The sequence below is a fragment of the Oncorhynchus masou genome, chromosome 24, assembly GCF_036934945.1.
Source record: "Oncorhynchus masou masou isolate Uvic2021 chromosome 24, UVic_Omas_1.1, whole genome shotgun sequence".
In the NCBI taxonomy this organism is placed as follows: Eukaryota; Metazoa; Chordata; class Actinopteri; order Salmoniformes; family Salmonidae; genus Oncorhynchus; species Oncorhynchus masou.
Window position 1 is genome coordinate 33382285 of NC_088235.1, and position 144179 is coordinate 33526463.

Consider the following 144179-nt stretch of genomic DNA (forward strand, 5'->3'; position numbering starts at 1 on the left):
TAAGTTGCTTTGGATAAATACATCTGCTAAATGGCATATATTAAGTTTCAATTGGAGAGCTACTACCAATTATTAGCTTTTAACTTATGTAACCAAACTGCAGTTTGAGGTTTGTAAGCCTTGACCTGTTTGACCACTGGTCAGATTTCAACACTTCCATGGTTGCTTGTGATCTGTGCCTTCATCTCAGGAAGTGTGCTTTTCCCAAGGTTTCCTGTTCTCCCCAAAGGAGACAAATATTTTCTCAAATATCTCTTGATTGAATCCCCTGACAAATCTTCCTTATCAAAGCTAGTGCATAGGATGACTGTCTGCCTGCTTGCCTTTATCCATTCTCTATTGTCTATGAAGATTAGTTTCAATAACATACTTTTTATAAGAAGGCGTGGGGAACTCATTTTGACACTACATCCCTGAACTCAGTGGACTTGGCTGGCAGTAAATCATATACAGCACTGAACGTGGCTTAATGTGGCTGTGGTGTATCTGCCCCTTTGTGGAAACAGGAGCAATGATTAAGACAAATACAGGAAGGAGGCATTCCGGCCATGCTTAACCTTTACATAATAAAAACAGCTTTTTACGAGTGGATGAAACCTTTATTTTTAGAGGCGGTCTGATCTAGTGCAGTTTAAAGTTTCACTACAGTTTCTCTCTCTCTCTCTCTCTCTCTCATCCAAGGAATATGGAGGCACATAATGGGTTCCACCCTCATGTCTTTGTAAATATGTATCTATTTATTGTCTAACCAATATTGCAGTCCTCACAGCTTCTAAACACCAATCCTCAGCCCACACCCTCCACCTATCTACACTGTTTCTGCAGTCCCACGCCTGCCTGACAGCATACTCTACTCACGACTCTAAGTTTAAAGTGCAATTCGTCTCTCTTCCCTGGGGCTGCTAGGGGCCTAGGATGTTTCCGTGGAGGACAGCTGTGGCCTAAATATAGTGGGGGCGGGGGCCGCTTCCCTTCCTACCTTAAGGAACTAGATATAGAGAGAAGAGAGAGAGATGGCCCGAATTTGGATGACAACCTGCTTCCTGTAGGAACTGCAACCCTGGTGACCATAGAAAAACATTACACACACGTGCAAATACACACACACACACACACACACACACACACACACACACACACACACACACACACACACACACACACACACACACAGGAGTAACATAGTAGATTACAAGTTTACCATTGGAATTTAAAGATAGTTTTTCTTAATTTTTATAATCGAACCACAACCAGTTCTCCTGGTATTCTGCATGCAGGGCTCTGTGACATGACGTAGTCTGCATCCCAAATGGCACACTTTTCCCTATATAGCCCACTTTTATTGACCAGGGTCCATAGGGTGCCATTTGGGACACACTCATCTGACTCCCACTCCCAATACCCTCTCCACCTGTCTAACTTGCATTCCTTTGACACAGCTGACAAACGACAGCCTCGCCGTGCTGCTGCGTCTCTGCCGTGCTTTGCATGAATGGCTGCGCCTCTTCTGTGTTGGCAGTTGTGGCCCTACAGTGCTTCTTTTTCCCTGTGGGCCTTGGTCAAAAGTAGTGCAGTATGTAGGGAATAAGGTGCCATTTGAGATGCACACTCTGTCAGCCCAGTAGAGATCTGATGCACGGCTGAGTTGCGCGGCATTATGGATTAATATACAAAGCAACCGCTGTAGGAGAATGTGCTGTTGATGGATGTTGATGTGCTGATGTTATGTAACATGTAAGGAAGGATGTGGATGGGACAGCGTTTTAAAGGCCATCTATTGTTAGCTATATACGTGTCAAATATCTCAAACAGTCCTGTGTTTGTTGTTGCTTACTACAACAATGATTCACTCTATTACTATGTTGTTGCTATAGTAATAACAGCATCACAGGTAAAAGGGCAACTTAATTCAATATAGTTCACTTTACTCAAAAACATGCTGGGTTAAAAACAACCCACTTTTGGTTATTTGGTAACCCAATGCAGGGTAACTATTGGAAGGAACACACGCGGAGTTATTTTGACTTGACTTGCTGAATAACATAACATGTTGAGTTGTTCGGATTACCCAAACATGGGTTAATTTAACCATCAGTTGGGTATTTTTTACTCTCATGCAGGGTTGACCTAGCAGCTGGGTCTTTTTTAATATAATCCTTAGGTTATTTTCAGAAGGCATGGCTTATTAGGGGCATGGTTTTCAGATAGATCTTATTGGCCATCCGTGATAGTAAATGTCATACACATTATAATAAGGTATACTACCGTATTGTACCCCAACAATGGTATTTACATAGGCTTTCAAGGAACTCATACACATACACAGCTTTAAGACTCATTGAACAAAATGTTCAAACTTAACATGTAATAACTTTACAACAGAAAATATTAAAAGGAATGACATTTACTCTCATGGGTGGCTAAAATGAACTCTCTGCCACGCTCCTACTAAACCAAGCCTAAAACATCACCTGCTGGGTCAAATCTTAATAAGCTAGCATTAATAACCCATCAATGCTGTCCATTAAACATCTCTGATGTGAACAAACTAAATACGCCCTTCAATCTTTTCTCTAAGGCCTGCCATCTCAACCTCTGGCTCAGTACCAATGAATGAGATGTGAATCAGTCAAGGATGTATCATTTAATTTCCATCTCCAGGCCTGGATCCCAAATAGCACCCTATTCCCTACAGTGTGCATTACTTTTGACCAGAACCCTTTTGACCAGAGCTGTACACTATAAAGGGAATAGGGTCCCATTTGGGATGAAGCCCAAGACTATCCATCTCCATCCCTTGGCTCAGTGCTAATTAATGAGATGTGAATGAGATGTGTATCAGTGGGGAGATGTTTGCGGGAAGCTATTAGATGTCATTGGGGATGGGTATCATGTATTTTCCGTCATCAAATTTGTCATTTGCAGCCATTAGGAGGTCAGCTCTGTCATTATGGTTTTTGGTGCATGCCAATCACACAGGTCGAGGGAATGACCTCAAAGTACTGTGTCCTTTTTGCTAACGGTATGCAGTATGTCAGCATCCAAAATGGCCTATATATATCCCTATATCCCTATATGGCAAGAGACTGGTCAAAAGTAGTGAACTGCATAAGGAATAGGGTGCCATTTTAGATGCAACCTATGTGATTGTAGAACAACAGCAGGTGGGGTTATTCTTTATCCCACACTAAGGGAAGGCAGGGAGCCTAGGGGAAGTACAAGACACTTCATCTCTCTTCTGACAAGGATGAGTGCTCAACTGTGGTCTGTGTGTGAGAAAAGCAATGACATTTACTTCTATTGTTCTGCTGCCAAGGCCTAATACAGGAGTATGTGAGTTCTCTTTCTTCTAATTCTATTAATTTCCCCAAACGGTATTGGCAGGACTATTCAACACTCATAGAAAGAAATGGTTGTGAATTGTACTTAAAAGTGTACAAACGCTTGTCACTGTAGTGCTACCCTGTAAAGTATGTCCATTGTAGATTTAGTTAAAGGTACATAGATAGTACCTTTCTTACATATAGTCTACAGGTACAAAAAGCATACCATTAGAAAGGATAGACATTTACCTTTTTAGGGTACTGTCATTTGTTCCTTTTAAGTGGCAAAATTGTACCTCTTCTCTATACCATGTCCCTCACGTGTACAAACCTCTCCGCCATCCCACTCCTGACACCAATATAGTAAATTCGGTGGCCGAAATTAACTAACTGAAAGCCGCACCTCCACTAATCCATGCATCCAATATAATTTCAAAGTGTGCCTTGCCTTTCAAATATTATCATTCAAATTAAACTCTTTATGACATTACATAGGCTATCTCAGAAGGCCTAGTTTTACCCATATACAGTGGCCTGAAACTCATGGTTTACAGACCGCATCAGGCTTCTTCACCTGCGGGATCGTCTGAGGCCAGCCACCCGAACAACTGATGAAATTGTGGGTTTGCGAAAACTGTGGTTTTGCACAACCAAAGAATTTCTGCACAAACTGTCAGAGACTGTCTCTGGGAAGCTCATCTGCGTACTCATCATCCTTACCAGGGTCTTGACCTGACTGCAGTTCGTCGTCGTAACTGACTTCAATGAGCGAATGCTCATCTTCAATGCCCACTGGCATGCTGGAAAAGTGTGCTCTTCTTGGATTGACTTGTTCTAAGAGTGTACCTCGGAATGTGCCTCTGAATGTACATGATGTATATTTCTATGTTTTTGTATTTGTACCCTAACCATACCCTTATTTCTATGAGTGCACCCACCTATAGCTGAGTAGTGTTTTTGACCCAATCATAAGATCATCCTTTGAGATACTCAGTAACTTTAACTGATGGAATCACACGCTTACTCATACAATCAATATCACATTCATAAACCCACACTTTCTCCCTCATTCAGGCCTAACAACAACAAGAGCAGCAACGCATTCCCTGTGGTCTATATAACCACTAACTTATTCCACTCTCAACATCTTTGTGCTTACAAAATGTTCTATAACTTCTCTATATCTATCTCACTGAATCGATCTATCTAAGGTATTCCCTCTTTATGGTGGCCTACTACAGTAATGTTAGTTTCCTTGCTGTGATCTTAACATATCCTTTATATTTACAGATGTATAAAGAGAGAGATTGAAAGATGGATTGATGCATTGAGTCTAGATAGGACACATGAGTTTATAGGGATTCCAAATGGATCCTTTGTTAAGCTAAACGTAACCTCTAGTTGCGGTTCTATTTTGTCTTTAACAAGGGAAAACCAAAATGCGATCGAGGAACATGATCAGTCTGGCCTTTCGAATGGAAAAATGCAAACAGACAAAACCAAATGGAAAAAAATAACATGGCGTGTATCACAAATGACAACCTATTCCTGAAATAATGTACTACTTTTGACCAGAGCGCCATCTGGGATGCAGACATGATCACTCACTAAGAACCTCATCATTTCTTTGGCTAAGCTAGGCAATGGAATAAAGAGAAAGTCTATTCTGATCCATGCCTGCTTCTTCTTTTTATCCATTCGCTGTAATGTTTTGTTTTTAGACCCGGGTAGGCCTCAACAGAGTGTGTGTGTGTGTTGTGTGGTCTTGAATTACGCCGAGCAGAGGGAGGAAGAGCTGGTGGAAAGAATATGAGCAGGAGATATACGATACAATGGAACCACAAGGGGAGAAACCGAGGGACAGTGCCAACAACTCTCTGCTCTCTTGTCCTCTATTGACTTTATGACGTTCCTATTCTTACACACACACACACACACACACACACACACACACACACACACACACACACACACACACACACACACACACACACACACACACACACACACACACACACACACACACATCATTCTTACTAAAACACTTATCTGGTTGGTTTGTCTCCGGAACTTAAACTGCAGGGATAAATTGAGTCCTGTGTGGCTCAGTCGGTAGAGCATGGCGCTTGCAACGCCAAGCGTCGTGGGTTCGATTCCCGCTGGGGCCACCCATATGTAAAAGTAGTGGCCCCAGCCGACTTGTAAGTCGCTTTGGACAAAAGCGTCTGCTAAATGGGATATATTATTATTATTATTATTAAATTCACACTACATCCTGGAATTACGTCTGAAGCCCCCTCCACCTCCCACCTTCCCTTTTCCTTCTCTTTCGTACTCCCCCCCCCGATTTTCTAAAAGTCTCTTTGACTGCAAGGGAAATTCCTCTTCCTTAGCATGAAACACACAGAGACTGAGTCTGCCGATAGGTACTTATAACATTAGGAGGCCATCCCTTCTCTTGCTAGAACAAAATACTTACCTGCTGTGTACCAAACTGGTACCAACAAACCTGCTGTTTCTACTTGTAGAATAGAAATGCTCGGCAGTGGCCGACACCTTGATTTTGAGCCAATCAGAGAGCACAAACCTCTATGTGGGGGAGCTGACAGGAGTGGCAAGAAAAAGGAAAAAAGAGGGCATTTTTTCTCAGCCTGGTCTCAGACTAGACATAATGTAGTAAATGTTTGGCATGGTTACAAAATACAGAATGTTACTTAAAACATCTTATGGCTGGGGGGGGGAGTATTGAGTAGCTTGGATGAATAAGGTGCCCAGAGTAAACTGCCTGCTACTCAGGCCCAGAAGATACCGTATGCATATTATTAGTGTGTTTGGAAAGAAAACACTCTGAAGTTTCTAAAACAGTTTGAATGATGTCTGTGAGTATAACAGAACTCAAATGGCAGGCAAAAACCTAAGAAAAAATCAAAACCAGGAGGTGGGAGGTTTTGTAGGTTTTCAAGTCTTTGCCTATCCAATATACAGTGTACAATTTGGTCCGATTGCACTTCCTAAGTCTTCCACCAGATGTCAACAGTCTTTAGAAACTTGTTTCAGGCTTATACTGTGAAGGGGGAGCGAATAAGTGATGAATTTTATCTATATTTCTGCTTTTTGTGACTCCTCTCTTTGGATGGAAAAATGGCTGTGTTTTTCTGTGACTAGGTGCTGACCTAACATAATCATATGGAGTGCTTTCGCTGTAAAGCCTTTTTGAAATCAGACACTGTGGTGGATTAACAACAAGTTTTTCTTTAAAATGGCGTATAATACTTGCATGTTTGAGGAATTTTAAATATGATATTTCTGTTGTTTGAATTTGGCACCCTGCACTTTCACTGGCTGTTGTCAAATCGATCCTCGATCTTTCGTTTTTCTATTCGTTTTTCGATTTTCTAAAAGTCTCTTTGACTGCAAGGGAAATTCCTCTTCCTTAGCATGAAACACACAGAGACTGAGTCTGCCGATAGGTCGATCCCATTAACTTCTTGGCGCACCCATCCCTTTAGCGGGATCATTTTCTTCAACATCCGTTGAATTACAGAGCGCCAAATTCAAATGAAATTGCAAAAAATATTTAATTTTCATGAAATCACAAGTGCAATATAGCAAAACACAGCTTAGCTTGTTGTTAATCCACCTGGCATGTAAGATTTCAAAAAAGCTTTTCGGAGAAAGCTATCCAAGCGTTTATGTAAGGACATCTCTCTCAGCAGACAAAACGTTACAAACAGCTAGCAGCAAAGTAGATTGGTCATGAAAGTCAGAAAAGCAATAAAATGAATCGCTTACCTTTGATGATCTTTGGATGTTTGCACTCACTCCCAGTTAAATAATAAATGTTCCTTTTGTTCCATAAAGATTATTTATATATCCAAAATACCTCAATTTGGTTGGCGCGTTATGTTCAGAAATTCACAGGCTCGAGCAGTCACGATGGGGCTGACGAAAATTCCAAATAGTATTTTTTAAAGTTCGTAGAAACATGTCAAACATTTTTGATAATCAATCCTCAGGTTGTTTTTACAATAAATAATAAATAATATTTCAACCGGACTGTAGCATTTTCAATTGGAGAGAGAGAGAAAATGTCTGCTCCAAGCAGCTTGCGCATGCAAAACGCTGCTGGCCCCAGCCATCCATTGACATGATTTGATCTTTCTCGGTCATTTTTCAGAATAAAAGCCTGAAACTATGTCTAAAGACTGTTCAGACCATGTGGAAGCCATAGGAACATTAATCTGGTTGATATCCCTTTAAATGGAGGGAAGGCATGCAATAGAACAGGGAGCTTTCAAAATAGAAGGCACTTCCTCTTTGGATTTTCCTCAAGTTTTTGCCTGCAATATCAGTTCTGTTATACTCACAGACAATATTTTGACAATTTTGGAAACTTCAGAGTGTTTTCTATCCTAATCGGACAATTATATGCATATTCTAGTTTCATTTGGGTACGTTTTTCATCCAAACATCAAACATCAAAATACTGCCCCCTACACTCGAGGTTAATGGGATTTCAGCCGTAACAAGTTTCAAGGCAAAAATCGAAAGTAGGGTGGTTGGTTGGGGTAGAAGGGTGGGCGTATAACGCAAATGTCTAGCAACCCAGAGGTTGCGTATTTTAGCTGAATAGCAACTTTGTAACTACTTACTACTTTTTAGCTACTTCGCAACTACTTAGCATATTAGCTAACCCTTCACCTAACCCTTGAAGCTAACTCCTAACCCTAACCTTAATCTCTAACAGGTTAGCGTTAGCCACCTATCTAATGTTAGCCACTACAAATTGTAATTGGTAACATATCATACGTTTTGCAAATGTGTAATATATTGTACCAATTGCAATTTGTAACATATCATATGAAATGGATGACAGACATCCACAAATTAATCCATACCATATGGAATGTAACATAGTGTATCATACTAATTAGACTGTCCCGGGTATACTTTTATTATGCGTGTGTTTGTAAATTCAATCTGGTGTGCCAGAATGTGCTCAGAGTGCGCTCTGGGCATTCATGAACTCAGAGCGGTGTTAGATTTTTCCGTTAGTAACAATCTCAAGCGTTCAGAGCGCACACTGGACACTCTGGCCGAGGAGTAGGTTTGATCAGAGCGTTCTGAACTCCCAACGGCAGTCAAGCACCCAAGCTAACTGTCTAATGCTGGCTAGCTTGCTAGCTACTTCCAGACACAAATGAGAGAACAACTCAATCTGATCATTTTACTCGCCTTAGCAGAGCTGTTTAGGCTGATTTATGTTATCCAGAGCGTTGGTGATTGAATTGTGCTGCTGGCAACAATGGAAATACGCCTTTTTAAATAATAAAGCTGCTTATTATTTATTTTTTAGTCTTTACATCTTAAGTCCAGCGAAGGAGTTTTGTGCTTGAAGAAGGATATTTTTTGTTAGGATTGATCATGTCCACTAGCTTATTAGTTAGCTAGCTAGCTTACATTAAGTTTGTTAACTGAGCAAGGCAGTCACATTGTCACACCCTGACCTTAGAGAGCCTTGTTAATTCTCTATTTGGTTAGGTCAGGGTGTGACTTGGATGGGCAAATCTATGTTTCTATTTCTTTGTTGACCTAGTATGGTTCCCAATCAGAGGCAGCTGTTTATCGTTGTCTCTGATTGGGGATCATACTTAGGCAGCCCTTTTTCCCACCTTAGATTGTGGGATCTTGTTTTTTGCATAGTTGCTGTCCAGCCCTGCAGAACGTTACATTTGGTTTTGTATTTTGTTGTTTTGTCGGAGTTCAATATTAAAAATCATGAACACTTTCCACGCTGCGCTTTGGTCTCATTCATCTAACGACGGACGTAACACACATACACTTCATAGGAAACTAATAAGGTGGTAAGTACAGCACAATGCACACAACCCTAAATGCTTTACCAAGCTACAGTAGCTATCTGTCCACTGTATCTTGTAACATTATACTGAAATCACAATTTATTTGTTTCCATGAAGCAGCTGCCTGTAGTTGGCTGCTCAGAGTCAATACAGTGTATTGACTTTACCTCGCTAGCACAACAGCTAGCTAGTTAGTGAATCATGCTAACCATTTAGCTAATGCTAGCCAGCCAGCTAAAAATGTATATGGGCTGTATGCGATTATGGACAGTGAATACAGTTGTGTCTTTGCTTTCTAGCTTGTTATCGAGCTGTAGCCATCTGACTAGTATCAACAAGGGCTTTATAAAACAATAGCAACTTTAGTGCAGCTAGATATCTAGCTAACATTGACTAGCAGGGCTCTCCAACCCTGTTTCTGGAGAGTTACCAGACTGTAGGTTTTCACTACAACCATAATCTAGCAAAACTGATTCCAATAATTATCTGGGTGCATAAACTGAATCAGGTTAGTTACAACAGGAGGGTAGCTCTCTAGGAACAGGGTTGGTGAGCCCTGGACTAGACCATAAAGCAACACACATGGAAATGCATTGCCAAGCAACGATACTGACACCTTCTGTTTTGGAGTATTTTAACAAGGCTGAGTGGCTGACAACCTCAAGGTCTTTTCTGTGTGAACACAAAAGAGATTGACTTCTGACACTCTGTTCAGAGGTGTAAGTACTGTCGGCAGGCAAACATTTCACAATGCTACCGGTGTGTCAGAGCTATAAGATGGAATACCCTCCTCTCCAACCTCTTGTTTGCCTACAGAATATACTGCAGTACTCGAGAGAAAGACAGTGAGGGTGTTCAAAAACAAAACGCTCCAAGCCTCTGACACAATAATCATTTATTTTCTTTATATGCTCTCAACCACTCACAAGTGAATGCAATTACACAACGTGTGACCCTTTGTCGCTCAGGATACTGGGTTCAATTCCCGGGGGTCACCTATACATAAAATGTATGCACCCATCCTTTAACTTTACAGTACTGTACAAACAAAACACAATCCTGCTCCACAGGGCTTCCCATATAGAGCCTTGTTTACTATTTGTAGTAAACAAGGATGTGCTTATTAATCCTCCACTTTAAATTACCAGTAAGGTCAGTTCCGTCCCTAACGGCCCTGAACTATTAAAGTCAGAGTCTTAGAAGGCTTTTGATTCTGGAACACATAGATGGAGCTTTACATGTCATGGCAGAGGGGATCAGTCAACAGTATCAGATAGATGACACCATACCGGCTTGCAAAACCACTGTGAAGTTCAACAAAGACAGAGGCCGTTGGACACAATACAGCCACACTGTATTAACGACGCATTAAAAGAATTCAAGCCCATAGCAACACAGCACTTCTCAGGTCTATTTTATCTCCATGGGAGAGTCTGATCATGTGTGAATGCCCCATGCATGGTTTAAATACACAGCTGTGAGTGACATCAATACGGATGAAGATAATCTGATAGTGTGATATACAATGAAAAGGAACAAGAGGACACCACTTGAGCAGCATAGGCTTAGCACTGACATACACATTCAGCATTAGCTGTCTATTAAAGTACTAAGAAAACACAAAATTACACATTTGATGTAAAGTGTATCACAATACCACTTTACCACTCAGTTGAGGATTCCTTCAAGATTGCTCTGAGGGAATCTCAGCCTTGAAGGCAAGGATAATTCCAATCTGCATACTACACTCTGTTAATACAGTAGTGAACTTTTCACTATACCGTTGACAAGACTTAGGCCTAGATTCAATCAAGACCGCTGATTGACATTTAAAGGTAATTTCCAACTAGGCGACATATTCACACAGCAAATTCTCCAGTGTTAAACCCCCCAACAAACAATTTTGCTCAGGTGCATCCTGTTTCCATTGATCATCCTTGAGATGTTTCTACAACGTTATTGGAGTCTACCTGTGGTAAATTCAATTGATTGGACATGATTTGAAAAGGTACACACCTGTCTACATAAGGTTCCACAGTTGACAGTGCATGTCAGAGCAAAAACCAAGCCATGAGGTCAAAGGAATTGTCCGTAGCGCTCCGAGTCAGAATTATGACGAGGAACAGATTGGGGAAGGGCACCAAAGAAATTAGGAGAAAGGTCCCAAGAACACAGTGGCCTCCATCATTCTTAAATGGAAGAAGTTTGGAACCATCGAGACTCTTCCTAGAGCTGGGTTGCCTGGCCAAACTTAGCAATCGGGAAAGAAGCGCCTTGGTCAGGGAGGTGACCAAGAACCCGATGGTCACTCTGAAAGAGCTCCAGAGTTCCTCTGTGGAGATGGGAGAACATTCCAGAAAGACAACCATCTCTGCAACACCACCAATTAGGCCTTTATGGTTGATTGGCTAGAAGGAAGGCACTCCTCAGTAAAAGGCACATGACAGCCCACTTGGAGTTTGCCAAAAGGCACCTAAAGGACTCTCAGACCATGAGAAACGAGATTCTCTGGTCTGATGAAACCAAGTTTGAACTCTTTGGCCTGAATGCAAGAAGAATGGGAGAAACTCCCCAAATACATGTGTGCCAAGCTTGTAGCGTCATACCCAAGAAGATTTGAGGCTGTAGTCGCTGCCAAAGGGGCATCAACAAAGTACTGAGTAAAGAGTCTGAATACTTATATAAATGCAACGTTTCCGGTGTTTATTATACATTTGCAAAACATTCCATAAAACTGTTTCTGCTTTGTCATGAGGTATTGTGTGTAGATTGAAAAAAAAAATTCAATAAACTTTAGTATTAAGCTGTAACGTACCAAAATGTGGAAATGGTCAAGGGGTCTGAACTTTCGAATGCACTGTATTTAACACAATACCATATGTATTTCATAAGGCCTTATTTTGAGGGCAGAGTTTTACCCTAATACAGACCTTTAACTTGCACATCACTTTGAACTTAAACCACACCCATCAGTATATTTCCCTGAATGCTATTTTGCAAGTTGACTTTTAGAATTGTTTTTTTCAATATCTATGTTTGTTAAACTTATGCTACTCAAATTTAAATTACAAAAATGTTCCAAGCTTATTATGTCTAGGAGTCCCCCAAAAGGAACACTCCCTCCCATTCAGCTGAAAAGGTGGCGCGGGAAATTCAAAAAATATTTTTTATAAATATTTAACTTTCACACATTAACAAGTCCAATACAGCAAATGAATGATTAACAATATGTTTATCTACCCAAAGTGTACGATTTTTAAAATGTTTTACAGCGAAAACACAACGTATATTTATGTTAGACCACCACCAAATTCAAAAACACACACAGCCATTTTTCTCAGCCAAAGATAGTCACAAAAGCAGAAATAAAGATAAAATGAATCACTAACCTTTGATTATCTCCATCAGATGACATTCCTAGGACATCATGTTATACATGTATTGTGTGTTTTGTTCGATAATGTGCATATATATATATATATATATATATATATATATATATATATATATATATATATATATATATATAAAATCTCAGTTTACATTGGCACGTTACGTGCAGTAATGTTTTGATTCCAAAACATCCAGTGTTTTTGCAGAAATACTCACAATAAACATTGATAAAAGATGCAAGTGTTATTCACAGAATTAAAGATAAACGTATCCTCTATGCAACCGCTGTGTCCGACTTCAAAAAACTTTACGGAAAAAGAATAATCTGAGAACGGCGCTCAGAACCCAAATTAGCCAAAGAAATAGCCGCCATTTTGGCATCAACAGAAGCTACAATAAACACTATAAGTATTCACTTACCTTTGAATATCTTCATCAGAAGGCAGTTCCAGGAATCCCAGTTTGACAATAAATGACTGTTTTGTTCCATAAAGTTCCATAAAGCCCATCATTGATAGCTTGTTCAGCCCAGCATTCCATCCTCAAAAAGCACTAGCAATTCCTCCAGACAAAAACTCAGAAAGTTCTGTTACAGGTCGTAGAAACAAGTCAAATGATGTATGCAATCCATATTTAGGATGTTTTAACCTCTTGAAACTCTGGGGGCGCAATTTCATTTTTGGATGAAAAACGTTCCCGTTTTAAACAAGATATTTTGTCACAAAAAGATGCTCGACTATGCATATAATTGATAGCTTTGGAAAGAAAACACTCTGAATTTTCCAGAACTGCAAAGATATTGTCTGTGGGTGCCGTAGAACAGGAGCTACAGGCAAAACCAAGATGAAACGGCAACCAGGAAATGAGCAGGATTTTTGAGGCTCTGTTTTCCATTGTCTCCTTATATGGCTGTGAATGCGAGAGGAATGAGCCTGCCCTATCTATCGTTTCCCCAAGGTGTCTGCAGCATTGTGACGTATTTGTAGGCATATCATTGGAAGATTGACCATAAGAGACTACATTTTCCAGGTGTCTGCCCGGTGTCCTCCGTCGAAATTGGTGCGTCATTTTCAGCTGCTGGTATTTTTCCATGGGATTCTGAGGGGAAAGCAGGCTTCCACGAACGGCATATCAATGAAGAGATATGTGAAAAAACACCTTGAGGATTGATTCTAAACAACGTTTGTCATTTTTCTGTCGATATTATGGAGTTAATTCGGAAAAAGTTTGACGTTGTAGGTGACTGAATTTTTGGTTCGTTTCGGTAGCCAAATGTGATGTACAAAACGGAGCGATTTCTCCTACACAAAGATTCTTTCAGGAAAAACTGAACATTTGCCATGTAACTGAGAGTCTCCTCATTGAAAACATCCGAAGCTCTTCAAAGGTAAATGATTTTATTTATTTGGTTATCTGGCTTTTGTGAAAATGTTGCGTGCTAAATGCTACGCAAAATGCTAAGCTAGCTTGCAATACTCTTACACAAATGATTGATTTGCTATGGTTCAAAAGCATATTTAGAAAATCTGAGATGACAGTGTTGTTAAGAAAAGGCTAAGCTTGAGAGCAGGCATATTATTCTAATTTCATTTGCGATTTTCAGAAATCGTTAAAGTTGCGTTATGCTAATGAGCCTGAGGCTTTATTCACGATCCCGGATCCGGGATGGGTAGTATCAAGAGGTTTTAAACATTAATCAGAAATAAGGTATAAGGTTCCAACCGGAGAATTTCATTGTCTGAAGAAAAGCATTGGAACGGGAGGACACTCTCTCGTGACCGGTGCAATGAGACAGAGGCTTTCTGCCAGACCACTCAGTAAAAGAGCTCCTATGAGCACCTCCTTTATAGTAGAATCATAGAACCAGAATCTAAAGACGGTGACATCTTGTGGAAGCCCTAGGAAGTGCATGCACATACATATCTAAGATGGACTTCAAATGGCACTGTTTTGAAAATCGAGTTCCCCACCTCCTGTTTGGATTTCTTCTCAGGTTTTTGTCTGCCATATGAGTTCTGTTATACTCACAGACATAATTGAAACAGTTTTAGAAACTTCAGAGTGTTTTCTATCCACCGGTAATAATCATATGTATATATTCCCATCTGGGGCAGAGTAAATAATAATAATAATAATATATCCCATTTAGCAGACGCTTTTGTCCAAAGCGACTTACAAGTCGGCTGGGGCCACTACTTTTTTTTTACATATGGGTGGCCCCAGCGGGAATCGAACCCACGACGCTTGGCGTTGCAAGCGCCATGCTCTACCGACTGAGAGTAGGAGGCAGTTTACTCTTGGCACACTTTTCATCCAAAAGTGAAAATGCTGCCCCCTAGCCCAAACAGGTTTTAAGTCAATGTTTCTTTTGGAAAAGTGTTATTGTCACATTTCCTTTTAAAACAGCTCATTTATATATTTATACACATAAAAATGTCATAAAAGCATAAAAACAGCATTTGAATAGTACATTTAAATTAGTTAAGAACATGCTGGTAAAAAAACAACCATGAATAAAATTGTAAAATGTGTACAAATGATTTAACAAAAGTAAAACATTTTTAAGACATGAAAACATGTAAAAAAAAATAATAACTTTGTTAAAACCTCTCTGGGATATGTGCGACGTTAGCGTCCCACCTGGGCCAAAAGCCGGAGAAAATGCAGAGCGCCAAATTCAAATAAATTACTATAATAATCAAACTTTCATGAAATCACACATGTAAGATACCAAATTAAAGCTAAACGTGTTGTGAATCCAGCCAACATGTCAGATTTCAAAAAGGCTTTTCGGCGAAAGCAAATGATGCTATTATCTGAGAATAGCACCATAGTAAAGAAATGAGAAAGCATATTTTAACCCTGCAGGTGCGGGGAGGTGGCAAGTGTGAGATGTAACGCTGTATAGCAGCTGCCCAGGAACAAGTAGACGTCAGGCAAGCCTTCCCCCCCCCCCTTGGACCTGGGCCTCTTGACCACCTCCCTCCTTAGCCTCTCCCACTTGCTTCCCCACAGGAAGTAAAACAGCATCCATTCCAAACCTAAAAGAGTTGTTTGTGCGGGGATAAAAACAGAACTGATTAATAAAAGCACAGTTAACATCGCCGCTTTAATGATTAAAACCTTGCCCTCAAAGGTCAGCTGTCGAAGTCCCCAAAAACCCTGTCTCTGTCATACTGTCCCCAGGATCCTACTCCAATTAACGCTCCCTCCTCCCTCCCGGTCAAACGTTACTCCCGGTACCCTTATGTCAGTCATTTTAACAGTCAGTGGTAGTCTGGTCAAGTCTGGGTCAGTCCATGGTCCGAAGAATTGGGCCTCTGTCTTTTCTCTGTTCAGTCTTGCCCCAGAGGCTTGTCCGTACCAGTCTGTCCTGTCCAGAGTCCTGTCAACAGATAAAAGGTTGATACATAAAATGTTGACATCATCCATGTAAAAGTCGCACTTGGCGGTCTTCCCCCTCACTCCCCGAGATACCCACCCCACTGATCTGTTGATCCCTTCGCAAGACCTGTGTCAGTGGAACGATGCAGGCCACAAACAGAAGAGGAGATAATGGACAGTCCTGACGGACGCCGCAGTGTACTCCCACTGCTTTTGACAAATGCCCATCTTCAAGGATTTTGCTGGTGATATCCCCATACAGCAGTCTCACCCAAGCTTAGAACCTGTCTGGGAAGCCCATTTTTTACAGTACTTGAAAAGGTACTGGTGCGAGATCCGATCAAAAGCTGTTGGCCAACATCCGGTGAAATTGCAGAGCGCCAAATTCAAAAACAGAAATACTCATTATAAAAATGCATAAAACATACAAGTGTTATACATGGGTTTAAAAATTAACTTTCTTCCACGGTGTCAGAAAAAGGCTTTACGACGAAAGCATACCATGCGATTATCTGAGAACAGCGCCCAGCAGACAAATCATTACAAACAGTAACCAGCCAAGTAGAGGAGTTACACAAGTCAGAAATAGTGATGAATCACTTACCTTTGATGATCTTCATATGGTTAGACTTACAAGACTCCCATTTACTCAATAAATGTTTGTTTTGTTCGATAAAGTCCATGTTTATATCCAAAAACCTCTGTTTTGTTTGCGTTTTGTTCAGTAATCCACTGGCTCAAATGCAGTCACAACAGGTTGACGAAAAATCCAAATAGTATCCGTAAGGTTCGTAGAAACATGCAAAACGATGTTTATAATCAATCCTCAGTATGTATTTAGTCATAATAATCAATAATATTTCAACCGGACAATAACGTCATCAATATAAAAGGTAAACAAGAAAGGTGCGCTCTCGGTCGTGTGCATGAAAAAGCTCTGGGCCACTGCAGTGTCCACTCATTCAGAGAGGTCTTACTCCCTCATTTTTCAGAATACAAGCCTGAAAAAATTTCTTAAGACTGTTGACATCTAGTGGAAGCCAAAGGAAGTGCAATTTGAGTCCTAAGTCAATGGCTACTGTAATGGCATTCAATAGAAAACTATAAACATAAAAAAATCCCACTTCCTCAATGGATTTTTTTAAGGTTTTCTCCTTCCAAATCAGTTCTGAAGTTCTCACAGACATTATTTTAACAGTTCTAGAAACTTTAGAGTGTTTTCTATCTACCAAGTATATGCATATCCTAGCTTCTGGGCCTGAGTAGCAGGCAGTTTACTTTGTGGGCACTTTTCGTCAGGAAGTGAAAATAGTGCCCCATACCCTAGTGAAGTTAAAAGCTTAATTTCTTCTTAATCCAGCCGCGTTGTCAGATTTCAAAAAGGCTTTACGGCGAAAGCACACCATGCGATTATCTGCGGACAGCACCCTACACACAAAAGCATTACATACATTTTCCAACCAAGCAGATTTGTCATGAAAGTCAGAAATAGCGATAAAAAAATCACATACCTTTGAAGATCATCATCTGGTTGCAATCACAAGGGTCCCAGCTACATAACAAATGGTCCTTTTGTTCGATAAAGTCCTTCTTTATATCCCAAAAAAGTCTGTTTCATTGGCGCGCTAGACTCAGTAATCCACCAGTTTGCATACAAAATGCATACAAATGAATCCCGTAGGTTACCAATAAAGTTCTTCCAAACATATCAAACAATGTTCCTAATCAATCCTCAGGTACCCTATTATGTAAATAAATGATACAACCGTGCACTTACTTCTGCTTTTACACTCCTAACATTAATTGTGGCGATGTTAAAAGCCATTAAAGCCGTGAGTAAAACAAGGCATTTAAACTGTTAAAAAGAGGTCACTTTTCAGGTACTTTCTCTCTCTCCCTCTGGGGTAAGGGGGGTTGACAGGGAGAGGAGGTTAAAACTGGACTTTAAAAGGAGATTCGGTTGGGAGGGGTAGGACCTCTCCCATTCCACCTTGCCCTTTTTCTCCTCACCCTGTTCGGGGTCAGAGCGCTCCTCAGCATGTCTCTTTCATGGGGGAGGTGTTCCTCCAGAAATCCCCACCTTCTCCCGTATCTCCTGACACCGTCTTCATGGTGCTATCCATGGAGCTCTAACTCAAAACATCTCCAGAGGCGTCTTTCTCGGCACTTTCTCCCTCAGGGGTCACATCAGTCTGGGGTGGGGGGTTTTGTCCTCTCCACCAACTTCTTCCATCACCGTGCCTTCCACTTCCACCTCCTCTACCACTGCCGCCCTTGCCACCTCCTCTACCATTGCCACCACCAAGACAACTGCCGCTCCTTCTCCCTGCCGCTCAGAAGCCCGGTCCGCCCCCAGCGCCTACCTCCTGCCAGCCCTGACCTTATTTTTTAAAAGTATTATTATTTTTTCACCTTTATTTAACCAGGTTAGCTAGTTGAGAACAAGTTCTCATTTACAACTGCAACCAGGCCAAGATAAAGCAAAGCAGTGCCACACAAGCAACAACAGAGCTGCACATGGTATAAACAAGCGTACACAATAGTAAAAAATATTTTTAAAAATAATAATTTAGCAGATTTACACTGGAGTGAAAAATGAACAGATGATGATGTGCAAGTAGAGATACTGGTGTGCAAAAGAGCAGAAAAGTAAATAAAAACAATATGGGGATGAGGTAATTAGATTGGGTGGGCTATTTACAGATGGACTATGTACAGCTGCAGTGATCCGTTAGCTGCTCAGATAGCTGATGTTTAAAGTTAGTGAGGGAAATATAAGTCCCCAGCTGCAGCGATTTTTGAAATTCGTTCCAGTCATTGGCAGCAGAGAACTGTAAGGAAAGGTGTCCAAAGGAGGTGTTGGCTTTGGGGATGATCAGTGAGATATACCTGCTCGAGCGCGTGCTACGGGTGGGTGTTGTTTTCGTGACCAGTGAGCTGAGATAAGGCGGAGCTTTACCTAGCATAGGCTTATAGATGACCTGGAGCCAGTGGGTCTGGCGACAAATATGTAGCGAGGACCAGCCAACTAGAGCATACAGGTTGCAGTAGTGGGTGGTATAAGGGGCTTTGGTAACAAAATGGATGGCACTGTGATAGACTGCATCCAGTTTGCTGAGTAGAGTATTGGAAGCTATTTTGTAGATGACATCGTCGAGGATCGGTAGGATAGTTAGTTTTACGAGGGTAAGTTTGGCGGCGTTGTTGCGAAATAGAAGGCAGATTCTAGATTTAGTTTTGGATTGGAAATGTTTAATATGAGTCTGGAAGGAGAGTTTATAGTCTAGCAAGACACCTAGGTATTTGTAGTTGACCACATATTCTAGGTCAGAACCGTCCAGGGTAGTGATGCTAGTCGGGCGGGCGGGTGCAGGCAATGAACCGTTGAAAAGCATGCATTTGGTTTTACAAGCATTTAAGGGCAGTTGGAGGCCACGGAAAGAGTGTTGTATGGTGTTGAAGCTCGTTTCGAGGTTAGTTAACATTGTCCAAAGAAGGTCCAGATGTATACAGAATGGTGTCATCTGCGTAGAGGTGGATCAAGGAATCACCTGCAGCAAGAGCGACATCATTGATATATACAGAGAAAATAGTCAGCCCAAGAATTGAACCCTGTGGTACCCCCATAGAGACTGCCAGAGGTCCGGACAACAGGCCCTCCAATTTGACACACTGAACTCTGTCTGCGAAGAAGTTGGCTATTGGGGAAAAAAGTATTTAGTCAGCCACCAATTGTGCAAGTTCTCCCACTTAAAAAGATGAGAGAGGCCTGTAATTTTAATCATAAGTACACTTCAACTATGACAGACAAAATGAGAAAAAAAATCCAGAAGATCACATTGTAGGATTTTTTTTGAATGAATTTATTTGCAAATTAGGGTGGAAAATAAGTCAATAACAAAAGTTTATCTTAATACTTTGCTATATACCCTTTGTTAGCAATGACAGAGGTCAAACGTTTTCTGTAAGTATTCACAAGGTTTTCACACACTGTTGCTGGTATTTTGGCCCATTCCTCCATGCAGATCTCCTCTAGAGCAGTGATGTTTTGGGGCTGTTGCTGGGTAACACGGACTTTCAACTCCCTCCAAAGATTTTCTATGGGTTTGAGATCTGGAGACTGGCTAGGCCACTCCAGGACCTTGAAATGCTTCTTACGAAGCCATTCCTTCGTTGCCCGGGCGGTGTGTTTGGGTTCATTGTCATGCTGAAAGACCCAGTCACGTTTCATCTTCAATGCCCTTGCTGATGGAAGGAGGTTTTCACTCAAAATCTCACGATACATGGCCCCATTCATTCTTTCCTTTACACGGATCAGTTGTGCTGGTCCCTTTGCAGAAAAACAGCCCAAAAGCATGTTGTTTCCACCCCCATGCTTCACAGTAGGTATAGTGTTCTTTGGATGGAACTTAGCATTCTTTGTCCTCCAAACACAACGAGTTGAGTTTTTACCAAAAAGTTATATTTTGGTTTGATCTGACCATATGACATTCTCCCAATCTTCTTCTGGATCATCCAAATGCTCTCTAGCAAACTTCAGACGGGCCTGGACATGTACTGGCTTAAGCATGGGGACACGTCTGGCACTGCAGGATTTGAGTCCCTGGCGGCGTAGTGTGTTACTGATGGTAGGCTTGGTTACTTTGGTCCCAGCTCTCTGCAGGTCATTCACTAGGTCCCCCCGTGTGGTTCTGGGATTTTTGCTCACCGTTCTTGTGATCATTTTGACCCCACGGGGTGAGATCTGCGTGGAGCCCCAGATCGAGGGAGATTATCAGTGGTCTTGTATGTCTTCCATTTCCTAATAATTGCTCCCACAGTTGATTTCTTCAAACCAATCTGCTTACCTATTGCAGATTCAGTCTTCCCAGACTGGTGCAGGTCTACAATTTTGTTTCTGGAGTCCTTTGACAGCTCATTGGTCTTGGCCATAGTGGAGTTTGAGGTTGTGGACGTGTCTTTTATACTGATAACAAGTTCAAACCTGTGCCATTAATACAGGTAACGAGTGGAGGACAGAGGAGCCTCTTAAAGAAGAAGTTAAAGGTCTGTGAGAGCCAGAAATCTTGCTTGTTTGTAGGTGACCAAATACTTATTTTCCACCATAATTTGCAAATAAATTCATAAAAAATCCTACAATGTGATTTTCTGGAGAATTTTTTTCTCATTTTGTCTGTCATAGTTGAAGTGTACCTATGATGAAAATTACAGGCCTCACTCATCTTTTTAAGTGGGAGAACTTGCACAATTGGTGGCTGACTAAATACTTTTTTGCCCCACTGTACATATGAGATGAGTAATGCAAGATATGTAAACATTATAAAAGTGGCCAATTTCAAGTCTGTATGTAGGCAACATCCTCTCTGTGCTAGTGATGGCTGTTTAACAGTCTGATGGCCTTGAGATAGAAGCTGTTTTTCAGTCTCTCGGTCCCAGCTTTGATGCACCTGTACTGACCACGCCTTCTGGATGGTAGCTGTCTGGGCCAGCAGCCTTTACATTTACATTTAAGTCATTTAGCTTTGTGAGTGTTAACACATTTAAATGTCTTACTCACATCCTGTACAAAGCATGTGTTTGTGTGTGTGTGTGTATGCCCCCGCTTGTCAAAAAAAAAAACGTTCCATCCATGGGAAACTGTGTATGATTTGGATACTGTGGCACACGTTCTTCTATTACAGTGAGTTTCCTTGCGTGTCTGCACCTGTATCTCAGAAGGGTGGGTTCATGTGTTGGCTGGTCAGTGAATACAGAAATATTGTATCTGTGAGGGGTGAGTTAATGTGTTGCTGGTCAGTGAGTAGAGAAGTCCTGTATCTAGGAGGGGTGGGTTAATGTGTTGGCTGGTCAGTGAGTACAGAACTCCTGTGTCTCTCCTCTCCCCTCCGATCTGCTCTATCGTTGTTTTGTGGAAATGGAAGTAGGGGCAGGAAGCAGTAGTTGTGCACAGGATGCCCCCTAGACACCCTACTCCCACTTGGCTAATAACTTTAACACTTCTTCTTCCCCTTCCACTGCACACAACCGGGATGGTCACTTCCTGTTTAGCAGGGTTCCTCTTTTTGTACTCTCTGCGTGTGTGTGTGTGTGTGTGTGTGTGTGTGTGTGTGTGTGTGTGTGTGTGTGTGTGTGTGTGTGTGTGTGTGTGTGTGTGTGTGTGTGTGTGTGTGTTTCAGTCACGCAACATGAAAATGTCTATCAATATTTAGCAAGATTAACAACAACAACAAAAAAGCCAGTAGAGCCTGAAGAAACAGGTGAATGTATTTTCAATCATGATTCAACAGAGCAAACAGATTTGCATAGAATACGTTTAAATGTGCTTGAACTGCTCTTGTGGAAAAAACACGATTTCACATTTGGAAAATCCATGATTTCACATGTCAATTTTCCCACTTTGCAAATGTAAAATTTGATCAGGTGAAACCGTGGTTTTGGAACACTTTACATGTGGTGATATTTCACATGAAGTTTCATATGTGATTGCATAACCTTTCACATGTGAAATCTTGTGGTTTGGGAACACTTCATATGTAATGATATTTCACATTAAGTTTCAATTGTGGATATCTTTCATAGGTAACACCCTGCAAACAAGTTACATTGCACAGTCGCAGTGTTTTCAACTAACATATTTGACACACATGATTCAATTGCGTATGTTTATACAATATTCATTATTCAACATGTCCTTGCCTGGGATTTGAACTCACAATCTTCTGTTTCATAACATTCCAAACTTCCTGCAACCTTGTCTGTGTCAATAAATGTTTTCACCTGTATTTCTAAACTCTGCACTTCAAAGAAATCTCAGCTTTGTTAAAAAATACACACCAGAAAAACTGTTATATGAATCATATTAAGGAGTAAGGGTAAAACAGAATAATATGCCCACCAACGTTGGACAGCTTTACAGAAAACACTCAAATTGCAGTAATAAGTAAATTAACTCAATAATGAGAGAATAGTCAGATTAATATAGCAGTGCAGAAGGCACCACTTACCTTAAAACCCCCATACCATTTCTTTACTTGTGAAAATTGTATGTGAAAATTTAATTTGCACTTTCACATGTTATCTTATTAACTTCACATAAGATCACGTGATCACATGTGGAACGTGAAATTAATGTGGTTTTGTCCACAAGGCTTGACTGCACAAGCAGGTACAGTTCATACACGTGTTTCTTCAGTTATTAAGGAAATAGAAAAGGCTGACAAACCTGCCGGTCTTTTCTTTTGTAGTTGGCCACCTCTCTCTCAAACACACGCATGCACATACACACACTCACACAACAGGTTGTGCAGAGCCAATGTGCCTCTTACTTGTAACAGGATGAATGTTCCTGCATCTCGACCTCGGACGTTTCCTTTTTTATCCAAGGGGTTTCCACAAGCGTTAAACATTTCCCACAAGGAAGAGTATCCTGTATTTTAAGGTGACTGACGAGAAAGCTTGATCATACCTCTTCAGCTATATTTACAGATAAGGACGTGCTCTTCCTCTCACTCACACTAACCTAACCCGGAAAGAGAATCACATACATGAGTTGACACAAACATACACGGGCAAGGAATCACATTTCCCACATTCACAACAGGATCTGCGAACCCAGATTTGAATAAAAAAGATGAATAGGAAATAGTTTGTGAGTGTGTCAGTCAGTCCAGTTAAGCCAGTGAATATAGTGGAGATGAGCATAGGCCAGAAAACAGGAAGAGCCCCTCCTCACCCCCATTCTCCACCCCTGATTCATCCCTTTCCAATTATCTACATGGGAGGCAAGAATAGCATGAGTACAAACAGCATAGGGATTTGGGGTGGAGCTTCGCAGGGAGGGAGAGGAGGGCAGCCAGGGAGGGAGAAGGGGAAGGTAGGGATGGAGGAGGGGGAGGCAGGAGTGGGAGTGGGGAGGGAGGAGGGGTAAGCAGGGAGGGAGAGGAGGGAGAGACACAGATGGAAGAGGGGGAGGCAGGGAGGGAGAGAAGGGGGGAGGGAGGCAGGGAGGCAGGGGAAGCAACAGGATGTTGTTTGAGTTCCACGTCCTGTTTTCTTCCCTTTCCCAAGAAGCTACTTTAACGCAGGTGCACAAGCCCTCCTCTAACCTCCATGAACCCCCTCTTTCCTTTGAAAACCCCCACCCGAACAAGTTCAACTCTTTCCCTGTTCCCGTTTGAGAACATGTAGCCTGCTTCAACTCTCACTTGTTCACTCTCTCTCCAATGGACAGACACACACACACATACACACATACACACATACACGCATACACACGCACACACACCATATTTTCTCCCCTTACAAAACCATCCATTGTTATCCAGCAAAGTTACTTTTGGGATCTCTCGGTCCATTACCGACCTCTGTGAATTTGGGACGTCATGTAAGACACGGGTCAAAGAAGGTTCTGTAAAGAGTTCCTGACTTTGATTTAGAATTACATTTCATCTTTATGTAAGACCTTATGCTCTAGTTGGGCCTTTTTTCTGCCCCAGCTGGAATGCAAATATCCACTGCTCCCAGTCACGTCAGTTGTCACATCACACAGCTACTAACCCACAGCCCTAAGTGGCGCTCCATTATATTCAATGGGCGCTGCATGAGTAGTGAGCGCTGGGGCTTTGCTGCAGAAAGAGTGGGGCTGCAGAATGAAGTCAAGTAAGCCTTTGTTCTGTGATATAATTACAGTGAGAGCGTTCAAAAACTTTGGCCGGTACGGGGCCGTAAAAAAAAATAGGGCATTAAGAGCAGACGTTGTTTCCTCTTCTTTTTCAAATATCAGAGGTGGGGGAGGAGGAATTCTTGCCTTTGACCAGGGAGGATTTAAGGTCTGCTCGTGGTTACATAGATTCACGTTCAATAAATATAATCTAACAGAACCCCCTCCCTCCAACTCCACCTCCACCCTCAACCAATCTGCCCACCCCCACCCCAAAAAGAGAGAGAGAGCCTGCGTTTCATTACAAATTATTATTTTTAAGTGCACTCAGAAAGAATAGTTTCCATGACATCATCAACTGTCAGTATGGGAAGTCAGTCGCTTATATTGTGAAATTCAAACCAGTGCACAGAGAAAGCAAGCTAGTACTCATGCAACCCAGGACCCTGCTGGGCCATACAGAAGCATTAATACTGAGACATTCTGTAGAGTGAGTGGACATACAATATGCACGTGACAAACATAATTTTTTTATTCAATAGAATGAGTCATCAAATTTTTACATTTTGGTTGGCGCAGATCTCAGAGTTATCATTCACCCAGATCTGATTATTGCATCAACAGGTGAGGCTGTTATTGTATTAAGCCAAAGGTCAGGGGTCAACTATTAGGCAAAACAAGTATTGTATGAGACAATAACAAAGTGTTAACCCAACCCTCATGCCCAAAGCTAAAAGAAAGTCATCATTCCTAGATTGTCTATGAGTATATTGACCAAACTCTGAGGTGAGAGAGGAAGCAAATGATGTCTGACTATGCCAAGGAGGAAAAACAGCTTTGTTGGCACACAGAAAATGTAAGGGCTGTTAAAAATACATTTCGGTTAGCTACTGTATATTCTCATTCCAATGAAAGTGGATATCCAAAAGGTTGGAGCTGAACATTGGGGACACGGTTAGACCTCAGCCTTCCAAGGTGGTGTGTCAATGACAGACTATTAGGGTCAGGTCAGAGGACACAGACTGACAGTCAGTCACTGCTTATGGGGTGCCATCAATAATGTCCTACCTCATTCTTCTCTTGTTCAAAACAATGAGCAAATCCATTTTCCGAGCAGAAAACTGTCATTTATGTGGTAAATGTCGGTATCATCAATAGTAAAATACTCTGAAACATTTTACTGCATCAAACTGTAAATTATGGTGCATAGTGGGAAAATGTTGTGGGTGGGGAAAGAGCTGCTGTATTTCCGAATTTCCAACCCCACAGAATACAGTACCTAACTGTGTCTTTGGAGTGCCAAAACCCTTTTGACCACTAGTGGGTGCATGGTATTGTTTCTGGCTCATTAACACATTTTTCCTTGAAAGAGACTATATTTGTTGCACTTGAGAGTGAGAATGCTGTACCAATTTAACTCCAAGTGGTTATGTGCGCCATCAATTTCAAATATAAAGAGGACAGTTTGGAGTGGCAGCTAGTCTTACACCTTAAATGATTGAGAATTTTGCCATGTCATTTTGGCCTGTTTTGCCCTGTAGTCGCTGCCAGTTTGGAAGCCTTTGTTTAGGCCTCTAGAAGTGCTATAACAAAATATTAATTAATATGCTGTAATGTGTAAACACAATAGCTAGCGGCCAACCTCCTTGCACCAACCTATTGTAATTACAATGAAATACTGTGAAATACAAACAACTCCCCTCAATGAATTTCATTCATTCATTAATTCCGATTATGGTAGCGACTTTGACAGTGGTATGATCGTCAGTGCCAGGCGTGCCGGTTCCAGTATCTCAGAAACATCATTCCTTCTGGGCTTCTCATGCATGAGAGATTCTAGGGTTTACAGAGAATGGTTTGACAATCGAAAAACATCCCTTCAGCGGCCGTCCTGTGGGCAAAAATCAGCTTGTTGATGAGAGGTCAAAGGAGGATGGCAAGAATCGTGCAAGCTAAGAGGCGGGCCACAAACAGGCAAATAATGGCACAGAACAAAATGAAAATGGCGCCGGAGAAGAAGGCAGATGTTTTACTTTCCCTCAAACGATTGTGTTTTTGTTAGTTTATTTGCATTGTTTGTAACTTTTTTTTAAATCTATTTTGTACATAATGTTGCCGCTACCGTCTCTTATGACCGAAAAATAACTTCTAGACATCAGGACTGCGATTAATCACCACTGACTGGCAGAATCCTTTTTTTCCTTTAACGAGTCCAACGCGAACAATATACTGGTTTCTCGGGAACAGGCCCAGGTCCCCGTGATTTGTGTGAAGAGGCGAAGAAAAAGGGGCCGGCTGCCTTCTGAGAATTCGTAGGCTATTGAATAAGCCCCCACTTCCTTCCATTCTGCTAGCAAACATGCATTCTTTGGACAATGAAATAGATGACCTACCTACACTACGACACTATCAAAATACAGCTGGCTGGTTATATGTTGCACCGGCAGGATAGAACAGCGGCGTCTGGTAAGACAAGGGGCGGCAGACTATGTATTTTCGTAAATAACTGCTGGTGCACGATATCTAAGGAAGTCCCCAGCTATTGCTCACCTGAGGTAGAGTATCACATGATAAGCTGTAGACCACACTATCTACCTAGAGAGTTTTCATCTGTATTCTTCGTAGCTGTTTACATAACACCACAGGCAGAGGCTGGCACTAAGACAGCACTGAATGATCTGTATTCCGCCATAAGCTAACAGGAAAACGCTCACCAGAGGCGGCGCTCCTAGTAGCAAGGACTTTAATGCAGGGAAACTTAAACACGTTTACCTCATTTCTATCAGCATGTTAAATGTGCAACCAGAGGGAAAAAACCTCTGGACCACCTTTACTGCACACACACAGAGACTCATTCAAAGCTCTCCCTCACTCTCCATTTGTCGAATCTGACCATAACTCAATCCTCCTGATTCCTGCTTACAAGCAAAGATTAAAGCAGGAATCACTAGTGACTAGTGGTCAGATGAAGCTGATGCTAAGCTGCAGAACTGTTTTGCTAGCACAGACTGGAATATGCCACAGAGGCTCCTCTGATGGCATTGAGGAGTGCACCACATCAGTTATAGGCTTCATCAATAACTGCATTGATGACGTTGTCTCCACAGTGACCAAACGTACCCCAACCCCAACCAGAAGCCATGGATTACAAGCAACATCCGCACTGATGGCAAGAGCTGCCGCTTTCAAGGAGTGGAACTCAAACCCGGAAGCTTATAAGAAATCCCACTATGCCCTCCGACGAACTATCAAACAGGCAAAGAGTTAATACAGGACTAAGATCGAATCATACTACACCAGCTCTGAAGCTGGGCGGCAGGGTAGCCTAGTGGTTAGAGCATTGGACTAGTAACTGGAAGGTTGCAAGTTCAAATCCCCAAGCTGACAAGGTACAAATCTGTTGTTCTGCCCAACTGTTCCTAGACCATCATTGAAAATAAGAATTTGTTCTTAACTGACTTGCCTAGTTAAATATTAAATACAGGTTAAAAAATGCTTGTTGGATGTGGCAGGGCTTGCAAACCATTACAGACTATAAAGGGAAGCACAACCAAGAGCTGCCCAGTGACATGAGCCTACGAGACAAGCTCAACTACTTTGAAGCAAATAACACTGAAACATGCATGAGAGAAACAGCTGCTCCAGAAGACTGTGTGATCACGCTCTCCGAGGCCGATGTGAGTAAGACCTTTAACATTCACAAGGCTGCAGGGCCAGACGGATTACCGGGACATGTACTGCATGTGCTGACCAACTGGCAAGTGTCTTCACTGACATTTTCAACTTCTCCCGAGTCTGTAATACCAACATGCCCAAGAACACAAACGTAACCTGCCTAAATTACTACCGACCCGTAGCACTCACATCTGTAGCCATGAAGTGCTTTGAAAGGCTGGTCATGGCTCACATCATCACCACCCTGGGACTAAACACCTCCCTCTGCAACTGGATGCTGGACTTTCTGACAGGCCGCCCCCAGGTGGTAAGGGTAGGTAACAACACATCCGCCACGCTGATCCTCAACCCTGGGGCCCTTCAGGGGTGCGTGCTCAGTCCCCTCATGTACTCTCTGTTCACTCAAGACTGCACAGCCAGGCACGACTCCAACACCATCATTGAGTTTGTCAATGACACAAAAGTGGTAGGCCTGATCACCGACAACGACGAGAGCCTATAAGGGAGGAGGTCAGAGACCTGCCAGGACAACAACCTCTCCCTCAACATGATCAAGACAAAGGAGATGATTGTGGACAACAGGAAAAAGAGAACCGAGCACACCCCCACTTTCATCAAAAGGGCTGCAGTGGAGCAGGTTGAGAGCTTCAAGTTCCTTAGTGTCCACATCACCAACAAACTATCATGGTCCAAACACATGAAGAGGGCACGACAAAACCTAAAGATTTGGCATGGGTCCTCAGATCCTCAAAAGGTTTTACAGCTGCACCATCGAGATAATCCTGACTGGTTGCATCACTGCCTGGTATGGCAACTGCTCGGCCTCCAACCGCAAGGCACTACAGAGGGTAGCGCGAACATCCCAGTACATCACTGGGGCCAAGCTTCCTGCCATCCAGAACCTCTATGCCAGGTGGTTTCAGAGGAAGGCCCAACAAATTTTCAAAGATTCCAGCCACCCAAGCCATAGACTGTCCTCTCTGCTACTGCAGGACATGCAGTCCAGTCTGGAACCAACAGGACCCGGAACACCTTCTACCCCACCAAGCCATAAGACTGCTGAACAAGACTGCTAAATTGCTAATCAAATGGCTTCCCGGACTATCTGTGTTGACCCTTTTTTGCACTTACTCTCTTGCATCGACTCTATGCACAAACACTGGACTCTACCACACACTCACTTAGAGTACAATGACACCCCAAAGCATACAGTACATATGCCCACTGATGCCACAGGTAGCCTAGTGGTTAGAGTATTGGGCCAGTAAGCAAAATACATATATTTTTTTACCTTTATTTAGCTAGGCTAGTCAGTTAAGATCAAATTAATATTTACAATGACAGCCTAGAAACAATGGGTTAAATGACTTCTTCAGGGGCAGAACAACAGATATATACCTTGTCAGCTCGGGGATTTGATCTTGCAACCTTTCAGTTACTGGCTCAATGCTCTAATCACTAGGCTACCTGGCACCACAGAGTGCTAGATTGAATCCCCAACCTGACGATATAAAGATCTGTCGATATGCCCTTGAGCAAGGCAGTTTACCCACTGTTCCCCGGCACCGAAGATGTGGATGTTGATTAAGCCAGCCCCCTGCAACTCTCTGATTTAGAGGGGTTGGGTTAAATGCAGAAGACACATTTCAGTTCAATACATTCAGTTGGACAACTGACTAGGTATCCCCCTTTCACACATACATTTTATCACTCAACACATAAGCTGCTGCAACTGTCTATTATCAATGCTGTTCCCTAGACACTTTACCCCTACCTATATGTACCTTCAGTATCTACCTCAATTACCTCATACCCCTCAACTCAGTACTTGTACTCCCTATATATAGCCATGTTATTTTCTTCTCCCTATATATAGCCATGTTATTTTCTCCTCCCTGTATAAAGCCATGTTATTTTCTCCTCCCTGTATAAAGCCATGTTATTTTCTCCTCCCTGTATAAAGCCATGTTATTTTCTCCTCCATATATATATCCATGTTATTTTCTCCTCCCTGTATAAAGCCATGTTATTTTCTCCTCCCTGTATAAAGCCATGTTATTTTCTCCTCCATATATATATCCATGTTATTTTCTACTCTCTGTATAAAGCCATGTTATTTTCTCCTCCCTATATATAGCCATGTTATTTTCTACACCCTGTATAAAGCCATGTTATTTTCTCCTCCCTATATATAGCCATGTTATTTTCTCCTCCCTGTATAAATCCATGTTATTTTATCCTCCCTATATATAGCCATGTTATTTTCTCCTCCCTATATATAGCCATGTTATTATCTACTCCCTATATATAGCCATGTTATTTTCTACTCCCTATATATAGCCATGTTATTTTCTCCTCCCTATATATAGCCATGTTATTATCTACTCCCTATATATATCCATGTTATTTTCTACTCCCTATATATAGCCATGTTATTTTCTCCTCCCTGTATAAGGCCATGTTATTTTCTCCTTCCTATATAAAGCCATGTTATTTTCTACTCCCTATATATAGCCATGTTATTTTCTACTCCGTGTATAAAGCCATGTTATTTTCTCCTCCCTATATATAGCCATGTTATTTTCTCCTCCTGTATAAAGCCATGTTATTTTCTACTCCGTGTATAAAGCCATGTTATTTTCTACTCCCTATATATAGCCATGTTATTTTCTCCTCACTGTATAAAGCCATGTTATTTTTCTCCTCCCTATATATAGCCATGTTATTTTCTCCTCAGTATGTATAGCCATGTTATTTTCTCCTCCCTGTATAAAGCCATGTTATTTTCTACTCCCTATATATAGCCATGTTATTTTCTACTCCATGTATATAGCCATGTTATTTTCTCCTCCTGTATAAAGCCATGTTATTTTCTCCTCCCTATATATAGCCATGTTATTTTCTCCTCCCTATATATAGCCATGTTATTTTCTCCTCCCTGTATAAAGCCATGTTATTTTCTCCTCCCTATATATAGCCATGTTATTTTCTCCTCCCTGTATAAAGCCATGTTATTTTCTCCTCCCTGTATATAGCCATGTTATTTTCTCCTCCCTACATATAGCCATGTTATTTTCTCCTCCCTGTATATAGCCATGTTATTTTCTCCTCCCTATATATAGCCTTGTTATTTTCTACTCCCTGTATAAGGCCATGTTATTTTCTCCTCCCTATATATAGCCATGTTATTTTCTACTCCCTGTATAAGGCCATGTTATTTTCTCCTCCCTATATATAGCCATGTTATTTTATCCTCCCTGTATAAAGCCATGTTATTTTCTACTCCCTGTATAAGTCCATGTTATTTTCTACTCCCTATATATAGCCATGTTATTTTCTCCTCCCTATATATAGCCATGTTATTTTCTACTCCCTGTATAAGGCCATGTTATTTTCTACTCCCTATATATATCAATGTTATTTTCTCATCCCTATATATAGCCATGTTATTTTCTCCTCCCTATATATAGCCATGTTATTTTCTACTCCCTGTATAAGGCCATGTTATTTTCTCCTCCCTATATATAGCCATGTTATTTTATCCTCCCTGTATAAAGCCATGTTATTTTCTACTCCCTGTATAAGGCCATGTTATTTTCTACTCCCTATATATAGCCATGTTATTTTCTACTCCCTATATATAGCCATGTTATTTTATCCTCCCTGTATAAAGCCATGTTATTTTCTACTCCCTGTATAAGTCCATGTTATTTTCTACTCCCTATATATAGTCATGTTATTTTCTCCTCCCTATATATAGCCATGTTATTTTCTACTCCCTGTATAAGGCCATGTTATTTTCTACTCCCTATATATAGCCATGTTATTTTCTCCTCCCTATATATAGCCATGTTATTTTCTACTCCCTATATATAGCCATGTTATTTTCTACTCCCTGTATATAGCCATGTTATTTTCTCCTCCCTATATATAGCCATGTTATTTTCTCCTCCCTATATATAGCCATGTTATTTTCTCCTCCCTATATATAGCCATGTTATTTTCTACTCCCTATATATAGCCATGTTATTTTCTCCTCCCTATATATAGCCATGTTATTTTCTCCTCCCTATATATAGCCATGTTATTTTCTCCTCCCTGTATATAGCCATGTTATTTTCTCCTCCCTATATAAAGCCATGTTATTTTCTCCTCCCTATATAAAGCCATGTTATTTCCTACTCCCTGTATAAGGCCATGTTATTTTCCACTCCCTATACTGTATAAATAACTTGGTTCACCCCAGACTTGACTGCCCTTGTCCAGCACAAAAACATCCTGTTCTGCATTAGCATCGAATAGCCCCCGCAATATACAACTTTTCGGGGAAGTCAGGAACCAATATACCCAGTCAGTTAGAAAAACTAAGGCTAGTTTCTTCTAACAGAAATTTGCTTCCCGTAGCACTAATTCCAAAACATTTTAGGACACTGAAAAGTCCATAAGAGCACCTCTTCCCAGCTGCCCACTGCACTGAGGATAGGAAACACTGTCACCACCGATAAATCTACGATAATCGATCATTTCAATAAGCATTTCTCCACAGCTGGCCATGCTTTCCACCTGGCTAACCCTACCCTGGCCAACATCTCAGCACCCCCTGCCGCAACTTTGGATTTGGGAGTTAGATAAACTTGGGATTTTCAGCAGGTACACATGCAGGATGCTACCCTCCACAGACTACAAACTTTCTTTACCCAATCATGGGACAGACTATGTTTGTTCCCACACTCGGGACTCTGACTCTCTATTGGTTACACAGACTTTTGGCCTCCCATCATATTCTAACCACCTCAAGCCGGCTTTGTATTCATGCTACATGATGAAATTGCTGTACAATATGAGATTGTTGCCATCTGATGCACATTCAGATGTCATAAATCAGCACTGCAGATCTCTCCCTGTCCTATGCCGTGCCTTGATTGTATTACTGTTGACGATATCTGGAAATGTGCACGTACATCTACTGTTGCTCGCCCCAAATCTGACTTGTGCTCTGATATCTGCTTCACTGATTTCTGCTCTCGTATATTCCTGGTTTTTCTGCACGTTAACACTAGAAGCGTATTACCTAAAATGGATCAATTGAAAGTGTGGGTTCACACCTCCAATCCAGATGTGTTGGTCATTACTGAGACGTGGTTAAGAAAGAGTGTTTTGAATATTGCCGTTAACCTTTTTCAGCAAGACATCTTCCAAAGATGGGGGAGTGGCAATCTTTTACCAAGGATCACCTTCAGTGCTCGGTTGTCTGTCCCGAAAAGAATTGATTCGCTGGTTTTAAGCATTAAACTTTCAAATAGCTCTTTGTTGACTGTTGCTGGGTGCTATTTTCCTTCATCAGCACTGGCCTGTACCCTACTTGCCCTAAGCTCTCTCCTGGCCCCTTACACTGAGTCTCAATTTGTGCTGATAAGTGACCTACACTAGGACATACTTAAACCACTTGACCAAGTCCTAAAGCAATGTGACTCATATAAATCTTTCTCAGATTATCACCAATCCCACAAACTATGACTCCAAACACCCAGAAAAGGCTACTCTCCGTGATGTTATCCTCACAAATAATCCTGTCTGGTATCAGTCTGGTGTTTTCTGTAATGACCTTAGTGATCACTGTTTTACAGCCTGTGTTCGTAATGGCTGCTCAGTGAAACAATCTGTCCTGATTTGTCATAGACGCTTGTTAAAAAACTGAGCAAGCCTTCCTTCATGAACTGGCCTCTGTAAAATGGTATAGAATTACCTTGATCCCTTATGGCGAAGACGCTTGGACCTTCTTTTTTGATATTTTTAGTGGTATCGTTAACAAACACACCCCCGTAAAGAAAATAAGAATTAAAAACGGGTTCAGCCGCTGGTTCGACTGTGATTGTCACAACTTCTACCGAAGTCGTTGCCTCTCCTTGTTCGGGCGGTGCTCGGCGTTCGACGTCACCGGTCTTCTAGCCATCATTGATCCTTTTTTCATTTTCCATTGGTTTTGTCTTCTCTTCCCACACACCTGTTTTCAATCCCATTCATTACCTGTTGTGTATTTAACCCTCTGTTTCCCCTCATGTCTTTGTCAGAGATTGTTTTATTGTCAGTATAGTGTGATTGTTGCATAGGTGCGCGTCGGGTCCTCGTACCCATGTTTGGTTTGTTTGTTCATTTATTGTTATGGAGCATACTCGTGAATCTTTATTAAAAGACTCCATTTTACACTCAGTTTGACTCTCCTCCTTCTAATGCGACTATCCCCCAATACTTCTCCCTCTTTTTTTCCCCGACTGCTACAAAGTTTCTCCCTGCAGGCAGTTACTGAGTCCAAGGTGCTAAAGGAGCTCCTTAAACTTGACCCCCAAAAAGTCTTTAAGGCTGCTGCCCCTATCATCGCCAAGCCTATCTCCAAACGTTTTATCCTGTCTCTCCTTTCCGGGGAGGTTCCCATTGCTTGGAAGGCAGCCACAATCCTTAATTTAAAGGGGGAGATCAAGCTGATCCTAACAGTTATATGCCTATTTTTATGTTTCCCTGTTTATCAAAAGTGTTGGAAAAACTTGTCAATAATCTGACTTTTTGATGTCTATAACATTCTCTCGGGTATGCAATCTGGTTTCCGTTCAGGTTATGAATGTGTCACTGCAACCTTAATAATTAAAGGTCCTCAATGATGTCACCATTGCCCTTGATTGTAAAGCAATATTGTGCTGCTATTTTTATTGACTTGGCCAAACCTTTTGATACTGTAGATCATTCCATTCTTGTAGACCGGCTAAGGAGTTTTGGTGTCTCTGAGGGGTCTTTGGCCTGGTTTACTAACTACCTCTCTCAGAGTGCAATGTGTAAAGTCAGAAAATCTGCTGTCTCAGCCACTGCCTGTCACCAAGGGAGTACCCCAAGTCTCAATCATAGGCCCCACGCTATTCTCAATTTACATCAACAACATAGCTCAGGCAGTAGGAAGCTCTATCATCCATTTATATGCAGATGATACATGATACAGTTTATACTCAGCTGGCTCCTCCCTGGATTTTGTGTTAAATGCTCTACAACAAAGCTTTCATAGTGTCCAACAAGCTTTCTCTATCCTTAACCTTGTTCTGAACACCTCCAAAACAAAGATCATGTGGTTTGGTAAGAAGAATGCCCCTCTTCCCACAGGTGTTATTACTACCACTGATGGTTTAGAGCTTGAGGTAGTCAACTCATACAAGTACTTGGGAGTATGGCTAGATGGTGCATTGTCCTTCTCTCAATACATATCAAAGCTGCAGTTCAATCTGGACTTGGTTTCCTCTATCATAATCACTCCTCTTTCACCCCAGCTGCCAAACTAACCCTGATTCAGATGACCATCCTACCCATGCTAGATTATGGAGACATTTACAGATCTGCAGGTAACAGGTGCTCTCGAGCGGCGAGATGTTCTTTCCAATTCGACCATCAGATTTGCCACCAACGCTACTTATGTGACACATCACTGCACTCTATACTCTTTTTTAAACTGGTCATCTCTATATACTGTACCTGTCGCAAGACCCACTGGTTGATGCTTATTAATAAAACCGTCTTTGCCCTCACTCCCCCCTATTTGAGATATCTACTGCAGCCCTCATCCTACAGATACAACACCCGTTCTGCCAGTCACATTCTGTTAAAGGTCCCCAAAGCACACACATCCCTGGGTCGCTCCTCTTTTCAGTTCGCTGCAGCTAGCGACTGGAATGAGCTGCAACAAACACTCAAACTGGACAGTTTTATCTCAATTTCTTCATTCAAAGACCATCATGGACACTCTTACTGACAGTTGTGGCTGCTTTGTGTGATGTATTGTTGTCTCTACCTTCTTGACCTTTGTGCTGTTGACTGTGCCCATGTTTTGTGCTGCTACCATGTTGCTGTTGTTCTTATTTTGAGTTGCTACCATGCTGTGTTGTCATGTGTTGCTGCCTTGCTATGTTGTTGTATTAGGTCTCGCTTTATGTAGTGTTGTCTCTCTTGTTGTGATGTGTGTTTTGTCCTATATTTATATTGTATTTATTTATTTTAATCCCAGGCCCCCGTCCCAACAGGAGGCCTTTTGGTAGGCCGTCATTGTAAATAAGAATTTGTTCTTAACTGACTTGCCTAGTTAAATAAAGGTTAAATAAAAAAAATAAAAATTATAGCCATGTTATTTTTACTCATTATTATTATTTGTTATTCACTGTGTCACTATTTCATGTTTTTTTATCTTTCTCTCTGTATTGTTGGAAAATAAAATCAAATTGTATTTGCCACATGTTGTCACGTCCTGACCTTAGTTCCTTTTTTATGTCTCTATTTTAGTTTGGTCAGGGTGTGAGTTGGGGTGGGCATTCTATGTTTTTGTATTTCTGCGTTTGGCCTGGTATGGTTCCCAATCAGAGGCAGCTGTTTTCGTTCGTTCTCTTGTTATTTTGCTTTGTGTTCAGTTTAAATAAATATTAACATGGACACGTACCACGCTGCATATTGGTCCGATCCTTCCTACTCCTCCTCAGAAGAGGAGGAAAACCGTTACACATGCGCTGAATAGTGAAATACTTACTTACAAGCCCTTAACCAACAATGCAATTTTAAGAAAAAAAGTTACGAAGTATTTACTAAAATAAACTAAAGTAAAAAAACATAAAAATAAAAATAGAAAAATTAGAAATCATTAAGGAGCAACAATAAAATAACAGTAGCGAGGCTATTTACAGGGGGTACCGGTACAGAGTCAACGTGCGGTTGCACCGGTTAGTCAAGGTAATTGAGGTAATATGTACATGTAGGTTGACGTAAAGGGACTATGCATGGATAATAAACAGAGAGTGGCATCAGCATAAAAATGAGGGGTGGGGTGGGGGCAATGCAAATAATCCAGGTAGCCATTTGATTAGCTGTTCAGGAGTCTTATGGCTTGGGGGTAGAAGCTGTTAAGAAGCCTTTTCGCTTGCCATGCTGTAGCAGAGAGAACAGTCTATGACTAGGGTGGCACATTTTTGGGCCTTCCTCTTACACCGCCTGGCATAGAGGTCCTGGATGGCAGGAAGCTTGGCCCCAGTGATGTACTGGGCCGTACGCACTACCCTCTGTAGTACCTTGCGGTCAGAGGCCGAGCAGTTGCCATACCAGGTGATGCAACCAGTCAGGATGCTCTCGATGGTGCAGCTGTTGAACTTTATGAGTAAATATATTTTCTGAGACCAGTCAGCATTGACAATAAGGACCCGTCCACCCACCCTTAGTCTCACTCTCACCAACACAATCTTGTGTCACACCCTGATCTGGTTCACCTGTCCTTGTGATTGTCTCCACGCCCTCGAGGTGTCGCTTATTATCCCTGTTGTATATATCCCTGTGTTTCCTGTCCCTCTGTGCCAGTTCGTCTTGTTTGCCAAGTCAACCAGCGTTTTTCCTTGCACCTATTTTTCCCAGTCTCTGATTATTTATAGCCCTCCTGGTTTTGACCCTTGCCCTTCCTGACTCCAAACCCACCTGCCTGACCACTCTGCCTGTTCTAACTACCAGTCTGCCTATTCCCTTGTACTGTTTTGGACTCTGATCTGGTTTCTGACCCCTGCCTGGCCTGAACTCGAGACTACCTATCTTCTGGTACTGTTTGGACTGACCTGGTTTATGAACTCTCGCCTGTCCCCGACCTGCCTTTTCCTACTCCCTTTGTTATAATAAATATTGGAGCTCTACCATCTGCCTCCTGTGTCTGCATTTGGGTCTCACCTTGTGCCCTTATATCATGGCTTGAATTGAATTCCCCACAAAAGAGCTCAACACAGCAACGTTATAAGACAAGCACAGCTGCATGTACCTGTGTAACAGTATAGCTTCCGTCCCTCTCCTCGCCTTGAACCAGGGACCCTCTGCAAACATCAACAGTCACCCTCGAAGCATCAAGTGACTGAAACACTATTAACGCGAACCACCGCAAACGAGCTAGCCATTTCACATGGGCCAAACTCACCCCCCTTTTGACCTCCTCCTTTTCTGCAGCAACCAGTGATCCGGGTCAAGAGCATCAATGTAACAGTATAGCTTCCATCCCTCTCCTTGCCCCAACCTGGGCTTGAACCAGGGACCCTCTGCACACATCAACCAGAGTCACTCACAAAGCATCGTTACCCATCGCTCCACAAAAGCCGCGGCTCTTGCAGAGCAAGGGGAACAATTACTTCTAGGTCTCAGAGCAAGTGACGTCACCGACTGAAATACTATTAGCACGCACCACCGCTAACTAGCAAGCCATTTCACATCGGCCACACCTGCATACAGGTATCCATCGCGAACCACCGCAAACGAGCTAGCCATTTCACATCGGCCAAACTCACCCCCCTTTTGACCTCCTCCTTTTCTGCAGCAACCAGTGATCCGGGTCAAGAGCATCAATGTAACAGTATAGCTTCCATCCCTCTCCTTGCCCCAACCTGGGCTTGAACCAGGGACCCTCTGCACACATCAACCAGAGTCACTCACAAAGCATCGTTACCCATCGCTCCACAAAAGCCGCGGCTCTTGCAGAGCAAGGGGAACAATTACTTCTAGGTCTCAGAGCAAGTGACGTCACCGACTGAAATACTATTAGCACGCACCACCGCTAACTAGCAAGCCATTTCACATCGGCCACACCTGCATACAGGTATCCATCGGCCTCAGAGAGATGGTAAGCTCCAAAGTTACACAAGTTTCTATATTACAACACAGTGAATCTGATGACTACACAGCTCACCTTAACGCGGGACATGCAAGCAAAAGTTTTGTGCAATAATGTGTGAAAACAAAAGCATAGTATTCAAGCATCCGTTTCCATGAAATCACACACTTCTCAGACACACACGACCGATTTACACTTGATATAGTCTGGCAAATGCATAACAGAATATTACACCATGATGTTGCTCACGACTGATTTACACCTTCTGAAGAAAGGGCTTTAAGTGTATAGAGAAGACAACAGCCTCTTCTCCTTGACAGATACATTATTTATTCCATAGAGACCAACATAAACAATGGGGGAATCTACAGACTGACGAAAGCATTTCATTTCCAGTTTGTGAATGGGATGTCATCATGTCACCGGTTTTATGAGGAGGAAGAGGGTGAGGAAGATGATGACAAATACTACTTCCTATGATTCTTATTTTTGGACCATTCAGAACGACTCATCTCTACCTATCTGACCGGTGACCTCCACCCTTTTTCACTAATAACCAACCCTCCAAATCCCGTAAGGAGAATTCACATTTTACCAAACACAAAGTCCCAAAATATACAGCTGGAAAAAACTCTCAAAGTCAGAAACCAGGAAGAATCATCAGACATTGGGAAATGATAACGAGGACATATAATCAAATGGACATATTTTCCACTGTGACATCCTGCCACAAGGACAAACACAGGGTGGCAATTTCAACGGCATGTGGGTACTACTAACCAGCACACAAATAGAATCACAGACGTGAGACTGGGACTCACATACACACACACACAGATGTGAACACACACGCACGGACACTCCTGTGTGTGTGTGTGTGTGTGTGTGTGTGTGTGTGTGTGTGTGTGTGTGTGTGTGTGTGTGTGTGTGTGTGTGTGTGTGTGTGTGTGTGTGTGTGTGTGTGTGTGTGTGTGTGTGTGTGTGTGTCAGACATGTGACTGGCGATATCTTCCAGTAAAATACAGCTCAGTGCAGGAACAGTGGTGATAAAGATAGCACTACCCCTCCCCCCCACACATATTCAGTCACAGCATACGTAGAGTACAACACAATTGTCCGACAACGCAACTGTCCGACAAAAGCCAGAATTGATATTATAGAATCTATACGGTCAGAACAAAACGGGGCACTCTCCTCTCATCTGACAATCCACAAGACATTTAAATATGACAAAAAACTGTCCGCAACCTCTTATGCACATAAATAACATATGTAATTTCAAATCAACTTCAACAGCGCCACTTGAAACTATATAAATAGTAAATTCAAACAGTAACCACACAACTGCCCCTAACATTGGCTGAGCTGAAACTTCCTTTCACCAAATGCAAGCTATATGTTGCTAAAGATATTAAAGCTTTTCAGCGTTCGAAGATTAAGTTAAAAGATAAACAGCATCAAGCAAAGATTTCTTGACATAGAATAGTATTTGACGAGATATAAGTAACAAATGCAACATGAGTGAAGAGTCCCATTTGTTTTCACGTGGTTGTCAACCAATCTCAGAAATCAGAACCAAATTTCAAGTGCACTGGCCAGCTAAAAGTGCAGTGATGACCAATCATTCAGGCATAGCTCCACTTGCTTGTAGCCCCACCTGTTTAGCAAACAAAAAAATAATAATTAAAACATAAAATATAAATATATATATACCTGCAAAACACCCGTCTCAATGTCAACAGTGAAGAGGCGACTCTGGGAAGCTGGCCTTCTAGGCAGAGTTGCAAAGTTGCAAAGAAAAAGTAATATTTAATTATTTTTTATTTTTTATTTCACCTTTATTTAACCAGGTAGGCCAGTTGAGAACAAGTTCTCATTTACAACTGAGACCTGGCCAAGATAAAACAACACAGAGTTACACATGGGATAAACAAACGTAAAGTCAATAATACAATAGAAAAAACTATATACAGTGAATATCTCAGACTGGCCAATAGAAATAAAATATTAAGATGGGCAAAAGAACACAGAAACTGGACAGAGGAACTCTGCCTAGAAGGCCAGCATCCCGGTGTCGCCTCTTCACTGTTGACGTTGAGACTGGTGTTTTGTGGGTACTATTTAATGAAGCTGCCAGTTGAGGACTTGTGGGGCGTCTGTTTCTCAAACTAGACACTGATCTCTGTAGGGAGTAGTACACAGTGTTGTATGACATCTTCAGTTTCTTGGCAATTTCTCACATTGAAATAGGTTTCATTTCTCAGAACAAGAATAGACTGATGAGTTTCAGAAGAAAGGTCTTTGTTTCTAGCCATTTTGAGCCTGTAATCGAAACCACAAATGCAGATGCTCCAGATACCCAACCAGTCTAAAGAAGACCAGTTTTATTGCTTCTTTAATCAGAACAACAGTTTTCAGATATGCTAACATAATAGCAAAATGGTTTTCCAATGAAATGATAAACTTGGATTAGCTAACACAACGTGCCATTGGAACACAGAAGTGATGGTTGCTGATAATGGGCCTCTGTACACCTATGTAGATATAAAAAAATAAAATAAAGCTACTTCCAGCTACAATACTCATTTACAACATTAACAATGTCAACACTGTATTTCTGACCAATTTGATGTTATTTTAATGGACCTAAAAAAATAGCTTTTCTTTGAAAAACAAGGACATTTCTAAGTGATCCCAAACTTTTGAACTGTAGTGTGTGTGTGTGTGTGTGTGTGTGTGTGTGTGTGTGTGTGTGTGTGTGTGTGTGTGTGTGTGTGTGTGTGTGTGTGTGTGTGTGTACGTACATACATACATACATACATACATACATACATACATACATACATACATACATACATACATACATATGTGTATATATACATACATACATACATACATATGTGTATATATACATATATATATCTATATATATATCTATATATATATATCTATATATATATCTATATATCTGTACAAGCAATAGAGTGCAAGTATAAACACCATGGGACCATGGGACCACGCAGCAGTCGTACCGCTCAGGAAGGAGATGCATTCTGTCTCCTAGAGATTAACTTACTTTGGTGCGAAAAGTGCAAATCAATCCCAGAACAACAGCAAAGGACCTTGTGAAGATGCTGGAGGAAACAGGTACAAAAGCATCTATATCCACAGTAAAATGAGTCCTATATCGACATAACCTGAGAGGCCGCTCAGCAAGGAAGAAGCCACTGCTCCAAAACCGCCATAAAAAAGCCAGACTACGGTTTCCAACTGCACACGAAGACAAAGATTGTACTTTTTGGAGAAATGTCCTCTGGTCTGATGAAACAAAAATAGAACTGTTTGGCCATAATGACCATTGTTATGTTTGGAGGAAAAAAGGGGGGGGGGCTTGCAAGCTGAAGATCACCATCCCAAACGTGAAGCACGGGGGTGGCAGCATCATGTTGTGGGGGTGCTTTGCTGCAGAAGGGACTGGTGCACTTCACAAAACAGATGGCATCATGAGGGAGGAAAATTACGTGTATATATTGAAGCAACATCTCAAGACATCAGTCAGGAAGTTAAAGCTTGGTCGCAAATGGGTCTTCCAAATGGACAATGACCCCAAGCATACTTCCAAAGTTGTGGCAAAATGGCTTAAAGACAACAACAGTCAATGTATTGGAGTGGCCATCACAAAGCCCTGACCTCAATCCTATAGAAATTGTGTTGGCTGAACTGAAAAAGTGTGTGCAAACAGAGGCCTACAAACCTGACTCAGCTACACTAGCTCTGTCAGGAGGAATGGGCCAAAATTCACCCAACTTATTTTGGGAGGCTTGTGGAAGCCTACCCGAAACGTTTGACCTAAGTTAAACAATTTAAAGGCAATGCTACCAAATACTAATTGGGTGTATGTACATTTCTGACCCACTCGGAATGTGATGAAAGAAATAAAAGCTGAAATAAATCATTCTCTCTACTATTATTCAGACATTTAACAATCTTAAAACTGACCTAAGACAGGGAGTGGGTGGATTAAATCTCATTCAGATTTTTTTGTTGTTATTGCCTGTTTCAAAATGTTTCAAAGGTAAAAAAAAATAATAATAATAATAAATACAAACATACAAACATGGTGTCTTTTTTGCTTTCTTGAGTGAGGCAACTCCAAAATGCAGGTGTTTCAGCCTAGCTCAGTGCTTTCTGTGGTGGTGGGGTAACCAGCGGAAAATATGGAGCGTAGGGGTGAGGACACTACATCACTGAAAAATCTATGGTGAGAGCTCAAAAATGTAAGCCACCAAGGTGCTGCTATAGATGTACATGAGAAGTACCCATCCAATATGTCTCAATGTCATTCTCCAAAGACAAAATTACATCAAATCACGTTATATCTACCATAGCTTTGATTGGACTGATCAAGTCAACATCATACTTTCAAAATCTTAGCTAGCAAGCTTGAAAGCAATCATCCTCATCGGCCATTCGACATCAACTTTACACAACAAATTGCAAATTCAACAATGAGATGTTAGGAAGGAATCAGTGGCTTACTGCAAGCTTTGCAAAGCATTCACTTGCCTGCTATTCAGTGGAGTGGGTGTGTGCTCCGAGTCTGGGTTTAAGGGTTTCTTTTCCAAGCTTTAAAAAGGATAAACATTTACTCGCAACACACCATGGGTCAGAAAAATGTGAATACATTGACCACGCTGCCAATCCAGCATGACTTCTGCCCCGTTCAAAACAATTGGAAACTTGGAACTGGGAAATCTCAGACTTCAGTGAGTTCCTCCAGTATTTATGCTGCATTAGTTTACGTGTCGGGGGGCTAGGGTCAGTTTGTTATATCTGGAGTACTTCTCCTGTCCTATCCGGTGTCCTGTGTGAATTTAAGTATGCTCTCTCTGATTCTCTCTTTCTCTCTTTCTTTCTTTCTCTCTCTCGGAGGACCTGAGCCCTAGGACCACTCCTCAGGACTACCTGACATGATGACTCGTTGTCCCCAGTCCACCTGGCCGTGCTGCTGCTCCAGTTTCAACTGTTCTGCCTGTGATTATTATGATTTGACCATGCTGGTCATTTATGAACATTTGAACATCTTGGCCATGTTCTGTTATAATCTCCACCCGGCACAGCCAGAAGAGGACTGGCCACCCCACATAACCTGGTTCCTCTCTAGGTTTCATCCTAGGTTTTGGCCTTTCTAGGGAGTTTTTCCTAGCCACCGTGCTTCTACACCTGCATTGCTTGCTGTTTGGGGTTTTAGGCTGGGTTTCTGTACAGCACATTGAGATATCAGCTGATGTACGAAGGGCTATATAAATACATTTGATTTGATTCAAAACAACTGAGAACTGAAAAAAACTACCTCCGACTGTCAAAATATGTTTTGAACGTTCATCCAACTCGGAAAACCAAGTCATGAACTCTGGACTCTTTCTAGAGCTCCAACCTGAAGATCAGTAACATCATGATTCAACCTTATTTTTTCCCCAAGTTCCAGTTGTTTTGAAAGCACTATAAATCCAAAGAATGCAAGAATTTGATGACAAAGTTTGATGATAAAATCTGTCCACAAGAAGGACCGTCGCGCCAGGTCCAAACATCTATTGTATGCTGCTGCATAAATGATTTAACATGCCAGGGAGATATGTATACTGTAGCTAAGAAAGTAATACAAAGTTTATGTTGTTTAGTAAGCTGTTAGTAGCCCATGTGCCTCACCCTAATTATTTGGTCCCTTTCCCCCTCATAACTTAGCCTACTGTTCTTACTTGGTGGTGCTCATGTAGCCTGTAGCCTGTTTTAGAGAAATGTAATCATAAAATATTTTAAGAGCTTTCATTGTCTGCTTATATGTCACCTTTAATTTATCTTATGGTTTTGACTTGGTGTACAGAGAGAATACTGTAAGAACAGCCCATGTTCTGAATTATGTTGCTGTACATTTCAAAAGTGCTGAAAAAAAATGTTATATTGACTACATCCATCCTAGCTTGCTCATGAATGTGTTAATTGAAATTACTGATTGCCTCTTATCCGCTTGTTGTTCCCTTATGCAATAGTTTGTACATCTCAATTGTCAGTATAAACCACATTTGTTTAAGCAAGTCAGCCATATCAGTTAGTTTAAAAAAAAAAGGGAGTAAATGAGGCTGAATTAACTGTTTCGCCACCAGACAAGGCTCCGTTGATAGCCAGGTGTAGCAGTGGTAAGGATTCATTCCACTGTCCATCTTCAGTCTAAGAAAGCTCTGCTGTTGGGGCAGCTTTATGTAGGCCCTAACAGTTTGTGGGCACCATTTGTCAACGTTATAGTGCAATTAATGTATTCTTTAGTGTTGTGGCTTTGCTGGCTTTGTTTGACCCACCAAGATTTACATGCTAAAATCGCCACTGTAAAAGAGACTAGCAGATGGGGACGTAATTACTAACTGCCTGTGTTCTATTACAAGCCCTTAATCACCGAATCAGGACACTAATCTTGGAACAGAACCAAATATTCCCCATCCTGCGTGGGCGCTGGCCAGCTGTTTGATTTGATGTTAAGTGTCTATCCCAAAATAATAGGTGGCCACAGACAAAATGTCCCCGACTTAGATTTCCTGTCCTCAGCCTGAACTCACGTGTTCCCTGGCTTTACAAATCAGCTCTATGACCCACTGGTTAATTTAATCCGAGTGATAAAGAGTGTGTGTGTGATGAATAGAGAGGAGACTGGGCCTATTAAGCTGTGTTTAGACCGGCATCTCAATTCTGATCTTTTTTTCCACTAATTGGTCTTTTGACCAATCAGATCAGCTCTAAAAAAGATCTGAAGTGAAAAGATCTGATGTCATTGGTCAAAAGACCAATTAGTGGTGATTAGTGATCAGAATTGGGTTGCCTGTCTAAATGCAACTAAAGGAACCCAGCCAGGACATCAGTGAGTGGTCACAAGACTCACAGTGGTCAGTGTGTGTGTATGAGCGAGATAAGGAGTGTGTGTGTGTGCATGCGTGCATGTGTGTAGAGTTAAAAGCTATACTTAAAAAAATAGCAAGCTGGAATGATGGGACTATTTCAGAATTGGAGGAGATTACTGGACACACCTAGGCTGCGTTTAGATCAGCAGCCCAATTCTGATATTTTTTCCACTAATTCGTATTTGACCAATCACATCAGATTTTTTCACATTAGATCTTTTTCAGAGCCGATCTGATTGGTCAAAAGAGCAATTAGTGAAAAAATATCAGAATTGGACTGCCTGTCCATTACAAAATAAGTACTTATGTCTGTGCTATATAAAAAGTATGACCTATATCTTGTGGTCCTATAATCCATCTTTAGTCTAATCTAATATAATAAAATATTGTCCGTCTTACAGTAACAGTTATGGAAGAGGATGGGCTTTAAGTTGCTAACAGTGGAACACCATTCAAAAGAGACATTCTTTTGAACAGTGCTGGGATAAAATCAGTGCCACATTGTGGGTGAGCAGACCCTAGCAATCATGTTTGTTGATGGCACAGCACCTGTCATGCCAAGAGGCGAAGGACAATAGGTCCACTACTCTGGGATGCAGGGGGTCTGGTAATGAAAGGTATGGAGTCTGTGATTGTAGTGAGACATTTACATTCTAGTCATTTAGCAGATGCTTTTATCCAGAGCGACCTACAGTTAGTGCATTCATCTTAAAATAGCTAGGCGGGAAAACCACATATCACAATCGTAGTAAGTACATTTTCCTCAATGAAGAAGTTATCGGCAAAGTTAGAGAGCTGAAAGAAAGGTGCCGCAACAGATATGAAGGACAGGAAAGGTTTTATAGCCCAGGGCTGACTGCCTCTACAGACAAGCGGACATCAATGCATGGATGTTTGTATAGTTTATAGAAGAGAACACGCTACTTCACAATAAGACAAAAGAGAAAAGTTGGACTAAACACCAAGGTGGCACAGAGAACACAGCTGCCCTAACACTTCATTAACACAGCTGCCTTTAACACTAATTTACAACTTGCTCAAATCTGGGTCTTTGAGACAGGAATACAGGTATGAATGTATGCAGTTTGTAATTCTGGATCTTTGTAATCTCGCTAAGCAATATTTAAATAATATAACTATTTTACTTAAAGGACTGTTGGAAGTTTCAAAAGCAGGGACACACTGCTTTTTTTCACCTAGATCATCACAGCTAGCTAGCTGCTATCCGAATGGGCACTCCTGGCTAACGTCTCTGTCCCAAAGCAAGAACCAATAAGCCTGGAGCTAGCCTTGCTAGGCCAATCTGCTAGGCCCATATCCCGGCTAGCCATAGAGGTCCATCAGCCACTCCTTGGGCTTCAATACCTATTTTGCCGACTGGCGTGGACCCCCACCGACCCATCACGACTGGACTACCGACGTGATTCACCCAAGGAGGTCTCTCAACTGGCTCCTCCATCGCGGCGTCCCCTGAATGCCCATCCGCTAGCCTGCTAGCCGCGGCCTGCTCGATGTCTAGAGCACATTAGACTGTTAGCTTAAGAGGCCCATCGGACAAATTCTTTGGCAACTACAGCTATTTTGCCAATTGGCCTGGTTTACCACACGGAGCTCTGCTGATCCGTAGGGGTTGCCGACGTAACAGCACGAGGGGGCCACAACAGACTTTCTTCCGTCGCGACTTCCCTCAAAGGCCCTTCTGCTACCTTGTTAGCCCGGGCCCACTAGCTGCCTGAAGCCACTCACTGGACTCCTATGATCACTCGGCTATGCATGCCTCTCCCTAACGTCAATATGCCTTGTCAATAGATGTTATGGTTAGAAATGACTGCCTTATTTCACTCTTGAGCCTCTAGCCCTGCTCAATACGCCTTAGTAAACACTTTAGTTCCACCTCCCACACGTGATGACATCACCTGGTTTAAATGATATCTAGAGACAATATTTCTTTCATCGTCACTCTATGCACCGGTTTACCCCCACTGTATTCATATTCTACCATACCCTTATCTGTATATTATGCCTTGAATCTATTCCACCGTGCCCAGAAATCTGCTCCTTTTACTCTCTGTTCTGAACGTACTAGATGACCAGTTCTTTTCGCCTTTAGCCGTACCCTTATCCTACTCTGTTCCTCTGGTGATGTGGAGGTTAATCCAGGCCCTGCAGTGCCTAGCTCCACTGCCATTCCCCAGACGCTCTCATTTTGTTGACTTCTGTAACCTTAAAAGCCTTGGTTTCATGCATGGTAAGCACCCGCTAGCTGTCTGAGCAGCTCACTGCACCTATACATAGCCCATCTGTAAATAGCCCATCCAACTACCTCATCACCATATTGTTATTTATTTTGCTCCTTTGCACCCCAGTACCGCTACGTTCACACTCATCTTCTGCACATCTATCACCCCAGTGTTTAATTTGCCATACTGTAATAATTTCTACACTATGGCCTATTTATTGCCTCACCCCCTTATCCTACCTCATTTGCGCACACTGTATATAGACTTCCTCTATTGTATTATTGACTGTATGTTTGTTAATTCCATTTGTAACTCTGTGTTGTTGTTTTTGTCACACTGCTTTGATTTATCTTGGCCAGGTCGCAGTTGTTAATGAGAACTTGTTCTCAACAAGTCTACCTGGTTAAATAAAGGTTAAATTAAAAATAAATTTAAAAAAGCACAAACCGACAACCTGGTAACAATGTGTTGACAGAGAACTGTGTATTTCATTATTGAAATGCGATAATACCTAGGGCTGTTGCTGTCAAGACATTTTGTCAGCCGATTACTGTCATGCAAATTACTGCCAGTCTCACTGCAATTGATCGTTAATTAACATACACAAGTTTAGTATGTCCAGGCCTCCACACATACAAGTTGCCTGATGCACACCCTTGGAAAATCTACATTTAAACAAGTCAAATAAATCTATTTCATTTATACCATCACAATACATCCGTTATTTGTTTTAGGCATGTCTAAAGATGCATTATGTTATGAAGAAAATGTATTTCAGAAGAGTAGATTATGAGCTGGCCTACTGTATGTTATCTGGCTGTGCGCGTGCCATAGACTATAGGATAGTTCATTTAGCAGACAAGATATACTTATAAATCCTGTGCCTTTTTTTATTTTATTCTATAATTTTATATGCGAGTGCGCATATGAAGTTGCTATGTTCAGAGTAATAGTGATAATTTTAAACAGGTCATATATGCTAGATTTAGAGTTATTTTGGAAACTTTAGAAATCAAAGTATATGTGGGCTGCATGACGCAACTATAGGCTATTGATGATTTGAGAAAGTCGCAAAAAAAAGCTTGTGCTCTGTTCCTTGCCTCAGGCTGCACACCCTGTTTTATCATCAAGTGATCATATGTTCACTTGTCAGACTATCCTCAATGTAATCTTGTCTTTACTAAAATGTCATATTAGTTTAGAATGGCCCATTATCAAACGGGCAGGAACAGGTGTAGGGGAAAAAAGAAGTATGCACTATGCACTTAAGCTACTCCGGTCTTATAACGGAGTGGGAGGTTTGAATCTTAAAGTACCGGAACAATTGATGCCGGCTATATGCACCTGGTCTCCAGTGCACCTTCACAGCCCAGTATGTCCTGTGCCAGCTCCTCGCACTTGCCCTGAGGTGCGTGTCATTAGCCCGGTACCACCAGTGCCGGCCCCAAGCACCAGGCTTCCTGCGAAGATCCCCAGTCCAGAGCTTCTGGTGACAGTTCCCGGTCCGGAGCTTCCGGCGACGGTTCCCGGTCCAGGGCCTCTGGCGACAGCCCCCGGTCCGGAACCTCCTGAGAGGTTCCACGGTCTGGAACCTCCTGAGACGGTCCACGGTCCGGAACCTCTTGCGACGGTAAATGGTCCGGAACTTCAAGGTCCATGGCTGGATGAGCGGGTACTTCGTCCCGCACCAGAACCGCCCCCGATGCTGGCGGATGAGCGGGTAATTCGCCCCGCACCAGAGCCGACACTAGACACTCCCCCTAACCCTCCCTTTTTGTTTCAGGTTTTGCGGTCGGAGTCCGCACCTTTGGGGGGGTGTTTCTATGTGAGGTTCTAGGTTTGATTTTCTATGTTGATGATTTGTATGTTGTCTCTAATTGGGGATCATACTTAAGTCGCGTTTTTTCCACCTGTGGGTTATGGGATATTGTTTATGTTTAGTTGCCTGTTCGCACTGCATTGTCATCACGGTTCATTTATTCTTTCTTGTGTTTTGTACTCGAAGTACTCTGTGCCTTGATCTGACCATCATTATTACAAACAACATGACAGCTCGAGAGTAATGAAGACGAGAAAGGAGATGGAAACATACAGTAGTGAGAGATTCTGCAGCTAAAGCAATGTATCAGCCTATTTATTATGAAAAGGCCACTCAAAATCAAATTCACTATAATTGTAGGCTAAATGTTAGCCACCCTGCACAATCAATCAGTCCAATGAACCAGTTTTTTTCTCACGGACTTGGTTTCATATATAGGCCTATGCGTGTGCATAAGCTCCAATAATGGGGGTATTTTGAATTAATCATCACCTTAGAAATTGTTCTCCATTTCGTTGTGTTAGGTTTTGAAACAACATCCACAACGACCATGTTTTCCACTCAGTTTCAACCTGTTGTTGAACTTCTTTCTTCAAATTGATCGATCACAGTGAGGTGAGTTTTAAAAGCATGAAACTATTTTGACCTCGACACCGGTGCCCCCGCAAATTGACACATTGACCCTCTACCAGTTCCCCCTGTATATAGCCCCACTATTGTTATTTACTGCTGCTCTTTAATTATGTTATTCTTAAAATGTATAGTTATTTTCTTAACTGCATTGTTGGTTAAAAGGGTTTGTAAGTAAGCATTTCACTGTTGTATTCGGCACATGACAAATAAAATGATTAGAACATTTGATTTGATGTGATTTGATTGCATTGATGTCAGTGGTTAGAGCACGTGTCAAACTCATTCCATGGAGGGCCGAGTGACTGTGGGTTTTCACTCCTCCCTTGTACTTGATTGTTGAATTAAGGTCACTAATTAGTAAGGAATTCCCCTCACGTGGTTGTCTAGGTCTTAATTGAAAGGCCAAAAACCAGCAGATACTAGGCCCTCCATGGAATGAGTTTGACACCACTGGGTTAGAGGGACAACAGAGCGCTGAGTACCAGGCCATTAGCGTGGTTAGCGAATTGTGTACTACCAACGCATGTCTAGAGTGCATGTCCAGAGATTACTGTGGCTCAATGGTGACATGGAATTTCACTGCGGTCATGACTCATGACTGCCGGTGTGGCAGTAATATGGTTACCACAAATAGCCATAGTAAGATCCTGCCTTCCCATTCTGCTAGATCATAACAATTCAAGTTTTCATATTGATGACATGAGTACTTGCGTAATGGCAAAGAGACTCAAAAGCATCATCCATCCTGCCAGTCACTCTACGAAAGCAGCACAATAGTAATTGACAATGACCAGATTTTTAAGTCTGGCGTTCACTATACAATATCAGCCACCACAATAAACAAAATGCAACAACCAAGGATACCATCAAACTAGTCTAGAGTTTCAGAAATGCTGTTGTTTTTGAAAACTCACGTAAATTAGTTGTATGGTTTTTGCCACAGCATCAAGCCACTAGTGAACGCCAGACTTAAATATCTGTTCTGAGTAAGGCAGTTAACCCACTGTCCCCTGGGTGCTGTGGATGTTGATTATGGCAGACACATTTCAGTTGCATGCATTCAATTGACTAGGTATCCCCTTTTCCCAATCGAGTAGACTGGGCTTGAGAGGGTAAGTGCATTAACAGCTACATTTGCAATTTATGCAAGCAAGTGGCAAGTTAATGATACTGCAGTCCAAGTAGGTACAGTGCCTTCAGAAACTACTCATACCCCTTGACTTATTCCAGTTTGTTGAACTTCTTTCTTCAAACTGATCAATCACAGTGAGGCGAGTTTTACTACTTGATGTGATTTTCGATTGCATTTGCATTGATGTCGGCTATTGATGTTGCAGCCTGAATTAAAAATTGATTATTGCATTTTGTTCACATATACACAGTACCCCATAATGTACCTCACTATACACAGTACCCCAAAATGACAAAGTGAAAACATATGTATACATTTTAGCAAATGTTTTGAAAATAAAATAAATATCTAATTTACATAAGTATTCACACCCCTGAGTCAACATGTTAGCTGGAAGTCTTTCTGGGTAAGTTTTCAACACCTGGATTATGCAACATTTGCCCATTATTCTATTTAAAATGTTCTGTCAAATTGGTTGTTGATCATTGCTAGACAACCATTTTCAAGTCTTGCCATAAAATGTTCAAGTAGATTACAGTCAAAACTGTAACTCAGCCACTCAGGAACATTCACTGTCTTCTCAGTAAGCAACTCCAGTGTAGATTTGGCTTTGTGTTTTAGGTCATTGTCGTGCTGAAAGCAGTGGAGGCTGCTGACTGACCTTACAGATAATTGTATGTGTGGGGTACAGAGATGAGTCATTAAAAAATGTTAAAAGCTACTATTGTACACAGAATGAGTAAAACCAAAATTAAGCACATTTTTACTCCTGAACTTATGCAGGCTTGCCATAACAAAGGCATTGAATACTTGACTCAAGACACTTTAATTTTTAATTTGTATTAATTTGTACAAATTTGGGAAAACACAATTCCACTTTGACATTACGGGGTAGCAGTTACAAAACAAAATCTTAATTCAATCCAATTTAAACTCAAGCTGTAACACGTCAAAATGCGGAAAGATTCAAGGGGTGTGAATGAATACATTCTGAAGGTAATGTAAATTTGATGATATATAAAAATGTGGAGGGGCTGACCCTATTAGTTATTAAGTAGCCTGGGTTACTATAAAGTATTCTGGGTTTTGGTAAGAGGTTAAGCTCAGAAAACTAATTATGTAACCTATGCAAGCTAATGTTGCATCTATATAATCCTACAGTGTTTTAGCCGATATAGTACAGTTGATAATGTAGAGAAATGTGGAGGGGCTGACACTGCACAAAAGAGACGATACATTGTTTGCTTCTTGTGGTGCGCTTGAGCCAAAAGGGGTCCCCTAAATATTGTTCAGAAATTACCCAATTGGACAGAAAGGGACACATGCTGAGTAAATAAAGATGAGACCACCAATAGTTTTTGTTTGACTTTTTAGAGCAGCACATACACCGTGTATACTAAACATTAGGAACATTTTCCTAATATTGAGTTTGCACCCCCACTCCCGTTTACCCTCAGAACTGCCTCAATTCGTTGGGTCATGGACCGTACAAGGTGTCTAAAGCGTTCCACAGGGATGCTGTGGCGATGTTGACTCCAATGCCTCTCACAGTGGTGTCAAGTTGGCTGGATAGCCTTTTTTTGTGTGTGTGTGTGTGGGGGGGGGGGGGGGGGGGGTGGACCATTCTTGATACACACGGGAAACTGCTGTGCTTGATAAACCCAGCAGCATTGTAGTTCTTGACATAAACCGGTGCGCCCCCGGGCACCTACTACCATAACCCGTTCAAAGGCACTTAACTTTTGTCTTGCCCATTCACCCTATGACAATCCATGTCTCAATTGTCTCATCTACACTGATTGAAGTGGATTTAACAAGTGGCATCAATAAGGGATCATAGCTTTCACCTGGTCAGTCTATGTCATGGAAAGAGCAGGTGTCCTTAATGTATAGTCAGTGTATAAGGCTTGTGTTATGAGTAACTGTTTCAGTACAGCATTACCTGTCAAGTGCGACACAATAAATACACACAAACAGTAAAATAAGAAAGTTCTCTTGTTAATGTAAAGTCTTCAAATGGAAAAAAACAGCAGTTAATAAATAAGCACACTGGAATATACTGTATCTCATCAGTATAAATAAAAAGCTATATATCTTTAAAATAATAACTGTATAACTTATCTCCAGTTCTATTCGAGTTGAACAGAAGAATATTCAGGAAGTGACTAGGAAGGATTAGATGCACCCCTCCCACAACAATGACATCGCCCACATATATCTCACAACACATGCATGGAAGGCTTCCACCCACCCAAACACACAGCCCACAACATTAGAGAGCAATTGAGAGCAAACTGCAGTAACATACTTTGAAGAACCCATTGCAGTTCTGACTGAGGCCTCCAGCCTGTCTAGCGGTCTACAGCTCAACTATTGGACAGTCATAGAATTTGAATCTCTCTATTTATCTAAGGGGACTGAAACCCACTCATTATATAGTTGATATGTTCTGTACATGTGCAGTCTATTAGTAAATCAATGCAACTTTGAGTATAATACAAACATTTAGATTATACATATGTATATTTATCACTTTTAGTTGTTTTTAAAACTAAAACTTTATGTTTTCACACCAGGTTTAAAAATATATTAGAGATTGACCAATAGCACAGGGCATAATCCACATGTTCCTAAATTCACTAACATCCAAATCACTGTTTGAGCAGTGGGTCTAGTACAGTAACAAGGGTGGGACAAAATTAGAGTCGGTGGGAGTCGCATTTCATACAGTTAAATTAATCCAGATTACACATGACCGGCCCTCCAATCCTCAAAACAACAGTAAATTACACATTGCCCCGCTGCCTATATCTAATATGTGAGGGCCTTGAGGCCTTAAGGCTAACTCCTCATTCCTCCAACATGGTTGGGCATCATTCATCTCCTCGGAGTTCCTCTGCTGTCCATTTGTATCTGTGCCAGAGGGAGGGGTCGGGAACTGGGGAGGCGTTGTGGAGTCCCGCAGGTAACAGGGTTTGCGATTGGTGCTTTTTTTAAAAGGCCCGCCTCCCCCTGTGGAAAATTGTCAGAGCGTTGTCTTAGATCAGTCCCCGAGGATGACCTTGACAAAGCAAGCCACGTCAGTCTCTTTGGATTCGTGGGAGATGAAAAAAGGATGTTGCTGGGATGAAGAGAAGAAAAGAGAAGAAAATAAATGAGACAATTTAAGTGATTCATGTCAAATCAAATAAAGTATAAAAATAATATACTCAACAAAAGTTTGATATATAATCAATAGCATTGATTGGATATAAATTAAGTGGGGAGATTATTACAAAACAAATTATTACTGGATTAAGTCTGCCCTCTAGTGGTCAACTGTTAGTAATGGAAGAGGACATGCTCACATTCACTTTGAATTGAAAATTTCTTAAAGTTGAAAATAAAGTGTGTAACTAAATAATAAGACATCTCCAAAGTTCAAAACACACTCACCATGAGTTCTGGGTAGTTTGGCCGCTCTTTGGAATTTTTCTTTAAGCTGGGAATGAAAAGGGCAATGAGAGAAAGGATTTCAACTGCAATGTCTATGATTCATATAGAGATACTGTTAGATGACTCATATCTGGTAATGTGTCTCCCACTCTACTCTACTCCAGATTGAATCAGCTGCAAGCGGACATGAACCTGTCAACGGAGTAAAAACCCAAAGATTGGTAAATTCATCTAGCCAGCTAACTAAACTTCTAGTAATCATGGTCAAATTACTGATTGATTTTGTTAATCATTCTCACACAGATTTCATATTCAAAACTGCAAAAATGTATAGCAGTATGGCAAAATGAGTAGAATTGCAGTAAATTAGCTGCAAAACTGAAACAAATTATCATTGCCCCATGGCACGATGAGTAGAAACATGAAATTTGTTATAAAAATCACAAATCTTCTCTGCCCCATGGCAAAAAGTGTAGAATTGCAGCAAACTTGCTGTAAAATGGCAACATTTTCTCTACGCCCCATGTCTAAATGCAGGGACTTAACTTTAAAGCTTACATTTTTTTCTCTCTGCTGTCAAGAGGGAGGATGCTAAAACCTTTTGCTCGCAAGGTGGGGGCTCCCAAAGGGCTAGTACCGGCCCCTCATGATTAGTTCAGATTGTGTGGCCCCCACACAGATCAAAGTTGCTCATCCCTGCTGTAGGTAATACGTTCCCATTTCGGACAGCCATAAAACTGAAAAACTAAGGCCTACATTGTACAACACAACAGACCAAGATGACCATTAGCAAGGTTTTATGGTGGGAAAAATGTAATTTATCTTCTGTACTGTAGGCCTACATGTAAAACAAATGTAAAACCTTTTAGGGTTGTGTGAAGGGAAAAACGGCATGAGTAGATATTAAATAATTGGTGTGGAGGCCTAACAGTGCGCGGTAGACATAACAGGCTGGTGAGAATGCACATTTAGACACATTCCAGAGGGTAGCCTAGTCTCTGGAACCCAGGCACATGCATCACATCCTGTCCTGGTCATAAAGTACTATTACAACAACAACTGGAAAAATTGTCAAGAGAAATTCACTTGTGAGTCTCAATCCAGCAAGCGCTCAAGTAGGACTCATACAATAGCCAAAGACCTTGAGTGGAATTAGACGAGGCAAAGTACAGAAAGAAAATACTGACATAACTGACATTGACAACACTTTTGTAGGGCCTAAATTATGTACAGGTAAGCCTGGTCCCAGATCTGCTTCTGATGTCTTGCCAAATCCAATTGTCGCTGTCATGACAAACATAACAACGACCATAGACTTGGAAAGACAGCCCAAACAGATCTTGGACCAGGCTAGCTTTACAGGAGAGGAGAACGTACCACAGGGAGGTAAAGTCAACAAACTCAGGGGAGAACTGGTCAGCAGGAAGCTGGGGGGATGGTTCCTCCACCACCTGCTTCAGCTGCTGGAAAGGGGTGCCCCACGAGTCATAGGGAAAACGCAAGATGGCCAGCTCAATCTGAAGAGGGGGGCACAGGATATTTCAGGAAATGAGATGACAGGGCACAGGATATCACAGGGCACTGCTAGAGGGCAGGCTATTCATGGGTTGCCTGTTTCGTCACAATATTATTTTGAACGTTTGTTTTATACTGATGAGCAACCGAGCATTCTACTCAATGCATCGTCAATGAGCGCTGATGAGCATTTCATCCAAAGTGCATTACAGTGGCTTGGAAATACAATGCCATTCAAAAGGAGGCAAATAATTAGTGGTAAAACCTGTGGTCATCATTTTGATGTCACCAGATTGACTTTCGATACAGCATAACGTTAGCTAGTTAGCTAAGATCGAGAGGTCACCTGATTTAAGATAGCTAACGTTAGCATTGCTAGCTATTTTTGAGGAACTTCGCTGGCTAATGACAACCTTGCCGTATGTCGAAAGTAAATTTGACAACATGATAATGCTGGCAAAGTTGTTTCCTACTAAACATTTAACTACTTTAGCAATATACAGCAATGCAGCATTGTATTGTTGTACATAAAATGCAGCATTGTATTGTTGTACAAAAAATGCAGCATTGTATTGTTGTACATAAAATGCAGCATTGTATTGTTGTACATAAAATGCAGCATTGTATTGTTGTACATAAAATGCAGCATTGTATTGTTGTACATAAAATGCAGCATTGTATTGTTGTACATAAAATGCACTAAGCTAAAGATTCTGTCGTTAAACGCCAGAAATTGGGTGATAAGTGACATTAGACCCCTCAAATTCCACTCTGGACCTTGAATACAGTTCCACTGTGTTTTATCATTGTTCTCCTCTAATCGGCACTGGTTTAGACCTTGGACACCAGGCGGGAGCAATTAATTATCAGGTAGAAGAGAAAACCAGCAGTCTCCGGAGGTTAGGAGTTGAATAACCCTGGCCTAGACAGTTACATTTCTGAAAACTACCCTTGGCAGCTGGAGGATCATCACGTTCTTTTGACACCAAACTGTTATTGGGTGTGATAGAATTTAGGATGTGCAAATGAGAGAGGAATATGTAACAGCTCTCGTGGAGCAGAGCAGTAGAGGGTCATCATGTCTCACTGAAAGACAAAGCTTTTCTTGAACATGAAAAACATGTTCTATTAGCACAATAAATATTTTAAATTCAATATAACTTTTTTTTCTTCATTTATGAATATTACTAGCAATGTACAAAATGTCACCCAGGAAAACTAAAATAAAACATTTAATCTGTGGTTACTGTAGCATGAATAAATATAATATAGGCCTACTAGTGTAATAATCACTTTTTTAATAATTATAAATGAATAATCTGCATAAGTAAAAATTTGAATAGAGACTCACCATAGTGATTCCTAAACTCCAAATGTCAGACTTGACGTTGTAGCCTTTCTGATTAATCTCTGGGTTGATCCTCTCTGGCTGGGGGACAGAACAGAACCACACACACACACACACACACACACACACACGAGACCCGGATAATATCACTTTAGTATTGCAAACTAACATTAGTTGTCCTAGACGACCCAAACTCCCCCCCATCATCTGTACCTCAAACACACACAACCCATTCTGTTCTCAGAGTGCTACCAGGCCTTAAATTGCTCAGCCAATCAAAGGCTCTGTGGACACACAGCAGTTAAAAGCTAACTGTGGTTATTAAAGGGCATGGCTAATGACATAACATAGAGACCTGTAGCACTTAAACATACAGGCAGCAAGCAGTCAGCTCAGTCAAACGTGTACAATAATTCATTAACATAATGTATCATATCTCTGTTCTGTAAACAGTTATTTACTGAGCCAGCATTTGGGCTCCCGAGTGACGCAGTGGTCTAAGGCACTGCATCTCAGTGCTTGAGGCATCCCTAGACACCCTGGATCGATTCCAGGCTGTATCACAACCGGACGTGATTGGGAGGCCCATAGGGTGGTGCACAATTGGCCCAGCGTCGCACGGGTTTGACCGGAGTAGGCTGTCATTGTAAATAAGAATTTGTTCTTAAATGACTTGCCTAGTTAAATAAAGGTTAAAGGTTAAAAACATTTTTTTTTAAAGTAACATTGTATGAATTGGAATTCGTAATAGGTCATGTGAATTGTAGGAAATGTATTTATTTTCATACTATTTTTGCAGGATATAACATATCATAGGAATTGGATGATGTACACAGCTGTCCAACAGTTTCGGGGACCTGCTTTGGCTCATGAGCATCTTTAAGCCTAAATCCTTAATAGTTTGATTTTACTGAGTAGACATCTATTTTGTATATCTTTTAAAACCCCTATACCTCTCCTACCACATACCCACTTACCGCCATGTAGGGCTTGCAGCCGGCGTCTATGGTCTTGGCCACGGAGTCCACCAGGTAACCACTGATCCCAAAGTCACACATCTTCACCTGGCCCTGTGTGTTGATCAATACATTTGATGGCTTCACATCTGAGGGAGAGAGAGGGGAGAAAAAGAGGAAATAGATAGAGAGAGAGAGGGAGAGAGATAAGGAAGAGACAGAGGAGTGTGACGGAAGTGAAAGAGAAACAGGGTCATCACTGATTTAATCTGCAGAGTCAGTTAGCCACAGTGACAGAACTGGGAGGCAGATAACAGTCTCAAACACACAGCTCTCAAAACACATTTGCAGCAGGACTGTGGTTGCTGGCTAGGCACAGTTTTCACTTTATTTTAGTAACCTGCAATCATCTTAAATTACTACATGCAATGTTAATACAGAAACAGACGCATGGAACACTGAGGTTTTAGACACAAGAACTAGAGTCTTTGACCTTTGGTGAGACATGGTTTTTAAGGATGGACACTAGTCCAACTGCATAATACAGGTAACTGCCAAAATAAAGGAAACACCAACATCGTGTCTTATTAGGGCATTGGGTCACCACAAGCCGCCAGAACAGCTTCAATGCACCGTGGCATAGATTCTGCAAGTGTCTGAAACTCTATTGGAGGGATGCGACACCATTTTTCCATGAGAAGTTCCATCATTTAGTGTTTTGATGATGGTGGAAATCATTCAAGCGCTGCTCCAGAATATCCCTATGTGTTCAATTGGGTTGAGATCTGGGGACTGAGACACATATACACATACCCTTTAAACGTGACCCTAAGCATGATGGGATGTTAATTGCTTAATTAACTCAGTGTTTCTTTTATTTCTGGCAGTAACATATACATATTTTAATATAAAACGTTTTATTTAACTCTGACGTTACCTCGGTGGATCACTGACAGGTTACTGTGCAGATGTTCCAGAGCCTTCACTACCTGTAACCAGGGAGATTAGAACATAAGAACAGAACACCAGCAGAAAGAGGAGATTGGGGAATCCATATGGTTGCATCTATTATTTATTAATTCTTATTATATTAAGCATCTAGCATGAATTAACACATTTAGTCAACTACATGTATACCCACGTACAGTAATAGGCTATTCCTCTTTGTCTAGAGACTGACTGATCTGACAACAATACGTTAATAATATACTGTATATTCCTACACATAACCAACCCATGTATTATTCATCTTGGTCTCTAGGCTGACTGATAACTTTAGTCCTACTCATATGAATTAAAACCTCTACGGGACTGGTGTCCCTAAACCGGGACAGTTGTTGCTCAATATGCAATAATGTGACATTGTAAAAAACTGCCAACTTTCAGGGACATAGACATGTCTTATATGAGCAGAAAGCTTAAATTCTCATTAATCTAACTGCAGAATCCAATTCACAGTAGCTATTACAGCAAAAAAAAAATATTGTTTGAGGATAGAACACAACAAAACACTTCTCACGGAGAATGGTTTGATACATTCAACTCTGAAGGTAAATAATGTACTTAAATTCAGTAATCTTGCTCTGATTTGCCATCCTGAGGGTCCCAGAGATAAAATGTAGCATAGTTTTGTATATTCAAATGTAGGAACTGGGTTCTACAGTTTGACCCCACTGATGTCTCTGGCTCCACACCCACCCCGAGTAACCATCTAGATGTGTGAAGGTTCGTGTGTATTCTGTAGGGATACTAATGATCCATCATGTATGACATTCCTGGGAGTTTGTAATCTTCAATTGTTTATTACCATAGCATTTTTGTATGTTCTCTATAGTTATGTACTTGAACATTCATAAATTCATCAAATGTATATTGATACAAAATATTGTGTAGTGATGTAATTCTTCACTGGATCAGTCGGAAACTTTGCACACACTGCTGCCATCTTGTGGACATCATCTAAATTACACTTATAATCCTCTCTCAATGTATGGCCTCTCTTGCATTTCAAATATGGAACATAAAGAAAATGCATGCTTTTACCAAATAATCCCAAATCATCACCTACACTCTATGCCCTATGCATTTGTGGAGATCTGAGAGGATTTGATTGGTGTAAGCAATATGGTGAAACTTCTACCAGTATGATTGTACATGGGCCCAATCCAAATCGTCCCCTGCGCCCTAGTCCTACTCACCGAGACAGCCATCTTTCCCAGTATGTCCTCGGGGATGGTCATGCCTTTATCTATCACCTGCTTGTAGAATTTATCCAGAGAAGTGTCCATCAGCTCCATACAGATCCACACATCACCCTGATTACATAACAAGGGGCAATCTGTCATATAGTGGAGGATACAGTATGATGTACAGATGGAGGAAGTCGAAAGGGGGAGATGGATAGAGGGGTAGAGAGATTGGCGATAGAGAGAAAAAGAAATGGAAAGAGGGGAAGACAGAAAGATGGAGAAAGCGTTTGAGGGAGGGATTGGAAAAACACAACAGAGTCGGACCACATTCCTGACACACGGTTTGACTAACAGGAAAGAGCTTTTTCCAATGTGCTCTGCTGTGGAGGGATATCCTGTGGAACGCTCTTCTCTTCAGGAGGAAGGCAACTACATCCAGAAACATCTGGAATTCTTATTTGTTTATGTTAACTACAACATAAAAAGCTATGCCCTCTCACATCTCTATGGTACCGGTCTGAATGGCAGCACATCATTGTACTCTGTCATTGTATAAATCAAGGCTGTAATGGCAGTGTAGGAAGCCTTATGTTCCATATAATTAGGAAGAGGACTAAGATAGTAACTCGGTACCTGCCTCTATGCACATACAGATGGGGTCAAATATATTGGCACCGATGCACGATTCACTGTTTCTCCTAAAATAAGTTTAAATTAAAAAAAACATTTTTAGTTTACACTTGTATTTGTTTAATTAACAACTGGCCACAAAGTAAAAAATGTTCTGGACAAAAAAAAAAAAAAAAAATCAACATTATAATTTGGTTGGAGACAAGTGTTTCTTGGCAAGTGTCATTTATCCTACTTGTGCTAAGTTGCAGGTGCCTACACACTAACAAAACATGGTTCTATATAGTGACAAAACCATAGCAGATCCCTTTTTGGTGCCAAATACAGTGCCTTCAGAAAGCATTTACATGCCTTTACTTTTTCTATATTTTTCTGTGTTACAGCCTGAATTTAAAGTCTATTAAATTGAGTTTGTCACTGATATCCACACACACACACACACACACACAACATAACAATGTGAACTGGAATTGTGTTTGTAGAAAATGTTAGAAATTAAAAACGAAAAGCTGAAATGTCTTGAGTCAATAAGTATGCAACCCCTTTATTATGGCAAGCCTAAATAAGTTCAGGAGTAAAAATGTGCTTAACAAACCGCATAATAAGTTGCATGGACTCAATCCGTGTTCAATAATAGTGGTTAACATGATTTTTGAATTATTACCCCATCCCTGAATCGAGCAGTGAATTTCAAGCAGAGATTCAACTTCAAAGACCGGCGAGGTTTTTCAATGCGTCACACAAAGAGCACGGATTGGTAGATGTGTAAAAAATATCAAAATCAGATGTTGAATATCCCGTTGAGCATGTTGAAGTTATTAATTAGGCTTTGGATGGTGTATCAATACACCCTGTCACTACAAAGATACAGGTTCCCTTCATAACTCAGTTGCCGGAGAGGAAGGAAACTGCTCAGGGATTTCACCATGAGGCCAATGGTGATTTTAAAACATTAGAGTTTAATGGTTGTGATGTGAAAAAACTGAGGACGGATCAACATTGTAGTTATTCCACAATAATAACCTAAATTACAGATTAAATTTTTTTTGTATCCAAAACATGCATTCTGTTTACAACAAGTCACTTAAGTAATACTGAAAAAACAAATTGGCAAACAATTTACTGAGTACCACTCTTCATATTTTCAAGCACGGTGGTGGCTGCATCATGCTACGGTATGCTTGTCATCGACAAGGCGTAGGGAGGTATAGTGATCATGAAAAGCATGCAGTTACTTGCTGTACAGCTCTGATGATAGAGATAAATAGTTACTTGCTGTGTAACTCTGATGACAGAGCTAAACAGTTACTTGCTGTATAACTCTGATGATAGAGATAAATGTGGAGTCATTGGAAATGTGTAGGTCTGACTATTCTCTTCAAGAGGTAAGGATATAGGACCAAATAGTTATAACACTTATTTAACAATCACTTGTAAACAGCACATAGTTGTCCATGGTTTTAGCGGGAGCTGGAGGTCTCCTTTCCCCCCAGCAGCTATATGGAACGCTCTACACTGTATTGTGACGTTTTATTGATATCGACCTATAGAACCCTTTTTACTGGTTCTTTGTAGAACCTTTCTCAATCTCAAATAATCTACAAATAACCCTTTGGAGAAGCATACAGGGATATATACTTGTTAGCCATATTTAATTGTTAGAATTCCATAGGCGTTCTTATTTAGTTAATTCACAATTTGAATGATGTGTACTAGATCTGGTACTGCAGAGCAGTCGGGCTTCCGAGTGGCGCAGCGGTCTAAGGTACTACTGCATCTCAGTGCTATAGGTGTCTCACTACAGACCCTGGTTCGATTACAAGTTGTATCACATCCGGCCATAATTGGGAGTCCCATAAGGCGGCGCACAATTGGCTCAGTGTTGACCGGGTTAGGGTTTGGCCGTAGTAGGCCATCATTGCAAATAAGCATTTGTTCTTAACTGAATTGCCAAGTTAAATAAAGGTAAAATAAAATAAACACAGCTGGTGATCCCTGATGAAAGAATTGAGAACCACTGATTTAAAACATTCACAAGACCACGGACCATCATTTAACATGTAATGACATAACACCAGATATTAGATCAACTGGAATGACACCATCTCATGGTTGCTCAAAAAGAACTGTGAGCAAAGCAAGCCTCAAAATGCGCCACATTTGAATTATAACTCAAAGATGATAGAACACTTTTCTGAATTGCAAATAACCATTAAAGAGTTCAAAGGGTTATTTTAGTCATTATTGTACCACATAGAACAATCCCCCTTACCATAGAACCCTTGAGGAATCCTCATTTTATTTGTTTACAGGGTAAAAATAGCCTGTTTTAAAAAGAGAAAAACAGAACATTCTGATTGATTGCACTCCGTTTGAAATTGCAAGGGTGCCAATATACTTAACAGCATATCTACAAGGCTCTGTCCTCTGATAGCTTTGTAATGACATTGTAGGAAGCCTATGTTCCTTATAGGAATAAACTAAGCCAGTAGGAGAACCCCATAGAGTAACTTTTGCAATTGTAAAAACGTATGGTGACAAAATAAACAAATAGACTGTTTATTGTAAAGCGTATTTGGGTTTAAGAAAAATACCCTATAATGTCTAAGTATTATTGTTATAAAGTAGCTAGTTACCTCTCTGAAGAGTGCGCCATAGAAGGTGACTGTGTAGAAGCAGTCTACTGTCCTCATTGAGATGTCCAGGTCCATCAGCAGTCTCTTCTGTTCCTGGGTGTTCACTGTGGCACGGATCCTCTAGGGTGGGATCGAAAGGACATCAAAAATCTATCAAGTCTATCCATCCATCCATCCATCCAACAAACTTATTACATCAACAGCTGTCACTATGGCTGCGTTAACAAAGGCAGCCCAATTCTGATCTTTTGCCCAATTATTGGCAAAATAACTGACATGATTGGTCAAAATACCAGAATTAGGCTGCCTGTATAAGTGCTTTTGCTATATAGTAACCTGACCTAGATCTCCTGAAAGTGAACATCAATTACATCATCAAATCTCACATACCTTCACTGCCATGATCAAGCCACTGGGCATGTGCCTCATCTTGTCCACCACACCATACGCCCCTCTTCCCAGCTCGTCGATCTGCTCCAGGTCATCGGCCTTCACCACAAAGTTCTGCACAGGACAGACAGGGGAGAGTGCCATGTCAGGTTGGATTAAAACACGGTGATGTAATGAGAGAGAGCAAGACTGGGTAAAAATCTCCCTTCCTTCCTTTACTTCTTCCATACTTGAAGTAATCATTGAATACAAAAAGAGGGATATAAATATTAAGTCACAAGAGGTCATTGGGGTTTTTGGTACCCAATCCTCATCTTGTGCAAACAAACAGAAACAGAGAGCGACAAACACGAAAAGAAAGACTAAATCCTAATCTACCAACATACGTGGTCATTTTAAGTGGGATTATCTCTTATTCTCTTTATTTGAGAGTGCTGCTTTGCTCTGAGCTACGTCTTTGTTTAAACATCTACTCCAACCAGTTTTTTATCAACATGGAAAGCTTTGAACATTGAAACATTAAATACTGTATATAGTCTCTAAGGGGTTGATGGGTTGAGTCCAAAGACACCACAAATGCCCCTTTTCATCTGAAAGAAAAGTTTACGTAAATCATGGGACCATTTGTTTTCTTACACTTTTATACAAGTACCAAAAAATAAATTGCTACCCTGACTTTGACTTCAGGCTATATTGTAAGACAAAAAAACCTTGCATCTTTGCCAATGGAAAATTCCACTTATTTGATGAGTTTAAAATAAATATTTTTACTGCCCATCAGGCAGTAAAGCACATTCCAGTCTGCCTACAATCAGAAGTGTTCAATCTGGGTCATAATGTTTGTTAGGCCGTTCTTTACGGCTCACAGACCCTTAATTGAGCCAAGCTTTCAGCTTTCTGCATCCAGACCACAGACAGAGGACCTAACTCAACCTAAAGTATACAGATGTTTGAACAACTATACACAGATGTAAAAACATATGTTTATGTAAGTTCTTCAGTTTTATATAAAGGTTTTGTCAAAGGAACATGTGTGGGAAAGAACAGTAGTAGATGAAAGGTAAGAATGTGACAGACGGTAAGAGATAGCATACTGATCATTAACTAGATGAGGTACCTTCTCTCCGATGGTCACACAAGCTTTCGAATCCAAATCTCTTGGGGGTCTGTAAGGTAGACAGTTTTTAGGATAAAAAAAAACAGTTCATGTACATCATGTTCTGTATTCATCAGGGTTGGGGTACATTATATTTATATTAATTTAATTCAGACAATGAATTGGCCACACCCCACAAGCTGCAGAAAATTTGTAAAGTAAAATGTAAATAATTTAAACCAATTCAACTGAGAGATGAACCATGAAAGTCTCCTTCACTTGACAAATAGTTTATCGAAAGGATATGCCACTTAATGCAAAAAATACACATACCATTTCAAATATTAATTTGATTGTAATTCAGATGTCACTGTATTTTTCTTCTTTGTCAAGAGATGTTAGATTGTTCCCTTGCATACTGCAGTGTTCGATCCAATGCATTCTGGGATTTTTCATCTTCTGATATTTAAAAACGTTAAGGGAATTATTCATTATTATGGACAACCCAAAACATGATCCTGGAATGTTTCCAGACCTCAAATTTTAAATTGTTTAAATTGAGTTTTTTTTAAATGAAACGTTTCAACCTTATGGTCAGCAATGCCAAGCAGCATATGTCAAAATAAACATTCATTTGGTGGCATGTAGAATAAATAAGCCATTTGGATTTCATTTAAATAAATTCTACTTTCTTTAAAACAAATTCCAATGATATTCTAATTCAATCATTTAATTGAAATTAGAGCAATTTGCAGCTCAATTCAGAATGGACCCCAACCCTGGTATATGCATTAATTCATTATGATTTACACATTTCATGTGAATAACTGCATGTAGCCTAAATGTTAATATAACTGAGCATTAGTCCAGAGTGATCTTCTATTTGACAGTGAAAATGTGCTCCATCAACAATATTCACTGGGGCATTGCGCCAAATATAACAGTATGTGAACGCATCCAAAAGGTCATCTCTAACGAGCCTCCTCTATCCGCATTAGTCATGGGAGGAAACAGTCGTCAGTGACATCTTTCGGATCATTAAGTTGATTTAGCAGCATTGTATCCTGTAAATTCATGTGAAACATACTTAAATCAAAAAAAAAAGAAATCGGTTGCATTCTGCTGTCATATCATACTGTGCTATGATTGGTTAACACCAACCAGGTCGTGAGGTTATTGCAGTTCATCATGGCCGGAGACACGAACATACCAGTGTAAAGTGGTTATTTATGGTTCAACTTGCCACTGCAAAAATGTGTATTTAATGTTTATGTATTTCACTTGGTAGGTTCACGCCAGACGTCAATAAGGTGTAATGTCATTGGCTGCGCTTACAGATATGGGGAGATCTCAAACAAATTCTTTGCAGCCCGATAATTCTGTGCAGGTAGTAGGTCATGTTCTGAAGTGCTGTGTTTTTCTTTTCATATTTACGATGTTTACGAGTTCAACACGTGCATAATATACCGTTTGACGTCATTCCAGCAATGCATTTTGACATGATTGCTGTATGAGCGATTAGCTAGCATGCTCTGTTGAAGTCATGGTGGTAGTATTTAGCTCATGATTCATACATGGTGGTTTCTTCTTGCTGCAGATCCATGCTACATCAACCGTCTTGGTGCATGTCAGATCCATGTTACTGCAGCAGATCCATGTTACTGCAGCAATCTTGGTGCATGTCAAATCCATGTTACTGAAGCAATCTTGGTGCATGTCAGATCCATGCTACAGCAGCCATCTTGGTGCATGTCAGATGGAGCGGCAGGGTAGCCTAGTGGTTACAGCGTTGGACTAGTAACCGGTAGCTGACAAGGTACAAATCTGTCGTTCTGTCTCTGAACATGCAGTTAACCCACTGTTCCTAGGCCGTCATTGAAAATAAGAATTTGTTCTTAACTGACTTGTCTAGTTAAATAAAGGTAAAAAAAAATCCATGTTACTGCAGCCATCTTGGTGCATGTCAGATCCATGCTACAGCAGCCATCTTGGTGCATGTCAGATCCATGCTACAGCAGCCATCTTGGTGCATGTCAGATCCATGCTACAGCAGCAATCTTGGTGCATGTCACTCACATCTTATGTGCTCAATGCAGTGTTTTTTTTTTATAGTTACACTACTGGTCAAAAGTTTTAGAACACCTTTTGGTTAATATTTTACACATTGTAGAATAGTGACACATCAAAACTATGAAATAACAAATGGAATCATGTAGTAACCAAGAACGTGTTAAATCAAAATATATTTTACATTCGAGAATCTTCAAATAGCCACCCTTTGCCTTGATGACAGATTTGCACACTCTTGGCATTCTCTCAACCAGCTTAAACTGTAATGCTTTTCCAACAGTCTTGAAGGAGTACCCTTCAAAAAAACAAAAAAAAGATAGCCCAAACCAAATGGGATGGTGTATCGCTGCAGAATGCTGTGTGCATGTTGGTTAAGTGTGTCTTGAATTGTAAATAAAATCAGTGTCACCAGCAAAGCACCCCCACATCATATTACCACCATGCTTTACGGTGGGAAAGACACATGCAGAGGTAATTCGTTCACAGACTCGGAGGTTGGAACCAAAAATCTCCAATTTGAACACCAGACTAAAAGGACAAATTTCGGTTTTCTTGGTCCAAGCAAATCTCTTCTTACTGGTGTCCTTTAGTAGTGGTTTCTTTGCAGCATTTCAACCCTGAAGGGCTGATTCTCACAGAGTCTCCTCTGAACAGTTGATGTTGACATGTGTTTGTTACTTGAACTCTGTGAATCGTTTATTTAGGCTGCAATTTCTGACACTGGTAACTCTTATGAACTTATCCTATGCAGCAAGGTAACTCTGGGCCTTCCATTCCTGTGGCAGTCCTCCTGAGAGCCAGTTTCATCATAGCGCTTGGTTTTTGCGACTGAACTTGAAAAAACATTAAAAGTTCTTGAAATGTTCCGGATTAACTGACCTTCATGTCTTAAAGTAATGGACTGTTTCAGTTTGCTTATTTGAGCTGTTCTTGCCATAATATGGACTTGGTCTTTTACCAAAGAGGGCTCTCTTCTGTATAACCCCCTACCTTGTCACAACACAACTGATTTGCAAGAAAATTCCATGAATTAACTTTTAAAAAGGCACACCTGTTAATTGAAATGCATTCCAGGTGACTACCTCATGAAGCTGGTTGAGAGAATGCCAAGAGTGTGCAAAGCTGTCATTAAGGCAAAGGGTGGCTATTTGAAGAATCTCAGATATAAACATATTTACTACATGAATCCATGTGTTATGTCATAGTTTTTATGTCTTCACATTCTACAATGTAGAAAATAGTAAAAATAAAGAATAACCCTTCAATGAGTAGGTGTTCTAAAACTTTTGACCGGTAGAGTATATTAGTGATTTTTCCCCAGTCTGATAATTCTGTGCAGGCGATCTATGCTACAGCAGTCATCTTGGTGCATGTCACATAGCTTGTGCTCATTCTATGTCAGAGCAACTGGGACCAATACATTACCTTTTTTCAACACAACGCAAAAGAGATTACAATCACATCTGTTACACCAGAGTTTAGTTAATAAAGTATAGCTACGTTTTATAAAGATCCTGTCGTCCTCCATTTTTATTATTTTGTACAAAGTGTGCAAAACAAGACATTCATATTATCATGTATCATAAAAAAACAGGGGAAGACGTTATATTAATATATTAAGTTGCTCTTGTACCTTTGTACTCAAGAAACATTTTAATTACACTAGTAACGACATGGTAATACAATAATGGTACTATTAGGCTACTTTAGTAACCACATTTTAATTGCATAGTGAGTGTTTTTTGTAATTACACAAGGGGAATAACAGTGTTGGAATACACAACGAGTTGTCATAAAGCAGATAAAGACTGAAAGTCTTACGCAGCAGCAGCAGGAGGCTGCTCAAACACGTCCTTGGAGAGCGAGAGCACCGGCTTCCTCTTACCTGGAGGGAGACAGAAAGGACAGCAATAAACAACTTGTAGAACAATACAATTATACACACCTGAAGACAGCAAATCACATTCAACAAAGTTAGAACAGCAGTTTGGATGACCACAATCAATTGTAAACTGGAGTTTCTACAAATGTTCCTTTTAGTCATCTCAGATGTCCCATCTTTGTGCATTTTCCCTTCCAGAGCCCAAGCCCAACACCCGACAGCCAGTCAGACACTTACGGTTGGATGCAGTGAGTGACTCCAGATCCTAATTGAACACAACAAGCCCTGTGACAGCGAAAGGAGATATGTCTGCAGTGGTGGAGCCAGGTGGGTGAGACTGCGAGCAGCGAGAGGAGAGGAGATATGTCTGCAGTGGTGGAGCCAGGTGGGTTAGACTGCGAGCAGCGAGAGGAGATATGTCTGTAGTGGTGGAGCCAGGTGGGTGAGACTGCGAGCAGCGAGAGGAGATATGTCTGTAGTGGTGGAGCCAGGTGGGTGAGACTGCGAGCAGCGAGAGGAGAGGAGATATGTCTGCAGTGGTGGAGCCAGGTGGGTGAGACTGCGAGCAGCGAGAGGAGATATGTCTGTAGTGGTGGAGCCAGGTGGGTGAGACTGCGAGCATCGAGAGGAGATATGTCTGCAGTGGTGGAGCCAGGTGGGTGAGACTGCGAGCAGTGAGAGGAGAGGAGATATGTCTGCAGTGGTGGAGCCAGGTGGGTGAGACTGTGAGCAGCGAGAGGAGAGGAGATATGTCTGCAGTGGTGGAGCCAGGTGGGTGAGACTGCGAGCAGCGAGAGGAGAGGAGATATGTCTGCAGTGGTGGAGCCAGGTGGGTTAGACTGCGAGCAGCGAGAGGAGATATGTCTGCAGTGGTGGAGCCAGGTGGGTGAGACTGCGAGCAGCGAGAGGAGATATGTCTGCAGTGGTGGAGCCAGGTGGGTGAGACTGCGAGCAGCGAGAGGAGAGGAGATATGTCTGCAGTGGTGGAGCCAGGTGCGTTAGAATGCGAGCAGCGAGAGGAGAGGAGATATGTCTGCAGTGGTGGAGCCAGGTGGGTTAGACTGCGAGCAGCGAGAGGAGAGGAGATATGTCTGCAGTGGTGGAGCCAGGTGGGTTAGACTGCGAGCAGCGAGAGGAGAGGAGATATGTCTGCAGTGGTGGAGCCAGGTGGGTTAGACTGCGAGCAGCGAGAGGAGAGGAGATATGTCTGCAGTGGTGGAGCCAGGTGGGTTAGACTGCGAGCAGCGAGAGGAGATATGTCTGCAGTGGTGGAGCCAGGTGGGTTAGACTGCGAGCAGCGAGAGGAGAGGAGATATGTCTGCAGTGGTGGAGCCAGGTGGGTTAGACTGCGAGCAGCGAGAGGAGAGGAGATATGTCTGCAGTGGTGGAGCCAGGTGGGTTAGAGCTCTTGCCATCTGGGAGGTACTGCACTGAGCGGGCAGAGGGTTTAAATGGCACAACGCCACAGTAACAGGGCATTACTGACACTCCTGATGGTGTGACTGGGGCATGAGTCACAGGTTGCCATCGCCGACAAAGTGTGTGTATGTGTGAGCGTGCACGCGAGCATCTGGTTCACACCTCCCCTGACTGGATGAGGAAGCTAGTGCTTCCACACACAGACCTGGGTTTAACTACCATTTGAAATAATTGCATGTCATTTAGCTTGCTTGTTGCAACAGAACCAATATTAAAAGTCCCAAAATTGAAAACCCCGCCCACCTGGCAGTCCAGGCAGACTAAAGCAAATGCTGAAAATATTTTAACGATTTCAGATAATATTTAAATCCAGGTCTGCTCACACAGCAGGGCTGGGCCACACATCCATGTCACACACTGTAAACAGGTGATGCCACCACCTGACTTTGAGCGCAGTGATTTGACTTGCACCAGGAGGCATAGTTTTCGAACGTGAGAACATTTAAAAGTAACTGAAGACAAGTACTTGGAAGAATCCCACAGCGGTATTTTGCATTGTCAGGTAAACCCACCTGACAATGCAAAGTCTGTGCTATGATGTTGTAGGCTAATGCTCACTGTTAACAGTGCCTACTCAGTCAATGACTAGCATTTTTTTGGTTGAAAATGTTTCACTCAAGTATTGTGAGGAAAACGATCATACAATCCACAATACCATCCATACTAACTGAAACCTCACAAATATAAATAAAACACCCACACACAGGGTGTCCTGGTTTGTTGAAACCACAGCCCAGGGTGTGCCACCCCCACCACCTCTCTGTGCTGCCTCTCACTGCATACCTCAATGGCTTCCACTTTCCAAAGCAGCTTTGTTGTACCAAAATGTCACTTTGGGTCCGTCCCACACGCATTTACACAGACAACAATAGTAGCCTAAATGAAAACCGACACTATAGTCTTCTAATAAGTCTACATTTGGACCAACAGTTTTTGTTCTATCTGCAGGTTTCAGACTGTCAAAATATTCCCTGCTCTATTCAACACCTGGCGTGTGTGTTCAGTGAAACTTGGGCGGCTGAGGTCCGAACAAGGAGCCTTCCTATAACATACCCTGCCAGCCTGAAATGTTCTGAACATTGCAGATAGAAATAGAATGAATCTGACAATCATATCTGTTCTGCACAGTACATTTCTAACAGTATGTTATGCAACGTTACACATCCTTTGGACAAGCTGCTGGCAACTCTCACTGCTCTCTCTGCCAAAACAATGAATTTGTGAGTGGTTATTATGTACCAGGCACCAGCTTCCCCAAGCTTTCTCAACGACTATGCATGCCAGGCTGGCAAAGTATACTTCTGGCATTCTCTCTTTGGTTTTCTGCCTCCTCACTACCTCAAAAAATGCATTTTCATAACCCAAACTTCGGTCAAAAATAATATCTGGTTAGTGGTTTTGGTTGAGCACCAGCACCAACTTTACCAGGCTTTCACAATGATTGTGCATGGCATGCCATGCTGCTAGGCGATTCAGCAAAACTCCACAGAAATAAGCCTCAGCCTCACAGTCTCAGGCTCAATGGGATAGGACAAGATGCGGCATGCTCTGCTCCATCCAGAATAGCTTTCAAAGCTTTCATCTCAAGTCCAGAGGCCAAACATGCAAATCATCACAACGTAGCCAGACACCGCTCCCTGCTGAATGCACGCTGATTTAATATGTAGCATATAGGCTTGCTTTACATTCATTCACAGATTTGCATGCATGGGAGATACATACATGTGCGCAAACGGAAGTAACTCGTAACGATACAAAAAGACAGTGCAGGCACTGACATACATGCCAAAGAATTACATGAGCAGAGAAACATTTGAATATAGCTCACTCAGGCACGCATAGTCAAGATGTGGCGAAGTGATTGGAGCAGACCTAGTGTACTTCCCAAATGGCACCCTATTCCCTATATAGTGCACTATGGACCCTGGTCAAAAGTAGTCCACTACAGGTGCCATTTAGGACGCAGGCCTATGGCAGGCCTGTTTAAACATTAGGATTCTATCAGATCTCTCCAGAGAGGAAAATCACAACAAATGGAACATGCAGTTGAGCTAGAACAAATGTCCAGTGATCGTTACTCAGAACAAAAGAGAGAAAGGTATAGGATCAATAGATGATATAATTTACAGTGTACAGGGAAAGAATAAGCTAATATGCTGCATTGTATGTCCTAAGCTAATAAAATATGGTTAGTTTCAAAAACAGGCCTTCAAAAAAAGCTCTTCCTAAGACTACAATTCTGCTCATATATTTTCACATCTGTGAGAATTTTGGCATAATAACCACTCGCCTGCTAAATAAGTTATGTTATACTCAGACATGATTCAAACAGTTTTAGAAACTTCAGAGTGTTTTCTATCCAAATCTACTAATAATATCATATCATATCTTAGCATATGTGGGAACTCTTTCAAGACTGTTGGAAAAGCATTCCACGTGACGACCTCATGAAGCTGGTTGACAGAATGCCAAGAGCGTGCAAAGCTGTCAAGGCAAAGAAAGGGTGGCTACTTTGAATAATCTAAAATATATATATTTTTGTTTAACACTTTGATTACATGATTCCATTTGTGTTATTTCATAGTTTTGATATCTTCACTATTATCCTACAATGTAGAACATAGTACAAATAAAGAAAAACCATTGAATAAGTAGGTGTCCCAACTTTTGACTGGTACTCTGTTAATGAATAATTTCATCCAAACTGCTTGCATGCATCTGAGTAGCCAGGCGCTAAAATAGAACTTGGTTCTATTTTAGACGCTTGAGTTACTGCAAGTCCAGCCTCTCCCATATCCTCATTGGTTTTAGGAGAATGTACCCACTCGGGTGACAGGCGAATGTGGACAACACGCCACTCCAGTTGGTTGCAGTAATGCACCTTAGTTGATTGCCAACGCCATATAAAAACCACAGAAGACAACTAGGAGAGATTGCTGGAAACTAACAAGGTTTCCCCTTTTATCTGTGGATAAATTCTGAGTAGAGAACACACGATTGTGTGACTCAAAATGGGTCGATATACTACAAAGATACAGCAAAAAGAAAAAAGACCTTGTACATTTCAGGTAAAACAACAACCTAATGTTTATATTCAATGACACATTAGCTAGTAACAGCAAGCTAGCTAAATGTCCATGAATGTTTCATGTGTTTCGACCTGTCCCCAAATGAATATAGTTGGTTCAGAGTTATTTTTTTATTTAAACTTGCATGTTCTGATCGCATCTGGTGTGGATAGACAAAATCAGCATGCACACAATAGCGCACACACGTGCATGCCCGGTGTAGTCAGCATGTAATTAAATGCAGTAGTACTGAAGCCAAAGAAATGGCGAAGAAAACAGCCAGTGACCTCTGCCAGAGCGATCTTTGCTGAAACCAAGGCTGCCAGAGACAGTGCTTCGAGCACTGTGAATTTAGAGCAAAATCTTTGTGCAGCCAGACAGGCCCATACCTCATACTGCAGATAATAAACCCAGAGTGGCATTCATAGCAGGCAGAACCAATCAGCCTGCTTATTCTTCCTCTTCCAAACCCACACGGCCCGGAATCCCAACAATCTCAAGAGGTCCTCAATTAAATTCCAGAGACCCAGAGGAAGATATGAATAAGACATCGGCATGAGGGATGGACGGAGGGAAATAGAAACGGGAGGGGAGGGGCAGGCCAGAGCAGAGACCGACAGAGAGAGCGGGATGAAAATAACATATCTTGAGCCTGCGGCTGTTACGCCACTACTGGCCACCCAGGCAGTCTGAGAGATACCCTACACTTCCAAAGTGTTGGTCCCATGTTTCATGAGCTGAAATAAAAGATCCCAGAAATGTTCCATATGCACAAAAAGCTAATTTCTCAAAAATGTTTTGTTTAGAACCCCTGTTAATGAGCATTTCTCCTTTGCCAAGATAATCAATCCACCTGACAGGTGTGGCATATCAAGAAGCTGATTAAACAGCTTGGCCCCTAAAATGTACAGTTTTGTAACACAATGCCACAGATGTCTCAAGTTCAGGGATAACTGTCCCTGCATACTGCTGTGTAAACTCACCTCGGTCTCTAGAGTAAATACAAGTCATGTCTATTTATTTTCTATATTGACAGAATAATCTACCGTTTAATTAAAACATGGTTACTTGGCAACAAATTAAAGTTTAAATGATAAATCAACTACCTGCATCATTTGTTTTAGCAGTAAGACTGAAGCTAGTTTATTGAAATACATTTCATGAATATCACAATGAATTGATCAACCAGTTAAAGTCAACACTTTAATGGCTTGATGCAGCTGAAATCATTTAGTCATGTCAGTACAGTCGTAAAAAATAAATAATACAATTACATACACACACACACACACACAACAGCTAGCAATATCTATACCGCAACGCAGTTGTGAGCATACTAGGCATTCTACACCGAACAAAAATATAATACGCAACATGTTAAGCGTTGGTCCCATGTTTTTTGTGCAGAAAGAAATGAGCCCAGAAATGTGCCATACGCACAAAAAGCATATTTCTCTAAAATGTTGTGCACAAATTTGTTTACATCCCTGTTAGTAAGCATTTCTCCTTTGCCAAGATAATCAATCCACCTGACAAGTGTGGCATATCAATAAGCTTATTTAACAGCATGATCATTACATAGGTGCAGCTTGTGCTGGGGACAATAAATGTCCACTGTAAAATGTGCAGTTGTCACAACACAATGCCACCGGTGTCTCAAGTTTTGGTGGAGCGTGCAATTGGCATGCCGACTGCAGGAATGTCCACCAGAACTGTTGCCAGAGAATTGAATATTAATTTCTCAACCATATAAGCCGCCTCCAACATCGTTTTATAGAATTTGGCAGTGCGTCGAACCGGCAGGGCCCAATTTATTTATTTAAATTTCCTGATACGAATTTTAACTAAGTCATTTTTGAATTTATATTTTTGTTCAGTATATATCCTTTGGGTTACAGCCGTCATGTTGTGAAGCTCCACTGGGAACCATTTCGTCACCATAAGGCTTCTTAGACGGTTTAGGTTTACCTAACGATACTCTCGGCGATGTTGTCTGTGTGTAAGTGTATCAGCTGCAGGTCACTGCAGTGCACAGTCCTGCTTAAGTAGTGGTTAACTTCACCACGATGACTACAACATAAGATCACTGTTCAACTATGGGGGGACAGACCAATACATGTGATCTTCATGTCGTATTTAGTACACCTGTTTTTAGCCCTTATCACGTTTAAACCAAGATGGCATAGCAGTCAGACGTCCTTTGTCCTCGTCTTGTTGTGTCCCGTGTATATATATTGTAACGGTTTTCTTTATGCGAAGGAGAGTCGGACCAAAATGCGGCGTGGCTATTGAGATTCATGTTTAATGAAAAAACAAAAGGAAACACGAATCAATAGAAAACAATAAACGTAACGTGAAAACCGAAACAGCCTAAACTGGTGCAAACTAACACAAGACAGGAACAGGAACAATCACCCACGACACACTCAAAGAATATGGCTGCCTAAATATGGTTCCCAATCAGAGACAACTATAAACACCTGCCTCTGATTGTGAACCACTTCAGACAGCCATAGACTAAGCTAGAAAACCCCACTAAGCCACAATCCCAATACCTGTGAAAAACCCCAAGACAAAACACATCACATACCAAAACCCATGTCACACCCTGGCCTGACCAAATAAATAAAGAAAACACAAAATACTAAGACCAGGGCGTGACATATATTTACATCTTTTCATATATTTTATTTTCTAAAAACTCAACTTCAAAACTCTCCTGCAACCCCCCTCACCAATTTAAAATAAAAATACAAGTATTATTCACCTCAAATCTGAAATCCACAATAGAAGCTAGCCAGTTTACTGGCTAACGTTAGTATTCAGCTAACCACGGTTAGTGGTCATCAGCTATCCTTTAGCTCGAAAAGCTATCGCCAGTTTTGTACAACGCGACTCAGACCAGAGCATACCAGACATATTTTCTCTCCATATCCCCAGATTTCTACCGCAAGCTCTGGACATTTACACCTGGATCTTGCAGCTAGCTAGCTGCTATCCGAGTGACTATTGGCTTACGTCGGTCCCGGAGCAAACATCAATTATTCCGGAGCTTGCCAGCTGAAGAGTTCCATTAGCCACTCCTGGGCTACAATCACCTATCCGGACCCGTTTTACTGCTGATGCGGAGCCCCACCGGGCCTTCACGACTGGATTACCGACATTATCTGCCCGAGGGAGTTATCCAAATGGCCCCTCCGTTGCGACGTTACCTGAACGCCCATCTGCGGACGCTAATCGTTAGCTGTCTTATCGGCTGCTATCTGAATAGGTCTATCGGACAATTTTCTTGGATCACTATAACTATTTTGCCAATTGCATTGGTCCCCCTCTACCAGATGGAACCCCACTAATATACCGACGGAAACACACAAGGTGCCCTAAAAACAGAACTCCATCCTCTGCCAGCTTGCTACCGATGGCCCGGCTAGCTGTCTGAATCACAGTGACCCCAACCAACCTCACTACTCACTGGACCCTTATGATCACCCGGCTATGCATGCCTCTCCTTAATGTCAATATGTCTTGTCCATTGCGGTTCTGGTTAGTGTTTTTTGGCTTATTTCACTGTAGAGCCTCTAGCCCTGCTCATTATACCTTATCCAACCTTTCAGTTCCACCACCCACACCTGTGATGACATCACCTGGTTTCAATGATGTTTCTAGAGACAATATCTCTCTCTCTCTCTCATCACTCAATGCCTAGGTTTACCTCCACATCCTACCATACCCTTGTCTGTACATTATGCTTTGAAGCTATTTTATCACCCCAAGAAACCTCCTTTCTCTCTGTTCCGGATGTCCTAGACGACCAATTCTCGTAGCTTTTAGCCGTACCCTTATCCTACTCCTCCTCTGGTGATGTAGAGGTGAAACCAGGCCCTGCAGTGCCTAGCTCCACTCCTATTCCCCAGGTGCTCTCTTTTGATGACTTCTGTAACCGTAATAGCCTTGGTTTCATGCATGTTAACATTAGAAGCCTCCCCCCTAAGTTTGTTTTATTCACTGCTTTAACACACAAACCTGGATGTCCTAGCCATATCTGAATCTTGGCTTATTGAGAACTTGTTCTCAACTTGCCTACCTGGTTAAATAAAGGAGTGCAACAATGGCCCAAGGCCTAGTAAGATTAAGTCGATAACTTAGAAATTAAGGGAAGCACTTGTCTTGAGCAGCGTTATGAATCCCTTTGTCCCGGCAGTCTAGGAGGGGATGGTACCAAGACCCGTAACATAACTCATGCCAAGTATTATAGCGAAAAACAGTGAGAACGAAAAACCACAGACAACTAAATTACCGTCAAACACTCATGGTTTATTTCTAAACACACGGTAAAGGGGGCGGGAAGAGGGGCTGAGCTGGCCCCAAGGAAATTAACAAATATCCAAAAACACCCCTAAGCTAGACTAGCCTACTTCAATACAGCTAACTAACCAACCAAAAATACAGTGGGTGGTCCGCCCAGTTTTAACTATGGTATTTAGACAAAGTTTACCTACGGGTAGTGTATGCCCATGGGTGACTTGTCTTGATACCCCCTTTCCCCACCAACAAACAAATAGCCATGAAGCACAACAATACATATTCACATAATTCCGGGCAAATGTGACATGTAGGAACAAAAAAACAACTCAATAACGAGTGAGAGCAATATTGCGAGAGATTGAGACACAGAGATTAAAACACAAAGAGATCAATCTCCAGAGAATACAACTGACTGGGTTTTTAAACCAAGGGAAAGGGGATGTGATAGGGTAAGAGAAAAGGAGCAGGTGTCTTCTGATTAGCAACTGATTGGGGAATGATGATTGTCACCTGTGAGGGGAGAAGGATAGAAAAGAAATACACACAGGATACACACTCAGGATACATGTATTCGTAACAAGCAGCCATAACAGTTGCTGGTCTGGTAGCAGCCTAACATGAGCGAGCATTATTTACGAGTCCAAGCGTGGCAGCCTGCTAACTCTCTCATAGCAGATTTTCACAGGATGTAGGCCTACCGGGCTGTTGGATTTGGCCAGGCTTCGGCCTGGAGATTTGGCTGGAGGTGAGAGGCTGTTACAGAACAGAAAGAAGGAAAAAATAAAATTGGCCCCCGAGATTAGATTAAATATTATTGACTGCTGGGACCAGGTGACCTGCTACGTTTTATTCAACACACACACACACACACACACAGAGAGATCTGTTTACAAAACCTAACAGGTGTGTTGCTAAAATAAAATCCACGATTCCTCTTAGCTGGGTTTCACATAATTCAAGCACTTTTCATTCAAAATTTAGGAAAAAAAATTGCAAGAGTAGCTAAACTAACTTTCCTAATAATCAGTACTTAAATATGGAACAAAATGTCTATCTGGAATTAATTCAAGTGTATTTACCTCCAGACAGTCTGTCTGTCGCACATCCAGAGGACTGTCACTGTGTCCCCCAAATGGCACCATATTCCCTATATAGTGCACTACTTTTGAAAAGGGCCTATAGGGTTCTAGTCAAAAGTAATGCACTATGTAGGAAATAGGGTGCCATTTGGGATGTAACCACTGTCAAATAGCATGCCATGCAATGTGATGCACTCTCTCGGTGGGAACCAGAGTGCAGTAATTTGCAAGAGGAGCGGCATGACATGTTTTCCTTTCCTCCGTGTGCTAGCTGGAGGTTTTATGTAACTGGTAATCAGACAGGGGACAGCTAAGTGCACATTTAATCCAGCCATGATGACAAGTGCTGTTTTGCCTCCAGCTGAGCCGGGCAGCCAAAGTTCACCCTCTATCCTGACAGGCTGCGTTTACACAGGCAGGCCAATCTTTTTCCACTAAATGTTATTTTGTTGGATCAGATCTTTTTCCAATAATTGGGCAAAAGACTAGAATTGGTCGGCCTGTAATTTCATTAGATACATGACATGGATTTACTCAAAACGGTCCTCCTGTCAAATAAACAGTGAATAAAAAATAATTTACAAAAATAGGATGGTTGCAGGGAGGGAGCTTATACAAAGAGAAAAGCATTGCAAAAGGCGTCAGCCCCGCCAATGATGTGTATTGAAAACATTGATTGCTTACTGAGGAAACTTAAAAGATCATTGTAAAGAGTCAGCTGTGATCCATTGATTTTATTATTTTGGCGTGCTTGACATGCACTAGGAGGACAGAGCTACTGAGCAGAGGCCCGTTGCATCCCAAATGGCAGCCTATTCTCTATGGGCACTGGTCAAAAGTAGTGCACTATTATAGGGAATAGGGTGGCATTTAAGATGCCCTCCTTCCCTTGCCCTTTGAGAGCAGGGAAGGAGAAAACGGTGTTCAAGACCTGCTGTGATGGCATGCATCGCGGGGCGGTTACTCCTCGGAGGGTGAAAGAAGACAAGCCTGGATTGATGCTCCTCTCATTTTCAGCTGCACGGCACACACTCCACTTCACACAGAGCTCCAGCACACAGAGACCTCAAAGCTTGTCCGGATGAATGTGTCATGTTAGGCCTAACTGTGGCGACGCTTACTGTCCTGATGTATCAAGCTCAATGCACAGAAAGGTTACTAATGGTGGGTGGGAATCAATAGTTACTAATCACAATATTATTTTGGCCAATATCATATCGATACTTTGACTCCAAGTATCGATTTTTAGATTTAAAAATAACTCATGTATTATTCATCCTATAGCTTGTTCCCAGGCTTCTTTTTAATTAGTAAGCCAACGTGTTTTCAGCACTTTTATTTCCATGTCTGATCTAAATTCATGCTCCCTTGCTCTCTCTCATCTCTCTACAGAAGACATAGTGAGCAATATGTTTTGAACATCAAATAGCAATAAAATCAGTTTCGAATTGCAATACATATCGTATCTGCACCTAAGTACCGTGATAATATTGAATCGTGAGGTCCCTGGCAATTCTCAGCCCTACTGTGGTGATCTGTTTTCTAACCTGATTATGTTGTACTTTGTGACTGTGTTCATTTATCTGATGACTACTGTCCTCATAATACATCAAACTATTGTCCTGATGCATCAAGCTCAATACACAGATGGCTTGGGTGGTGGTCTTATTATGTTGTAATGTATGGATATTGATCTGAACTATTCCTGCAAACATGCACTGTAGAGCTCCGGTGCTCGAGGACCCCCAACTAGGGCTGGCACCAGGGTTTTCCGTTAGCCGCTCATAGCCGGCTTTTGGCCATTCTCTTTTGTTGAAAAGCCCAAAAATTAAATTGGCACCGACCAATTGTCCAGGAGAATAAATAAAATCCCATAGCAAAATAATGCTTTTTAGCCTATTCATTGATAATACCAGTTGATGTAAATATATTTGACCAGTCATGCTTATCGGACCATGGGTTAATTTGCATATTTTCATGGAATTTCATACAGATACAGAGCCTTTGAGTGCAAAATCTGTCAGACAGAGCTTTTATAAACCAAATCATTGTTAAATTATTTGAAATGCAATTGTGTGTAAAACAAAAATGTTTTTGGGCCACGTTTAAAAAGAGCTTATATTTGATTTATTTTTATTTCTCAACTGGTAATTGAAGCACGCTTCCCATTCGCCCTTCAAATGCATAGGTAACGAAAGGAAGGCTACATCAGCGTGTCACACACCACTTTGCAATGAGCTGGAGGCAGTATGCATTTTGAAAACATTTAGCTACTTAATTGTTTGAAACTTGAACATTTTACTACATATTATGAGTCATGTTTTACATTGCTTCAAAGCAGCCTAGGCAAAATCCGACCATATCTCCCTGGAGGCAATTATTTTATAAAGACAACCATATGCCATTGAAACCAGTAGCCTATTTCTCTCATGTTTGATTGGTTTTCAACTTTCTTTCATTGTCCGGTAGCCAAATGAACATTTGTGGGTAGCCTACTGCCTTGTGCGCTGATAATGTTAAGAAATAATAGTTTATCAACATTTTAAGCAAAACGTTCTGATCTGTTGCATCAGATAAATACTTTCAAAAATATATTTTATTTAGACGAGGTCTACTGGTTGTATGAATTTGGGATCCATCGTCCCACAACTGTCCTAGAGTCTGTTTGGGCTATTTCTTTCTCGACAAGCTGACCAATAGAAATAGTTACCTTTTCTACCATGGGGGGTAGTAGATTGACTTGGGTGCATAGGGGGTGTGTTCATTAGGCTAGGGGATGCTTTCCCTAAGTAAATTGAATGATATAACCTAATTAGCCTACTCCGGTCTTTACAGAAATAAATAAAATGATTCAAAATAGGCTACTAGAGCATGATTTGACCACAGAGGATCATTAGTTTCCTCTAGTCTTCCAAAAAAATATTGTGGATTGTTTTAAATTGCATTGCCTACAGTCGGAAGGAAAGGCAAATGTGCCATTTGGGCAGCGCACGCTGCAAATACTAAATACATGATTGTTGAGTTGTGACTGTCAGTGAAAAGTAGAGGCCCAGCCAGGAATATCGCAAAATTTCTAAATATAATCACAGGAAAACCAAGTTTGGAAAGCAAATAGCTTTTGCTGTAAAGAGAAGACACTGAAAATACTCTTAATCTGTCTTTTAGTTATAAAAATTCTCAACTTAATTTAGACAACAACATTAGGCATATAGACAATCTTATTGGTACCAGTGGAGAGCATAGGCCATATCCACAGTGAGTGCGCACTGCGCATATTCACTCTTATCATTGTTGGGTCAGTGCCACAAGTTTGTTTTTGGATAATAATTTCCTTCTCCAGTTGAGATGGACGTGACATTCAATGTGTGTTTCCCCTTCTCAGAGGCTTATTATAAACGTCATTTTTACTGATCTGCTTGTCAGTGTAAGCGGAGTAGGCTACCCTGTAATTTGTCTTATTAAAAAAGATTGTGCTAATGTCACCAGTCATGTCAAGTTTAGCAAAACTGCATGAAATGTCTTTTTCCCGTGAAAGAAGAAACGCATGTGATTTAGCCTATAGCCCAGGTCTCTACACTATTGGCGTTCAGTTATGCATTGAACAGTCTTTTTTGCGAACAGTGATTGAGTTATATTATTAGCCTAAATTATGACTATCCAATCTACTCATCACATTATCAATAGTAGGCTATTTTACAAAAGTCTGCAAATGATGATGCATGGAATGCTTTATTATATAGGTGAATTTTTATGCTGAAAATGTTCTTCCTCAAACTTAAAACTCGTCTTGTCATCTGAGGAAAGGTAAATATTATGCTAACATCTACAAAGTGTGCGGTAAGGACACAGGTCACTGCATCCTCGACTTACATGTTAGGTTAGGATTAATTACACTAATTGAAAAGTGATTTCTGTCATTCTGAGCGCCGTGGTTGGACGCCCTAATCAGGTTGCACACCCAATGGACATGGGTCCAGTAAATTCAAATGCTGCCGGTCAAATGTTCGGCACCACATTTTCATAAAGGAAACCCTGGCTGGCACAATTACCATATAAATTACAGTTATGGATGTAGTCATAACCGTTTATTTAACTTGGGGAGGGGCGAACAGCTGACTGAAGACGGGATGGCCGGGCATTCATGCGCTTGAGTACGTTTCTGCGGCAATATTGACTCTTAACAATGTGATGAAACTTTGTTGCTCCTTGCTGAAACAAGCAAGGTGCTGTAGCAAACAAGTCTTAAGTTGCCTGAGCAACGCCACCCGGAATGCAGTAGCAGCAAACAACGCTCGTGGCAAACTGTTTGTTTTAAACAGTTTATTGAACGTTTGTAACAAACATGTTCCATTTGTTAGTTTTTGGCAAAACAAAAAATGGATGCAACAAGAATAGTAGATATGCTTTCTGCAGCAATTGTGGATGATTATTTTTACTTTGGTCCCGATTTTTTTGAAGCACTGCTTCCCCTACTCGCAGTCGCTATTGATGGGATTGAAGATGAGGTGATTGCGACATACAGTGACCTCTCCTTTCGGGCTCACTTTCGGAATGGGTTGGGAGACATTCCAGGTAATTTGAATAATGTATCGGATGTATTACGTATGATATGTGCCCCTCTTCAATAAGGTCTGAACGCTGTCCAATTTCCTTAATAAAATCAATAATAATAAAACAAGCCCAGTGTCAATTATCTAGTTACTTAGAATTGCATCTCATGCAACAGAATTAAAAGCAGAAAAATGTATAATTCTGCAGTGCATTCGGAAAGTATTCAGACCTTCACTTTGTCCACATTTTGTGACAATACAGCCTTATTCTAAAATGGATTAAATAAAAAACAATTGCTCATCAATCTACACATAACACCCCATGACGACAAAGCGAAAAAATGGTTTAGAAATGTTTGCAAATGTAACAAAAAAAAAAAACTTATAAGTATTCAGACACTTTGCTGTGTGACTCAAAATTGAGCTCAGGTGCATCCTGTTTCCATTGATCATCCTTGATTGGAGTCCACCTGTGGTAAATTCATTGGACATGATTTGGAAAGGCACGCGCCTGTCTATATAACATCCCAAAGTTGCCAGATCATGTCAGAGCAAAAACCAAGTTATTATGTCGAAAGGAATTGCCCGTAAAGCTCCGAAACAGGATTGTGTTGAGGCACAGACCGGGAAAAGGGAACAAAAGAAATGTCTTCAGCATCGAAGGTCCCCAAGAACACAACGGCCTCCATCATTCTTAAATGGAAGAAGTTAGGAACCACCAAGAATCTTCCAAACTGAGCAAAAGGAGGAGAAGGGCCTTGGTCAGGGAGGTGGCCAAGAACCCGATGATCACTCTGACAGAAATCCAGAGCTACTCTGTGGAGATGGGAAAACCTTCCAGAAGGACACCCATCTCTGCAACACTCCAACAATCAGGCCTTTATATGGTAGAGTGGCCAGACGGAAGCCACTCCTCAGTAAAATGTATGACAGCCAACTTGGAGTTTGCAAAAGGCACCTAAAGGAATCTCAGACCATGAGAAACAAGATTGGTCTGTCTGGTCTGATAAAACCAAGATTGAACCCTTTGGCCTGAATGCCAAGCATAACGTTGAGGAAACCTGGACCATCCAGGATGTTTTTCAGCGGCAGGGACTGGGAGACTAGTCAGGATCGAAGGACTGATGAACGAAGCAAAGTACAGAGAGATCCCTGATGAAAACCTGCTCCAGAGTGCTCAGGACCTCATAACTGGGGTGAAGGTTCGCCTTCCAACAGGACAACGACCATAAGCACACAGCCAAGACAACGCAGGAGTGGCTTCGGGACAAGTATCTGAATGTCCTTGAGTGGCCCATCCAGAGCCCGGATATCTCTGGAGAGACCTGAAAATACCTGTGCAGCGACGCTCCCCATCCAACCTGACAGAGCTTGAGAGAATCTGCAGAGGAGAATGGGAGAAACTCCCCAAATACAGGTGTGCCAAGCTTGTATGGTCATACCCAAGAAGACTCAATGTGCTTCAACAAAGTACTGTGTAAAGGGCTTGAATACTTAAGTAAAATGTGATTAAATATACATATACAGTGGGGGAAAAAAGTATTTAGTCAGCCACCAATTGCGCAAGTTCTCCCACTTAAAAAGATGAGAGAGGCATGTCATATTCATCATAGGTACACTTCAACTATGACAGACGAAATGAGCAAAAGAAATCCAGAAAATCACAATGTAGGATTTGTAATGAACTTATTTGCAAATTATGGTGGAAAACAAGTATTTGGTCAATAACAAAAGTTTCTCAATACTTTGTTATATACCCTTTGTTGGCAATGACAGAGGTCAAACGTTTTCTGTAAGTCTTCACAAGGTTTTCACACTCTGTTGCTGGTATTTTGGCCTATTCCTCCATGCAGATCTCCTCTAGAGCAGTGATGTTTTGGGGCTGTTGCTGGGCAACACGGACTTTCAACTCCCTCCAAAGATTTTCTATGGGGTTGAGATCTGGAAACTTCTAGGCCACTCCAGGACCTTGAAATGCTTCTTACGAAGCCACTCCTTTGTTGCCCGGGCAGCGTGTTTGGGATCATTGTCATGCTGAAAGACCCAGTCACGTTTCATCTTCAATGCCCTTGCTGATGGAAGGAGGTTTTCACTCAAAATCTCACGATACATGGCCCCATTCATTCTTTCCTTTACTCAGATTAGTTGTCCTGGTCCCTTTGCAGAAAAACAGCCCCAAAGCATGATGTTTCCACCCCCATGCTTCACAGTAGGTATGGTGTTCTTTGGATGCAACTCAGCATTCTTTGTCCTCCAAACACGACGAGTTGAGTTTTTACCAAAAAGTTATATTTTGGTTTCATCTGACCATATGACATTCTCCCAATCTTCTTCTGGATCATCCAAATGCTCTCTAGCAAACTTCAGACGGGCCTGGACATGTACTGGCTTAAGCAGGGGGACACGTCTGACACTGCAGGATTTGAGTCCCTGGCGGCATAGTGTGTTACTGATGGTAGGCTTTGTTACTTTGGTCCCAGCTCTCTGCAGGTCATTCACTAGGTCCCCCCGTGTGGTTCTGGGATTTTTGCTCACCGTTGTTGTGATCATTTTGACCCCACGGGGTGAGATCTTGCGTGGAGCCCCAGATCGAGGGAGATTATCAGTGGTCTTGTATGTCTTCCATTTCCTAATAATTGCTCCCACAGTTGATTTCCTCAAACCAAGCTGCTTACCTATTGCAGATTCAGTCTTCCCAGCCTGGTGCAGGTCTACAATTTTGTTTCTGGTGTCCTTTGACAGCTCTTTGGTCTTGGCCATAGTGGAGTTTGGAGTGTGACTGTTTGAGGTTGTGGACAGGTGTCGTTTATACTGATAACAAGTTCAAACAGGTGCCATTAATACAGGTAACGAGTGGAGGACAGAAGAGCCTCTTAAAGAAGATGTTACAGGTCTGTGAGAGCCAGAAATCTTGCTTGTTTGTAGGTGACCAAATACTTATTTTCCACCATAATTTGCAAATAAATTCATTAAAAATCCTACAATGTGATTTTCTGGATTTTTTTTCTTCTCATTTTGTCTGTCATAGTTGAAGTGTACCTATGATGAAAATTACAGGCCTCTCATCTTTTTAAGTGGGAGAACTTGCACAATTGGTGGCTGACTAAATACTTTTTTGCCCCACTGTATAAAAACTATACACTACCGTTCAAAAGTTTGGGGTCACTTAGAAATGTCCTCGTTTTTTAAAGAAAAGCACTTTTAGGTCCATTAAAATAACATCAAATTGATCAGAAATACAGTGTAGAGATTGTTATAAATGACTATTATAGCTGGAAACTGCAGATTTTTTTTATGGAATATACACATAGGGGTAGCGAGGCCCATTATCAGCAACCATCACTCCTGTGTTCCAATGGCACGTTGTGTTAGCTAATCCAAGTTTATCATTTTAATTTTAATCATTTTAAGGCTAATTGATCATTAGAAAGCCCTTTTGCAATTATGTTAGCAAAACACCAGTCTCAACGTCAACAGTGAAGAGGTGACTCCGGGATGCTGGCCTTCTAGGCAGAGTTCCTCTGGCCAGTGTCTTTGCTCCTTTGCCCATCTTAATCTTGTATTTTTATTGGCTAGTCTGAGATATGGCTTTCTCTTTGCAACTCTGCCTAGAAGGCCAGCATCCCGGAGTCAACTCTTCACTGTTGATGTTGAGACTGGTGTTTTGCAGGTACTATTTAATGAAGCTGCCAGTTGAGGACTTGTGAGGCGTCTGTTTCTCAAACTCGACACTCTAATGTACTTGCCCTCTTGCTCAGTTTTGCGCCGGGGCCTCCCACTCCTCTTTCTATTCTGGTTAGGGCCAGTTTGCACTTTTCTGTGAAGGGAGTAATACACAGCATTGTATGACATCTTCAGTTTCTTGTCAATTTCAAGCATGGAATAGCCTTCATTTCTCAAAACAAGAATAGACTGACAAGTTTCCTTAGTTGCCCTGGCTGTGTGTTTCGGGTCGTTGTCATGCTGGAAGACCCAGCCACGACCCAATGCTCTTACTGAGGGAAGGAGGTTGTTGGCCAAGATCTTGCAATACATGGGCCCATCCATCCTCCCCTCAATACGGTGCAGTCGTCCTCTCCCCTTTGCAGAAAAGCATCCCCAAAGAATGATGTTTCCACCTCCATGCTTCACGGTTGGGATGGTGTTCTTGGGGTTGTATCCTTCTTCCAAACAAACACGGCGAGTGGAGTTTAGACCAAAAAGCTCTATTTTTGTCTCATCAGACCACATGACCTTCACCAATTCCTCCTCTGGATCATCCAGATGTGTCATTGGCAAACTTGAGACGGGCCTGGACATGCGCTGGCATGAGCAGGGGGACCTTGCGTGCGCTGCAGGATTTTAATCCATGATGTCGTAGTTGTTACTAATGGTTTTCTTTGAGACTGACCTGAAGAGAGCTGGGACCACATTGACCAGGTCCTGCATTGTAGTTCTGGGCTGATCCCTCACCTTCCTCATGATAATTGATGCCCCACGAGGTAAGATCTTGCATGGAGCCCCAGACCGAGGGTGATTGACTCATCTTGAACTTCTTCCATTTTCTAATAATTGCTCCAACAGTTGTTGCCTTCTCACCAAGCTGCTTGTCTATTGTCCTGTAGCCCATCCCAGCCTTGTGCAGGTCTACAATTTTATCCCTGATGTCCTTACACAGCTCTCTGGTCTTGGCCATTGTGGAGAGGTTGTAGTCTGTTTGATTGAGTGTGTGGATAGGTGTCTTTTATACAGGTAACGAGTTCAAACAGGTGCAGTTAATACAGGTAATGAGTAGAGAACAGGAGGGCTTCTTAAAGAAAAACTAACAGGTCTGTGAGAGCATGAATTCTTACTGGTTGGTAGATGATCAAATACTTATGTCATGCAATAAAATGCAAATTAATTACTTACAAATCATACAATGTGATTTTCTGGATTTTTGTTTTAGATTCCGTCTCTCAAAGTTGAAGTGTACTTATGATAAAATAAATTGAAGACCTCTACATGTTTTGTAAGTAGGAAAACCTGCAAAATCTGCAGTGTATCAAATACCTGTTCTCCCCCCACTGTATGTAAAAAGTAGGCTAATGATTTTCCAATAATTTAATAGGCCTAATTAATTAATTTAGTAACACCATCCTCATAAGTTATACTATTAAAGTACTCTGCACAACCTATGTAAGCTGCCTATCAATAGGCTACTGGCAGACTTTGCAGTGATGCAATCAATGAGTAACAGATTACTCAACATTGAGTGTTTTTAGCTCAAAGACAGAGCTAACAGATTGTTATTTTGTTTTGTTCCAGATACTGTGCGAGGACCTGGCTCCTATGGTGCCTCACAGAGGTAGACTCATTAAAAATAGGGTGTTGGCCTCCCTGTGGCTGATGGCCAACCAGGAATGTTTCAGGGGAGTGGCAGACCAGTTCAATCTCAACAAAGGAACATTGCATCACCACCTCGTTCAAGTGGTCACAGGCCTCACACAGCTGGTCCTTGACTGTGAAGTGGTCTTCTGTAGAACAACTATCAGCAGTGCAGACCGCATTCGAGAAAAATACAAGGTTCCCTGGGGTGATTGGGTGTATAGATGCCACCCATATTACCACCAGGGGACCTTTCAACAATAGAGATGACTACATAAACAGAAATGGCCATTCCACCTTTCAACTCCAGGAAGTATGCAACAGCCAGCTCATGTTAACAAACATCTACACAGTGAATGCTGGTTCAGTGCACGATGCCAGAATGTACATGACCAGCGAACTCAAGACCCACCTGGAGACCAACCCACTACCCAAGCAATATCATCTGCTCAGGTAGTTTGCATACACCGAGTGTGGACTTAATTGTCCCATTCAGAAACAGCTGCCACCTTCAAGATGAACAAAAGCGTTTCAAAATCAGGTCCACATTTTGACACATTGAGAGGGCGTTTGGCTACTGCATGTGTTCTCCACAACTTGGTCCTGATCCATGAAGGATTCACCAAGGAAATACCAGGAGGCCACCATTGACCCCGTCCCTGACCCCATCCCTGACAGGTAGGAATGCTGAAGAGGGAGGTACCGAACTAGCCTAGCTGAAGTGAGATCCCCAACTGGCCTAGCTGAAGAGGGAGATCCCGAACTGGCCTAGCTGAAGAGGGAGATCCCGAACTGGCCTAGCTGAAGAGGGAGAACCCGAACTGGCCTTGCTGAAGAGGGAGAACCCGAACTGGCCTTGCTGAAGAGGGAGATCCCGAACTGGCCTAGTTGAAAAGGGAGAACCCGAACTGGGCTAGCTGAAGAGGGAGAACCCGAACTGGCCTTGCTGAAGAGGGAGAACCCGAACTGGCCTAGCTGAAGAGGGAGATCCCGAACTGGCCTTGCTGAAGAGGGAGAACCCGAACTGGCCTAGCTGAAGAGGGAGATCCCGAACTGGCCTTGCTGAAGAGGGAGAACCCGAACTGGCCTTGCTGAAGAGGGAGAACCCGAACTGGCCTATCTGAAGAGGGAGATCCCGAACTAGCCTAGCTGAAGAGAGAACCTGAACTAGCCTAGCTGAAGGAGAACTAAGCTCCAAAACATATTTACACATTTGATACTATATTCCTCTTATTTTATTCGATTGAATGACAGGTTGTTGTAGTCCCAGCAGCAATTTTCCAACATCTAGTGGAAAGCCTTCCCAGAAGAGTGGAGGCTGTTTTTAGCGGCCAAAGGTGGACCAACTCCATATTAATGCCCATGATTTTGGAATTAAATGTTCGACGAGCAGGTGTCCACACACACTACATGACCAAATGTGTCTTGCCATTACGCATGTGAATACTTTGGAACAGATTTCCAAAATGTTAATTACTTGGAGCTGATTTGCTTGTGTTGTAACAGTATTTTGGTCCACGGACCGCCAGTTGGGAACCCCAGGTATAGTACATAAGCATATTTGATCAATAAATTATAATTGGATTTCATGAGAATTTTTTGTGTGTGTTTGTGTGCAAGCACAAGTTAATTAACAAAGCCAGTTATTTATGTTTCCATTTTAATAAAACATGTTCCAAAACAATTAGTTATTAACAATTTCAGTTAAACATACAATCAAGGAAAATCTCAGGAGAATGTTATTAGTTGACAAATAAACAATAAATAAATACATTTAGGCTACTGTTCTTTGAAATTCTGGAGAGCAGCGGTAAATTGTTTAAGAAAATAGTTTCACTGTGTGCTTGAAGTGTTTGTTTTGTTTCTTGAAGTGCAATGATACTGTCTAGTTTTGACCTCGAGCATCTCTTCTGGTATTATTTTTGGATTGTTTGTAGGGAGTGGTGTTGGTATGAGGATTATAAGGTGTTGTATTAGAGAGAGAGGGTGACAGGGTGTCAGTGCTACTGTAGGTGTGGGTGACCGTAGGTGTGCTACTGTGGGTGACCGTGTGGGAAAAGATGATATAATGACTGCAGGGGGGGTCACAGCATCCTCAATGAACTAGAACTCCCACTTTCTTCTCCCCTGACCAGTCTTTTGATGTCCATCAATGATGGCATTGTACCTGTGTGACACAATATTTTGGCATCATGAGTGAACATTAACAACATTTCCATTCCAGTCAAAAGGGAGCATACATTTTTATACTGGTCCCCCGTGGGAATGTGTTGCAACGCTACCAACTGAGCCACACTAAGGCAGTCTCTCTCACTCTCTGAAAGTGAGAGAACAAGCTAGCAAAAGGAAAGAAAGAAGAGAAAGACAAAGAGGAGGTAGCTACATAACAACACACACACTTTGCATCGCACATCTCCCATGTCACAGTATAACTTTTTCTCTTGAAGCATTAGAGCTACACTTTTCCCAGGCCTTATTCTTCTTGGTAACGGGGCTCTCATGTATTTATCAGAAGCATTACAGATGAGTAGGTCTAGTTAAATCCTGAAATAGAACAAAACAAACTTCAACAGTTTGCCTAGCTAAATGTTAGTGAGTAAGCTAGCTAATGTTAGCCAGCTAAGCTTGCTAAGACGAGACTGCTTGAGTTTCTAGTTAGCTAAGTAACCAAGCTGGTTACACTGCTAAAAACTAAAAAAGTAAATTAACAAAGTTCAACATTTGTTCAATTGCAAGTTAATTGACAAATAGTGCCTTTACTCACCCGTAGTGCTTCCGCTGTTCTTCATCTTCTACATTTTAATTTGCCACACAAGACCTTTTCAAACTTTTTTATATGTTAGCTAGGGTTCGCAAACTTTTTCCCTTGTTGAACGCATCTCAGATGTAACTCATGCAGTGGAATGTTTTTGTTGTTATTGATCAGTTGAATCAACAAATCACAGCACATGTTGATGGGTACACTTCCTGCTTTTATTTCATGCTTTGCACCTATGGGTACACTTGCAATGGCTGAAAGTCCACCCATGGCTGTACATTCACAGGAGAGGAGAAAATGACCGATCATTTAGCTGGCCAATTACATCATCCGAAATACCATTATGTCACAGCCCTACCCCCAACAGCACATTTTTGTTGGACCCCCGGGCAAAAACACCCGATTCAATTTGTCAAGGGCTTGATGATTAGTTGACAAGTAGAATCAGGTGTGCTTGTCCGGGTCCACAAAAAAAAGTTGCAAAGGGTCTGAAACTTTCCAGTAAATTCTAGGATTTTTCTAGAAATTTTCCATGGGAAGTTAAGCCCGGGAATTTTGCTTATATTCATCAAAAAAGTTAAGCTAACAGTGAACCTTTTTTGTGGGATACACATAAGGCAATTCTAGGTCTTGTGGCATATTTTGGTTAACCTCTTGTAACAAGGGGGCAGTATTTTCATTAACGTTCCCAAAGTAAATGGAATATTTTGCCAGGACATGATGCTAGAATATGCATATAATTAACAGCTTAGGATAGAAAACACTCTAAAGTTTCCAAAACTGTAAAAATATTGTCTGTGAGTATAACAGAACTGATATTGCAGGTGAAAGCCTGAGAAAAATCCAATCCGGAAGTGACTCATGTTTTGAAAGCTCTGTGTTCCAATGCGTCCCTATTGAGCAGTGAATGGGCTATCAACCAGATTACTTTTTCTACGTATTCCCCAAGGTGTCTACAGCATTGTGACGTAGTTTTACGCCTTTATGTTGAAGAATACCCGTAAGCGGCTACATTGTGTAAGTGGTCACCTGATGGCTCAGAGTGATTCTCGCGTAAAATACAGAGGTAGCCATTTTTCCTTCCGCTCCTACTGAAAAACCAATTGTCCCGGTGGATATATTATCGAATACATATTTGAAAAACACCTTGAGGATTGATTATAAACGATGTTTGACATGTTTGTCGATATTATGGAGCTAATTTGGAATATTTTTCGGCGTTGTCGTGACCGCAATTTCCGGTCGGTTTCTCAGCCAAACGTGAAGAACAAACGGAGCTATTTTTCCTACAAAAATAATATTTAAAAAAAAAAAGGAACATTTGCTATCTAACTGGGAGTCTCTTGAGTGAAAACATCCGAAGCTCATCAAAGGTAAACAATTTAATTTAGTTACCTGCTGCTAGCTGGACATAATGCTATGCTAGGCTATCGATAAACTTACACAAATGCTTGTCTTGCTTTGGCTGTAAAGCATATTTTGAAAATCTGAGATGACAGGGTGATTTACAAAAGGCTAAGCTGTGTTTCAATATATTTCACTTGTGATTTTCATGAATAGGAATATTTTCTAGTAATATTTATATGTGTTGCATTATGCTAATTAGGGTCAGTTGATGATTACGCTCCCGGACCCGGGATGGGGTGTTACAACATAAACAATTCCCAATTCAATGGAATTGCAACCCTCTGCATGCACAGTGCATTCTTCCATCACATGTACAGCTGATTCTGAAGATCTTGCACACTAATGAGATGCTATTGAGCCCACACTACTACACTGTCTGAGCCAAGGACTTCATGCTTTCTGGTAAATTTTGATTACAAAACTGGGTGGGGTGAATATATTTTATATGACATACATGTTTTTTGTTAACTTGTAAATAGTAGCCTACAGCAAAGTGTGTTTAAATAATTTATAACAATTTCTGCTAGTTTTAGCTTGCTTGAGCCTGCTAGCTGAGTGTTAATTCACCTGTTTCCATACATGTTTTATTTAAAATAAAATATCTTACAAAGGAGTTGTATAATCTAACCACTTTACTATTTATCTGTACATGGAATTGCATGTTTTTTTAACTCATTTTTTTCTCATCTTGACAGGAAAATGCCACAGGCACTATCTGATGTGTGGAGACATTTTACTGCAGCTAACGTAGAAGGAAATGTGGTCTACATTTGCAAATACTGTGCCAAATGTGAAGAATGCAACAAAGATGCAGAATCATCTGGCCAAAGTGCATAAAATTCCCTCAGCGCTCACAACAAGCAACCTCTGACAAAAGTCCCTGTACTTCTATTCGAGGTGAAAATTGTGAATCAGACACCTTATCAATAGCAACAGCTTATGGTCCTCCTGGAATCAGAAGGCTTTTTTCTCAATGGAGGAACGTAGTCAGAGAAATGCTGATGAATGTCTTGCTCGAGCTGTGTATGCAACTGGTTCACCTCTGTTGCTCACAGGCAATGTGTATTGGAAGAGATTTCTGAATGTTCTTCGCCCAGCATACACCCCTCCAACCAGACATGCTTCACCTACTTTTTTGCTGGATGCAGAGTTTAACAGCTTTCAAGTGAACGTCAAGCATATCATAGAGAATGCAGACTGAGAATCCATCTCTGATGGTTGGTTGAATGTTCGTGGGCAAGGAATAATTAACTACATCATCTCCACCCCTCAACAAGAGCACAGACACAAGGGACAAAAGACACACCAGTCTCCACATTGCAGATGAGCTGAAGGTAGTCATCAATGACCTTGGACCACAGAAGGTATTTGCACTTATGACAGACAATGCTGCGAACATGAAGGCTGCTTGGTCTAAAGTGGAGGAGTCCGACCCTCACATCACACCCATTGGCTGTGCTGCTCATGCATTGAATCTGCTCCTCGATGACATCATGGCACTGAAAACAATGGATACACTCTACAAGAGAGCCAAGGAAATGGTTAGGTATGTGAAGGGTCATCAAGTTCTCACCAATTAAAGTGAGAAGAATAAGAGCACCACATTGAAGCTGCCCAGCAACACCCGTTGGGGTGGTGTTGTCATCATGTTTGACAGTCTCCTGGAGGGGAAGGAGTCTCTCCAAGAAATGGCCATATCACAGTCTGCCGATATGGACAGCCCCATCAAGAGGATCCTCCTGAATTATGTATTTTGGGAGAGTGGTAAGCAGCCTGAAACTCCTGACCTATAGCAGTAGCCATTGCATGCACAGATTTAGGGAGACAATGTCATCCTGTCTGATTTTCAGACTCTGCTTGCAGATGTAAGAGAAGAAATCCGTACTGCCCTGCCCACTTCACTGTTTCTTCAAGCAGAGGAAACTGCAGTTCTGAAATATATCAAAAAGTGTGAAGGCTTCTGCCTGAAGCCCATACACACCGCGTGTATGTTGGACCCCAAGTATGCTAGCAAGAGCATCCTGTCTGGTGCAGAGATCAACAAGGCCTATGGTGTCATCACTACTGTGTCTCGCTACTTTCGCCTGGATGAGGGCAAATTTCTTGGCAGTCTGGTGAAGTACACTTCCAAGCAAGGGCTTTGGGATGGAGATGCAATATGGCAATCGTGCCAAAAAATCTCATCAGCCACCTGGTGGAAGGGACTTCGTGGATCTGAGGCTCTTTCCCCTGTTGCATCCATCATCCTCCAAATCCCACCAACATCAGCTGCCTCAGAGCCAACTGGTTCCTGTTTGGGAAAACACACACACACCAAAGCACAAAACAGGCTGACCAATACAAGGGTTGAAATATTGGTGGCCAACTGGGAAAATCTGAGGCTTGTTGAGCCTGACAACAAGCCATCCTCAACAAGGTTGGACAGTGACAGTGAAGATGAGGCCTCAGTCTGATGTTCAAGATGTGGAAATTGAGGAGGTCCAGGGAGTAGACATGGAAGCCAACCAAAGCTTTAGTTTCTAGACTATACTTTTACAGATGTATGTTGAAAACATTTTTGGGAGATGCGATGGATCATTGGGGATCATATTCCCTTTTGTTGTTCAGTGAAATCATCCCATGTGAAGAGTCAACTCATTTCATTCAAGTTAAATTCGGAACTGAATTGTTTTTTTGTTTTTTTCTATTGGAAGGATTGAATCATTTGCAGTTATGTCTATTTATGATAAGGTAAAATGTTTGTCTCCATATATGGTAAATATATCCAATTAAAAAACATCTACATTTAAACGCTATCAATATTAATTTGCATATATTCCTGATAATTCCCACAGAAAGTGTCCACTTCTGAATTCTCCCCAAAATGTGCAACCCTAGCTCTGATATAGGAACAATACGTTTAAGTTTGAAATGATTCCGTTTGATTAGAGAATGAATCTATGCGATTCTGTTCAATGCGATATGATACACTAACATTCAATGCATGAACACATTAATTTTCCATTCTAAATTAAAATCAAATCTGCTGCCGATGAAGTTCATGAGTTGGGCCTCTGAACTGGATCTGTCTGAGCTGACTTCTGTATGTGTGAGTGTAAATTATGCATGTCTAGTTTGTAAGTACTATGTGTGTGTGTTTGTGTGAATAAGGTAGGCGGGGGGGGTGCAATGTCACCTGATTTTGTTGTTGTAACGACTTTCTTCTGTTGAAGGAGGAGCGGACCAAAATGCAGCGTGATGGTTACTCATGTTTATTGAATGAAAGTAGACTAGACGTGAAATAACTGAACATGAACAAAAACAACAGACGGAACCGTGAAAAAACTATACAGCCTGTCTGGTGAAACTAAACACAGAGACAGGAACAATCACCCACGAAATACTCAAAGAATATGGCTGCCTAAATATGGTTCCCAATCAGAGACAACGATAATCACCTGACTCTGATTGAGAACCGCCTCAGGCAGCCATAGACTAACGCTAGACATCCCACAAAACCCCAAGACAAAAACACACCACAATAACCCATGTCACACCTAGGCTGACCGAATAAATGAAGAATAAACATAATATATTTCGACCAGGGCGTGACAGTTGTTGCAATGAATATATAGCAGAAGTTTGGATTCCACCCCATCGCAAAATCAAATGTTTTTTTTAACGTTTAGAAGTTTAGTGAGCTTATTTTCTCCTCCAGCATTGGCCATCCATGCGCCTCGCAAAAGTGATTCCTCATTATTAAATCATCAACATTATCCTGTATATCATTAAAATGGCGCAGGAGATGAAGGCTGACGTTTTACGTGTCCCCAACCGGTTGTGTTATTTTGTTCGTTAATTTGCGTTGTTTGTAACTTATTTTGTACATAATGTTGCGGGTACTGTCTTTTATGACCGAAAAAATAACTTCTAGACATCAGGACTGCAATTACTCACTACGGACTAGCAGAATCCTCTTTTTCCTTTCATGACTTTGACGAGCCCGACATGAAGGATACACTGCTTCCTCGGGAACAGGCCCAGATCCCCATGATCTGCGTGAAGAGGCAGAGAAAGAAGGGCGAAGGTCAGGCTGCCTTCTGAGAATTTGTAGGCGATTGAATAAACCCCCACTTCCCTCCATTCTGCTAGCAAACCTGCAATCTTTGGACAATAAAATCGACAAGTTACACGGAAGATTAAACTACCAACAGGACATTAAAACTGATGGACGACGACATCAACATACAGTTGGCTGGTTATATGATGTACCGGCAGGATAGAACAGCGACATCTGGTAAGACAAGGGGTGGCGGTCTATGTATTTTTGTAAACAACAACTGGTGCACGATATCTAAGGAAGTCTCGAACTATTGCTCACCAGAGGTAGAGTATCTCATGATAAGCTGTAGACCACACTATCTACCTAGTGAGTTTTCATCTGTGTTCTTCGTAGCTGATTTACATACCACCATAGTCAGAGGCTGGCACTAAGACAGCATTGAATGAGCTGTGTTCTGCCATAAGCAAGCAAGAAAACACTCACCCAGAGGCGGCGCTCCTAGAAGCAGGGGACTTTAAATGTAGGGAAACATAAATCCGTTTTACCAAATTTCTATCAGCGTGTTAAATGTGCAATCAGAGGGAAAAAACTCCACCTTTACTGCACACACACAGAGACACAAACATACCTCTCCCTCGCACTCCATTTGCTAAATCTGACCATAATTCTATCCTCCTGATTACTGCTTACAAGCAAAAAAATAAAGAAGGAAGCATCAGTGACTAGATCAATAAAAAAGTGGTCAGATGAAGCAGATGCTAAGCTACAGGACTGTTTCACTATCACAGACTCCAATATGTTCCAGGTTTCCTCTGATGGCATTGAGGAGTACACCACATCAGCTATTGCATTCCTCAACAACTGCATCGTTAAAAATCACAAATGGTCCTTTTGTTCAATTAATTATGTCGATATATATCCAAAATGTAAACTTGTTTGACGCGTTTGATCCAACTTTGTCACGCCCTGGTCTATATTTATTATGTTTATCTTCATTTATTGGGTCAGGCCAGGGTGTGACATGCGTTTATTTGCGGTGTGTTTCGTCTTGGGGTTGTGTGGGGTGTATAGCATAGTCTATGGCTGCCTGAGGCGGTTCTCAATCAGAGTCAGGTGATTATCGTTGTCTCTGATTGGGAACCATATTTAGGTAGCCATATTCTTTGAGTATTTCGTGGGTGTTTGTTCCTGTCTCTGTGTCTTCACCAGATAGGACTGTTTAGGTTTTCACGTGTTTTTGTTCATGTTCAGTATTTTCTCGTCTAGTCTACTTTCATTCAATAAACATGAGTAACCATCACGCTGCATTTTGGTCCGCTCCTCCTTCAACAGAAGAAAGCCGTTACAGAATCACCCACCACAACAGGACCAAGCGGCGTGGTAACAGGCAGCAGGTGCAGCGAAAGGAGGAATGGACATGGGAGGACAAATTGTTTGGAGAAGGACCCTGGGATCAGCCTGGAGAATATCGCCGTCCCAAAGAAGAACTGGAGGCGGAGAGAGCTGAGAGGCGCAGAGAGATGAGAGGCGCTGGTATGAAGAGGCAGCACGGCGACGCGGTTGTTAGCCCGAGAGTCAGCCCCAAAAAGTTCTTGGGGGGGGAGTCACAGGGAGTATGGCTACGCCAGGTAGGAGACCTGCGCAAACTTCCTGTGCTTACCGGGGGGCTAAAGAGACCGGGCAGGCACCGTATTATGCTGTGCATAATGCACGGTGTCTCCAGTGCGGGTGCATTGCCCGGTGCGTTCTATTCCAGCTTCGCGTATCGGCCGGGCTAGATTGAGCGTCGAGCCAAATGCCATGAAGCCAGCTCTACGCATCTGGTCCCCAGTGCGTCTCCTTGGGCCGGCTTACATAGCACCAGCCTTACGCTCGGTGTCCCCGGTTCGCCTGCATAGTACAGTGCGGGCTATTCCACCTTGCCGCACTGGCAGAGCGACCGGGAGTATTCAACCAGGTAAGGTTGGGCAGGCTCGGTGTTCAAGAGCTCCAGTGCGCCTGCACGGTCGGGTCAACAGAAGAAAGCCGTTACAAACTTGCGCAACGTGACTACAAAGTATCTCAAAAGTTACCTGTAAGCATTGTCCAAACATTTCAAACTACTTTTGTAATACAACTTCAGGTATTTTTTTACGTAAATAATCGATAAAATTGAAGACAGGATGAACAGCGTTCAATACAGGATGATAACAAAGTGTAGCGAGCATTTCTGGTCATGCGCCTCTAACAGCACACTTCAAGTTTTCTACCTGCAGCAAACCTAGTGAATAATGCTAGAAATACTGGTCCCCCCCAGAAAAATGTAATGGCCCTAACTAGAAGGAATATGGTGCCCTTTGTGACACATCCGATAATTGTACTCCTGGCTATGCTAATCTTATTTGAATCATATACTGTACATTTTTTCTCCTTGATGATCTGTCAAAATTCATGTTCACCCCAGCAGTGGATGCTAATAAGGGAAGGCCGACTCGTAAAAACTTCTGGATTTATAGAAGTAATAAAACAATTAGGCATGTGGTGTGAAAACACTCCAAGACTTTCAAAGATGCAAATGCTGTCTGAAAAGATTAGATCATGGGTGTAAAACTAATTCCATGGAGTGCCCAGAGTCTGCTGGTTTCTCTTTTAATGTGTGTCCAATGGAGACCAAGACAACCAGGTGAGGGGAACTCCTAATTAATCAGTGACCAGTAATCATTAAATCAGTAATCATTCATTAACCAAGTACAAGGGAGCAGCGCACACCTGCAGACACTCATCCCTCCATAGAATACATTTGACACCTGTGGATTCATTAGGTCAGTAGAAATGCATTCCAGAGGGTTATAGAAGTTGGTTCTGATTATTGTCTCTAGGCATACTCTTGTGCAGTTGTCTTGAGAGAATTCCCTTACAAAAAAAGATTGCACTTTTACTAAAGTTTCAAAACAGCTGTAACTGCAGTCAACTGATATTTTGGACACAGTAATTGTTGCTATGGCGTAACACTGTAAAATTACTGCAATAACAAAAAACGTATTTTGGAAGCAGTATTTGCAGCATACTGCAATCTGTTTTCGTGAGGGAAAGCTGTTAGAGCTGACATAAAATATTCTACTAGATACTTACTGACTGTGACAAGGACAATTTTGCTTGGAGACTCGTATTTTAATAGCATATTACCCTGTTCCTTTGGCTGTTTGCATCAGTAGACGTTCACACAGCAGATCTAAATTTAGCTTTTTATTTGTTGAAATGTCTACATTATTTATTACTGCAGGAACAAAGCTCAGTCACTAGGACGAGGCGTCCCAATAATTTTCCATTGCGCACCACTGACACTGAAAACAAAACCGCAACAAGAAGAAAATGGTCAGTAACTTGTGTGATTTTCAAAAATCCGTTTGAACTTTACTTAACCTGGCTACAACGCATGCACAATACTGTACACACAGTTCGCAGTTAATGGATGCACCTAGTGTGAAAGTGCAAATGCAGTGCAATACATGTATTCTATGCATTACCTTGCACATGCAACATCTCGTCGAAATGTTTATGGATAGTGCATGCTTTAAAGGCGTTGCAATGTTAAGTCTGCAGTGTGTTGCTGACTATGACATGTTGCTGACTATGACAGTTATATCTACGCTATAACATCTCTGGTACAAGAGGACTGCAAATACCGTAAAAATTAGCAATGATTGTTAGACAGCATTGTCTTACCAGGAACTCTGCAAAAGAAAATATCTAAACAGGAAATGCTGACCCTTTTAACGTATCAAACTTTAAAATGCATTGACTATATCCAACCTGCAGACAATACAGAGCTGATTGCATATCAGTATTTTTGCACAGATCGCATGTAATATTCTTACCTCCCTTTGGCTGAGACATTTCCTCTTTACTTTGATCGGGGGGAGGGGAAGCACAAAAGACTTTGCCTTCTTTCTCACTCCCTCCCTCCATCGCCCTCGCACGGGAGCTTGCTTTGCAATAAAGATGCAAAATACAAGCAGCGATCTTTATGCACTTGGAGCCTTTTTGCGTTTGAACCGTGTGTGTCCGTGCAAAGAGCAATATTACAATTGCACACCTTGCAAAACGGTCTGGAACCTTGCAAAACGGTCTGGAAATTGGTAATTTTGCAATTGTATTGCAAAGAATTCTCAGCGGCACTTAAATAATGGGCTACGGCTGGCAGCTGAAAGCTACTAATTTCGATCAGACAGTGCGAGCCAGCGACGGAAGAGGAAGCGAGACATACCACTCGCTGTTTTTTTTCCCAATGAAAGTCGATGAACTAAGTATACCAGACCCAGCTAAGACGCACCATGTTATGTAGACCGGCACTGACAGTTTTTTTTAATGGTAAAATGCCTGAGTGAACTATCTTCATTTATCCACCATCTTTGGTGTGAGCCATTGGCCTATGTTTTTTTGCTATGGGGGATCATTGGGACGTCCCTACCATAACCATTGCTTAACCTTAATCCTTACCTTAACCATTTAAATGTCAACTTCAATGGGGGGTAGGGACGTCCCAAGGATTCCAGATATCAATAACCATTGGCCTGTTTTACAAACGTTCAAACTGCTTGGGCGAAAGGATTGTGGGAACTGTAGTCAATTATGTAGTTATGCATACTGTATTACAGCATTGTATTACTTTACTGCAGTATCTGAGTATGGCTATGTGTGATAAATGATCAGCATGTTTTCTCTGGCTGCTATATTAAACTTTATATAGCTATAGTGCTGTGAAAAAGTATTTTCCTCCTTTCTAATTTTCTCTACTTTAGCATATTTTTTTATACTGAATTTGATCAGATCCTCAACCAAAACCTAATATTAGATAACGGGAACCTGAGTGAACAAATAATACAACAGTTACGTACTTATTTCATTTATTTCCTAAACAAAGTTATGCAATACCTAATGCCCTATGTGTAACAGTAATTGCTCCCTTACACTCAACTGGTTATGCCACCTTTAACAACAATGACTCCAACCAAACGCTTCCTATAGTTGTTGATCAGTCTCTCACATCGCTGTGGAGGAATTTTGACCCACTCTTCCATGAAGAACTGCTTCATGTTTGAAGGCTATATAGCATCTTCTCTTATTTCCGGTATTTTATTATATATATATATATATAATGAACAAAAATATAAATGCAACATGCAACAATTTCAAATATATTACTGAGTTACAGTTCACATGAGGAAATTGAAATCAATTAATTTGGCCTTAAACTATGGATTTCACATGACTGGAATACAGATATGCATCTGTTGGTCACAGATACCGTAGAAAAAAATGTATTTTTGTGCATTCAAATTGCCATTGATAAAACACATGCCTGCCCATACCTTAACCCTACTGCCACCATGGGGCACTCTGTTCACAACGTTGACATCAGCAAGTCGCTCGACCACACGACCTGATACACATGGTTTGTGGTTGTGAGGCCAATTGGATGTACTGCCAAACTTTCTAAAATGATGTTGGAGGGGGCTTATGGTAGAGAAATGAACATTAAATTATCTAGTAACAGCTCTGGTGGACATTCCTGCAGTCAGCATGCCAATTTCACGCTCCCTCAAAACTTGAGACATCCGTGGCATTGTGTTGTAAGACAGAACTGCACATTTTAGAGGGGCCTCTTATTGTCCCCAGCACAAGGTGCACCTGTGTAATGTCCATGCTGTTTAATCAGCTTGTTGATATGGCACACCTGTCGGGTGAATGGATTATCTTGCAAATAAGAAATGCTCACTAACAGGGATGTAAACAAACCCAGACGATGGCAATTTGAATACACAAAAATACAACCGCAACATGTGTGATAGGTGGGTGTGTGCGTGCGTGGTGATGAGTTTGTGTATCTATTAAGGATGTAAAGATTCACCAATATGCATCTGTCACCGATTCAATTTTTTAAGATATGAGTGGATTGGTCCAACAACCCCAAACCAATCCAAATATAGCATAAAAATGTAAGTATTTTTTTCAAACGTTAAGAATCGCCGGTTCACAAAATGATTTTGCTCATAGGACATTCAATAAATAAAGGATAATAGTTTTCACGTCGATTCACCTGGTCAGTCTATGTCATGGAAAGAACAGGTGTATCTAATGTTTTGTACACTCGGTGTATACTGTATGGTCATCTTTAGGTATACAGGGTAAAGTTGATAATTTCATAACGAGGACAGTAATCACTTTTGCAAGGCACACGGGATTTAACAAGTGTAATCAATAAGGGATCATAGATTTTACCTGGATTCACCTGGTCAGTCTATGTCATGGAAAAACCGGAAATATATAAATACTTACGGTAATATACTAGTGGTAATGTCATGTACTTCTAGAAGTAGTGGGTGGAGGAGTCAGGCGCAGAGAGCAGGGTAGTTGATATGTGGAATACTTATTCCCAAAACAACAGTGTCGGTCAACGCCACACACACGGGCGCAATAAGACCCAGTCCAAAACAACAGGACGAAACGGTTCGAGAACAAAATACTTCCACAGAAATCACACACACATTAAAATAAAAGAAAACAATCCTGCACAAAAGCCGGCGGGCCTACCGGGATTAAATAGCCCAAAACCAAAACAAGAAACAGGTGCAACTAATCAGAAAAAACTAAATGAAACAGGAAAGTGAATTGGTGGCAGCTAGTAGGCCGGCGACCATGACCGCCGAGCGCCGCCCGAACAGGAAGAGGCACCATCTTCGGTGGGATTCGTGACAGATAATATATACGTTGTCACGATTTTCTGGTGAAAGAGAAGAGGACCAAAATGCAGCGTGGGTCTCTTTATACATCTTTAATGAAAGATGAACAATATACAAAAACAAGAACCATGAAAAACCAAAACAGCCCTATCTGGTGCAACAAACACAGAGACAGGAACAATCACCCACGAAATACTCAAAGAATATGGCTGCCTAAATATGGTTCCCAATCAGAGACAACGATAAACACCTGCCTCTGATTGAGAACCACTCTAGGCAACCATGGACTTACCTAGACTACTCTACTAAACACAACCCCATTAATCTACAAAACCCCTAGACAAGACTAACACATAATCACCCATGTCACACCCTGGCCTGACAAAAAAAAACAACGAAAAACACAAAATACTAAGGCCAGGGCGTGACACATGTGAACAGGAGTAATAGTGACCAGTAGCAGGATAAAAAAGACAGATACAAATGGTAATGGCAAACAATAATTTAACAGTGGCCAGGGGATAGAAGCTGTTTAGGAATCTGCTGGTCTGATCCTTGATGTACCGGTACCGTCTGCCAGACAGGAGCATGGAGAATAGTCTGGCTGGATGGTCTCGATGGAGCAGTTGTAGAAGTTACTGAGGGCATCTGAGAGGCCATGACAACTCTTTTCAGCCTCCTGAGGGAGAAGATGCACTGCCGTGCATTCTTCACAACTGTGCTGGTGTGAGAGGACCATGATAAGTCCTCAGCGATGTGGACACAGAGGAACTTGAAGATCTTGGCCCTCTTTACTGCGGCCTCGTGGATGTAGGGTGTGCACCCACCCCTGTTTCCTGAAGTCCACGATCAGCTCCTTGATCTTGCTGATGTTGTGAGAGAGGTTGTTGTCCTGGCACCACACTGACAGGTCTCTGACTTTCTCCCTGTATGCTGTCTCATCGGCATTGGTGATCAGGTTGACCACGGTTATGTCGTCAGCAAACTTGATGATGGAGTTGGTGTTGTGGGTGAAAATATAATACAATTGAATTTGTCATGTGCTTCGTGAACAACAATTAAAACACGTAATAATAAAAGTATACTAGATACACAATGAGCAATAATAACCTGGCTATAGACAAGTGGTACCAGTACTGAGCCGATGTGCAGTGGTATGAGGTAATTGAGGTAGATATAACTAGAAATAAAGTGACAGATAGTAAACAGTAGCAGAAGCATGTTATGAGTAAAAAATGTTAGTGCAAAAAGGGGTGTTGTGGAAATTCTAATCAATAATGAGGAGAGACAAGGTCAATCAGAATATTACTTTATTCAAAACATACAGTGCCTTGCAAAAGTATTCACCCCCTTGGCGTTTTTCCTATTTTGTTGCATTACAACCTGTAATTTAAATTGATTTTTATTTGCATTTCATGTAATGGACACATAAAATAGACCAAATTGGTGAAGTGAAATGAAAAAAATGTATTGTTTCAAAAAATTCTAGCGGCACCACCAAGCAAGCGGCACCACCAAGCAAGCGGCACCACCAAGCAAGCGGCACCACCAAGCAAGCGGCACTATGAAGACCAAGGATCTCTCCAAACAGGTCAAAAACAAAGTTATGGAGAAGTACAGATCAGGGTTGAGTTATAAAAAATATCTGAAACAACTTTGAACATCTCACGGAGCACCATTAAATCCATTATTTAAAAAATGAAATAATATGGCACCACAACAAACCTGCCAAGAGAGGGCCACCCACCAAAACTCATGGACCTGGCAAGGAGGGCATTAATCAGAGAGGCAACAAAGAGACCAAATATAACCCTGAAGGAAATGCAAAGATCCACAGTGGGGATTGGAGTATCTGTCCATAGGACCACTTTAAGTCATACACTCCACAGAGCTGGGCTTTACGGAAGAGTGGCCAGAAAAAGAAAAAAGCAATTTCTTAAAGAAAAAATAAGCAAACATGTTTGGTGTTCGCCAAAAGGCATGTGGGAGTCTCACCAAAAAATATGAAGAAGGTACTCTGGTCAGATAAGACTAAAATTGAGCTTTTTGGCCATCAAGGAAAACGCTATGTCTGGCGCAAACCCAACACCTCTCATCACCCTGAGAACACGATCCCCACAGTGAAGCATGGTGGTGGCAGCATCATGCTGTGGGGATGTTTTTCATCGGCAGGGACTGAGAAACTGGTCAGAATTAAGGGAATGATGGATGGTGCGAAATACAGGAAAATTCTTGAGTGAAACCTGTTTGTCTTCCAGAGATTTGAGACTGGGATGGAGGTACACCTTCCAGCACATCAATGACCCTAAGCATACTGCTAAAGCAACACTTGAGTGGTTTAAGGGGAAATATGTACATTTCTTGGAATGGCCTAGTCAAAGCCCAGGCCTATATCTAATTGACAATCTGTGGTATGACTTAAAGATTGTTGTACACCAGCAGAACCCATCCAACTGGAAGGAGCTGGAGCGGTTTTGCCTTGAAGAATGGGCAAATATCCCAATGGCTAGATGTGCCAAGCTTATAGAGACATACCCCAAGAGACTTGCAGCTGAAATTGCTGCATAAGGTGGCTCTACAAAGTATTGAATTTGGGGGGTGTGAATAGTTATGTACACTCAAGTCTTCTGTTTTTTTGTCTTATTTCTTGTTTGTTTCACAATAAAAAATATTTAGCATCTTCAAAGTGGTAGGTATGTTGTGTAAATCAAATGATACAAACCCCCCAATAATCCATTTTAATTCCAGATTGTAAGGCAACAAAATAGGAAAAATGACAATGGGGTGAATACTTTCGCAAGCCACTGTATTAATAACATGGATTAATTATTGCAATAATGAAGCTGGTAGATGCATCACCCCTAGATGATTTGTTGAGAGCCCAAGGAGCGGATTTTGTCAGGATTTGGCCAGGGTTGATCCGGTTTTTGGTAACTAGATGCCCCCATTGTGCATTTTGACCTTTTGTTTTCCCTTGATCCCCATTATTATTTGGACCTGTGCCTCGTTTCCCCTGATTGTATTTCAACCCTTAGTTTTCCTCAGTTCTTTGCTCTGTGTTTGTATGTTAGCACCCAGCCCTAGTATTCTGTGAGCTCTTGTTAATCCCGGTGGACTCTCTTGTGGAATTCTGTTTTTTGTTCTTGTCTATTTATTTTTGAGTATCTTTTGAGGCTTTTTATGCTATACCTACCACCTTGTGGATTTACCTTTTTGTCTTGGAGGATTACCTTTGTTCTTGTGGAATTCCTTTTGAGGTTGTGGAGTTACATGTTTTCCTGAAGGACTTCCCACAAACACCAACTCCTTCTATGGGATGCGGGCTCTGAGAGAGGACAAGACCATATTAAATCAGTTGCTAGAGTTAAATCTCAGAAGCTCCTCTCAGTTCACACAGACACAATTTAGTTCTAAGAATCCTAACAGTATAATTAACATAATCTTTTAATTTCTCCACGATATGGGTCAATGCATTTAGTCCGGGTAGCTATTTGGACAAACTATTTAACAAACAATTTAAGAAATCGTATGGCTTGAAAAAGGGGAAAGGGAGTACAGAAGGTGGCTAAGCACACACCCTTGGTGACACCGTGTTGAGGGTCAGTGTGGCGGAGGTGTTGTTGCCGACTCTTACCACCACACACATGAAAACACACGCACTCTACACACACGTACACATGGGTTTTGTGTTGTAGATATGTGGTAGTAGAGTAGTGGCCTGAGGGCACACGTTTAATATGTTGTGAAATCTGTTGTGAAATGTATTTATGTGTTTTAATGTGTTTTCATGTTTTTATGTGTTGTAATGCTCTTATCCAGAGCGACTTACAGTAGTCAGTGCATACATTTTCATACTTTTTTCTTCTTGATACTGATTCCCGGTGGGACAATATACAATTTAAAATTGTATATAACTACCTTAATTTTGCTGGACCCCAGGAAGAGTAGCTACTGCTTTGGCAGCAGATAATGGGGATTCATAATAAATACAAATACCTGGTGTCAACCCGTCAGGAAGTCCAGGATCAAGTTGCAGAGATGGATGTTCAGTCCCAGCCTGGTGATGACTTTAGAGCGCACTATGGTGTTGAACGCTGAACAGTAGTCAATGAACAGAATCCTCACATAGGCACTGCTCTTTTCAAGGTGGGAGAGGGCAGAGTGGAGTGCAATTGAGATTGTGGCATCTATGGATCTGTTGGGGTAGTATGTAAGTTGGACTGGGTCCAGGGTGTCTGGCATGATAGACTTGATGTGTGCAATGACCAGCCTTTCAATGCCCTTCATTATTACAGATGTGAGTGCTTGAGGGTGGTAGTTATTGTGGCAGGATGGCTTGGAGTTTTTTGGGGATAGGAATTTAATTTTATTTTTATTTCACCTTTATTTAACCAGGTAGGCTAGTTGAGAACAAGTTCTCATTTGCAACTGCGACCTGGCCAAGATAAAGCATAGCAGTGTGAACAGACAACACAGAGTTACACATGGAGTAAACAATTAACAAGTCAATAACACACTAGGAAAAAAGGGGAGTCTATATACATTGTGTGCAAAAGGCATGAGGAGGTAGGCGAATAATTACAATTTTGCAGATTAGCACTGGAGTGATAAATGATCAGATGGTCATGTACAGGTAGAGATACTGGTGTGCAAAAGAGCAGAAAAGTAAATAAATAAAAACAGTGTGGGGATGAGGTAGGTGAAAATGGGTGGGCTATTTACAAATAGACTATGTACAGCTGCAGCGATCGGTTAGCTGCTCAGATAGCACATGTTTGAAGTTGGTGAGGGAGATAAAAGTCTCCAACTTCAGGGATTTTTGCAATTCGTTCCAGTCACAGGCAGCAGAGTACTGGAACGAAAGGCGGCCAAATGAGGTGTTGGCTTTAGGGATGATCAGTGAGATACACCTGCTGGAGCGCGTGCTACGGATGGGTGTTGCCATCGTGACCAGTGAACTGAGATAAGGCGGAGCTTTACCTAGCATGGACTTGTAGATGACCTGGAGCCAGTGGGTCTGGCGACGAATATGTAGCGAGGGCCAGCCGACTAGTGCATACAAGTCGCAGTGGTGGGTGGTATAAGGTGCTTTAGTGACAAAACGGATGGCACTGTGATGAACTGCATCCAGTTTGCTGAGTAGAGTGTTGGAGGCAATTTTGTAGATGACATCGCCGAAGTCGAGGATCGGTAGGATAGTCAGTTTTACTAGGGTAAGTTTGGCGGCGTGAGTGAAGGAGGCTTTGTTGCGGAATAGAAAGCCGACTCTTGATTTGATTTTCATTTGGAGATGTTTGATATGAGTCTGGAAGGAGAGTTTACAGTCTAGCCAGACACCTAGGTACTTATAGGTGTCCACATATTCAAGGTCGGAACCATCCAGGGTGGTGATGCTCATCGGGCATGCGGGTGCAGGCAGCGATTGGTTGAAAAGCATGCATTTGGTTTTACTAGCGTTTAAGAGCAGTTGGAGGCCACGGAAGGAGTGTTGTATGGCATTGAAGCTTGTTTGGAGGTTAGATAGCACAGTGTCCAAGGACGGGCCGGAAGTATATAGAATGGTGTCGTCTGCATAGAGGTGGATCAGGGAATCGCCCGCAGCAAGAGCAACATCATTGATATATACAGAGAAAAGAGTCGGCCCGAGAATTGAACCCTGTGGCACCCCCATAGAGACTGCCAGAGGACCGGACAGCATGCCCTCCGATTTGACACACTGAACTCTGTCTGCAAAGTAATTGGTGAACCAGGCAAGGCAGTCATCCGAAAAACCGAGGCTACTGAGTCTGCCGATAAGAATATGGTGATTGACAGAGTCGAAAGCCTTGGCAAGGTCGATGAAGACGGCTGCACAGTACTGTCTTTTATCGATGGCGGTTATGATATCATTTAGTACCTTGAGTGTGGCTGAGGTGCACCCGTGACCGGCTAGGAAACCAGATTGCACAGCGGAGAAGGTACGGTGGGATTCGAGATGGTCAGTGACCTGTTTGTTGACTTGGCTTTCGAAGACCTTAGATAGGCAGGGCAGGATGGATATAGGTCTGTAACAGTTTGGGTCCAGGGTGTCTCCCCCTTTGAAGAGGGGGATGACTGCGGCAGCTTTCCAATCCTTGGGGATCTCAGACGATATGAAAGAGAGGTTGAACAGGCTGGTAATAGGGGTTAAGACAATGGCGGCGGATAGTTTCAGAAATAGAGGGTCCAGATTGTCAAGCCCAGCTGATTTGTACGGGTCCAGGTTTTGCAGCTCTTTCAGAACATCTGCTATCTGGATTTGGGTAAAGGAGAACCTGGAAGGGCTTGGGCGAGAAGCTGCGGTGGGGGCGGAGCTGTTGGCCGAGGTTGGAGTAGCCAGGCGGAAGGCATGGCCAGCCGTTGAGAAATGCTTGTTGAAGTTTTCGATAATCATGGATTTATCGGTGGTGACCATGTTACCTAGCCTCAGTGCAGTGGGCAGCTGGGAGGAGGTGCTCTTGTTCTCCATGGACTTCACAGTGTCCCAGAACTTTTTGGAGTTGGAGCTACAGGATGCAGACTTCTGCCTGAAGAAGCTGGCCTTAGCTTTCCTGACTGACTGCGTGTATTGGTTCCTGACTTCCCTGAACAGTTGCATATCGCGGGGACTATTCGATGCTATTGCAGACCACCACAGGATGTTTTTGTGCTGGTCGAGGGCAGTCAGGTCTGGAGTGAACCAAGGGCTGTAACTGTTCTTGGTTCTGCATTTTTTGAACGGAGCATGCTTATCTAAAATGGTGAGGAAGTTACTTTTAAAGAATGACCAGGCATCCTCAGCTGACGGGATGAGGTCAATGTCCTTCCAGGATACCCGGGACAGGTCGATTAGGAAGGCCTGCTCACAGAAGTGGTCGTTTGATTGCGGCTCCGTAGCGGATACAGGCAATGAGGCAGTGATCGCTGAGATCCTGGTTGAAGACAGCGGAGGTGTATCTGGAGGGCCAATTGGTCAGGATGACGTCTATGAGGGTGCCCTTGTTTACAGAGTTAGGGTTGTACCTGGTGGGTTCCTTGATGATTTGTGTGAGATTGAGGGCATCTAGCTTAGATTGTAGGACTGCCGGGGTGTTAAGCAAATCCCAGTTTAGGTCACCTAAAAGAACAAACTCTGAAGCTAGATGGGGGGTGATCAATTCACAAATGGTGTCCAGGGCACAGCTGGGTGCTGAGGGGGGTCGGTAGCAGGCGGCAACAGTGAGAGTCTTATTTCTGGAGAGAGTAATTTTCAAAATTAGTAGTTCGAACTGTTTGGGTATGGACCTGGAAAGTATGACATTACTTTGCAGGCTATCTCTGCAGTAGACTGCAACTCCTCCCCCTTTGGCAGTTCTATCTTGACGGAAGATGTCATAGTTGGGTATGGAAATCTCTGAATTTTTGGTGGCCTTCCTGAGCCAGGACTCAGACACGGCAAGGACATCAGGGTTAGCAGAGTGTGCTAAAGCAGTGAGTAAAACAAACTTAGGGAGGAGGCTTCTGATGTTGACATGCATGAAACCAAGGCTTTTTCGATCACAGAAGTCAACAAATGAGGGTGCCTGGGGACGTGCAGGGCCTGGGTTTACCTCTACATCACCCGCGGAACAGAGAAGGAGTAGTATGAGGGTGCGGCTAAAGGCTATCAAAACTGGTCGCCTAGAGCATTGGGGACAGAGAATAAGAGGAGCAGGTTTCTGGGCATGGTAGAATATATTCAGGGCATAATGCGCAGACAGGGGTATGGTGGGGTGCGGGTACAGCGGAGGTAAGCCCAGGCACTGGGTGATGATGAGAGAGGTTGTATCTCTGGACATGCTAGTTGTAATGGGTGAGGTCACCGCATGTGTGGGAGGTGGGACAAAGGAGGTATCAGGGGTATGAAGAGTGGAACTAGGGGCTCCATTGTGAACTAAAACAATGATAACTAACCTGAACAACAGTATACAAGGCATATTGACATTTGAGAGAGACATACAGCGAGGCATACAGTAATCACAGGTGTTGAATTTGTAAGTCGCTCTGGATAAGAGCGTCTGCTAAATGACTTAAATGTAAATGTAAATGTTGAATTGGGAAAGCTAGCTAAAACAGTAGGTGAGACAACAACAGCTAATCAGCTAGCACAACAACAGCAGGTAAAATGGCGTTGACTAGGCAACGGGGCCAACAGATAAAACATAAACAAGCAGAATGGAGTACCGTGATTAATGGACAGTCCAGCGTGCATCAGCTATGTAGCCAAGTGATCAGTGTCCAGGGGGCAGGGAAGCTGGATTAGTGAGTGTTATCCAGGTTAAAAAAACTAACAATGACTAAATAGCTTGTAGCTAGTTAGCTGGTTAGCTTCTGGAGGTTCTTGAGTGTGTTCTAAAAATTAAAAATAATAGCGATTCCGTATCACATTGGGTGAGGCAGGTTACCGGAAGGTATAAACAAATTAAAAATCGAAAAGAGATAAGAGAGTAAATATGGGTCCAGTGAGTGTTTGGGACGCGGCGATTCAGACGGTTAGCAGGCCTGTGCTAACAAGCTAACAGTTAATAGGCCGGGGCTAAACAAGGTAGCAGTTAGCGGACCGGGGCTAAACAAGCTGGCAGTTAGCAGGCCGAAATAGCAAGCAAGGAGATAGCAAGGGCTAGAGAGTTAGCCTTTGGGGGACGTCGCGATGGGGTGAGTCTGTTTATTCCTCTTCATGCGGTGACATCGATAGACCGGTCGTGGGTCCGGGTAATTGTAGCCCAGGAGTATGCTGCGGTGGTAGTTATTGTAGCCCTGGAGTATGCTACGGTGGTAGCACAGGGGCTCTGGCGGGGCTAGCTTCAGGCTAAGTGGGTGGAAACGCTAGCCAGCAGTCATCATCCGGGGTTGCGGGTTAGCTAAATAACTAGTTGTGAAAATCCAGCTGAAAGATGTTCCGTTTGCGGTGGGAATCCGGGGATAAAAAATAAAAAAATAAAAAATAAATAGGTCCGTTATGCTCTGGTTAGAGTCGCGTTGTTCGAACTGGCGAGAACTTTCCGAGCTAAAGGTTAGCTGATGACCGGTTAGCTGGAGACCGCTAGCATAGCTGGTAGTTAGCTGGCTAGCTTCAGTTGAGGGGTTCCGGTTCCGAAGTAATATAAATACTTTAGGGAAAAAAAGAGCTGCGGTGGGTATCCGGGGATAAAAAATAAATAGGTCCGTTATGCTCTGGTTAGAGTCGCGTTGTTCGAACTGGCAAGAGCTTTCCGAGCTAAAGGTTAGCTGATGACCGGTTAGCTGGAGACCGCTAGCATAGCTGGTAGTTAGCTGGCTAGCTTCAGTTGAGGGGTTCCGGTTCCGAAGTAAATATAAATACTTTAGGAAAAAAATAGCTACATTGGGTGAGGTGGGTTGCAGGAGAGTATTTGGAAGCTGAGGTTTAGCAAAATGTTTTAAAAGATATGCGAAGAAAAAAATATGTAAAAACGAAAAAAGACGATATATACACGGGACAAGGGACACGACACGTCTTACTGCTACGCCATCTTGGACTGAATGATGGTAGTTAGATTGAAATGTGGGGATTACAGACTGGGACATTGAGAGGTTGAACATATCTGAATACACCTACCAGCTGGTCTGCACATGCCCTGAGGACACTCCTTGGAATATCGTCTTGCCCTGTGGCCTTACATGTGTTGACCTGTAAAAACCTTACTCATGTTAGCCTCGGAGAGAGAGATCACCGAGTCCTACGGATTAGCGGGGAGCCTTATGCAGGGCTCCTCGTTGTTCTTTGTCGAAGTGTGCATAAAAGACATTGAGTTTGTCTGGTAGAGAGGTATCGTTGGGCAAGTCACGGCTAGGGCTTCATTTGTAGTCCGTAATGCACTGTAGCCCCTGCCACGTGTGTCGAGCGTCGGAGCAGGTATAATAGGATTCCGATATTGTCCTTTTGCCTGTTTGATGGCTAGGCGGAGGTCTTAGCGATACGTCACAATATTAATTTAAAGTGTATTATGATTTACATTAAATGAAACTTGGAAGTTCCCCATTTGAATGCACTCATATGCTGGCATAATCAATAAACAAAGACATAAGCTGTATTTGTAATACATCACTCTAAAATATTGGAAACACAGAAAATGCCCTGGAAGAACTTCGCTTTATTGGATGGTACCACAAGCAACATATATCTTCAACAGTAATGTCAATGAAGAGGAAACACTCTGTTTCTGAACCTTGGTGAACAGCTTGAGAATAATAAAAGCTCCTCAAACTTTATGATTTTTTAAATTTTCTATGATAACTAATATTTACTATTATTAATAAAAATAAGTGACAATTAATCTAATCTAAAAATGTTTTTGATAAACTTAGTGTTATTTATTATACAAACTGGCTATATGGATTCAATCCATTTCACTATCAATTTCTAGTACTTTGGTTTGTAGGCCTTGGTATGCTACATGAGAAACAGAATGGCTATAAGCACCTGGACAGGGTGACCATGTCAGATGTGATGAATGGCAAAGACCCCTTTGAGGTAAATGCCTGGCATATAATATCACCAAGAGAAATAGTATTTAAAACATAGCTAAGTTTGAAAGACATATTGATCTTGAATAAATACTGTTCAAAATGTTTCTAAAAGCTATCAAACAGATCGTCTACTATCCATGTATCCCATACACTGCAGACATGATGGGGTGGGTTGGTTCTCCCTTGACATTGCGTATTATGCGATATGAGTGTGATGCTTTAAGAGGGCAGTGCTTGGCTTACATGGTGTCCACCATACCACTGCATGTACGGAGAGGGATTTCTCCCAAAGTGTGCACTCCTCCACATGCATGAAGGGAAGTGAACAAGTGACCTGAAGGGAAGTGAACAAGTGACCTGAAGGGAAGTGAACAAGCGCACACTCAGAGCAGAAGGATAGAGAATTGGGACGCATAGAAAGAGTGAAGGTGGTCATTTCTTTGTAGCTATGAGGGTCTGGTAGAGCGGCTTCACCACGATGTGTAGATGGAGGGAACCATCGACCAGGTACTCAGATGTCTTACGGTGCAGATCGGCTTCCACCAGGAAGTCACCAGTCTCCTCGGTGCTCTGGTGGAAATTATAAACATGTCTCACCACCATCTTTCCCTGCTTCCTCGTCATCACCACCACCGTCTTCTGGAAGCTCACCCCGGCAAACTCTGCACTCGACGTAGCGGGAGTAATAATGATGCGCAGGCGGCCTCCGTCAACACGTGTCGGCTGTGTGGAACCCTGTTCGGAGTACATTGGCCTCATGCTGAGGGGCAACCAACGGGGCGAGAACAGGGAGTTCCAGGTCACCCTCTTGTTGGCATCATGGCCGCTGGGGCCCAGCTGCGTCTGGAAGCTGGTGCTGCGGTCGTCCCTCATGGGGTTGTTAATGACCCAAGGACTCCCCCAGGCAGGGGAGAGGTAGTTCCTGGGCATGAAGAGACTGCAGTTCACATCAAAGTACTTGGCCATGTGGAGGGGGGAGGAGGAGTGGAACTGGTAGGACTGGTAGAGGAGGTCCCGGACCGACTCCTGGTAGCGGGCCAGAACAGGAGACTGGGTCTGCAGGCGAAAGAGCTCCAGAGGGGGCATCATGGCATAACGGACGGCTCTCAGAGCGTTCTCGGCCGTTAGAGCATCCGGTTCGTTCTGGTTGATCCAGGCCTCCAGTGCCGCGAAGAGCTCCATTTCACTCTGCAATTCAAAGTCACATTTTTAAAACATTATTGTTCCCACAGGCCGGGGAAATTCATTTTGCAGACAGTATTACATTAGACACAAATATAATCGGAAAGTATTCAGACCCTTTGCTATGAGACTCAAAATTGAGCTCAGGTGCATCCTGTTTCCATTGATCATCCTTGATATGTTTCTACAACTAGATTGGAGTCCACCTGTGGTAAATTCAATTGATTGGACACGATTTGGAAAGGCACACACCTCTCTATATAAGGTCACACAGTTGACAGTGCGTGTTAGAGCAAAAATCAAGCCATAAGGTCGAAGGCATTGTCCGTAGAGCTCCGAGACAGGATTGTCTCGAGGAACAGATCTGAGGAAGAGTACCAAAAAATGTCTTCAGCACTGAAGGTCTCCAAGAACACAGTGGCCTCCATCATTCTTAAATGGAAGAAGTTGGGAACCACAAAGACTCCTCCTAGAGCTGGCCACCCGGCCAAACTGAGTAATCAGGGGAGAAGGGCCTTGGTCAGGGAGGTGACCAAGAACCTGATTGTCACTCTGACAGAGCTCCAGAGTTCCTCTGTGGAGATGGGAGAATCTTCCAGAAGGACAACCCATCTCTGCAGCACTCCACCAATCAGGCCTTTGTGGTAGAGTGGCCAGACGGAAACCACTCCTCAGTAAAAGGCACATGACAGCCCGCTTGGACCTAAAGACTCTCAGACCATGAGAAACAAGATGAAACAAAGATTGACCTATTTGGCCTGAATGCTAAGCGTCACATCTGGAGGAAACCTTCCACCATCCCTACGGTGAAGCATGGTGGAGGCAGCATCATGCTGTGGGGATGTTTTTCAGCAGCAGGGACTAGGAGTCTAGTCAGGATTAAGAGAAAGTTGACGGAGCAAAGAACAGAGAGATCCTTGGTGAAAACCTGCTCCAACAGGACAAGAACCCTAAGCACATAGCCAAGACAACGCAGGAGTTTCTTTGGGACAAGTCTCTGAATGTCCTTGAGTGTCCCAGCCAGAGCCCAGACTTGAACCCAATCTCTGGAGAGACTTGAAAATAGCTGCACTCCCCATCCAACCTGACAGTGCTTCAGAGGATCTGCAGAGAAGAATGGGAGAAACTGCCCAAATACAGGTGTGCCAAGCTTGTAGCATCATACTCAAGAAGACTTGAGCCTGTAATCACTGCCAAAGGTGCTTCAACAAAGTACTGAATACTTATTTATCTCAGATGTTTTTGCCAACATTTCTAAAAAACTTTTTTTTCTTGTAATTATTGGGTAGATTAATGTGGAAAACAACAATTTAATACATTTTAGAATAAGGTGGTAACGTAACAAAATGCGGAAAAAGTCAAGGGGTCTGAATACATTCTGAATGTACTGTAGACCATTCTCAAGACCAATTCTTGTTAGTCTACATCAACTCATTGCCTAAAGCTTGCAGATATATTTTCATTATTTTTATGGAGTCAGATAAACATTTTAATAGGTTAATTGCTTATTCTTATTACGAGTCGTGTGATGTGAGATATTTATAATATAATATAAACTTTATATGCACATGTAAAAAAATGACTGCCCACTACATAAGCTAATTTAGCTTTGCACTTATGTTGTCATCTGATGAAAATGAAGCTATTTTCTGCCGAATGTGTTGCACTAATGTATTTTGTGTGAAGGAAAACTATAGTTGCACATCCCTGATCACTCTATTGAAGAAAAATAACACTGTTGACTTTCAATGGTTAAAACGCAGATTTTTTTCTTGGCCTGCATTTTGAAAATGCGACCCCGTTTTGCTATTACGGCCCCTGCTCATAACAGAGCAAGCAGCAAAGATTCATATGACAGTATTTTTTGCTTTGTATCATCTACAGATGAAAGGCCAAAATGTCATAAATATGCAGACTTTCATTAATTATTTCTCAAATATGCGTTAAGAAAGGACTATTCAATGGATTACATTTCGTGAAAATCGCCCAAATGATGGTATTTGTTGTTGTCTGAGTTTTGTGAGGAATGACTCTCAAACAGATCTGAGATCAGGCGTACCTGCAGGATGAGGTCTGAGCGCTGCAGCAGGGTCATGAGCAGGTCGTTGCTGACATGCGTCCACTCCCCACTCTGCAGCACAGAGGACAGGTTCCAGGACAGGTACTGCAGACAGCTGTCCCTCAGGGCCACGTCTCCAGTCTGCAGGGCGTACTGGTACCTGCAATGTTGTCAACAAAAAGTCCAGACCATGTTTCCATGATACCAACCGATGCACTTAGGTAATAGTACCTGCAATGGTGTCAACAAATAGTCCAGTCCATGCTTTCATGTTACCAACTGATGCATTTACGTACTTGTACCTGGAATAGTGATAACAATTATTTAAGTCAAGTATATGTTTTACAAGTTGAACTAGTTGTTAATAAATGCAATCTTTATTGTAAAGACTAATGTATGGATGTCATAATGAAAATACAGGTCTCCCTTGTGAAAGACATCTTCTGACCTCAATGGGACTTGGTTAAATAATGGGACCTGGTTAAATAAACATTAAATAAATAAACGGTACAGTACCATTCCACCACATGTCCAGAAGGGGAGTTGCTGGCCAGATTCTGGGTCATGTACTGGGTGACCCCCTGCTGAAGGCCCTGGACGCGGTACTTAGTGGCCAGCTTGTGTAAAGAGGTGGCCTGCTCCAGACACAGGGAGATCTCTCCACAATACAGGTACCTGGATAGAGAGAGTGAGAAGGGGGAGATTAATAGATATTCAACAACTCTTAGTTGGACAATGGAACAACAAATATACTGTATACTGAACAAAAATGTAAACACAACATGTAAAGTGTTGGTCTCATGTTTCATGAGCTGAAATAAAAGATCCCAGAAATGTTCCATACGCACAAAAAGCTTATTTCTCTCAAATGCTCTGCACCCATTTGTTTACATCCCTGTAAGTGAGCATTTCTCCTTTGCCAAGATAACCCATCCACCTGACAGGTGTGACATATCAAGAAGCTGATTAAACAGCATTATCATTACACAGCTGCACTTTATTCTAAGGACAATAAAAGGCTACTCTAAAATGTGCCGTTTTGTCACACAACACAATGTCACAGATGTCTCAAGTTTTTAGGGAGCGTGCATTTGGCATGTTGATTGTAGCAATGTCCACCAGAGCTGTTGCCAAAGAATGCAATGTTAATTTCTCTACCATAAGCTGTCTGCAACGTCGTTGTAGAGAATTTGGCAGTATGTCCAACCGGCCTCAGAACAGCAGATCACGTTTAACCACACGAGCCCAGGACCTCCACATCCGGAGACCAGTCACCCGGACAGCTGATGAAACTGATGAGTATTTCTGTCTCTAATAAAGCCCTTTTGTGAGGAAAAACAAATTCTGAGTGAGTGGGCCTATACCCTCCCAGGCCCATCCATGGCTCCCTGCCCAGTCATTTGAAATGCACAGATTAAGGCCTAATGAATGTATTTCAATTGACTGATTTCCTTTATATATGAAGTGTAACTTAGTAAATCTGTTGAAATTGTTGCATGTTGCGATTTTTAATTTTTTTATTTAACCTTTATTTAACCAGGAAGGGCTCATTTAGATTTAAAATATCTTTTTCAAGAGCGTCCTGGCCAAGATAGGCAGCACCAAGTCATTACAAAAATGACAGACAAACAACCTGAAAAACTACAAGTAATCTAGTAAAAACCATAGAATTCACAAGAGTATAACAAAATCAAAAACAGCAAATTAAAAACATTGACAGGTCAGGGAATCAGTCTCAAAATCATTCATCAATGATTTAAAAATACAAATCGGGACAAGTTCTTCCAGTTGAAATTTTTGTTCAGTATATTATGTTAAAACCAAGGAGAGGAAAACAACAATGGGGATACACAGGAAGATCCTTCCATAATACTAGGAGAGAAGGATAGAGAGAAAGAAGAGCAGGGGGTTCGAGTTCAGTCTCTCAGAAGAAACTTGGTTAGGGATAAATACTGTTTACGTTTGCACTTGATGCAGTCTATATCATAACTGAACTGAACTGACAACTGAAACAGTACCTGTAACACACACACACAGGCAACATACACAGTCTTTGATCATCTAACATTCATGTAAAGTTTTACTTGTGTTTGAAGCCAGCACTTTCAGCCAGAGGATTTTGAAAAGGAACTGAAGTCTCAACTCATGGTCATGTCATAGCTAGCGAACTACATTTGTTTATTTATCTAAACTAAAATCTATCTAGCTAGCTTTCATAATACGCTGGCTAGACATTCCGAAGCATATCAATGTAATTAGCAAGCTGCTATCTGGCTATGTGATTTGTAACTTTGCAAACTAACATTAGCTTTGTTAGGTTACGTTAACTAAGCGCTAGCTTGTTAAATAACTACTGTAGAGGCTAATGTGAGTATATGTGTTATATTTAGAGTCTGATCCCATCAATATCTGCAGCGGCCTCAACATCAAGCTCAGCACCAGGAAAAAGTGTGTCACCTTATAAAATCTTACTAAAATCTACTAAATCTTTCAATGACTCCATGATGAGCAAATACATATACTGGAGCTAGACATAAACATGGTCCGTGTCTTGTTGTCATAGTTGCTGTGTTTACAAGTAGGCTATAACTTCTACTGTAGTTTTCTCTGTATTGTGGAAGCTTAGTTGATTGTTCAGGCGAAGTCTACATTTGAGAAAATGAGGTATTAGTAAGGAGGGGATGGTGTGGGCGACTGAATGGTGGCTGTTGGGTGGTGAGTATTGTGTGTGAAGGTTAATATGCATGATCTGTTGACACAAAGAAGAAAAAAATCACCAATACACTAAACTATCTACCAGACAAGTATTTCTCAACCTTTTCACACCTTTGCAGTCAGTTCGTTAGCATGGGGGAGAGGGGTTGTTAGTATACTCTTCTAGCCTATTCACTATATTGTTGGTAGTGAGTGTAAAAAATAGCATACCAGTCTACTGTGCCCTTTTTTGTTTAAAGACTAACATGGTTTATTGTATCCTCATGATCAGTCTTCATGACTTTCCAGGAGACTTGCAGTACAAACAAATATTTTGCAAGCGGTTGAAGCAGAAGATGGTGAAGAATGTGGACAACAGGCTTGTCCACCTGGCTGTGTAGTGCAGAAAGGACCAGAGGGTTGTCTACAAGGAGCCAGAGTCACAGCCCCCGAAACTCAACATCCCTGCCAACATCGCCACAGCGCCAAAGCCGGCTAAACCAGCTGCAATTACCGAACACAAGAAGAGGTTCACCAGTTGAAGAACATTCTGGAACCTGCCTGGAACATTCAACCAACATAACATCCATATTCGGTTAGACTGACGTTATAGTATAATATCCACTGAACAAAAATATAAATGCAAAATGCAACAATTTCTAAGATTTCAGCCAATTGAAATAAATTCATAATCTATGGATTTCACATGACTGGGAATACAGATATGCATTTGTTGGTCACAGATACTGTAAAAAGAGGTAGGGGTGTGGATCAGAAAACCAGTCTGTTGTGTCTGGTGCGATCACCATTTGCCTCATACAGCGCAACACATCTCCTTTGCATAGAGTTGATCAGGCTGTTGATTGTGGCCTGTGGCATGTTGTCCCAGTCCTCTTCAATGCCAGTGCAAAGTTGTTGGATATTGGCAGAAACTGGAACACGCTGTCAATCCAGAGCATCCTAAACATGCTCAATGAGTGTCATGTCTGTTAAGTATGCAGGCATGGAAGAACTGGGGCATTTTCAGCTTCAAGGAATTGTGTACAGATCCTTGGGACATGGGGCTGTGCATTATCATGCTGAAACATGAGGTGATGGCGGTGGATGAATGGCACGACAATGGGCCTCAGGTTCTCTTCACGGTATCTCTGTGCATTCAAATTGCAATCGATAAAATGCATTTGTGTTAATTGTCCGTAGCTTATGCCTACCAATACCATAACCCCTCTGCCTCCATTGGGCACTGTTTACAACGTTGACATCAGCAAACCTCTTGCCCCCATGATGCCATACACGCTGTCAGTCATCTGCCTGGTAAAGATGAGCACATTTATCCAACGTGCCAGTGGCAATCGAAGGTGAGCATTTGACACTGAAGTCGGTTATGACACCGAACTGCAGTCAGGTAAAGACCCTGTTGAGGACGACGAGCACACAGATGAGCTTCCCTGAGACGGTTTCTGACCGTTTGTGCAGAAATTCTTCGTTGTGCAAACCCACAGTTTCATCAGCTGTCTGGGTGGCTGTTCTCAGATGATCCCTTAGGTGAAGAAGTTGGATGTGGAGGTACTGGGCTGGCGTGGTTGGAGGCAGGTTATGGTAGAGAAATGAACATTAAATTCTCTTGCAACAGCTCTGGTGGAGAATGCCTAGTATGCTCACAACTGCGTTGTGGTATAGATATTGCTAGCTGTTGTACATATGTACAGTGCATATGGAAAGTATTCAAATCCTGTGACTTTTATCCACATTTTGTTAGGTTACAGTCTTATTCTAAAATGTATTCAATTGTTTTTCCCCCCTCTCATCAATCTACACACAATACCCCATTATGACAAAGCAAAAACTGTTTTTTAGAAATTTGGGAAAATGTTTTTTTTTTAAATATGGAAATATTACATTTACATAAGTATTCAGACCTTTATATCTTTCTGTACTTTGCTTCATTCATCTTTCCCTCGATCCTGATGAGTCTCGCAATCCCTGCCTCTGAAAAACATCCCCACAGCATGATGCTGCCACCACCATGCTTCACCGTAGGGATGGTGCCAGGTTTCCTCCAGACGTGATGCTTGGCATCCAATTTGTAAGTCGCTCTGGATAAGAGCGTCTGCCAAATGACTTAAATGTAAATGTATGTAAATGTAAATTCAGGCCAAAGGGTTCAACTTTAGTTTAATCAGACCAGATAATCTTGTTTCTCAGGGTCTGAAAGTCCTTTGGGTGACTTTTGGACATCTCCAAGTGGGCTGTCATGTGCCTTTTACTAAAGAGTGGCTTCCGTCTGGCCACTCCACCATTGATTGAGTGCTGCAGAGAATATTCTCCTTCTGGAAGGTTCTTCCATCCCCCCATTTTCCACCTGAGTTTGTGGGATCTTGTTTTTGCACAGTAGCTGTATAGCCCTGCAGAACTTTACGCTTGTTTATCTTTTGTTGTTTTTTAGTGTTTATTTAAAAAAATAAAAAATAAAGAAGATGTACACTTTCCACCCTGCGCTTTGGTCTCATTCCGACGATGGATGTAACAGCCACTATGTTCTTGGGGACCTTCAATGCTGCAGACTTTTTTTAAGGTGGACTCCAATCAAGTTGTCAAACCTTTTCAAGAATGATGAATGGGAACAGGAGGCACCTGAGCTCAATTTCGAGTCTCATAGCAAAGGGTCTGAATACTTATGTAAACAAGGTATTTTAGTTTTTATTACTTAGAAATTTGCAAACATTTCTAGAAACCATTTTTTGATTTGTCATTATGGCGTAGAGTGTGTAAATTGATGAGTAAAATGTTTTAATTTTAACGTAATAAAATGTGGAAAAAGTATACTTTTCAAATGCAGTGTATATAATGGTGTTTTCTATTTAAAACAATTTACAAGTGTACTGACTAAAAACAGTCAACATGTTTGAATAAAACAGCCCATTAGTGTGTTACTATAGGAAATAAGTAAACATTGCTTGTATTCAAGACAGTTAATTTGCTCTGACCAGGTAATCAAATGGATATCCGGACTATTTGCACTGAGCCTGAGTAACCGGTTCCCCATCACATTGACTCTGTACCAGTACCACCTGTATATAGCCTCGCTACTGTTATTTTCACTGTAATTTTACAGTTAAAAAAAAAAATTCTTTACTTATCTATTGTTTACCTAATACCTATTTTTTCTTAGAAATTACACAGTTGGTTAGGGCTTGTAAGTAAGCATTTCACTGTAACGTCTACACTTGTTGTATTCGGCACACGTGACAAATAAACTTTGATTTCATTAGAAATAAATAGGTCTGTATGTTCCTATTTAAAAAGAGCATTTGCCTGTCACGTTCTGACCTTAGTTCCTTTGTTTTGTCTTTGTTTTAGTCTTTGTTTTAGTATTGTCTTTGTTTTAGTATGGGGGGGGGTACTGTCACGTTCTGACCTTAGTTTGTTCCTTTGTTTTGTCTTTGTTTTAGTATGGTCAGGGCGTGAGTTGGGGTGGGCAGTCTATTTTTGTTTTTCTAGGTTGGTTTTTGAGTTTGGCCAGGTATGGTTCTCAATCAGAGGCTGGTGTCGTCAGTTGTCTCTGATTGAGAATCAGGTAGGTAGCCTTTTTCCACCTGTGTTTCGTGGGTGTTTATTTTCTGTGTCATCACTAGACAGGGCTGTTTCGTTTGTTCGGTCTTCCTAGTTGTTATTTTGTTTAGTGTTCAGTTTTGATTATATTAAAAATCATGAACACTTACCACGCTGCACCTTGGTCCTCACCTTCTTCCACCGACGACGGCCATTACATTAACATTTCGACGTCCAGCTCTGCTTGGTAGGAGGAATCATCAGATTCATAATAATTCTTTAGCAATCTTTGAGGATAGTCAGTGACATCGCAATAACATCGCACCTGTAAACTAGTTCCAATTTTCAAAAGACTGCCTTCGAGGGTGGGAACAAGGAAGTTTTGCTCCTATCAGGTTGTAGTCTTTACAAAGCTGGGGAAAATGAGTCAACCAAGATATCCTGCAATGGCCTGGCAGCAGTGGCGACTGGTCATTCAAGGAAGGTTTTGAGCTTCAACTGTTTAGCTAAAAACCTATCAAAAGATTGGACACATCTACTAATTAATGGGTTTTTCTTTCTTTTTTAAAATGTTCTACATGGTTGAATAATAACGTGAACATGACAACTATGAAATAACACATATGGAATCATGTAGTAACCAAAAAAGTGTAAAACAAATCAAAATATATTTTATACAGTTGAAGTCGGAAGTTTACATACACTTAGGTTGGAGTCATTAAAACTTGTTTTTCTACCACTCCACAAATTTCTTGTTAGCAAACTATAGTTTTGGAAAGTCGGTTAGAACATCTACTTTGTGCATGACACAAGTCATTTTTCCAACACTTGTTTACAGACAGATTATTTCACTGTATCACAATTCCAGTGGGTCAGAGGTTTACATACACTAAGTTGACTGTGGCTTTAAACAGCTTGCAGAAAATGATGTCATGGCTTCAGAAGCTTCTGATAGGGTAATTGGCATCATTTGAGTTAATTGGAGGTGTACCTGTGGATGTACTTCAAGGCCTGCCTTCAAACTCAGTGCCTCTTTGCTTGACATCATGGGAAAATCAAAAGAAATCAGCCAAGACCTCAGAAAAAAATTGTAGATCTCCACAAGTCTGGTTCATCCTTGGGAGCAATTTCCAAATGCCTGAAGGCACCACGTTCATCTGTACAAACAATAGTAGCAAGTATAAACACCATGGGACCACACAGCCATCATACCGCTCAGGAAGGAGATGCGTTCTGTCTCCTAGAGATGAACGTACTTTGGTGCGAAAAGTGCAAATCAATCCCAGAACAACAGCAAAGGACCTTGTGAAGATGCTGGAGGAAACAGGTACAAAAGTATCTATATCCACAGTAAAACGAGTCCTATATCAACTTAACCTCAAAGGCTGCTCAGTAAGGAAGAAGCCACTGCTCCAAAACCACCATAAAAAAGCCAGACGACAGTTTGCAACTGCACATGGGGACAAAGATCATACTTTTTGGAGAAATGTCCTCTGGTCTGATGAAACAAAAATAGAACATTCAAGCCGAGAACACCATCCCAACCGTGAATCACGGGGCAGGCAGCATCATGTTGTGGGGGTGCTTTGCTGCAGGAGGGAATGGTGCACTGCGCAAAATAGATGGCACCATGAGGAAGGAAAATTATGTGGATATATTGAAGCAACATCTCAGGAAGTTAAATCTTGGTCGCAAATGGCTCTTCCAAATGGGCAATGACCCCAAGCATACTCCTAAAGTCTGGAATTGAACCAGGGTCTGTAGTAACGCCTCTAGTACTGATATGCAGTGCTTTAGACCGCCGTGCCACTCAGTTGCCACTTCATGAAGTAGTCACATGGAAGGAATTTCAATTAACAGGCCTGCCTTTTAAAAGTTAATATGTGAAATTTCTTTCCTCTTAATGCGTGTTGTGACAAGGTAGGGGTGGTATACAGACGATAGCCCTATTTTCTAAAAAGACCAAGTCCATATTATGGCAAGAACAGCTCAAATAAGCAAAGAGAAACGACAGTCCATCATTACTTTAAGACATGAATATCAGTCAATCCAGATGATTTGAAGAACTTTGAAAGTTTCTTCAAGTGCAGTCGCAAAAAACATCAAGCGCTATGATGAAACTGGCTCTCATGAGAACTGCCACAGGAAAGGAAGACCCAATATAACCTCAGCTGCAGAGGATAAGGTCATTAGTTACCAGCCTCAGAAATGGCAGCCGAAATAAATGCTTCACATTGTTCAAGTAACAAACATATCTCAACATCAACTGTTCAGAGGAGATTGTGTGAATCAGGCCTTCAAGGTCTAATTGCTGCAAAGAAATCCCTACTAAAGGACACCAATAATAAGAAGAGACTTGCTTGGGCCAAGAAACACGAGCAATGGACATTGGACCAGTCCTTAGGTCCTTAGGTCTGATGAGTCCAAATTTTTGGTTTCAAACGCTGTGTCTTTGTGAGACAGATTATCTCCGCATTATTTAGAATTCAAGGCATACTTTAAAAAAAATAAAAAATGTACCCCCTTTTTCTCCCCTATTTTGTGGTATCCAATTGTTGTAGTAGCTACTATCTTGTCTCATCGCTACGGGTTCGGGAGAGACGAAAGTTGAAAGTCATGCGTCCTCCGATACACAACCCAACCAGCCGCACTGCTTCTTAACACAGTACACATCCAACCCGGAAGCCAGCCGCACCAATGTCCCGGAGGAAACACCGTGTACCTGGCAACCTTGGTTAGCGCGCACTGAGCCCGTCCCGCCACAGGAGTTGCTTGTGCGCGATGAGACAAGGACATCCCTACCGACAAGGCCCTCCCTAACCCGGAAGACGCTAGGCCAATTGTGCGTCGCCCCACAGACCTCCCGGTCGCAGCCGGTTATGACAGGGCCTGGGCGCGAACCCAAGGTCCCTGATGGCACAGCTGGCGCTGCAATACAGTGCCCTTAACCACTGCGCCACCCGGGAGGCCCTATTCAAGGCATACTTAACCAGAATGGCAATCACAGCATTCTGCAGCGATACGCCATCAAATCTGGTTTGCATTTAGTGGGACTATCATTTGTTTTTCAACAAGACAATGACGCAACACATCTCCAGGCTGTGTAAGGGATATTTGACCAAGAAGGAGAGTGATGGAGAGCTGCATCAGATAACCTGGCCTTCACAATCACCCGACCTCAACCCAATTGAGATGGTTTGGGATGAGTTGGACCGCAGAGTGAAGTAAAAGCATCCAACAAGCGCTCAGCATATGTGGGAACTCCTTCAAGACTGTTGGAAAAGCATTCCAGGTGAAGCTGGTTGAGATAATGCCAAGTGTGTGCAAAGCTGTCATCAAGGCAAAGGGTGTTTACTTTGAAGAATCCCAAATATAAAATGTGTTTTGATTCATTTAACACTTGTTTTGCTTACTACATGATTCCATTGTCAGGACCCGGTTACGAACCTGGGTCTCCGGAGTGAAAAACAGTCACTTAACCAACTGAGCCACGAATAGTCAGCAGAACCCAGAAGATGAGGCAGACACAGCAGTACTTAAGACGGTGTATTTAATAAAGTAAAAAGGAGAAGTCCTTCAATACAAAAAATGGCAAATCCAAAAGGTGGTAGGAATAGCACAAAAAAGCCTCAAGAGATACTCAAAAACAAAAACAGAATTCCACAAGAGCATCCACCGGAATCGACAAGAATACACAGAACACTAGGGCTGGGTGCTAACATACAAACACAGAGCACAGAACTGAGGGAAACTAAGGGTTTAAATACAATCAGGGGAAACGAGGCACAGGTGCAAATAATAATGGGGAACAAGGGAAAAAACATAAGGTCAAAAAGCACAATGGGGGCATCTAGTGACCAAAACCCGGAACAACCCTGGCCAAATCCTGACATCCATATGTGTTATTTCATAGTTGTGATGTCTTCACTATTATTCTACAATGTAGAAAATAGTAAAAATAGACAAAGACCCTTGAACGACTATGTGTGCCCAAACTTTTGACTTGTACTGTTTATTATTTAAATATATAATTTTTCCTTGTTTTGCATGTTATTTTGGTATTATTAATACGTGTCACATATCAGTTTGAGAATATAAAAATATAAATAATCATTGAGTTAATAATGCCATGTACAAATTTGGTCTCTTTTTTGCATTCTTGAGTATGGCAGCTCCAAAATGCAGGTGTTTCAGCCTAGCTCAGTGCTTTGTCTGGTGGTGGGGCAGCCAGCGGAAAATACGGAGTTTAGGGGTTGGTAATGTTTTCTAGTTTGGGTATCATTTTGGTAATGAGTTTTGTGATGGTATTAAGTATTGAGATACAAAACCTAGTATCGGTTTCGAAGCCAAAAATTGTGGTATCGTGACAACACTACTATGATCAATGATTGATGTGCTGACTCCTCCATAGACCATTAGGTTTTACTACTCATTGATGTACTGTATTCTCACACCAACCAACCATGCTGAATTAGTCAAGAGGCTGCAGTTACTTAGTACACCCACAAGATGTCACACAAGCTATATGAAAATACAGAACTGTTGTACACTTTCATAAATACTGTATATAAAGTATTTGTGACATATACAGTAAAACTCCCTCTCCTCCATTTAATTTTTTTTTTTACCCTAAATATAAAACTGTATTTTTTTGTGAAGAATCAACAACAAGTGGGACACAATCATGAAGTGGAACAACATTTATTGGATATTTCAAACTTTTTTAACAAATCAAAAACTGTAAAAATTGGGCGTGCAAAACTATTCAGCCCCCTTAAGTTAATACTTTGTAGCGCCACCTTTTGCTGCGATTACAGCTGTAAGTTGCTTGGGGTATGTCTCTATCAGTTTTGCACATCGAGAGACTGAAATTATTTCCCATTCCTCCTTGCAAAACAGCTCGAGCTCAGTGAGGTTGGCTGGAGAGCATTTGTGAACAGCAGTTTTCAGTTCTTTCCACAGATTCTCGATTGGATTCAGGTCTGGACTTTGACTTGGCCATTCTAACACCTGGATATGTTTATTTTTGAACCATTCCATTGTAGATTTTGCTTTATGTTTTGGATCATTGTCTTGTTGGAAGACAAATCTCCGTCCCAGTCTCAGGTCTTTTGCAGACTCCATCAGGTTTTCTTCCAGAATGGTCCTGTATTTGGCTCCATCCATCTTCCCATCAATTTTAACCATCTTCCCTGTCCCTGCTGAAGAAAAGCAGGCCCAAACCATGATGCTGCCACCACCATGTTTGACAGTGGGGATCGTGTGGTCAGGGTGATGAGCTGTGTTGATTTTACGCCAAACATAACGTTTTACATTGTTGCCAAAAAGTTCAATTTTGGTTTCATCTGACCAGAGCACCTTCTTCCACATGTTTGGTGTGTCTCCCAGGTGGCTTGTGGCAAACTTTAAACAACACTTTTTATGGATATCTTTAAGAAATGGCTTTCTTCTTGCCACTCTTCCATAAAGGCCAGATTTGTGCAATATACAACTGATTGTTGTCCTATGGACAGAGTCTCCCACCTCAGCTGTAGATCTCTGCAGTTCATCCAGAGTGATCATGGGCCTCTTGGCTGCATCTCTGATCAGTCATCTCCTTGTATGAGCTGAAAGTTTAGAGGGATGGCCAGGTCTTGGTAGATTTGCAGTGGTCTGATACTCCTTCCATTTCAATATTATCGCTTGCACAGTGCTCCTTGGGATGTTTAAAGCTTGGGAAATCTTTTTGTATCCAAATCCGGCTTTAAACTTCTTCACAACAGTATCTCGGAACTGCCTGGTGTGTTCCTTGTTCTTCATGATGCTCTCTGCGCTTTTAACGGACCTCTGAGACTATCACAGTGCAGGTGCATTTATACGGAGACTTGATTACACACAGGTGGATTGTATTTATCATCATTAGTCATTTAGGTCAACATTGGATCATTCAGAGATCCTCACTGAACTTCTGGAGAGAGTTTGCTGCACTGAAAGTAAAGGGGCTGAATAATTTTGCACGCCCAATTTTTCAGTTTTTGATTTGTTAAAAAAGTTTGAAATACCCAATAAATGTTGTTCCACTTCATGATTGTGTCCCACTTGTTGTTGATTCTTCACAAATTAATACAGTTTTATATCTTTATGTTTGAAGCCTGAAATGTGGCAAAAGGTCGCAAAGTTCAAGGGGGCCGAATACTTTCGCAAGGCACTGTATATATATATATATTTCCCATTCCAAAAAGAGTAATATTTTAAAAAGCATAAAAGTGATCAAAAGTTGTGAAGAAGCAACTCATGTGCGATTGAAGCTGGGGCTTTGCTTTGCAAGCCCCACAATGATTCATTTGATTTATAAAGCACATTTCTCACATCAAAGGCGCTAAAGTGAGGGAGAGCATTGAGTGTGCTGTCTTCTAAGTTTGGGTGAAAAGGGAGACAATCGCATGCGCGCACACATATATATATACATACATACATACATACATACATACATACATACATACATACATACATACATACATACATATATATATATATATATACACACACACATATATATATATATACATATATATACATACATACATACATACATACATACATGCATATATATATATATATGTATGTATGTATGTATGTATGTATGTATGTATGTATGTATGTATGTATGTATGTATGTATGTATGTATGTATGTATGTATGTATGTATGTATGTATATATATGTTAATATATATGTGTGTGTGTGTGCGCGCATGCGATTGTCTCCCTTTTCACCCAAACTTAGAAGACAGCACACTCAATGCTCTCCCTCACTTTAGCGCCTTTGATGTGAGAAATGTGCTTTATAAATCAAATGAATCATTGTGGGGCTTGCAAAGCAAAGCCCCAGCTTCAATCGCACTTGAGTTGCTTCTTCACAACTTTTGATCACTTTTATGCTTTTTAAAATATTACTCTTTTTGTCCTCCATTTCCTTGTTTGGGATTTCCTCAAGATTCTAAAAAGCCCCATCGTGACACCATCACTTCCATCTTCCATTCACTGTAAATGCAATAATGCAACTTTTGACACCAATCAGCTACTTTGACCATGTTGCAACAACTTAGGGAAGAAGTTAAAACGTTTACATCTTGGTCTACTTCTCTGTTACTCAAATATGGGTTTTGAACCCCAAAAATGATTCTTCACGTACGCTACGGTCACAAGACGTAGGCCTCCTAATTGTCCCTAGAATTTCTAAGCAAACAGCTGGAGGCAGGGCTTTCTCCTATAGAGCTCCATTTTTATAGAATAGTCTGCCTACCCATGTGAGAGACGCAAACTCGGTCTCAACCTTTAAATCTTTACTGAAGACTCATCTCTTCAGTGGGTCATATGATTGAGTGTAGTCTGGCCCAGGAGTGTGAAGGTGAACAGAAAGGCTCTGGAGCAACGAACCGCCCTTGCTGTCTCTGCCTGGCCGGTTCCCCTCTTTCCACTGGGATTCTCTGCCTCTAACCATATTACAGGGGCTGAGTAACTGGCTTACTAGGGCTCTTTCATACCGTCCCTAGGAGGGTGGTGTGGGGGCTGTGCTTTGGCAAAGTGGGTGGGGTTATATCCTTCCTGTTTGGCCCTGTCCTGGGGTGTCCTCGGATGGAGCCACAGTGTCTCCTGACCCCTGCTGTCTCAGCCTCCAGTATTTATGCTGCAGTAGTTTATGTGTCGGGGGGCTAGGGTCAGTTTGTTATATCTGGAGTACTTCTCCTGTCCTATCCGGTGTCCTGTGTGAATTTAAGTATGCTCTCTCTCTCTTTCGGAGGACCTGAGCCCTAGGACCATGCCTCAGGACTACCCGACATGATGACTCCTTGCTGTCCCCAGTCCACCTGGCCGTGCTGCTGCTCCAGTTTCAACTGTTCTGCCTGTGATTATTATTATTTGACCATGCAGGTCATTTATGAACATTTGAACATCTTGGCCATGTTCTGTTACAATCTCCACCCGGCACATCTAGAAGAGGACTGGCCACCCCACAGCCTGGTTCCTCTCTGGGTTTCTTCCTAGGTTTTGGCCTTTCTAGGGAGTTTTTCCTAGCCACCGTGCTTCTACACCTGCATTGCTTGCTGTTTGGGGTTTTAGGCTGGGTTTCTGTACAGCACTTTGAGATATCAGATGATGTACGAAGGGCTATATAAATAAATTTGATTTGATAAAAAATTACAGTTGATTTAATAACCAACATCAACAACATTTTCAGAATTTTTTTTGCAGACAGCTGCCACTTTGACCACTGCCCCAACAAGTTAGACAAAAAGTTAGAGGGTGGGATATTTTAGTCTACTTCTGTTATTCATATCTGTTTACGGAACAAAAATATTCACTACGGAACTGACGGTACAGCTGTTTTAGTAACTGCATTTACCACTCTTTTTCCAAACAACTGCCGCTATGACCACTCCCCCAGTAAGTCAGACAAAAACATATAAAATATAAAATGTTCATCTACTTATCCGATTTTCAAAACAGAAGAAATATTAGGAATAGCTTGTATCAATCTGTAGATATAGCTTTTTTTAGTTACACATCAACTGCTCTCTTTCTAGATGCAGCAAGTCATGTCAGAAGCTAGCAGATTAATTATTTACCAATAACGTTCCAATAAACTACATCGCGTTGAAGTTCACTTTTCTTGCTTTGTCTATAAACACTGTCACGAATCTAGCAAATAAGTTTTGTGGGTCTATGTGCAGTATTTATTTAGTTTTAACACAAACAAACTGCATTTTAGTATGGGGCGGCAGGGTAGCCTAGTGGTAAGAGCGTTGGACTAGTCACCGGAAGGTACAAAGCTGTCGTTCTGCCCCTGAACAGGCAGCTAACCTGTGGTCCCTAGGCCGTCATTGAAAATAAGAATTTGTTCTTAACTGACTTGCCTAGTTAAATAAAGGTAAAATAAAAATTTATTAGCTACAGTATAAGGGAGAAGTGTTGGCAAGCTGCTGTTGCCTAGCAACTGAACCATACAGATACTGACCACAATTACTAACCATAACCACACAACTTCTGACTAGTCTACTGACCATAACTACATAACTTCTGACCACAACAAATATACTGACTACAATCTTGCCCTTGTGACGAACAACTGTATATGTGACATTTTTTTAAATTACGTTCAAACATTATTATTTGTTTAATCTCTATTAAATTAAGTGGTTTCCCAATACTTTCATGCGCTAATGACTGCATTGTTTGTATCAAAATAGGCTCACGCGGAAAAAAAACGGACAAGCACTTTCATTTTCTGCTGCCGATGAAAATAGCCAAAATGTCGGAAAGAAAAACCAAACTAAAGGATTGTAAGGACAGGCAATAAAATACATTGAGGCCTTCGGGGAAACCCTATATTAATCATAAGGGGCAAAAAAACTGGGAAAACTTGTCCAAAAGAGGTATGTGGAAGAACCATATATCAACCAAGCTAGCTTGCGAGCTGGCTAACGACGTTATTTAGTTCTGTTTAACTAGCTGCAGCGAAACATATCAGTTATAGGCAATACATTAAGAAAGTGGTTGCTAGATTAGTCCGGAGAACGTATCATTTACATCTATCTATCCACCTGATGATTCATTGCTATCGGTAACATTACACTGATTCCTGCATAAGGGCGAGTGTGTGGCTATAATGTTACGTGCCGAATTTATTGTGTAAAGTTGAAGGAGGAGCTCAGGTTGCAGCTTTGCAGCGGATTCTACACAATCCCATACGAGAAGCAGCAAGCTTGGATTCTCTCAGGCTTGGAGTCACTGAATAGGTATATTATTGTACACTCAATGAACGTGAAGCAGATGATACACCAACAGAAGTTGCAATCCTGCAGCTGCTCGTCTAAAGAGAGAGTGTATGACCATTACTCAAGTAGTGTAAACTAGACAAGGATATTCAAGCAGATTGTCTATCATCATTGTTACTGTTCGTTTTGGGTTAATGGACCTGTATAGACGCTACTTTGTTTTAGCTTATTTTTCGTTCATATTATTATAATATTATTTATGCTAGGCTTGTTAGGGACATGTAGAATTATATAGGCATCAGTTTATTTTTGTACCTTAATGAGATATTAGTGCCTGACATGAACGCAGGTCTTTCTGACTGTCAAGAGTGGGATGGCGCCCTAATGAGACCATCATCAAAACTGTCAAGGCTCTTGGTGTAATGTGTTGATTGACAGACATAGGGACTGAGGTCCTGGTCAGTCAGTAATGATACAATGTTGCAAACCTGGAGAATGTGTGTGTTGTGTAACTAAAAAATACCAATACTAGTAGGAATAGTTAAATGTGCTTCATATCAATTTTAGCTGCAAAACTCCAAATGTGGTTCACAAACAAAAGCAATTAGAAAATTATTGATTATCTGAATATGGGGAATGATGCACATATATGATTCTTTGTCTGCAGGGCTAGATTAAGCTATAAAATCAACTTTAAAACATTCAGGCTATCCTAACTTCACGTGTTTGAAAGATATTTATCAACTATAACTATATACAGTTGCATAAATAACCCACCAAGAGTAAACTCTAAAACACTAAAACAACTTTTACATGTTCAGGCTATCCAAACTTCAAACTCTTAAATTGTTCATTGTCTAAAACAATGGAAATTAGCATAATACAACTCACCAACAGTAACTCTTGAACCTTTCAATCTAGATACAGCAAACCAACTTTTACATGTTCAGGAAATCCTAACTTCAAATTCTTTAATTGTTTATTGTCTAAAACGATAGAAATTAGCATAAATGGGCACAATATAACTCACCAACAGTAACTCTTAAACCTTTCAGGCTATTCTAACTTATCATCTACTTACCTTTTCAACTATAACCAGTCACTACAATTACTACTGCAGACACTATCACTACTATAATGTTTTTCAAAACCATACATACTTTAGAACTGCTTTGCTTTAAATAGTAAAGTATAACTATTTAAACTTCTACCACTACTACAAAAATATGTTTATAGCGTTAAAGCAAGTCCCATCAATTGTACTTCATGTACAATTACCATCTAGTTGTTATTATTATTATTATTACCTGATGAACTTGTCGAAGATGGCAGCACACTCAGCGGTCTCCAGGAGGACCAGGGTGGTGCCGTTACGGCTGAGCAGCAGTTCCTCGAACACAGGGCTCTGCAGGGACAGCATCAGGGAGTGGGCCTGGATCACCTTTACCTGCTCTGCTCCCACTGTCTGGAAGAAGAGGAGGAGGAGGAAGAGAAGAAGATTACTTTTTTTAAAGTCACAAATACTGTGATTTGTCTCTTTCCTTTATCCTCCCAAGACACATACATAAATACACAGAGAGGTTCAAGGACAGTGTCAGCCACCAGATTTTTCCCAGTAAGACCTAGGATTTAAACCGGTAACCCTCCGGCCCTCCGGCCCCCCTCCGGCCTCTTTAACTCTCTAGGCTAGTTTCCTACCTGCACCCTGAGGGCCACATCACTGCCATTCCCTTGAGCCAGCAGGGCCTCCAGATGCTGCACCAGGGCCAGGGAGTGGCTGATGGTGTCCCCGCCACCATTCTGGGTCTCATCAGCCTTCATTATGCCTAGAATAGGATGTTTTAGGTTTTAAAGGGCAATGACATTCTATGGTTTAACTTTTTGTTTCTACAAAACCAAAACATTTACCGTATTCACATGCAGACACTGGTATGATGCTGGAGATAATTAATATGAGGTTGAAAAGTGGTGTATTTGCCCTTTAGCAAGGGCATAGACGCAGGAGATGGCCTGGGCACCCTCACCATGGATAGAGAAGGAGGGGGAAAGGATGGTCGTTAAATAAAGAAACGGGACAAAGCCCAATCTATGCCCCCTCAACCTTCACCATGACTATTGGGAGTAGGGGGTAGAGTCCCAATCCATGGGATCAATCATCACAGCTGTGCACACTGGGTGATCGTAGGTCAGTTTTAATTCAGCTTTGATTAATGTGCTGCTAATGTAGGCTGTGATACATGCCCTGACCAGATTCAAATGGGACTCAGAGACTGTATATTTTTTGAATTGAAGATCTATTTTAGCTTTTATTAATTTGTCAGAGGCAGTTCCTCTTTTTCTGTTGGTCAAACTTCCTTTTCCGGAAGAAAGGGGAACAAGAAACATCAGTTACCTTTGTGTAAAGTTACACTTTAACTTAATGTTTCCAGAAATCTCAACCAGTACTGATTCACACAGGCATGAGGATGACAGTGTAAATTACTATAAGACTGCACTAATTGTTGAAAACAACCTGCAAGTAAGTAACAATTAGTGCAGTCTTATAACAATGCTTTGTGGGTGTCAGTTGTCAATTGTTGAAAACAATTAGTAGGCCTGCGGATCAATTTCCCAAAACTCAGTCGGGGTCTCAACTTATTGTTGATAGTTAGAATGGTACAATCCACAAGATGTAATTTCGAAATTTGGTTCTGCATCAGCAGTTTTTCTCTTGTTATGTCAGTCACTGACATTCAAGTTTTATTACTCGTATGTACAGGATACACATGGTATACACCGCCCACCGAAATGCTTACTTGCAGGTTCCTTCTGGACAATGCAACAACAATAAGAAATAAGAAAAGATAAGAATACAAACATAAAGTAAATGGCTCAGTAGAATAGATTAAACATTTTATAGTACAATATTTACACTTGTTTCGGGAAGGGGGAATTGGAAAATTGGGGGCAAGTGTTGAAATTGTGCATTATTTAGCAATCGTAATAAGAGCCTGGTAGCAGCAGTTGTGATGTGTGTGTAGCATGAATGTATGTGTGTGTGTGTGTGGATGAGTGTATATGTGTGTGCTTGAGTTAGTGCATGTGTGCTAAGGTGCAGAGAGTCAGTGCAGGTGGTCAGTCCAATTCAAGTGTTAAGCACGCTGATGGCTTGTAGATACCAACAGGCTCAGAGACAGTTTCAATCAGACCTCATGAAGTAGTTGTTTCCCTTGCTCTGCTTTTGTGGAGCGATAGGCAACGATGCTTCGTGGGAGGCAGTTGTTGATGTGTGCAGACGGTCCCTGGTTTGAGCCCAGGTAGGGGCGAAGAGAGGGACGGAAGCAAAACTGTTACATTGATGCTGTTGACATGGATTACTGGCTGCTGCAGAAAAGGAGGAGATCAAAAGGGTGGTGAGTGTAACTGGTGGGAAATGGCTAGCTGGATAGCGGGGTGTGCGCTAATAGCCTTTCAATTGGTGACGTCACTCGCTCTGAGACCTTGAAGTAGTTGTTTCCCTTGCTCTGCAAGTGCTGCAGCTTTTGTGGAGCGATGGGTAACAATGCTTTGTGGGTGTCAGTTGTTGATGTGTGCAGAGGGCTCCTGGTTCAAGCCCAGGTAGGGGCGAGGAGAGGGATGGAAACAATACTGTTACACTGGCATCACAATGCCAGTTCACTTAACTCCTCCCTATAGGTTATCAGGCCAACAAGCATGGTGTCAGCAGCAAACGTGATGATGGAGTTGGTGTCATGCAAACAATGCAGTCGTGGGTGAACAGAGAGTACAGCAGAGGGCTGAGGACACACCCCTGGGGGTCCCTGTGTTAAGAGTCAGTGTGGAGGAGGGGTTGTTGTGGTCTGCCCATCAGGAAGTCCAGAATCCAGTTGCAGAGGGTGGTGTCAAGAACCAGGGCTCTGAGCTTGGTGTCAAGCTTGGAGGGAACAATAGTGTTGAATGCTGAACTGTATTCAATGAACAGCATTCTCACATAGATGTGTTACGGCTGTGTGAATAGTGATGGAAATGGCATCTTCTGTGGATCTGTTGGAGCGGTAGGATAATTGGAGTAGGTCAAGTGTGCATAGCATATGTTTCTTAGAACTTGGTGAGTGCGTGGTGGTCCTATTGTTATTTTGCATACAACTTTTCCATAACTTTCTGGGAATAGTGCAGGATACCCAGCTAGCGCCTAAGAAACAACGTTCTTCCGTGGGTATTTCAGTACTTCGGCATAACGTTTTCTGCAGGTTTCCTCATGGTTCTATTTTAAGTCATGTACTCAGAACTTCAAGAAGACGTTACATAAAAACCACAAGAAAACATTAGAAACGTTCAAAGAACGTTTTAAGAATATTATTCTGGTGGCACAGTGGACTAAATCCATGGATAGGGAACAGAAGATTATTGGTCTTTATCAATAAAACGTCACAATGCGGTACGGAGTGTTTGATTTGGCTGCTGGGGCAGCTTCGCTAAAACATTGACAACTAGTTACATGCAGTTTCCAAGGGATTGTTAAATAAATGTTAGCTATACCTATTTGGTTTTAATATCATCACCTCATGAAGAGCATAGTCTACACATTTCCAATTATTCCACATTTAGCTCTATCATCAGAGTTATACAGCAAGTAACTGTTTATCTCTATCATCAGAGTTATACAGCAAGTAACTGTTTATCTCTATCATCAGAGTTATACAGCAAGTAACTGTTTATCTCTATCAACAGAGTTATACAGAAAGTAACTGCATGCTTTTAATGACCAGTAATCATCAATTGATCATGTAATTTCAGATACGTGAGGGTAGCCTTTTCATTTGGCATGTTATTTAACTTGCTTCATCAGAAATTAGGCTTTTGGAAAGAGCTTGACATTGGCAAGTCCTGGTAAAGTTGTCTGTCGGACTACTGTCATCATCACTATAGACGGCAAGCAAATCAAACAATATTTGTTAGCTAGCCAGTTTGACGTGGTCAATCAATCAATGTAGCCAATCATGTCTGTCAGCAGCAATCTTGAAAAACTCTTAAAAACAATGTTGAAAAAGGGATGTTAGCTAATGCCGCTAGGTAGGCCAAAATTGGTCAGTGAAAAAAGTACATTAGGTCTACTTAATATATGTTTAGCCAACTGTACAAAGTTTCTACTGGTAGCTTGCGAAGTAAACATTATTGGCAAATGTGCCCTTCTGATGCTTGAGAAGCAGAGCCCACAAAGGATGGAAAATGACCTAAACCACTCATACTTGTCAGGTATAGTTAAACTTTATTTTATATCACTCAAATATCCAATTAATGGTGGCCAATATTGAGAGATATTGTGTGGCTACCCTCGCGTATCTGAAATTACATGATCAATTGATGATTTACTGATCATTTAACACATGGAGTTACTTTCTGTATAACTCGGACGATGGAGCTAAATGTGCACCATTGTTTTACATGGAATAGTCAGACATTTGTAGTTCTGACTACGCTCTTTAAGATATGACAATACTAAAGTAAATATTTAACATGTATTTAACAATCCCTTGAAAACGGCACCATCAATGGTTTTAGCGGAGCTTAGGGTTTCCCTGCCCCCCAGCAGGCAAATCGAACGCTCTGCACCTTATAGTGACATTTTATTGATAACAACCTATAGGTTTGCATCTCATTGATACTGATGCTCACTGATGCTGTGTCACAATAAAAAATACCTCTGTTTTTTGATGAGTAATGCCCAAGGAAATTAATTTCCATGTGTCCTGACGGTACTTGGAGTTCAAAATAAGCCAGCAAAGTCTTATTGAAACATTCAGTGAAAGCTTTAAGAAAGTAATAGCGTTTCTCTGAGTAAAACTTTCTCTGAACCGGCAACCTAAAAATACGTTCCCAAAACCTCCAAGGAACCAAATGTGCTAGCTTGGTACGAATCAAACACTCCCACTGTTACATTTACTATGCCCCCAAGGTTTATATGCACCTACAATGACCATCTACAATACATTGCTCTGAAATGTTTTGTTATCTCAATTCAACCCTGTGTTGCTGTCATCCTACCCAGCAAGGTGAGTTGTCACTGGGGTCAGACAGACAGTGGTGGTGTTGGGTGGCCTTACCTCCAGTGACGGAGCCGGTGTGGAGACAGAGAGACAACAGCAGCGTGCTGATCAGGTTGGTCTGGGCCAGGGCCACTCTGGGTCTGAGAAGGGCAGCAGGCATCTCTCCTTCTTTTCCTCTACTCTTACAGAAAGTACTTTTCTTCTGTCTCACTCGTCTCCCTTTCTCCTCTCAATCTTTCTCTACCTCCCTCTCTGTCTATTCTCTTCTTCTTCTCTTTCTCTTCTATATCCCCTTCTCAGTCTCTCTCTTCTCCCCTTCTTAGCTGGGCATGTGGTATCCTATGGCTGTCCTGCTCTGTCGGTCGGTCTGGCCTGATGCTGAAAGTGGAAAGAAGGGTCTGTATGTGGGACACTGGCTCTTCTAGGTCTATAGACATTGGCACACATCCGCTAGTTCCAGACCGCAGGATTCTGCACATGCACAGATAGAATAGAACCATCCATCGATTGGTGGAATGAATCTGTCTCCAGGCCGCCCGGGTAGGCCATTGTCATGACGACCGCTTTGATTTTTGTAGTACTTTCTCTTATTTGGGTGTATTGCTGCTCAGTGCATGTCATTGATCTGGATCTGTATAGCAGGCCTTGGGCGAACATAGCTGCTATGTGAAGGAAGGTGCTAGGATAGAGCTTCTTCACTGGCAAAGGAACTACTGCATCAATTGATGGTAACATGTCATGCTGTGGTGTACAAAACACATCTATGTGGCTGAGTGTGTTAGTGCGTGTTTGATTGTGCGTGTTTGTTAGTTCGTGTGTGTGTGTTAGTACATGTGCGTGTGGCCTGCTCTGAGCCAACCAAAATATCAAAATTTTCTAAATAATATACAGTATATCTCATTCAATTATTTAATCATAGCTAGTATGTTGGCATCATCAGGTTACTATACAAATGGGACAATTGAGGCCATAGAACGTATTGACTAGGTTTGGTAGTGTTAGTCTGCACATTACATTGTATATGTGTTTGTGTGTCAGTGTTACCAGCGAGCTCAGTCCCTATGCGTGACACAGTGACCCAAGCCAATGATGTATCTAAGGCTTCAGGCGAGATCACGTTTAATTAATTAGAGAAACAATAAATGAGGCAATCAATGGTCAATCGTTCCATCTGTTTGTGTAGAGCAAACATCTTTTGGAATGTGACCTATACACAGACAAAACACAGATCTTATGACCCCACTAAAGAATGATCATTTAAGTGTAGGCACATGGGAGAGTGGGGTACAATAAGCCAAAGGGGGTAAGTTTGTTTCTAGGAATATATACACCAAATTAATAATTTGACAAAATATTTCAGAAGATGTTATCATTTCATGGTGTTTGTGAAGGAACCAACCAAATGGAAAAAGTGTTAAACAAGTTAGGTACAAAAAACAGATTTTCAGCAAGTCAAATTATTTATGATGCTTGTATCTAAACCAAAGTAGATAATTTAACCATTTTTTCGATACATAAATTGGGGTCTCCATAAGCTTCAATATGAGGTCCTAAACATAGTAAGAAAGTGCATCCTGAGCTAATATAGTTAAAATGTTGGCCATGGGGTAAGTTGAGCAAATAGATGTTTTTTGTTCCAAGGCACTATCACTGGAATATTTGTTTTTTTACCTTTATTTAACTATGCAGGTCAGTTAAGAACAAATTCTTATTTTCAATGACGGCCTAGGAACAGTGGCTTAACTGCCTTGTTCAGGGGCAGAACAACAGATTTTTACCTTGTCAGCTCAGGGATTCAATCTTGCAACCTTTTGAGATAACAAGATAACAACAGGGACTTGCCTATGTTAAATGTGTTTGTTAGGTGTTAAGCCTGTGTTAAAAGGTGCTGAACATGATTACAAGACAAAATTACATTGTGAATGTGTTGAATTAAGTGTTTGGGAAGTAAAGATAGACATTGAAGTGGTAATATTTAATTCTGTACAGAAATTTGTAGGCAGGCAGGTTAACTTAGCTCGTCTCGCGGCTCAACTTACCGCATACGCAGGGCAGGGCAGGGTAAGTTGTGCCACGAGACCACTTTTTATGGACAAGCTATGTTTTCAAAATGGTTATGTTTACATGAATGCTGATTATTTCCAGGGATACACAACATGCTGAATGTAGATCTTTGTTAGAAATAATACTATATTATTTACTGAATTTAAAAAATGGCTCAACTTACCCCATTCTCCCCTAAGAAATAAAATGGATTAATGTTGGGTTTAGGAAAGAGTAAGGTTAAGGTAAGGGTTAGATAAGATAATTACTTTATTTTCCCCATTAACATTTTGGTTGTGGCTCTGTGCATAGATAACACATAATCAAAGATAGAGAAAGGAAATATACAGACAATATATAGGGTTAGGGAAAGGCATAAAAATGTACATTGCCCCCATTCATTTTCTGCCGGTTAAACATGCACTGGCTTTAATTTACCCCAAGATCCCACAAAGACCCAAACTTTAACATGATAGTCCTGGCAGAATATAATCAATGGCTGGCTGCGGAAGCAGCAGCAGTAGCAGTCAGTGGTCCAGTATCATATCAATGTTGACCTTAGTCTATTCTGGCTGTCCTGGGGTGATTATTGATTACGTATGATGAACTTGTCAATAACCATCCAAGCAGGAAGTCACATTGTCTTTTGGGTTTTTAATTAGGCTTTTAGGAGAGGAGAGGGGGCAACATTGTCTGGCTGGGATCCCAAAGAACAAATTCCTGGTCAGCAGAGAGTGCATGGACTTTAACCATGTGGGCAAGAAGTACTCTGGGATGGGTCTCAGAGAAAGCTGTCCTCTATTTTTCCCTCTCTTTCCTAATGTGTTTTCAGATATACATTTTTGTGCCAGAACTCAGAAAATACACAATAAACCCATTGGTTTTGATTATACATTTTGCACAGGAGTCTTACATCTGGCCAATCATCAATACTAGCATCCTATTGCCACAAGAGGGTAGGCTCACTTCACGTCAAACACAAACCGTCTGCTTGTCTGTGTGATCGAAAGGAGTCACAGCCTTATAGCCTCTGTGCTATCTAACTCTTGGCATCAACATTAGTCCTTGCATTCGTCATGGAAACAGTCTGAAGATAATGATGTCCATCTGTGAGTCCTCACCAGATAAAGAGATCCCTCCCCTTCGCCCTGATGATAAAGTCATTCTCTGTATCTTGTTTTGACTGTTTGAGTTTGTGGGTGTGTGTGTGTGTCTGATTGCTTGTTTTGTCATGTTTAAACCCCTGCTAACTAAATCTGTGTTAATGAACTAACTACTAAATTAATTCTGTGTACTGTAAGATGTTGTTATGTAACCAATCACATTAGTGTATGTACACATTGTAGGTTAACAGATGAATTCATTCGAATAGCAAATCAGCTCATTCCACCTAATGGCTCCCTATCAGCCAGAGAAAGCACTTCTGTGACAATTAATTATTTACACAAAACACACAGAAGACAAGAAATCCCTCCCAAAAGTAGGGTTTTGATAATACCAGTATCGCGATATTTGATTTTCCATGTAAAATATTATGTGATATATATATAAAAAATAATAAAAGCCAACAAGAAATGATAATGATGTTTGTTTCCCACATTAGGGCAGTTTTCCTAAAGAATTTAAAACTACTTCATGTTTTGTTTCCTTGCCATTAAACCACTGTGTATTGTGATACTGATGTCGTCACAACCCTGCCCAAAAGGAAACACATTTTAGCAGACACTCTTACCAG

At 41.6% G+C, this 144179-nt stretch overlaps 2 protein-coding genes across 4 annotated transcripts; both read right to left on the reverse strand.

Moving 5' to 3' along the window:
• Positions 1 to 53703: 53703 nt before the first annotated feature.
• Positions 53704 to 102059, reverse strand: LOC135512066 (dual specificity mitogen-activated protein kinase kinase 6). Of its 3 annotated transcripts, none has more exons than XM_064933692.1 (12): positions 101765 to 102059; positions 69813 to 69876; positions 65943 to 65991; positions 64826 to 64939; positions 64436 to 64555; positions 61179 to 61295; positions 59918 to 59969; positions 59002 to 59129; positions 58028 to 58105; positions 56539 to 56678; positions 55162 to 55207; positions 53704 to 54847 (listed from the first exon to the last, which is right to left on the reverse strand). In XM_064933692.1, the coding sequence occupies exons 1-12, from the start codon at positions 101853 to 101855 to the stop codon at positions 54770 to 54772; spliced, it is 1077 nt and encodes a 358-aa protein (XP_064789764.1). In that variant the 5' UTR covers positions 101856 to 102059; the 3' UTR covers positions 53704 to 54769. The 3 variants fall into 3 exon arrangements, with proteins under 3 accessions (XP_064789764.1, XP_064789763.1, XP_064789765.1); XM_064933691.1 differs by lacking the exon at positions 101765 to 102059 and adding an exon at positions 101019 to 101244; XM_064933693.1 differs by lacking the exon at positions 101765 to 102059 and adding an exon at positions 97802 to 97883.
• Positions 102060 to 115564: 13505 nt separating this feature from the next.
• btbd17a (BTB (POZ) domain containing 17a) lies at positions 115565 to 140561 on the reverse strand. The gene is made up of 6 exons (XM_064932906.1): positions 140459 to 140561; positions 136074 to 136201; positions 135683 to 135840; positions 118890 to 119048; positions 118374 to 118533; positions 115565 to 116320 (listed from the first exon to the last, which is right to left on the reverse strand). The coding sequence occupies exons 1-6, from the start codon at positions 140559 to 140561 to the stop codon at positions 115565 to 115567; spliced, it is 1464 nt and encodes a 487-aa protein (XP_064788978.1).
• Positions 140562 to 144179: the final 3618 nt, after the last annotated feature.

Excerpts from the sequence above, each read along its gene's own strand:
- LOC135512066 (XM_064933692.1), bottom strand. The coding sequence starts at position 101,855 with ATGGAGGGAGGGAGTGAGAAAGAAGGCAAAGTCTTTTGTGCTTCCCCT. Across the intron at positions 64,556-64,825 it reads GCTTGATCATGGCAGTGAAG|AGGATCCGTGCCACAGTGAA; the intron begins GTATGTGAGATT and ends ATCCCACCCTAG. Across the intron at positions 61,296-64,435 it reads ATGGCGCACTCTTCAGAGAG|GGTGATGTGTGGATCTGTAT; the intron begins GTAACTAGCTAC and ends TTATGTAATCAG.
- btbd17a (XM_064932906.1), bottom strand. The coding sequence starts at position 140,561 with ATGCCTGCTGCCCTTCTCAGACCCAGAGTGGCCCTGGCCCAGACCAAC. Across the intron at positions 135,841-136,073 it reads ATGTGGCCCTCAGGGTGCAG|ACAGTGGGAGCAGAGCAGGT; the intron begins GTAGGAAACTAG and ends CTCTTCTTCCAG. Across the intron at positions 119,049-135,682 it reads ATCTTCGACAAGTTCATCAG|GTACCTGTATTGTGGAGAGA; the intron begins GTAATAATAATA and ends CTCTCTATCCAG.